Source organism: Apium graveolens, chromosome 1 (assembly GCF_009905375.1).
Source record: "Apium graveolens cultivar Ventura chromosome 1, ASM990537v1, whole genome shotgun sequence".
Lineage (NCBI taxonomy): Eukaryota > Viridiplantae > Streptophyta > Magnoliopsida > Apiales > Apiaceae > Apium > Apium graveolens.
This window is the reverse complement of record NC_133647.1, coordinates 39,014,386-39,158,564: the sequence shown is the minus strand read 5'-3', so window position 1 is coordinate 39,158,564 and position 144,179 is coordinate 39,014,386. Positions and strand designations below refer to the sequence as shown.

The window sequence follows — 144,179 nt, the reverse complement described above, 5'->3', positions numbered from 1 at the left end:
CCTAATATGGTATACCCTTCCATCTATCATGAAATATAACAAGATGTGTTCTTTCAAGAAGGTATGGTAAACCATCTGTACAGATTCAAGTCGATTCAATCTTTCAGGAGTTGCTCCAACACCTGGTTCACTTAAGGAAGTTGGATCATAGGTTGTGTTCTGTACTCTTCTTTCATCAGCACTACCCAATCCAGATTTATCTCTTGCTTCCTTTCCTGTAACAACTCTTGCTTCAAAACCACTTGTTGCAGCCTTCAAAGGTTGAGTCTTTTTAGCTTTGGTGAATCCTGGTAGGAGTAACTTTGAGGTTTTAACATGAGCAATGTCAGAGGTTTCCTTTAACTTATCTTATGATATCAAGCCAACTTGAGCTATGTTAGAGGTTGCTTGCTTCAGTGTCATATTAGAACTTACTATATCTTGACTCTGAACAACTTGAGCCATGTCAGAGGTTGTTTGAGAAATCTTCTTTGAAATCAGAGTAAGATTAATATCTTCAACATATATTTCTTCATCCATAGCAGGCACATAAACCTTTACAGGTTCTCGAACTTTTTCTTTGCCCTTGGACCTTGGATCTATCTCCATTTGTGATTTGGCCTTAATTGCCTCATGATTTATCCTTTCTTTTATCACAATGCCTTTAGCCTTAGGAATTTTCTTTTCAACAACAGAAGCTTCAGATTTGGAGTTGACTTTTTCTAACTTAATTCTAGCTTCTTCTTCCTTTAGACTCTCAAAGTCCATTCCTGGATTTTCTTTCAGAAATAACTGTCTTCAAATTTCCTCATCAAGTTCCAGAAGTTCATCAGAACTTATCCTTTTATCAGTATAAGAACTTATTCTCCTCCCAGTATCAGAACTTGTTCTTTGACTTGTAGTTCCAGCTTTACTTGATGAAAAACATTTACCTTGACCATGACCTCCACCCATTCCAGAGTTTCCCTGGTCATCTTTTTCATCATCCTTTCCCTTCAGTGTCTTGATAGGTTTGCATTTGGACTTAATTACTTTCTCCCCCTTTTTGGCATCAGCAGGTAAAAGAAGAGAGATAAGCAATTCCACTGAGGATTGGGTCTCATTGAGTTGATTTTGATGAGAAGCTTGATTCTTCAAAATTTCATCAATCTGAGACTGTTGCTTCTCTTGGGTTTTCTTAATGTTAGCAATTCTGTCAAAGGTAGGTTGGGAAAACCTTTTCTTTTCAAGCTTCAGATTCATATCTTGCTAGATCAAGTTTTCTTGAATTTTATTCACCTTGTCATGAGTTATTGAGTGTTGACCTTGAAGGTGCCTTGTACTCAATGCAGTAACTCTCAGTTGTGCCTTGAAATCATCATTTATCAGCATTTCATCATCTTTTGCAAGATGCTCAGCAAGAATCTTTTTAGAAGGAACAAAACTAACTGTGTTCCACTCCTTAGTCCACTCCTGTCCTCTAAGAGTTTCACTCCAAGTACTGGTGCTTCCCCTGTAACAAACTTCTTGACTATCTCAGCTTTATGAACAGTTTGTTGAGGTGCATGTCCTGATGGACCAGCTGCATCGGCATCCACATTTGTAGCAGCAGCTTCACCAGTAACCTCATCACTAGCAGCATCAGAACTTATAGAATCAGCATCATCAGCATCCTCTAATAAAAGAATAGTATGAGAGGCTATGGAGGCTTCAACATCATCCTCTAAGTGCTGATCTCCAACTAAGTTCTGATCAACATCCATATTCTGATGCTCACCTAAAATCTGATCTTCAGTATCTAGATGTAGAGAAGGTGTTGTAGGCAATTCTGGATTAAAATCAGCATCAAGAAGTGGTGATGGTGGTGGAGTGATTTGAGTAGGAGGAGCTTCTAAATACAAAACCTGAGGCACTTCCAAGTTATGGATGTCAATTTCAGCACTTGTACCCGGTTTTTCAGTATATACTGGATCAACTATAGGAGACATAGAAGGTGTAGGCATTTTATCGTGAGCAGTTTCTGGTTGTGCAGTTTCTGGTTGTGCAGAAGGAAGTAATTCAATAACAACTGGTTCAGTTGAGATCAGAGATTCCTGATCCCCTTCCTTAGCTGCTTCCACTACATCTGAATCTAACTCAACTATGTTCCTATGAGCTCTCTATTTCTTTACTTTCCTCAAAGGTGGAGACACTGTAGGAGTTTTATCATTAGAATTTAATTTTCTAAGCCTTTTGAGGGGCCTAGAACTCCCAGTTACAGTATCTTTCTGAGAAGAAATCTTCTCAGCTTCCATAATAACATGTTCTGATATAGAAACCTGTTCCTCAGTTGTTTTCTCAAATCAACAGAATTTAATCAAAACATTCATCACAAAATAAGATTAAAAGTCGATGAAGTAAAGATTAAAACTTGCAGTTCAACATGTACAATCACATAATTTGAGAGACAAAGAACAAATCTTGCAATTAATCAAAATTTCATTAATATATCAGATGATTACATTCGATGAAATTGAGCAATTACATGCAAAAATTACAAGATAGTCCTATTCTACGATTCCTAACATCAACAGCCTTAGTCCTAGTCTAAGAAGACCTAACGACTAACTCCTTCTGCTGCTGACAAAGAGCACTGCAAGACGGATGATCCGTTCTTGCTGACGGAGAGCTTCTCTCCTTTCCTCTTCCAACCTATCAAGATGGAGGTGATACTCCATTGATAAAAACAAGAGTTCGGTGTGAACCTCTTGTGGAACTGAATTCCAGAGTTCATCAGGAATGGCAGTGACATGCCACTCCTGCTGCTAGTCAGCACAACTCAACTCAATAGTGAAAGTTTCATAGTTCAAGAACATGTTGAAACGAACCATTTTTGTTGATATGAATAAAAAGAGAGTGAGTTTGTGAGAAAATAAAAGATGTTTTGGCTGGAATGAATTATTGGTTTAAATAGCCAATGGAATACCAAGGGACGCGAGGAATGGGCAACAATTACAAGTAAAAATAATGACCCCTCGACTCCCTAGACTGATGTGTAATAATAACAGTCAGTAAAAGATCTAAAACCAGAGTTAATGGGCACGGGATATAATAATAATTACTGTGCGCATGCAGTTTTTCAAGACATACATGCTAACCACTAACCAATAATGATTATGAATGTTTTATCTCACATTAACCAATATTCTGTAAAAATAATATCGTTCAAGTAATGACCAAAAATAAACCAAGTAAATAAATACTGTCACGTCAGCATCAAAACTTGATTATTATCAGGATTTAAAAGTCATCAGAATATGGCTCCTTAACTCGAAAAATGAATGTGTATTCCTGTAATTCTTCACATAAATACTGATATGGTTCCATCAGAACTTAATCATCAGAACTTACATCAGAACTTGCCCTCAGAATTTATGCAATCTAACACATAAACTGTTCATCTAAAACAACGTTGATCACCACAGTAATTTTCATCATTCATATGTAGTGTAAGTGTGTGAATTAAGCTAAATATCAGACAAAAATTAAAGTCTGATTCACTTCAGTACATCTTAGAAATAAGGCATAACTAAGAACTTTGCTCAAAATCTGTCATTATTCTGAAGTCTACTATAGAATAAGTTCATGCACGAGTCCACCTCAACTATTTTGTGCTCATTTTATGCATCTTTTGAAATTCCTTTTTACAGTGGCTTCTCAGTGTAAGTGAGTCACGACTGCTTATCAGAATTTATGCTATTATCAGAGTAATCCTCCAGTAATCATAGAGTGTGAAAAGTCACCAAGAAAATTCTATTTTGCTTTTCTAATGCATATTGCTTAATACCAGCAATGCACTTGGGTCTTCCCTTCCACATTTTTACTCTAGATCTCAAAGGAGTACCTGATTTTTATTTTATTTTCTTTTTTTTCTGTTGATAAGTGAGGCTTATCAGCACTTAGTACATTCACCAGGTTTACTAACATCATAACTTAACAGATAAGAAGCATTATTCTAGTTTTTGACTTAGTAATAAGATAGACAAAGTAAACTTCACTAAGCTCAATATCAGAATTTGCTTGTGTTAAAAGATTTCCACATAAACAATTACTTCAAACATGGGACCTTTAGTATATTAGAGATTACTAGGTCAGCATCTAGCAATGTTATCCTCATTGGAGTGAATAATCACATAAACATGCATATCACTATCAGAGTTTAGAAATTCACATCAGACAACAATCAGCACTTAAGCAAATTTCATATTAAGCACAGAATACACAAAGATAGTAATATCTGTAAATACTGATCATAAAGTCTGATGTAACAGAACATAAACTAAGCAGATTTAAAGAAAGAACCTGAAACCATTCCAAGTTCATTTACCAATCTTGTAAAAGTAGCTTCACACAGTGGTTTTGTGAAGATATCTGCTAGTTGTTGATCTATTGGAACAAAATGCAATTCCACTGTACCTTCATCCACATGTTCCCTTATGAAGTGGTACCTAATGCTGATGTGCTTTTTCATTGAGTGTTGAACTGGATTACCTGTCATAGCAATAGCACTTTGATTATCACAGTAAATAGGGATTTTAAAATATGTTAACCCATAATCCAGTAACTGATTCTTCATCTAAAGAATCTGTGCACAACAGCTTCCTGCAGCAATGTACTCTGCTTCTACAGTTGATGTGGAAATTGACTTTTGTTTCTTGCTAAACCAAGAAACTAATATGCCTCTAAGAAATTGGCTGCTTCCACTTGTGCTTTTCCTATCAATTTTGCATCCTGCAAAATCTGCATCTGAGTAACCTATTAGCTTAAAGTCTGATTCTCTAGGATACCACAATCCTAGATCAACTGTACCCTTAAGGTATTTGAAAATTCTTTTCACAGCTGTTAAGTGAGGTTCTCTTGGATCTTCTTGAAATCTTGCACAAAGACATGTAGCATACATGATATCAGGTCTACTTGCAGTAAGATAGAGTAGTGAGCCAATCATACCTCTGTAATCAGTAATATCTACTGATGTACCAGTATCCTTATCCAATTTTATTGTAGTGGCCATGGGAGTGGATGCACTTGAACAATCTTGTATTCCAAATTTCTTCAGCAAATTTCTGGTGTACTTGGATTGATAAATAAAAGTGCCTTCTTCATTCTGCTTGACTTGAAGGCCCAGAATATAGCTAAGTTCCCACATCATACTCATTTGATATCTTGACTGCATCAGTTTGGCAAACTTCTTGCAAAGTCTGTCATTTGTAGAACCAAAAATGATATCATCAACATATATTTGCACCAAAAGTAAGTCATTTTCATGGTTGAGGTAGAACAGTGTTTTTTCAATAGTTCCTCTGTTAAATCTACTTTCCAGAAGAAACTGAGCTAATATCTCATACCATGCTCTTGGAGCTTACTTAAGGCCATAAAGTGCTTTATCAAGTCTGTAGACATGATTAGGAAATTTTGAATCTACAAAACCTGGAGGTTGTTCAACATGTATATCTTCTTCCAATTCTCCATTAAGAAAAACATTTTTTACATCCATTTGAAAGACTGTAAACTTTTTGTGAGCAGCATAAGCCAAAAATATCCTTATGGCTTCCAATCTAGCAACTGGTGCAAATCTTTCATCATAATCAATTCCCTCCTGTTGAGAATATCCTTTAGCAATCAGCCTTGCTTTATTCCTTGTAATTATGCCATCACTATCAGTTTTGTTTCTGAACACCCACTTTGTACCAACAACAGATCTGTTCTTTGGTCTTGGCACTAGGGTCCAGACTTTATTTCTTTCAAATTCATTTAACTCTTCCTGTATTGCTTGCACCCAATCAGCATCTTGAAGAGCTTCTTCCACTTTCTTTGGTTCAGTCTGAGAAAGAAAAGAATTATAGAGACATTCATTTGAAGTAGCTGTTCTAGTTCTGACACCTGTATCAGGACTTCCAATAATTAAGTCAGGTGTATACGATTTAGTCCACTTCCTTGCAGATGGAAGGTTTTCTCTAAAACTGGATGCTCCCCCATGATCCACGCTATCTTCATCAACATTTTTTGATGCTCCCCCTGGAATTATGCTCTCTGAGTTGGATCCTTCATTATTTAAGTTTCCAGAATTATCAGAACTTGGCTCATCAGAACTTGATGAATCAGAGCTTAAAGAGCCAGTTATAGGTTCCGATGCTTCTTGAGATGTGGTTGTATCTTCAGTATGCTCCCCCTGCACAGGTGCATCTTTCTTTGGCGTAGTCACCACAGTTTCAATAACATCAGAGTTTAATCCATCAGAGTTTGCAGTATCAGGATTTAGACTGTCAGGATTTGCAGAATCAGAATTTAAAACTTCATTTTCAAATCTCAGCTGATCATGATCATTGAAATCTTCAAGTCCAGTAATCTTTTTATCATCAAAAGAGACATTGATAGATTCCATGACAACCCTTGTTCTTAAATTGTAGACTCTGAAGGCTTTTGTGGAAAATGGATATCCAACAAAAATTCCCTCATCAGCTTTTAGATAAAATTTGGATAGCTGTTCAGGATGAGTTTTAAGAACAAAACACTTGCATCCAAATACATGAAAATACTTCAGATTTGGCTTCTTTTTCTTCACCATCTCCTATGGTATCTTTCCATGCTTGTTAATGAGTGTTGCATTCTGAGTAAAACAAGCAGTCTGCATAGCTTCAGCCCAAAAATAGGTTGGTAGCTTTGCTTCATCAAGCATAGTTCATGCAACTTCAATAAGAGTTCTATTCTTTCTTTCAACAACTCCATTTTATTGTGGAGTTCCAGGAGCAGAAAATTCCTGTTTTATTCCATGGTCTTTGCAGAACTCTTCCGTGATCAAATTCTTGAACTCAGTGTCATTATCACTTCTTATGATCTTCACAGAATCTTTGACCAATTTATCCAGTTGCTTGACATGATCAATCAAAATAGATGCAGTTTCACTTTTTGTGTGCAAAAAATACACCCATGTGTATCTGGTGAACTCATCCACTATGACCATAGCATATTTCTTCTTTGCAATAGACATGACATTCACAAGACCAAATAGATCAACATGTAGTAGATGATAAGGCTCAAGAATTGATGATTCAGTCTTGCTCTTGAATGAAGATTTTCTTTGTTTTGCCTTCTTACATGAATCACAAAGGCCATCAGGAGCAAATACTGATTTTGGAAATCTTCTCACAAGATCTTTCTTGACTAGTTCATTTATATTATTAAAATTTAAATGAGAGAGTTTCTTGTGCCAATTCCAGCTTTCTTCAATTGATGCTCTACTCAACAGACAGATTGCAGAACCATCAGTACTTGTTGAAAGCTTGGCTTCATAAATGTTACGAGGCTTGTATCTTTTCAGAACAACTTTGCCTGTAGATTTCCTTACAACTTCACAGTGTTCTTCAAAGAAATCCATATGATAACCTCTGTCACAGATTTGACTAACACTGAGCAGATTGTGTTTAAGTCCTGAGACCAGAGCTACTTTCTCAATGATGACATTCCCAAGATTAATATTGCCATATCCCAGAGTTTTTCCCATATTGCCATCTCCGTAAGAAACACCTGGGCCAACTTTTTCCACAAAGTCTGATAGCAGGGCTTTATTTCCAGTCATATGTCCTGAGCATCCACTGTCCAGAACTAGGATGTTTTTCCTGTTGCCCTGCAATCACAAAGACCACTAATGATTAGTTTTAAGGACCCAGACTTGCTTGGATCCTTTGGCCTTATTAAGTTTGTTAACATTTGCAGCGGATTTAGCATCAGAGTTTATGTTAACAGTTTTCTTATCAGCATTTACAGTATCATACTTTGCATCAGAACTTATACTAGAAGGAACAATGCTAACTTTCTTTAAAGAAGGTTTTATTTGATAATAATCATAGTACAAACTATGATATTCCTTACAAGTATAAATGGAATGCCATAAACAACCACAATGAAAACAAGGATTTTGTGGCCTATATCTAACAGACTGACTCTTAACTCCTGACTTTGAAGGTAAGGAGTTTATGTTCTTATTCTTCCTGCAAAAAGAAGCCAGATGGTTAGAATTTCCACAGTTATGACATGTTTTTCTAGGAGCATTAGGAACAGGCTTATAATCATTACTTTTATTCAAATCTTCCTTTCCATTCCTATTTTTCCTAGGTGACTTTACCTTGTTTACATTCTTAACATCTTTCAGCTTGTACTTAAGTTGCTTCTTAGTCATTAAGCCTATGTTAACTTCAGTTGGCTTTTCCTATCTTAGTTTGTCAGAAGTTAATTCCTCTTTAACTTCTGATTTCTCAGTATCAGACTTTACATCTACAAACTTAACAGGTTTTACCTTTGGCTTTTGTTTAACAACTATAGGCTCAATTTCTACAGTTCCTTTATCATTCTTATCATCTCCATAACCTAAGTCCTGATAATCTCTCTTTCCGTTTCTAACTCAGTTTTTAGAGATTCATTCAATTTAAGTACTTCATCCCTAACATAGAAAGCATCATCTCTATCTTTCTGAGTTTGATGGAACATGACTAACTCTTTTTCTACATTATCATTTCTCTTTTTATAAGCAAGATTTTCAGAAGTTAATCTTTCACATGTTAAAGTTTGATCTCTATAACTAATAAATATGGTTTTAAGATATCTTCTCAACTCAATAATATCATCAGTATGAAAGGCATAAGTAGTTTGAGGTACCTTTAACTCAGCAGCATCAGAACTGCTATCAGCATGTGCCATCAAGGCATAGTTCTCCTCACTTTTAGAATATGAAGTGTCTGTCCAGCTTTTGTTCTTTGTGACAAGAGCCTTGCCTTTGTCACTCTTCACTTTCTTATAATCAGGAGATATGTGGCATTTCTCACCACAGTTGTAGCATTTGACATTTGTGTAATCTCCTTTGTCAGACTTTCCTCCTTTGCCTTCAGATTTTCTAAAACTCTTCTTATCAGAACTTGCACCTTTCCTGGAAAACTTCTTTCCCTTTCTGAATTTCCTGTATGCAATCCTTGTGATTCCTTTCACCATAAGTGCATATAGCTTCATCATCTCCTCATCATCATCCATCTCAGGTAAGCTATCAGTTTCTGAGTCATCATCAGTATCAGAACTTGATGACTCAGTATCAGACTTTGTGATGAGAGCTTTTCCCTTGCCTTTCTTTGAGATAGCTGCTTTGGGGGATTCCTCCTCAGCCTTAAGAGCAACCGTCCTTGACTTTCCTCCTTTCCTCTTGCTTCTTTGTTCCATCTCAATTTCATGAGTCTTGAGCATCCCATAAATTTCATCAAGAGTTGTTTCTTCAAGATTATAGTTGTCTCTTATAGTTGTGGCCTTCAAATCCCAACTTTCAGGAAGAGCTAACATGAATTTAAGATTTGAATCTTCAAGATCATATTCCTTATCAACTAGTGACAAATCATTCAAGAGTTTGACAAATCTGTCATATAAACCAGTTAATGACTCAACAGACTTTGAGTCAAAGTGTCCATACTCTTGAGTGAGTATTGTCTTCCTGTTCTTCTTAATTGAATCAATTCCCTGTCATCTTGTCTTCAAGGCTTCCCATATCTCCTTTGCAGTCTTGCAGTTAATTACCCTGTTTGACATTACATTATCAATGGCACTATGCAGCAAGTGTCGTACCTTAGCATCCTTAGCAATTGAAGAGATATCTTCAGCAGTGTAATCACTCTTCTCCTTTGGTACAGACTTTGTTGGTTCACCTGCAACTGCAACAGCGAGTTTGGTTGGCTTGTGTGGTCCTTCATTGATCCTGTCAATATATTTTGGATCTGTAGCTTCCAGAAACATAGACATCATCACCTTCCATATGGGATATTCAGATGGTTTCAGTATAGGAACTCTAATAGTCTCATATCGACTATGGATTTGAGTCTTTGAAGGTTCTTTAGTTTTGGTGGACTTGGTTGGAGTTTCTGCTTCATACATGATTGATTTTGGATCTTAAACTGTTTGTGTGTTAACAGAAGGCTGTGATACCACTTGTTAGGTCACACACACTGTAGAAGGGGGTTGAATACAGTGTTTAGCATAATCAAATCGAATTAAAGAACACAAGTAACAGAAAACAGACTTTATTCAATATAATTAACTCTGTTACAATATGGAACTGTCCTCTCTCAGTGATGAAAAAATATCACGTGAGCTGCTAGGGTTACAATGAATATTATTCTCGATAATGATAACACGTATAGTATAAACCCTATGTATGTGTTTATATACTACACAGTTACAAGATAATCTCTAATTGATATGGAATATAATTCTGCTTCCTAAAATATATCAATCAGTTATCTTTTCTTCCAAGTATTCTATTCTTCATAGAATTCCTTCTTCATGCATATCTGTTCTTGCATTTGTCTTGATCTTCTTTCCTTTCAATCAGCCGCCTTCCTTATCTGAAAGTCCCCTTAAGTCCTGATATTATCTCCTGATAAATATCTCCTGATAACTTAAGTTCTGACAACTTAAGTTATGACTTCAGTATAAGTGCTGATTTCCAGTTAAGTACTGATTTGTCCTATTTAAGTAAGATCTGAAAACTAAACACAAATCATATTAGACATGACATTATCAAATATATCTAACACATCTTGATTCACTATTGTGTTGTGTCAATTCAAGAAAACAAGTGTGAGCTATAATGCCCAACATAATAATGTACAGTATAAAATGACTGTATGATAAACTCAAGTATAATTCCATATACAATAGATATGTTTATTCAAAAATAGTTTTTCCTCGGTGATACACACCTTCTTTCGAAAACAATTCTTTTGTGGACTTATTATCCTGCGAATACCTTAATGGTAAACCCAGCACCTAGGCTTGGGTTACGGTATTGCATCACAATTCCAATTGGAAGAATTTAGGACATTCACTAAAGCCCCCGAGATACGATGATCAGTCGTATAATGGTAATAGTAACCTTTTCTACTAGTAGAAGGATAATTCCCTTTTGTTATCAGTTATCACCATGGCCGTATTCGGGCCTTTTCTGTGTCCATCCCTCTCAGGTACACACTTCGCGTCTATCCCTCTTAAGACACGGTTTTGTGTCCATCCCTCTCAGGTACGTATACTCCACATGGTCATCGGTATATAAGATACCTTCTCATGTGGTAGTAAATTGGTAGTCACCCCAGTCCATGAAGTACTAGAATCTACCCCTCCTTGTCCTTGTAAGAATCTCATCATATATCTGGAACTTATATTGTTTCCCAAACATATTGCTTGTTGATAGGTATACATTGATTTGTATGTATATATATGTACTTCCGAGAATTTTCGGAGGAAGTACCAAGATAATGTGAGTTGATCGTTGTCAATAGATAATTGTATAAGGGAGAGTTTCTTTTGAAACTATAGTCAAAATATTTAAAGTAAGTCGATATAATATTTTTCGACGATTTGAAAGTATTCGAATGATTTTCTGAAATTCAGAAAGTATTTTAAAAGTAGGTCTTATGATTTTTAAATCATTTTAAATCATTTAATAAATAATTAGTAATTAAATAATAATTATTAAATAATTAAACCTCGAATAATTATGTTTTTAAAAGAATATTTGAAATAATATTTCTCAACTAATTTATGTTTAGATAATTAAAGTAATCTTTAATAATATACTTAATTGAGTTTGAAATAATAATCGTTGGAGAATACTTCTCTTATATTAAATGAATAACTGTAATAATATTCATTATTCTAATAATAAAATATGGTTGAGGGAATACGATCTTTGAAATTCGTTATAAATAAATTCGAGGTATTTAATACTTCGCAAGTGGACATCGAGTCCCTTGGAATAAAATAAGTACATACTTTTAATGGTCCAAAACATCTCCGGAATGATTCCCGGGTTTTCGTTTTAAAACTCCGACCGACTTTCGGTCTTAAAATCATACATCATGCTCATGGTGGCGTTAAAATATTTTACGACATATATGCATCGTAACACAATCGCTATTTAAGCAAAAACTCAAATACTTAGTATCATGGAAAACATGGCATTCATGCAAAAGATAGTAAAACAATCTTTTCACAACACAACAGTATATGTAGTTGGGTTCGTAAACTTGCCTGGGTACTTTGAGGTGGAGGATGCTCTAGGGTCCCCTCAGAAATATATAATCATAAACATATATCGTTTCGTTAGATCGCGTTCTAATTTATGGCGACTTGTACATACGCGCTACTTATTAATCTTTCCCACAACTCATTTTACTCTTATTATTACTTTAAGTACTCATTCATGTCACGGTCGCTTTCTTTTCGAAATCCTTTATGTCCGTTTACATTTCCATCATCGGCCCCGCTTATGATTTCTAACGGTTTTCTAATCGCGCAGTCTCGGTTCCGATATTTTTATAAAATTGAAAAATCCTTATTTTCTATTGAAATTTTTATAGCAGTTAATTGACTCTATTTATTACTCTCTGTAAAAATTTCATGGTTTTTAAATATTTTTAAGTCGAGCATTTATATTCCCAATGTTCGTAATTCGTAGCAGTTTTTGTCGCTTAAATCACTTTTACTAAAACGGTCATAACTTTTGATCCATAAATCAGATTCAAGCGATTTAAGTGCCTAAACGATCCTTATAACATTGTATATCATTATAAAGTGTTATGTTAAACTACTGAGCAGACATTCGGGAACTTCTGCAGAAACTTAATATTGAGTTTTGTTTGTTTTAACAAGGTTACGATTACGATCCGAGTTTCGTTTACGTCTTAAACCAATATACCACCACCAAAAATCATCAAATCATCATCCCAAAACTAACTCCTCTGATGAAACATCATGTTTTTGAGGCAACAATCATCAACCTTAGAACTAATTATGTTAGGAAATGAATAACACACAGGGGGTGTATGTGTTTTACTGTTTTTGAGTTTTTCTTGAATATTTATGTTTGAACAAAGTAAATTAATTCTTGTAGTGAAATGTGTTCATGCAGAATTTAAACTTGCATAAATATAAAGAACACAGATCTTCAAAACTCACTTAATTTTATATTAAAATTAAGACTGTTTTGCGATAAAATTTCTAGGCTCTTTGTTGATAAAGAGCTTAGCTTCTCCTTGAGAGTGTTACAAGAAATTTTATCTAAATTGTTACAACTGACTAAGGACCAGTGTTAACTTTATAACTCAGTTAACTGCTGGTTTACATAATATGTAATAAGACATGCTATTAGCTTTTCTAAACTATCACTTGTCATTTTTATTTAAAGAAAAGCAGATCTTCCATTTCTGGTTTAGCATATCTTTAGCATCCCGTGTTCACTTTAATCTTCCTTTGTCAGTTAATCTTTACCATTGATCTTGCACATTCTTTAAGCTGCTTTTGTAGACTTGTCAATCCAGTTGTTGGATTGTTTGTAAGAACCCAAATTTTTGACATCAGTAAAAGACCTTTATGAATAGCAATATTATAACTCGAATTTTTGAGACCTTGTAAAACACTTAATGAATAGTAACCCTGACAGACGGGAAAAACTTTTTATCCCACACTATGTTATGCATGAGAAATTGAGTTTCGGAGTTGATAACATGATTATACGTACCAAATAAGTGTATGTAAACGCTATTAGTTTTCGAAGAAAACGAACTTTGAAAAATGACCGTATCTACGAACCATCAAGGATTACGGGAATCATAACATAATTACTGATTTAAAATCCTACGGATTTATATCCAAGAACGATACTTCAAAACATAAAGAATGTATGTGAAAGAATTTACACCGCGAACCGTTTACGAGAAATTATTACGAAAACGATTAAGCGACCGAGCAAACGCGTAAATGAATAAATAAATGTATCGAACCAAACTAACTAAACTAACTAACCATGGTTAGAAACTAACCATGGCTAGGTTATCAAATAGTAACCTAAACTAGGAAGCATGATAACCTAAAGTTAGGAATAGTAAAGCTAAAACCTAAGACTAAATAGATTAGCTTGTAACCTAGGAAGCTAGCAAGATATGTCTTAAGATATGCCAATATTATCTACTCCTAGGATATATAATAGAAGATATATAAGTCATATAATATAATCTTCCAAGAGAAGCATTCAAGAAGCAACAAACTCTCTCTCTCTCTCTCTCACAAAATACCATGCTGATTTTCAAGAATACCATGGAGAGAAAAATTCATATCTCATGTTCTACTCATTCAAAAATCACCAAATTTTTACCAAACCTCTCTAATATCATGTATAAGTCACAAACCAAATTTCATTCCCATCCATGAAGTTCTCAATTTTATAAAAATGTTTGAAGTTGAGGGTGAATAGTAACTCCGAAAACCACTAACTTGTTTTCTTGATTTTCATGAAAGTTTAAGGCTCCTAAAGCTAGACCAAGGCTTCATCAAGGATATTAGGACTTTATTAAGTATTAAAAAGCTTCAAGAAAGGTATAAACATTCATTCAAACTTTGTTTAAGTTTTAAGTTTCAAGAAAAGTAAGGATCTTGGATATAAGTATGGTTTTGATGATTAATTCCATATTATCTTGATGTTTAGTTAATTAGTTTTAAGGTAGATGATTGTTGCCTCAATAATATAATGTTCTTGAGAGGAGTTAGTGTTGATATGATGATTTGATGGTTGTTGATGGTGGTATAATGATTTAAGACGTAAACGAAACTCGGATCTTAATCATAACCTCGTTAAAACGAACAAAACTCAACTTAAGTTTCTGCAGAAGTTCCCGAATGTATAAACTATAGTTTCCTGAAGAGTGAGACTTTATTATGATATAAAATTTTATGAGGATCGTTTAGGCACTTAAATCGCTTGATTCCGATTTACGGATCAAAAGTTATGACCGTTTTAGTAAAAGAGATTTACGCGACAAAACTGCTACAAATTACGAACTTTGTAAATATAAATGATCGACTTAACAATATTTAAAAATCATTAAACTTTTACAGAGAGTAATAAATAGAGTTTTTAGCTTCCATAAAAATTTCAAGTAAAAATATTGATTTTTCAATTTTATAAAAATGTCGGAGCCGAGGTCGCGCGGAGTACAAATATCAAAAACAACCCCCTGTTAGGAAACTGCCACTTCGGGATTTTCACCCTTGTTACCAGAAAACTGTTTTCAAATTATGTGTTCTAAATTTTGTCTAGATCGCGCACGCGAAAATGGTGCGTCAATTGAGTTAACGGTTTGAGAGATATCAACATTTTAGTGAAAGCGGTTTGAATAGTAAAACTCCGTAGTTGACCGAATTTTTGAAATGCGTTTCACCTAATTAAATTCATTTTATCAAAATGAAACTTTTAGGATAAATATTACAAGAACTTAAGAAGCTCCTCGATGTGGTTTCATATTAAAATATTAATTTTACAATTTATTAAAAATAATAGTGTGCGAGTCGCGTAATAGTAACATTCGGTAAAGTCAACTCTAGAAGACTACTTTGACCGTCCGTTTCGACCAAGGATTGATACTTATTTCGAGTTGGTCGAATATTGAAAATTATGAAGTATTGAACTTATTATAATATAAGTTCGTGATGAGAGTATGAATGCAGAAGATTATGATATTTGTTGAATAGAAAACCCGAAACGAGAGAGTCAGAAAACGTATCTTTGACTCCAGGCAAGTTTTCAAACCCTACCTTTTTGAAACTGTTGTGTTGTGTTTATTTTTAAATAATATCGATATATACATGATGCTATATTTACGATGTTTTACGAATTATGTTATATAATATCATACGATATGATAATGATTTTGATATATGAATATTACCGAATTTCAATCGATAACGCTAGAGAGTAGCGTTGTATATATGAGGAGTATATTTTAGACCGAGGATCGGTCTATATAATTTTATGAAAACCCGGAAGTATTCCGGAAATGTTTTATTTAAGAATAAAAACTCTATAGTAGAGCGTGATATATAAGTTATAAGACCGAGAGTCGGTCAGTTTTTATAAAGTATAGACTCGGGAATCATCCCGGAGATGTTTTGGACCATTAAAAGTCCGTACTTATTTTATTCCAAGGGACTCGATGTCCACTTGCGAAATATTAAATACCTCGAAATTTTATTAAAATGATTTCCAAATATCGTATTCCCTCAACTATGATTTATTATTCGAATAATGAGTATTATCTAACTATCCATTTATGATAGGAGAAGTAATCTCCAACGATTATTATTTCAAACCCAAATTATTATTAAAGATTACTTAAATTACTTAAACATAATTAGTTGAGGAATATTTTTCAAATATTCTTTTAAAGTATAATTATTCAAGGTTTAATTATTTAATGATTAATATTTAATTATTAATTATTTATGGAATGATTTATTATGATTTAAAAATCATAAAACCTGATTTAAAATAATTTCTGATTTTTGGAAAATCATTCGAATAATTTCAGATCGTCAGAGAATATTATCTCGACCTATTTTAAATATTTTGAATATAGTTTCAAAAGAAACTCCCCCTTATTTAATTATCTGTTGACAATGGTCAACTCACATCCTTAGTACTTCCTCCGAAAATTCGGAAGTACGTATACATATACATATATACGCTAATAAAACAAGTTGTTTCTATCAACAAGCAAAACGCTTGGTGATAGGGATAAATAAATTATGATTGTATAATTAAATACTGCATTAATTGTACAAACTGTGGGCTGCTAGGCCCAATAAAAAGATATATGATACTCAGACCAGAAAGGTTAAGCCTGATGGACCAGATCCGGCCTGATGGAATAAAAAAGGCCCAAAAGCCCTGATTATTAATTAAATTCGTAATTAATTAATAAGGTATAAATCAGATGTTGAAAAGAGTCCCGATAAGGATATAAATCCTTGGAGATTAGCCTCAAAGGGACCTAAAAGGATAAGGAATCAGTTTCCTACTACCTAGGACTCCAAAGTCCATTCTAATTATGAGACTTGCCCACCAAGTCTCCTATACCAAGTCCAATTCAAGGACTCCCAACACCTATATAAGGGGTCTCACCCCCACCAATCAGAACTACGTTTTTTGGCTTGATTCTCTAATTCGCAGAGATACGTAGGCATCTCGTAAAGGCAGATTGAGTCACGAAGCACGAGAGCAGCCATTAAAGGCCTTGAGCTCCCGAATCTTAGTATTAAATACAGCAAGTAATAACCTTGGTTTTTTATCCATAACATTTGGCGCCGTCTGTGGGGAACAACAACAACCATGGCGAGAACACGGAGAACAATTGGAGCTCTAGAGGAAGGAACACCATTAGAGACAACCCAGGTGATTTCATCAACCGTGGAGGTTCCTCCCCATTCAACTTATGCATCTACTCAGGGGGAAGCCCAGACAGGGGCAACTCATCCTCAGCCACAAGGGACAACTCCCCCGACTATTCAAGGTACGAATCCTCAAGTTCAACAAATACATATACCTGTGAATTCTCGACCCGTCGGGTATGAATATTCAACTATTGTTACTACTAACCCCCCTTATGGGATGCCCCTTCACCCTGAGGTTGGAGGAAGCGGATATGCTGGGCGAAGCGAAGCACGAGGGCGGTCGCCCCCCTATATACGAGGTTTGGATCCTATCCCTGAGGATCGGGAATTTTCTGGTCCATACACTGAGAGAGACTCCGAATCTTCGGATGATGAAGTGGCCCCGAGAAGGAGGCGTCCTGGAAAAGAGCCAATGGCCGATGGAAGGCAACGCCCCCAAAGCACCTCAGGGGCGAATCCCCAAGAAGTGCAGGAAAAGATCAGGGCTCATGAGGCTGAAATCCAAAGGCTAAGGCGTGATTTGGAGGCTCACCAAGCCACCAGACCCCACATACCTCCTAGGGGGAGAAATCCTCCTCCTATCATAGACCTGGATGGTCCGGTAAGAAGAAGGGCTGCTGTCCCAAGAACTGATTTAAGCAATATCCTTCCCCTTGCAGATCCTGATGATCCAACTCCACCCTTCACAGAAGAGATAATGAATGCCCATATCTCAAGGAAATTCAAGATGCCCACTATCAAAGCCTATGATGGCACGGGAGACCCCGCTAATCATGTTAGGACATTCTCTAATGCACTGCTGCTGCAACCCGTGAATGATGCTATAAAATGTCGGGCCTTCCCTCAAACCCTGTCGGGTATGGCTCAAAGATGGTACAGTCGCCTACCCCCAAATTCTATTGGATCATTCAGAGAATTAAGTCAGGCTTTTATTAAGCAATTCATCAGTGGAAGAGTCCATGAGAAAAGTTCAGCATCTCTTATGAGTCTTGTGCAGGGAGCTAAGGAATCCTTAAGAGATTACCTGAATCGTTTTACAAAGGAGGCTTTAAAAGTCCCAGACCTTGATGATAAGGTAGCCATGATAGCACTGCAACAAGGAACTAGGGATGAGTTTTTCAAGATGTCTTTGGCCAAACGACCCCCTGAGAGCATGTTGCAGCTCCAAGAGAGGGCAGGGAAGTATATCAAGGTTGAAGAAAGTATGAGGAAGACCGTAGTAAGTAATGAGCCCACTGGAGGCAAGAAACGAAAAACTGATTTGGAGTATATTGCTAAGGACAAATATCCTAGAACCGAACAAAACCCTGATTCAACCCCCAAGAAGGGAGGACCTGGGCAAAAGTTCACTGAATACGCTAAGCTGAATGCTCCCAGAAGTCAGATTTTGATGGAGATTGAGAAAGACAGAGATATTCGCTGGCCTAAGCCCTTGAAGGCTGATCCCGCCAAGCTAGATAAGGGCAAGTATTGCAGGTTTCATAAAGATGTTGGCCATGACACCGATGAATGTAGGCAATTGAAAGATGAAATTGAGTTTTTGATTCGAAAAGGAAGATTGAACAAGTATACTGGAGATGGAGGGGACAGAAATAATAATGGAAGGAAGAACTTTGAAGATCGTAGGAGGGACCAAGACGATCAGGGGCGAAACCCCCAGCCTAGAGGACCAATTATAAACACCATTTATGGAGGGCCGAGACCTCGAGGGCCTGTGTTAAACACGATCTTTGGAGGTCCAACTGCTGCTGGATTGTCCAAAAATTCCAGAAAGGCATATACTAGAGAGGTTATGCATATTGTTGGAGAAGCCCCGAAGAGGGCCAGGACAGAAGTAATATTGGCTTTTGATGATTCCGACCTAGAGGGTGTGAAGTTTCCCCATGACGACCCGCTGGTCATAACACCAATAATAGGAAATAGCCCGGTTAAGAGGGTCTTTGTGGATAATGGTGCTTCTGTGGATATCTTGCTCCACGACACCTTTCTAAGGATGGGGTATAACGACTCCCAGTTAACACCAACCGACATGCCGATATATGGATTTGCTGGAGTAGAATGTCCTGTGGAAGGGATAATCAAATTGCCAACCACCATAGGTACGGAGCCAAGGCAAGCAACGCAGATGCTAGATTTCGTGGTGGTAAAAGCTAGTTCAACTTATAATGCTATCATGGGGAGAACAGGGATACATGCCTTCAAGGCAGTCCCCTCTTCCTACCATTCAGTCATGAAGTTTCCCACCCGAAATGGGATTGGAGAAGAAAGAGGAGATCAAAAAATGGCTAGAAGCTGTTATGTGGCCTCCTTGAGGGCAGATGGAGTCGGGGGGCAGATTCTTCCTATTGAAGATATGGATGTTCGAGAAAATGATGAGAATAGAGGAAGGCCAGCAGAAGAATTGGTCTCGGTTCCTTTAGACCCCGAGAATCCTGAGAGGGCGACTTTCATTGGAGCCACATTAGAGGAGCCCCTTAGAGGGAAGTTAGTGAAATTTTTGCAAGAAAATAGTGATGTGTTTGCATGGTCAGCAGCTGATATGCCAGGCATAGACCCGGGGTTAATTACTCACAAGCTAAACGTAGATCCAAGCCGGAAGACAGTGAAACAAAAGAAAAGAAATTTTGCCCCGGAAAGACAAGAGGCTATAAAGCAGGAAGTGGAAAAGCTCTTAGAGGCTGGTTTCATTGAGGAGATTCAATTTCCGGAGTGGTTAGCAAACCCTGTAATGGTGAAGAAGGCTAATGGAAAGTGGAGGATGTGTATAGACTTCACCGATCTGAATGATGCATGCCCCAAAGACTGTTTTCCGCTGCCTAGAATTGATACTTTGATTGATGCCACCGCTGGACATGAGATGCTGAGTTTCATGGATGGGTTTAGCGGATACAACCAGATCAAAATGCATAAGGATGATATTCCAAAGGTATCATTTATCACTGACTTTGGTGTCTATTGTTATCTTGTTATGGCGTTTGGTCTCAAGAATGCAGGAGCCACCTATCAAAGGTTGGTGAATAGAATTTTTAAGGATCTTATTGGTAAGACTATGGAAGTCTATGTTGATGACATGTTAGTCAAGAGTCTAGTAAAGACTGATCATATAGCCCATTTAAGGGAAGCTTTTGAGGTCCTGAGGTACCACAAGATGATGTTGAATCCGACGAAGTGTGCTTTCGGAGTAGGATCTGGAAAATTCTTGGGATTGATGGTCTCAAAGAGGGGAATTGAGGCAAATCCCGATAAAATAAAGGCAATCCTGGACATGGAACCCCCAAAACTGTCAAGGATGTTCAGAAGCTCACAGGAAGGGTTGCTGCGTTAGGACGATTCATCTCCAAGTCAGGAGACAAGTGCTTGTCATTTTTCAAGTCACTGAAGAACATCAAAGACTTTGTATGGAGTGAGGAAAATCAGAAGGCATTTGAAGAGTTAAAGAAGTATATGGGCCAGGCCCCGTTGTTGGCCAAGCCAGTTCTGAATAAAGTTTTATTCTTGTACTTGGCTGTTTCAGAGAACGCCTTGAGCGCCGTGTTGGTTAAGGAGGAACTGAAAGTCCAGAAACCCGTATACTATGTCAGCAAAATTTTGCATGGTGCTGAGTTGAATTATTCAGCCATTGAGAAATTCGCTTTAGCTTTGGTAATGGCTTCAAGAAAGCTGCATCCTTATTTTCAAGCTCATCAAATTGAAGTGCTAACAAATCAGCCACTGAGAAATATCATTCACAGTCCCAAGGCAAGTGGGAGACTGATTAAGTGGGCAATAGAGTTGGGAGAGTTCGATCTCAAGTATAAGCCACGTACGGCCATAAAAGCCCAGGCACTAGCTGACTTCGTGGTGGAATGTACCATACCCAACCAAGAAGTCGGGGGGCAGGAAGATACCATACCTCAAGACAAGGGAGTCGACAATGGGGACAAGGAGAAAGAATATTGGGTTCTCTATTTTGATGGAGCATCAAAAACAAATTCCAGTGGAGCAGGGTTGGTTTTGCAAAGCCCTGATGGATTCTTAATTGAGTATGCCATGAAGCTAGACTTCCCAACCACAAATAATGAGGCAGAGTATGAAGCCCTGATTGCTGGCCTTGGTCTAGCTGGGACACTTAGAGTCAAAAACTTAAAGGTCCGTGGAGACTCGAAGCTGATCATATCCCAGGTAAAGGGAGAATTTGAGGCAAGGGATGATACGATGGCTAAGTATGTTCGCCTAGTAAGGGCTGTGATGACCCAATTTAATGAATGCCATGTTGAACACATTCCAAGGGAAGAAAATGCTAAAGCAGATGCGCTATCAAAGTTTGCTTCATCTGAGATTGAAGAAAGTTCAGGAAGTGTGTACTTCCGTGTTTTGAAGACACGAAGCATAGATGTTAAGCTTGTGGCTCCCGTAGGCTTGGGGACGTCATGGATTGATCCCATCAAGGCTCACATTCAGACCGGTTGGTTGCCAAGCGATGCAGTTGAGGCACGGAAGTTAACTGTTCGAGCACTAAGGTACTCTTTGATAGATGGGATTCTATATAAAAGATCTTTCGTGGTTCCTTACTTGAGGTGTCTCAGGCCCGATGAGGCACACTTAGCTCTTGAGGAAGTGCATGAAGGTATTTGTGGGCAACACTTGGGGGGCAGGGCCTTGGCTCATAAGATAACCCGTTTAGGCTTCTATTGGCCAGAAATGATGGCTGATGCCAAAGAATATGTAAAGAAGTGTGATCGCTGTCAGAAGCATGCACCAGTCGCCAGACAACCCCCCGAGATGCTGACCTCTATCAACTCACCTATTCCCTTTGCTATGTGGGGGATGGATATTCTAGGGCCTTTTCCTATGGCCACAGTACAAAGGAAGTTTCTGATTGTAGCCATTGATTATTTCACCAAGTGGATCGAAGCCAAACCTTTGGCCAAAATCACAACTAAGCAGGTTGCACAATTCATGTGGGAAAATATTATGTGCCGATATGGAATTCCCCGTATCCTCGTCACTGACAATGGAACACAATTCAACAACGAGGAATTCAAGAAGTATTGCGAAGAAAATGAAATTGAGTTACGGTTCACCTCTGTGGCTCACCCGCAAGCCAATGGGCAAGCGGAGGTAGCAAATCGGATAATCCTGGATGGACTAAAGAAGAGGATCGAAAAGTCAATAAATAATTGGGTGGATGAGATACTTCCCATATTATGGGCCTATAGAACTACCTGTAGAGTCACGACAGATGCAACTCCTTTCATGTTGGCATATGGGGCAGAAGCAGTAGTTCCCGTGGAGATATCACATTCCTCTCCAAGGATTCAGGCTTTTGATGAAAAAGAAAATGAAGAAGGGCAGAAGTTAGCCCTGGATTTAATCGATGAAGTGCGAGATAAAGCACATGCAAAGATAGTAGAATATCAGAAAAAAGCTTCATTCTACTACAACTTAAGGGTTAAAGAGAGGTTTTTTAAACAAGGTGATCTAGTTTTGAGAAAAATAGAGGCTTCTGGTGTTGGACATAAAGGAAAGCTCGCCCCAAATTGGGAAGGGCCGTACAGAGTCAAGAGCGTTCAGGGTAGAGGAACCTACAAGCTGGAAACTATGGATGGTTTTGAAGTCCCGAGGACCTGGCATGCACAAAACCTGAAGGTTTACTACGTGTAAGATAGGCTAAGTACGATTCTCACTTGTCATTGTGACAAATAGGTTTAAAAGCACCTGGAAGCTTTGCTTGCGTAGAATTTTAGTAGAATTTACAATGTTTAGTTATTATTGATTAGGGTCGAACCCATGCTGTGTAAGGTTTTGAAAAACCAGACTTCATATTAAAGAGCTTGAAATTATTTCAATCCAAGGATGTTTAAGGTTCAAATGCATATTAAGATTGTAAAGTTAAAACAGAAAAAGGCAAGAAAAGCAATGTATAAAACATAACCCCAAAGGGTAACAAGTTCTGATATAAATAAAGTTCAAAAATAAGATATATAAAAAGCTAGGCCTTGGAAGGCTGAGATTCCTCAGAACCACTATCCGAAGTCTCTTCGGAAGTTTCAGTCGTTTCTTCGGACGTCTCAGTCGTCCCCTCCGAAGTCCCTGTAGAAGTTCCCTCAGCAGGAGATGATGGCTGTTGAGGCGCTGCTTTGGGAGATTCTTCCACCCTGGCCTTCTTAGCGACAGGCTCGAATTCCTCCTCGGAGGAATCTTCCTCCTCTCCATCCTTGATCATGCCAGCAAGCTTTTCAGTAACACCTCCAAGCTCTGGAACCCGCACTGGGCAAGGAAAGGGCGACTGCTCAAGGACCTCAGGAAACTCATCCTGGATGGCCTCCACAGCAGCGTCCCAGCCTTCCTTATAGCTAACAGGATGAAGAAGGGCGTCATGCTCCACCATCAAGTCTTTGAATTCTTGAGTGTCCATCCAGCCATCAAAGGCTTTTTCCTTCTGCGCCTTCAAGATGACATTTTCAGCCCGGGCCGTCTCCAGGTCAGAAGTGGAAGAGGCCAATTGAGCTTCAAGGGCCTCAATTTTTTGATTGGCCTCCTCCAACTTCTTGTTGGCATCTTCCAGGCCAACCTTCCAAGCCTTGGCTTGGTGAATTGCCCCTTGAAAATGGGCGTTAGCCTGCAAGAGAAAATAGCAAAGGTTTAGAAAAGAAAGAAAAGAGAATTGTAAAAAGCATAAGTAAAGTACGTACCGTCGCCAGAGCTTGGGCTCCAAACAGCTCATTCCCCTCCAAGTCCTGTTGAAGGACAAAATCTTGATAATCCACCGGGGAAATGGAATGCTTAGACCATTCCTTGGACAGGGCCGTGCTGCCCACAATTGAGTCCTTGCCCCGGATCCCCCAAGCAGGTTGAAAATAGGCACCTGGCCTCTGCTTGGTGCGCAGAACTTGGCTGGGGCCTTCCTCATCTGGCTCCGTTGCCTGAAGAAGGAACTCCGGGAAGCGGTCACCCAGTCGAGGGTCCTTAAAGATCTTCCCATCCCTCTTCATCCTGGTTGTCTCCAGGTCCTTCGGCTTGGTAGCCTCCTCAATCTTCTCAGCCACTGCAACAAACAAAGTCAGTTGAAAATAATGAAATAAAAGTGCAGGAAATAAAGGAGATAAGAAAGGGAACTTACTTTTCTTATTAACGGGCGAAAGGCCGCGTTCTACTAGGACGGTCTCCCGGATAAGGTCCCAACAATGGGAAGTGCCGTTGTCTTGCGTAAGGAGGTTGAAACCTCTAGCCTCCTCCTCAGACAAAGTTATGTCATTCGGGCTCCCGTCTACGGCCAGCCCAAAGGATGATCGAAACAGGGAGCCCCAATCTCCACCTTCCCAAATAACAAACAAAAAATCTTTCTTCCACCCCAAGTTGTTGTCAGGGATGGACTTCCCATTCACGATATGGGGGATAGTGGGGCACTGGTTGATAGAAACCCAACCCGGACTTTTATCAGCGTTGTTTTTGAACTGAAAAATCTTTCTTAAGACAGCAACAGATGTGGGGACGTTGTGCTTGGCGCATTGCGACAGATAGCACAGAATCAACCTCCAGGAATTAGGGGGAAGTTGGCAAGGGCTGATGCCCACATCAGCCAGTAGCAAAGGAATGAATGGATGAAAAGGGAGTCTAATACCTGCCCTCAGAGTATCCCTATAGACGCATAGCGCGTCCTTCTTCCACTGACAGGCCCTGTCGGCCGGACCCGCAAGAACCAGCTTAAAAGGCTCCTTGATTTTGAAGCAGCTGCTCAACTTTTTCAGCTCCTTGGGATCCCGTAAAGCACTGATATGATCGTGCGCATCCAGATGCGCATCAGACGGATACTCATCCCCTCGAGTGTTGATCATGTCGATTAAGGAAGTATACCTCGATCGAATAGGAAAATCATTGGACTTTCTAGCCACGTTCATTTTGGCCAAACGAGTCATTCTTTTGTCAGCCATCTGAAAAAAGTATGAGGCACGTAAATAGGCTATCTTAAAATGGCACACAATGGAAAAATAGAAATGAAAAGCAAAGGGAGGAATCTTACCTAAAGAAGCACTCCTGAAAAAGGCTTTGAGCTCCGACTTGCTGTTATTGCTCTGAGAATCTTAGTAGGAGGATAAAGAAGAAAACTAAGAAATGAGAAAGTGAGGAGTAATAGCCTTTCCTCATTCCTTTATATAGGAGGAAAAAGAAGTTGAAGGGACGAAAAGCCCATTAAGAACAAAGGCCCATAAGAAGAGGCCCAGAAAAAAGAACATTCCAGAATATACCTAGGAATTCTAGGGCATTCTAAACAGGGTGTGTTAAGCCCATCAATATTTGATAAAGCCCAATGAGAAGGCCCAGTAATATTTGACAAAGCCCAATAAAGAGGCCCAGCAATATTTGATAAAGCCCAATGAGAAGGCCCAGTAATATTTGATAAAGCCCAATAAAAGAGGCCCAATGAGATTTGAAAAGCCCAATAATAGAGGCTCAGAAAATTTTAATAAGGCCCAACAAAAAAGGCCAGGCCCAAATCCAATTAGGATTTGGAAAATACAATACCCTAAATTAAAGCTAAATAAAGAAGGCTAGTGAAAGACCAGGAACCAGGTCGAAATCCAGGTCATGAATCCTGCCCGAAATCTTTCGAGCAGACACCCGAAAATAACGGGTAAAAAAGACCAGAATCCAGGTCGAATTCTAGGTCGTGAATCCTGCCCGAAATCTTTCGAGCAGACACCCGAAAATAGCTGGAATAACGGGACTGAATTGAGGTCGAAGCTTCGACCAGGAATGAGGTCGAATAAACCAAGCATCTTTCAAAAAATGGGGATTAAAAACCCAGGTCGAAGTTCGACTAGGATCCTGGTCGAATTCCAGGTCGTGGATCCTAGTCGAAAACCTTCGACCAGGAAACAAGAAAATCAAGGAATTTTCGAACAGGATTCAAGTCGAAATATCGACTAGAATCCTAGTCGAAATCCTAGTCGATAGGCTCATGACAAGAAGCTAAAAAAAAAAGGGGTGGAATTTTCGACCTCGATCTTTCGACTAGGATCCTGGTCGAAAAAAGGGCTGGAAATTTGAAGAATCCAGAAAATAGGGAAAATTCCAGAAAATAAGGAAAAATCCCAGAAAATTAGGGAAAATTCCAGAAAATAAGGAAAAATCCCAGAAAATCCCAGAAAATAAGGGAAAATCCCAGAAAATTAGGGAAAAATCCCAGAAAATTAGGGAAAATCCCAGAAAATTTGGGAAAAATTCCAGAAAATTAGGGAAAAATCCCAGAAAATTAGGGAAAAATCCAGAAAATAAGGGAAAAATCCCGAAAATAAGGGAAAAATTCCTGGAAATTAAGATAATTCCTGAATAAAAGGAAAAATTCATTGTAAATGTGTAGGTCGCTCCACACTTTACGAAAAAACGAAACCTTGTAAGGGAACAAGTAGACTTAACTTCTGCGAAACCTAATCAATGTTTCCCAAAAGTTGGGGGGCAAATGATAGGGATAAATAAATTATGATTGTATAATTAAATACTGCATTAATTGTACAAACTGTGGGCTGCTAGGCCCAATAAAAAGATATATGATACTCAGACCAGAAAGGTTAAGCCTGATGGACCAGATCCGGCCTGATTGAATAAAAAAGGCCCAAAAGCCCTGATTATTAATTAAATTCATAATTAATTAATAAGGGACAAATCAGATGTTGAAAAGAGTCCCGATAAGGATATAAATCCTTGGAGATTAGCCTCAAGGGGACCTAAAAGGATAAGGAATCAGTTTCCTACTACCTAGGACTCCAAAGTCCATTCTAATTATGAGACTTGCCCACCAAGTCTCCTATACCAAGTCCAATTCAAGGACTCCCAACACCTATATAAGGGGTCTCACCCCCACCAATCAGAACTACATTTTTTGGCTTGATTCTCTAATTCGCAGAGATACGTAGGCATCTCGTAAAGGCAGATTGAGTCACGAAGCACGAGAGCAGCCATTAAAGGCCTTGAGCTCCCGAATCTTAGTATTAAATACAGCAAGTAATAACCTTGGTTTTTTATCCATAACACTTGGGGGAACTTCGATGTGGTTCGAGTTCTCAAGATATGATAGAATTCTGTTAAAGGACAAGGGAGGGGTAGACTCTAGTACTATGTGTGATAGGTGGACTACCAAAGGTACCGCAGGCGAAGGTACTCTGTGTACTCAGGAACTTGTGAAGTATGTGTATACCCAAAAATGAGACACGTAGCCTGAATGCGGAAAGGGTGATAACCGGGATACGACGGTGTCGTCCTTCTACTAGTAGAAAAGGTTACTATTTTCCCGAAGTACGATTGATCATCGTATGCGGCGGCTCCAATTAACGTCCTATTCTTCCAACTGGAATTATGATGCAATACCATAACCCAAGCTTAGGTGCTGGGTTTACCATTAAGGTATTCACAGGATAATAAATCCACCAAAGAATTGTTTTCAAAAGAAGGTGTTTATCACCAAGGAAAACTATTTTTTGAATAAAATGTAGTTATCGTATATGACCTTTTACTTGAGTTTATCGTACATTATTATGCTGGGCATTATAGCTCACTCTTTCTTTCTTTTGAATGACACAACACAACAGATAACCAGTATGTCGATGTGGGACTTAGTCGCTTATAGTCATGGGGAGAATCCCTGGCAGCTTTGTCTGAGGTGGGCCAGAGTATCAAATAGGTATAAGATATCAGTCATAATTATTGTAACTTCAAGTAGAGGTTATGAATATTTATTTGAGATCCTATAAAGTACATTCGAGTTTTAATAACAGATGATACTTGTTGTACGTCGTTTCTAAGGCTATAACTTGTGAGTGTGTGAGATTGGGGGTCTGTGATATGGAATAGTTGGATTATTGAGTTAATGCAGGTTACATATGATTGAAGGATTACGTGACGACCCAGATTCCTGACCCCGGATTTGGGGGCATTACATTGTTTGTTGATTGATTATCTTGGATATTGAACTGATCTGCAACCTTGTACTTTGAGATTGTACATCGAGATCTCCAGTTTAGATCTATAGAACACTTGACATCTTGATAAGTATATTGGCTTATCGAGAACTCTGGTATTCTATATTTAGTTTATCTTGTAGAGGTCTTCAGTTCTCTATAAGAGAATTTTGGCTTGTCGAGATATCTAGTCTTCACATCTTCACTTTGACTTATCCATAACTCTTAGTTCTCTAGTGGCTTCTTGACTTGTCGATTTCTCAGAGTTCTCTAGGAAAATTAACTTGTCGAAATCTCAGAGTCCTCTAGTGAATTTTAACTTGTCGATATCTCTGAGTTCTCTAGTGAATTTTGACTTATCGATATCTCTGAGTTCTCTAGTGGAACTTGACTTATCGATAACTCAGAGTTCTCTAATTAATGTAGAATTGTCGATAACTCTGAGTTCTCTGGTGAAAAAGTGACTTGTCGATATCTCCAATCTTAATGTCTTCAATTTGTCCTGTCAATATCTCACTGAGTTCTCTAGTAGCTTTCCTGACTTCTCGATAAGCCATTCTAGAGTTCTCGAATAACTTCTCTATAACATTAAATCTGTGACTTGTAGAGATCTTGACTTAGAGTATTTTTCTCCAAACAGATTTATTCAAATCCAAGCTTCTTCAAAATTCTTCTGAGGCATGATCTTCTTGATCTTCTTCCAGATATAATCCTTATGCTTGATACTGTTTCAGGAAAAAGACTGCAGTATGCTCCTTTGTATTTTTACAGACTTTAAGTGTTACAAGTACAAAATATAGACTAAGATAACAACACAACTTACTTAGGGTTGGCTCCAAGCTTAGCTAATTACCACAAATAACAGTTCATTAATCTCATCCTTAGATCAGATGTCCATTTGGCTTGCTTCATACTTTGATTAGGGACACTAATGATATTGTTATCTCTAGTGATCTTTGACATCATCACTTATATTTTACAATCTCCCCCAACTTGTTCATTATGGAATTATGCACAAGTTCTGATTGATGATGTCAAAACTCTAACTAAATGCAAAATGCAGAAGTTAATTTCCCATCTTGTCTTCTTTTATAAGTTATATTTAGATTTACTCTTCTCTCCCCTATCAAGAATAGACTTACTCTACTCTCCCCATATCAAGAAAAGAAAATTATTATCTGGAAACATCCATTAGCTGTTTTGGCATTTAGATATATTCTCCCCCTTTTTGACATTATCTCTAGGTAGTCCAGCTAGATGTACATTGTTCAAGCTTTTTTCATTGTCCATTTAGAACACTATCACCAGCTTCAAGCTTCAGTGAGATCTGTAGTGATGAGTTCATCAAGTAGAATAGAACATGAGTTTCACTTAGATCTGCAGAAGAAGTCTATCAGTAACAAAAGTCCTAAGCTCTCTGTTCTTTTGAATAAGTAGTCTCACTACTTCTCACTGCACTAGTCTCATGACTTTTAAGAGTCAGAGTTTCCTCACAAGGATTACTAAATGCAGACACTCATCTACCTCTCCTTTTGCCAGGAAGGATCCTGCCTCTCTTATTTTCTGTTTTTCTCTCAATCTTTTCTCTCATCCTCACATAAAAGGCTCAATTGTTGTTTGACTCACAGAAATAAGAGGTGGCTGAGAAGAGTTTTCTATGATCATATGATTAGGGATAATCTGTATAGGTCTAATCATATTTATTTCATCAGAAGAGTGAATACCAGTTTGAGGTTGTGAGGTGGATGGTTCATCAGAAATATCTGTGACTAAGGTCACAGTTTGACTCACAGAATGCTCTGTGGTTTTGACAGTGTATTGTCCTCCACTCATAGTGGGAACCTCCAATTGAATTGGAGGGGATTTGACTGGGTTACTGTCTTGTACACCAGCCTCAAACCCTTGTGTGTCTTGCAACACACTGGCACTTATATGTGCTATACTTGCCTCTCTCATAACAGTATCATAGGCAATTATACTTCTAGCTTCAACTATTAAAGCAGCTTCTGCTAGAGTTATGAGGGGAGTTGTTCCTTCTTGAGGAACCTCCAATTGAATTGGAGAGGATTTAGATAGCTCTCCCTCAGGAGTACTTTCCTCAAACCTTTCAGTCTGTGAAGACTTTTTTGCACATGAAGGTGCATTAATGATATTCATGGAAAATCTGATGAATTTCCATGTTTGTGGTGGTTTCTTTTCTCAAATAACAAAAAAACTGAAGAACATTTTGAGGGTTATGTCCTTTTGTAAAACAGGTTTCTTTTGACAGATACCTGAGTGGGATTGTGTTTGAGTTTGTGTTTGTGTTTCTGTGCCTGGGGGAACTGCAGTTTGGTTTTGAAATGTTTTAGCTGCAGTTTAGTACAAATACCTGTTGATTGATTATCTGAATTTCCTGTTGTTGTCTGAATAGATTGTGTTGGACCTGTAATTTATTGAACATATGTATCTTTTTGAAGTTTAATTAGATATATGCATTGTAAGATATTTAGTTGCAAGCATTATTGTAGAAAAGATAATAATCAATTCAGATAAACACATAGCAATCATTACACAAACAAAAGTATGATAGAGAAGGAGTAGAATTTTCATTAATAATGGAAACAGAGTACATTAAGATATAGATTTCAACAAGTAAATCCTAATCCTAACTACTCTAGTTTCTGTTTCTTCTTCTCGGCCTCTATCCTCCTTGCCCGGCGCTGGTAAGCTCTGGACATGGAGTGTGCTAGAGAAATGATTCTCTCCTGCAACTCCAGAGTAGCAAGACGTTGCTGCTCAGCCACCATGGCACGTCTCTCCTGCTCCATAGAGACTTCTCCCTCAAATAAAAGGAAGTTTATTTGATCATCCCATGAGAGTTCGTCAAAGACATCATGTGGAACATTAAAGGGGCTGCATATGATCCCTTTGATGCGGAATTGAAGTCCAAAAGGGTCATAATAGACCTTATTTTCAGCCAAGTGATGGGATGGAAGATAAACACCGTTGTTGAGTGTGTGGAAAATATGGGCATCCATTGGAGAGAGATGAACAATAAGTGAGTTTTGAGGTTAGGATATTTGTTGAGAAAGAGAGCAGTGATAAATAATGAAGAGCGAAGGGTTTGAATTTATAGAAGGAGAAAAGAAAAAAACCAAGAGACTCTTGAGTTGCCCGGTTAATAAGTGTAATGATCACACAAACATACTTTACGAGTATCTAGACAGTTAAAAGTGACTTAACTTTCTAGTTACTATTCCCCATGCAAGTACTCAAGAATCTTAGTTCACTTTCTAGGTTAACTATTCCCCATGCAAATAAACAAGTACCCCTACACAAAAAGTAACCCTTCCTATCAACAAAATATTTCACTAGCTAACTCATCAAAACAAATACTGATATGGAATTATTTTGAATAAATTCAAAACACTTAATTAGCATGTAGTCAAATAAATTTAACTATTATCAACATCCTCGAAACATTACATATAATGTACTAGTCTACTTAAATTAGACTAACATAATCCACATTTAATTTTTTTTTGCATATAAGCACATAAATGTGTCAATAAGTCTGAGTAATAATAGACAAAGTATGTTGAAGTGTATTTTGCTGAACATAATTTATGAGTTGAACTATTTCAGTTTTTTATACTTTTTGCTTCTTTTGATCTGTTATTTATTAACTTCATATATTTAGGATATGAATTAATAAATATTTAGTTTGCTTAGAATTTTGAGAAATTTCAAGTTAAAATATGTATCGAGAAGTCTGGGTATCTATAGTAAACGTAAGTGACTTGTCGAGAACTCAAAAATAGACATTTGGAGTTTGTCAATCGAGAAGTCATTTTAAGAAAAGAAGTACATATCGAGAAGTCATTTTAAATTACTCTTTTAGATAACTCAAAATTGACTTATCGAGATGTCAAATAAATACCCAGTTTGTCCAAAAGGTGGACTGAATTAGTTCCAACTTTTATTTGAATAAGTTCAAAATAAAATTAGAATAATTTTTCCAAAAGTATTTTCCCAAAATAATTAATTAAATTAAATTATTTCAGTATTGAGTTGTTGATAAGAAAAAAAATACACTTGTAGTGAACTCCGTGAATTAACACAACTAGAGAACTCTACAAAGACTTATCGATAAGTCATATTAAGCCTATCGAGAAGTCACTCGAGAAGTCAGTAATTGACTTATCGAGGACTCACTCGAGAAGTCCTAAAATGACTTGTCGAGAAGTCAATTTGACTTATCGAGAACTCAGTTCTCTATATACTTTTGATTTTTGTATGTCCGCCTTGTATTAATTTTACATATTGAGAATGTAAATTAACACTGAGCAGTTTACTTAGAATTTGAAAAATTCCAAGTTAAATTTGAATTTGAAAAACAAATTTGCAGAGATTTCTGAAATATTTATAATTTATATTTCAGTTAATTTCCAAGTAAATCAAACTAATATTGATTTACTGGAGATTAATATGCTGCAAAACATTAGCTGAGTTCTTGCTTAGGATGAAGAATTAAGCATTCCAATTTCACCTACAAGTCTAGTGAAAGTTGCTTCATCCAAAGGTTTAGTAAAAATGTCAGCCAATTGTTTTTCTGTTGGTACAAAAATGAGCTCAATGGCACCATTTGTAGCATGTTCTCTAAAAAATAGTACCTAACATCAATATGATTTGTCCTAGAATGATTAACTGGATTAGCTACTATAGATATAGCACTAGTATTGTCACACATAATAGGAATTTTGTGTAACACTAGGCCATAATCCATTAGCCGATTTCTAATCCAAAGCACCTGAGCACAATAATTTCCTGCAGCTATGTATTCAGCTTCAGCTGTAGAAGTTGATACAGATTGTTGTTTCTTGCTATACCAGGATACAAATCTTTGTCCAAGAAATTGACAGCTTCCACTGGTACTCTTTCTGTCAACCCTGCATCAAGCAAAATCTGCATCTGTGTAACCAATAGCTTCAAAATCAGTTCCCTTAGGATACCATAATCCCAAGTTTGGAGTTCCCTTCAAGTATTTGAAAATCCTCTATACAGCCATCAAATGTGATTCTTTTGGTGGCTTGAAATCTTGCACATAGACATGTTGCAAATATGATGTCTGGTCTACTTGTTGTTAAATAAAGCAATGATCCAATCATCCCTCTATAGCTTGAGAGATCTACACTCTTGCCCTTCTTATCTTCATCCAACTTTTTTGCAGTAGACATAGGTGTAGATGAAGGTGAACAATCAACCATTCCAAACTTTTTCAATAGATCCTTGATATATTTAGTTTGGCTGATGAAGATACCATCACTTCTTTGATTGACTTGAAGTCCAAGGAAGTAACTCAGTTCCCCCATCATACTCATTTTATATTCACTTTGCATAAGCTTGGAGAATCTTTGGAAAAGCTTCTCATTAGTAGAATAAAAGATGATATCATCCACATAAATCTGAACTAGCATCATATCTTCACCATGTTTCTTGTAGAAGAGAGTCTTGTCTATGGTTCCTCTAGTAAAACCATGCTTCAGTAGGAAATCTGATAGTGTGTCATACCTAGCTCTAGGTGCTTGTTTTAGTCCATATAGAGCCTTGAGTAACTTGTACACAAAATTTGGAAATTTTGGATCTTCAAAGCCAGGTGGCTGTTGCACATAAACTTCTTCTTCTAGCTCACCATTCAGAAAGGTACTTTTGACATCCATTTGATACACTTTAAAGTTTGAATGTGCAGAAGCTAGGAAAATTCTTATAGCTTCAAGTATTGCAACTGGAGCAAAAGTTTTATCATAATCAATTCCTTCTTCTTATGAGTAGCCTTTTACAACTAACCTTGCTTTGTTTCTAGTAACTATACCATTTTCATCCATCTTGTTCCTGAACACCCATTTTGTTCCAATAATACTTCTATTCTTTCATACAGGAACTAATTTCCAGATGTTGCTTCTTTCAAACTGATTCAGTTCTTCATATATGGCAGATATCCAGTCAGGATCCAGAAGAGCTTCATCAATTTTCTTAGGTTCTACTTGAGACAGAAAACGTGCATATAGGCACTCATTAGCAGTTGCACTCCTAGTCCTCACACAAGAAGTAGGATCACCAATAATTGCATCTCTAGTGTGACTCCTATCCCACTTCCTTGTATGAGTTTGTTGACTTGTGCCTTCATTATTTTTTTCATTATTGGTATGACTGCTAGATCCTTCTTCTCTTTCTCCCCCTGAGTTTGTGCTCCCAAATTCAGGTGTTTGAGATGAGTTTCCATTTTCATGATTTTCCTGTTGAGTAGTCTCTTCATTTAATGTCTGTTGTGCATCAACTTCATCTTCTCCATTAGAGTCACTATCAATATTGAGGTTTTCAAATGCCAGGGCTTTAGCTTCATTATCATCAAGGCATTTCAAGCCTGGACATTTGTCATCATCAAAGGTCACATCTGTGCTCTCCATAATCTTCTTTTAATCAATCACATAAACTTTGTAGGCTGTTCTTTCCAGTGAATATCCCAGAAAAATTGCTTCAAAAACCTTTGAGTCAAATTTTCCCACATATTCAGAGTTGTCTTTCAAAATGTAACACTTGCTTCCAAACACATGAAGATGCTTTACAATAGGCTTCCTCTTAGACATGATTGAGTAGGGTGACTTTCCATGTGCCTTGTTAATGAGATATATGTTCTGAGTGTAATATGCAGTGTTAACAGCCTCTTCCCAGAAACTTGTTGGCAACTTGGCATCTTGCAACATTGTCCTGACAGCTTCAACCAATGTTCTATTCTTTCTCTCAACTAATCCATTTTGTTGATGTGTCCTGGCAGCTGAGAATTCTTGAACAATGCCTTTGCCTTTGCAGAATTCACTTAATGTAGCATTTCTGAATTCTGTTCCATTGTCACTTCTCAATCTTTTCACACAATTTGATCTTCAGCCTGTTTTTCTATCTTCTTGATGTGCTCAATTATGATGTGTGGAGTTTCATCTTTAGAGTACATAAATTCTACCCAAGTGTATCTTGAGAAATCATCCACCATCACAAGTGCATATTTGTTCCTTGAAATTGATAAGACATTCACTGGCCCAAATAAGTCCATGTGAATAAGTTACAAGGGTGCACTTATAGAATTCACAGTTTTTTACTTGTGACTAGATCTTTTCATTTTTCCTTTCTGATAAGCTTCACAAACTTGAACTTGAGCAAATTCCAGTTTGGGCATGTCTCTTACTAACTCCTTTTTGACTAAGGTGTTAATTGCCTTGAAATTCAAGTGATACAGTTTCTTATGCCATATTTTGCTTTGTTCTTTTGATGCCTTGGTGTAGAAGTAACAAATACCATCCTTATTTGTTGAGTCCATGTCTGCAACAAATAAGCTTCCTTTCCTTGCTCCTTTCAAAGCAACTTCACCAGTTTTCTTGCTGGTAAAAGTGCATTCTTCTTTGTTGAATAGAACTTCAAAGCCTTTGTCTGCAAATTGGCTAACACTGAGAAGATTCACTTCAAGACCAGCTACTAGTGCTACATCATCAATGACACCATTTTCAGAAACAATCTTGCCATATCCCATTGTGAATCCTTTGCTGTTGTCTCCAAAGGTCACCAATGGGCCAGCTTTCTCCTCAAACTGTGATAGCAGGACCTTATCACCTGTCATATGTCTGGAACATCCACTGTCAATGATCCATATGACTTTCTTCATTTTGCCCTGCACACAATGAGATTTAGTTGTGTTAGTGACCCAAGCAGTGTTGGGTACTTTCTTCTTGTCAACTGATTTGGCAGAAGTAGAGTGAGTTATTTCAGATAAAATAGAGTTCAATAATTGTTGTGCATTTTCCCTTTCTGATGTAGACTCAATTTTTGTTTCTTTAGAGTCTACTCTCAGTTTATGGCAACTCTTCATCACTTTCAAGTTGCAAGGGATGCAGTCAAACTTATCACAGAATGAGTAGGGATCATTTAAATCTGCTTCATTGTTTTTGCAAGCTTATTCAGTTGGCTTACTAACAACCTTTTTACAAAGGCGAGTTAGATTATTTGCAGAGCCACATTTTTCACACTTCTTTCCAGGAACATCTGCAACATAAGTTAGATTATTGCTTTTGTTTATCCCTATTCTCCTATTTCTATTTTTATTCTTCCTTCTTGCATCTTCAATCTTTATTTCTTTGACAGGAGTCTTGGTGCTTTGATTGTCCATGAGATTTTCTTCATCCATGGAAGATTGAGTTGAATTTGCATTTTTCTTTTCATTATCCTCATCTGCAATTTCTTGCTTGATGATCAATTCTTCTTCACTAAAGTTTACTTCACAAGCCTTGAATACAGGTGACCCAACCTTTTTCAGCATTGCTGGAACATTTTCATTCTCTGTTGCTTTTCATTTGTCCCTTATGTTTATCTTTTTACTGTTCAAGGCATCATAATTAAGACCAATAACAATGTTTTCACATGGTTTGTTTTTCTCATGGTACTGACCAACCAATTCAGATACATTTTTGAAGGACTTCAACTTTACTTTATTTTCCTCCAGTTTTTCCCTTAGCACAACCTCAATCTTGAGCTTGTTCTTCAGATAACCATTTTCTTGTTTCAGGGCTTCAAGCTCCACTATCAACAATTTAGTTCCTTGTTTTTCATTTTCAAGCTTCTCATTCAACTTTGTTAATCTGCTAACTTCTTCATTAGCATCAACCATGCTTGTGTGGATGTGAAACATTTATGTGTTCATCTTCTCAACAGTTTCCTTATATTGATTCACATTTAAATTAGTGGAGGTAAGAGTTGGTACCTGTGATTTAGATGAGGATGATTCTCCTTGCTCCAAGGCCATGAGTGCATAGTTTTTAAGTTCTTCATCTTCATCATTTTCAGAGTCATCCCAACTTTTACCTTCTGCAATATAAGCTTTGCTTTGATGTTTCCTCATAAGAGCTTCATACTTTGCTTCAAGTTCAAGATAAGCTCTATCTTTATTTGCCTTATTGGGTTTCCTGCATTCTATAGAAAAGTGGCCTAGTTCATCACAATTGAAGCACCTTATCTTAGATCTGTCAACAGATCCAGTTTTGTAGCCATTCTTGCTATCAGAATTGTACTTCCCTTTTTCCTTCCAGCTGCGGTCTTTATTGAAAGACTGTCCTTTATTCTTGAAGTATCTTATCTTCTTTACTCTAATATTAGAGAATTTCCTAGCCAAATAGGCCATTGACTGATCTAGCTCATATAGTTCTTCAAGAGTATAGAACTCATCTTTTTCCAATTCCAGAATGACTTGTTCTTGTGAATCATTTGTTATTTTCTCACTTGCTGAGGCAACTAGAGTTTGAGATCTTGGTTCATCATTGTATGTTTGACTTTCATTTATAATTAAAGCACTTGAGCCATCCACAACATGTCCTTGACCAGATCTCAATGATTGTCTTTAAATCATCTCTAGTTCGTATGTTTTGATAATTCCATATAGATATTCCAGTGTTATTCTGCTTAAGTCTCTCCCTTCCCTGATTGCTGAGATTTTCTGTTCCAAATGATCAGGGAGAGTAAGAAAGAACTTTAGATTCACTTCTTCAGCTTCATAGTATTTTTCATGAAGTTTCAAGTCATTTATCAGCTTATTGAATCTTTCAAACACATCAATAATGCTTTCCTTAGGCTAAGCCATGAAACCCTCATACTGTGAAATCAGTATTCTTCTTTGGTTTGACCTAACTTCTTCAGTTCCTTCATAGAGTCTCTCAATCTTTTCCCATATTTGCTTGGCGGTGTCACAGTTGACAATGTTGTTGTACATCACATTGTCAAGTGACTCAATCAATATTAATTGCAAGCTACTATCCAGGGAGACTTTCTCTTTTTCAGGATCAGTATATTCAGCAGGATCTTTTGGAGCATAAAGAGCTGGGATAATCATGTCTCCATCTGTAGATTCCTCAATTCTAACCGTAGGAATGAAAGGTCTATCCTTGAGGATCTTAATGTAGAGTGGATTGGCCATCTTGATGAACATCATCATTTTCTTTTTCTAAAGAGTGTAGTTAGCTTTGTCAAAGGTAGGAATTTTGATACTACTGATTTTCTGTGTATTCATTATTCAAGATCTTAAATCTGTTTATTTTCAGATTTTGCTCTGATACCACTTGTTAGGAAATGAATAACACACAGGGGGCGGCGGGGGTGAATGTGTTTTATTATTTTTGAGCTTTTATTGAATGTTTATGATTGAACAAAGTAAATTAATTCTTGTAGTGAAATGTGTTCATGCAGAATTTAAACTTGCAGAAAAATAAAGAACACAGATCTTCAAAACTCACTTAATTTCATATTAAAATTAAGACTGTTTTGCTACAAAATTTCTAGGCTCTTTTTTGATAAAGAGCTTAGCTTCTCCTTGAGAGTGTTACAAGAAATTTTATCTAAATTGTTACAACTGACTAAGGACCAGTGTTAAATTTATAACTCAGTTAACTGCTGGTTTACACAGTATGTAATAAGACATGCTATTAGCTTTTCTAAAATGTCACTTGTCATTTCTATTTATAGAAAAGCAGATCTTCCATTTCTGGCTTAGCATATCTTTAGCATCCCGTGTTCACTTTAATCTTCCTTTGTCAGTTAATCTTTACCATTAATCTTGCACATTCTTCAAGCTGCTTTTTGTAGACTTATCAATCCATCTGTTGGATTGTTTGTTGATTGATTATCTTGAATATTGAATTGATCTGCAACCTTGTACATTGAGATTGTACATCGAGATCTCCAGTTTAGGTCTATAGAACACTTGACATCTCGATAAGTATATTGGCTTATCGAGATCTCTAGTACTCTATATTTAGTTTGTCTTGTAGAGGTCTTCAGTTCTCTATAAGAGAATTTTGGTTTGTCGAGATCTCTAGTCTTCACATCTTCACTTTGACTTATCGATAACTCTTAGTTCTCTAGTGGCTTCTTGACTTATCGATTTCTCAGAGTTCTCTAGGCAAATTAATTTGTCGAAATCTCAGAGTCCTCTAGTGAATTTTAACTTGTCGATATCTCTGAGTTCTCTAGTGAATTTTGACTTATCGATATCTCTGAGTTCTCTAGTGGAACTTGACTTATCGATAACTCAGAGTTCTCTAATGAATGTAGACTTGTCGATAACTCTAAATTCTCTAGTGAAAAAGTGACTTGTCGATATCTCCAATCTTCATGTCTTCAATTTGGCTTGTCGATATCTCACTGAGTTCTCTAGTAGCTTTCCTGACTTCTCGATAAGCCATTCTGGAGTCTTGAGTGCCTTCTCTATAACATTAAATCTGTGACTTGTAGAGATCTTGACTTAAAGTATTTTTCTCCAAACAGATTTATTCAACTCCAAGCTTCTTCAAAATTCTTCTGAGGCATGATATTCTTGATCTTCTTCCAGATAGAATCCTTAGGCTTGATACTATTTCAGGAAAAAGACTTCAGTCTGCTCCTTTGCATTTTAACAGACTTTAAGTCTTACAAGTACAAAATACATACTAAGACAACAACACAACTTACTTAGGGCTGACCTCAAGCTTAACTGATTACCACAAATAACAGTTCATTAATCTCCTCCTTAAATCAGATGTCCATTTGGCTTGCTTCATACTTTGATTAGGGACACTAATGATATTGTTATCTCCAGTGATCTTTGACATCATCACTAATATTTTACAAATTAACTAAACATCAAGATTACAACAAATCAACCACTAAAACTATATTTATAACTAGGATTTCAAAGGTTCTTGAAACTTAAACCTTAAATAAATATTGGTCAAAGATTTGTACCTTTCTTTAAATCTTGAGATGTGTTCTTGATGATGGTGGAGTCTTGGGGATACTTGGTTGGGTTTTTGGAACCAAAATCAACCATTAAAATCAAGAAACCAAATAAAAGTTACTATTCATACTATTCATTATCACTTTTCTTGAATTTATTTCACCCATCAAACCTCAATAAAATGAGCTCAAAAATTTATCTTTCCTTAGTTTAGGATATATGACACTTGGGAATTAATGGTGGATTTTTTTCATGGCTAGAATTGGGTGTTTGAGTTTTGAATTCTCCCTTTTTCTTGAAGAAGCCGAATGGAAGAAGTATGGGGGAGAGAGAGAGAGATTTTCTTGCCTCTTGAACTTCTTCTTGTGTAAGATTGTATTATATTATTTTGTATATATTCTAGTACTAGTAAATCTATGCATATCTTGGCTAGCTTCCTAGGTTTCCATGCTAATCTATCTAGTTTCGATTTTAGTTTTACTATTACTAACTTGTAGGTCATCATGCTATCTAGTTTAGGTTACTATTTGGTAACTTTACTATGGTTAGTTTCTTATCATAGTTAGCTAGTTTAGTTAGCTTAGTTCGATATGTTTATTTATTCATTTACGCGTTTGCTCGGTCGCTTATACGTTTTCGTAATAAATTCTCGTAAACAGTTCGCGACGTAAATCCTTTCTTATACGTTGTTTTAGATTTGAAGTATCATTCTTGGATTTGAATTTGTAGGATTTTAAATTTGTAATTATATTGTGATTCCCGTAATTCTTGATGGTTTGTAGATACGGTCATTATTCAAATTTCGTTTTCTTCGAAAACTAATAGCGTTTACATACACTCATTTGGTACGTATAATCACGTTATCAACTCCGAAACTCAATTTCTCATGCACAACATAGTGTGGTCTAAAAAAAATTCCCGTTTGTCAGGGTTACTATTCATTAGAGTCTTACAAAGTCTCAAAAATTTGAGTTATTACAAGTTTGATCTATAATATAAGGCTAAAAGGATTATATTACATGGAACATTATTCACGAAAGGTTTAATTGAATCACAAATTATTATTATTACTTGGGGAGCAATGAAGTATTACTAGATGCCACTCATTGTTTATAATTTTATTATTGGAAAATATAATTATTGCCAACGTAATAATAACCTAAAGGGTCACACACAAGAATGTTTAAAACGGAGTATTATTTAAATTATGAATTTAAATATTTTATTATTATTAGTTCGAATTTAATTATTAAATTAATTAAGTGAGACTTGATTAACTGTATATATATTAGAATTCAAATTTAATAATAATATAAACTCAAAATCAGAATGGGTCTTTAAGAAGCCCATTAGGTTTAGGGTTAGGCCTTAATCCTCTCTCTCCCCTATATATGCATTAAGATGTATAATTTTAGGGTTAAGAGTTACATCACGTTTTTGGAGAAAAACCCTAGCAGCTCTACATCCTAGAGAGGCTAGAGAGAGAGAGAGAGGAAGAGGCAACCAAATTGGCTAGTACCGGCTCCGGTTGTTACAACCGGCATTTTTGTGTAATACTATTTGTAAATTTGGAGCAATTTTAAAACCGAATGCCAATATATTCAACTATTGTATGCTTGTGTGAATGAGAATTTCTGCGTCTTAAATTTGCGTTATGTGGTATATGATTTTTCAAAGCAAAAGTTTATTTATTTCTTTTATTTTTGATTTATAAGGAATATTTTAAACCTTGAATAAATTTCTTTTTAAAAGTTATTTTGTTCACAAATTTGAAAAGTGGTTTTATAAAATTTCTAAAAATCCAAGTTATTTTATGTATAAATTTTATAATTTTTGAACTTGTATTTTATTTTATAAAAATAAATCTTTATAAATTTTAGTTATCATAATTAGCAAATTACATGGTTGCCCTTGCATGCAAATCCTTTTCTATTCAATTTAAAGGGCTAAAGAGACAATTCCAACCCCACTAACTCTTATTTTACTAGCCAAATTCCTTCTTTGCACTTGCATGCAAAATGATCCAAGTATAATTGGAAGGTTAGTCTTGTCAATTCTCATTCCCACTCATATTTTGTCAAATCAAAAACCATAAAACAAGCAAATGGCATGATCATTCACTCCACTCACACCACACTTTCTCCTCCCTCCCTCCTCCCTCTCTCACTCTCGGCCCTCCTCCCCCTCACTCTAGACTTTTAGCCGAGACCAACCCCCTCCCCATTTTCTTCATTCCTCAACCAAGCTCCCACCTTCTATACAAGTAAATACTACTTCCCATATCATGATCATATATATTTCAAGGAGTTTTGAGTAAAAAGTTTAAGTTTTAAGGTTGCATGTCAAGGTTTTTGTTGAAACTCAAAGTACAACCTTGATTCTTATGGATTTAAGGTTGTTTTTGAGAGGACTACAAGGAATGGTAAAGTGCCAAGTCTTGAGAAGGAAACTCTTGATGTTGAATGACCATTTCCCTTCCATTTCATTCGGCCATGACCTTAAGGGAGCCGAATGAATGGTCCTTGAGATCATTCTTGTTGCTTTGTTCAATCTTTGTATGTTTATGTGATAATGGCATGAATCTTGTTGTGAAAATTTGATGAAACTCTTTGCATGCTAAGTGATCATCTAGATATAGCTTATGCTAGGCTTGCATGTCAATTTTATGGTGAAATATATTTAGAAAACATGTTACCTTGGTTGGTAAAACTCGAAGACATGCATGCATGTGGATTTCTCTTAGAATGTTATAAGATTTTGATCATTTGGAAAGATTTTGTTAGTAAGCTTTAATTTCAGTAGGAATAAGGTGTTAATATTGATTAGTGTTCCTTGATGTATGGTAATAATTCAGGTATATTTTATAAAAAAACATAACTTGTTATTTTCAAAAACTTGATGATTTGTGAGTTGTGAAATGTGGTTTCTTTTGTTTTGCCATGATTGCACCTTAGGTAAGGATGATCTCCACCAAGATTATTTTGAGTATAAGGGAGTTAGTTCAGTAGATCACCATGTTTAAGTCTTGGTTTGGGTATTGGGTTGTTGGTGGTTGAGTTTGTCAAGTCAAAACCTTGGAGAAAGGAGAGTTATAGTTTCTGCAGAAAATCAGTTTAGTACCCTGAGGTTTAGAGTGAGTTTTGACCATATCATTGATGTGAACTTTGAGACCCAAGCCACCAGAAGTTAGTATTGGGAGTATATAAAAGGTTTTAGGTGTTGGTTGGAGGTTTGCATGTCGTTTGGTTAGGTGCACAAGTAGAATAGCAAAATCTGTCCAGCAGGGGACAGTTTTGTTGCAACTTAGAAATAGGGAGATTTGACCATGTCATAGGTAGGCCCTCATTAGGCCCTGTTGGGCCTTAGTTAGAGGGAGTGTCAGAGAAGTTTTTCCAACCGTATTTCATAGGATATGAGTTAGAACCATGTGTCACAAGTTAATTTTAGTCAGGGCATTTTCTGCCCAGAAAAACAGGGGAACCTTGGACTTTTAGCTTAGGCCCAAGAAGGCCCAAGCCAGGCCCTTGAGCCACATCAAGTTTGGGAGATGCCCTAAGGTCAGGAGAGTCTTGTGTAAAAGTTTTGAAGGAAAACCTATAGTTTAAGGGTGTCTAATGCACTCAAGAAACCATAGATGTCATTCTGAAATTTGCACCAGTGAGCACTTTCACATATCACATAGTTTTAGAACACGTAGGAGTGAGATTTAGGTTGAACACCATAGTTGTAAGATAGTATAAGGTCATTATAGCAAAAGGCCCAAGTGAGGGTCAATAGGTATTGGATAGTTTAGTAAAGGCACATCGAGCTAGGAAGCCAAAATTTGAAGACTTTGTCTAGTTTAGCGACCAAGTGACTTAAGTTGTGAGTCGAGATCATCCAAGCCTAGTGTTGCATTATGGTGTATATGGTGTTATTTGGTATTAATATATGATATGTGATTACGTGGCTATGTGTGTGCAATTATAATTTAAAGGTGAATATAAATTAAGTGCATATAGGCCTAAGTGCCATCCGTGTTTAAATTCGGGTTGTAAATAGGTTAAGATGGTGAGAATATATTATAATGAGGATTATTATTATTATTTATGTAGGATCTTGAGACGAAGGTAAACTTGCCATAAAGGTCGAGTGAAGCTTCCAGTTGCTTCTACCAGTCAGACCAGACCAGCCTTTCTCAAGACAAGTGATTCAACCTGTCTTTCGTATTCACAGTAAATAGTTCATATATATCGATGCAATTATCCTGAGTCATTTTGATATATTTAAATCAAGCGTATCTTTTGTTTATCTTTGAATCATATAAATATGCCATGAACCCTCGAGTACGGATTGCAAGTAGTTCAAAAGTTATATCATGATAGTATATTAAAGTAATTTGAATGCCATGATAAATGAAAGGGTAGTTATAATTCTTGGTTGATTCTCTTGATTAACATGCTGATGATTCCTAAGTATTGATATCTCATCCTGATACTTGAATCCCTATAGAAACTTACCTTGAATCCTGAAAGCCAGATATTTATCAAAGTGATTCCTCATTGATTGATACCCCTCTTTCTTATCCTAAAGCTTGACAATTCTGATATATCCTGAGCTAAAGATCATTTCTTCATACCTTAACACCCTTAGTATTCATGAAGCTTATCTTCTTGATGATCCAACACCTGTACCTTGATGAGAAACCATTGCTTTAAGCCCAGTTTGGCATTACCCCTTCATATTATCTATTAGCTTCACTAAATTTCCTTGTCCAAGTTTTGACATATGAAAACCTTTTAGTTACCCTAATAGAGTAAAGTTTTGTGAATCATGGCCCTAAGATTTAGTACCATATTTCCCGTGTTTCAAGTTGATCTATAATCCCTTGATAAAAATGTTTACTGTTAAAAGAGATTTTGTTATAATTCGGCATCAATTTTTGAAATAAATAAAATGTGGGTTTTCAGTCCCAAAGGGGGATAAATGTTTTCCTTGAATAGTGGATCTGGACTGAGATGTGAGTCCTTTCCATACTTATATTAGGCTTAAAAGTTGCCTAGGGATTCCCATTAATGTTTTAGAACCCAGCAAGGTTCGGGATTACTTCGCGGCTGATCACCGGCTGTAATCCGTAGCGTCATAAAATGATTTTGATTAAGATATGGTTTTGAAATTGTTTTGATACAAGCAAAATGATGCCATCACCCAAAGTTTTATCTCTCGTTATCATTGGTTATGTCTTCCCATTGTCATTCTCTCATGTATATCTCGATTTATGTTTTGTATCGTACTGTTTAGCACTTGTTGAGCATTTGGCTCACTCCTTGCTTTACCCTGATATTACAGCTAGCAGCTTTGGTTAGAATCAAGCAGACCACCCGTAAGACCTGTGATGCTGATGCATATGTTCGAGCTCAGGTAGAATAAGAGATAGTAGTTTTGTGTGAGAACTTGATATTTAAAATCAGCTGTAATAGATGGTAGTGTTGGGATGTTCCAAACCCTAAACTGTAAGATCTTGGATTTGGTTATGTTTATTTATTTTTAAATAATGTAATAGTTATATTTAATTTTGCTGGTTAAGTTGGGGGTGTGACAAGTTTTGGTATCAGAGCTACGGTTTAGAGTCCCTGGACAGCCCAAATAGGTTATAGGATATATGTATAGGCTATAGATAATATGCGAGAGAGTAGGTTAAGTAAGTTTATTATTAATACTCCTCTTATTGGTTTGTCAGCAAAGGGCGCATTCCTCGACACCCTCTGGGTCGGACGACACTATTGCTTTCTCCGTGTATGCTGAGTTGAGGCGCGAGTTTGACATGCTTCAGGGAAAGTACAACCGACTGATAGACCAACTGAAGAAAGTGTACCCGGACAGCCGAAACTACGAAGGGAAGCCCAAGGAGCAGATGACTGCGAGACTTGAGACCTTGGTTCAGTACGTCAACACTAAGCTTGAGGAGATGCCAGCGCACCGGGACCGCACCAGCCAGTATGTCATTCAGATGGTTGTTAGGGCGAAAACACGCGCTAATATTCACGCAAGTATACGCGTTCGCAAGTAATATAGAATACTTTCTAGTTCATTCCCTCAGAGACTCAGACTAAATTATTGTCTAATTAAACTTACTCACCAATGTATGATTACTTCTCAATGTTAAGATAATAACACTTAAAATTGTTGATTAAATATTAATTATAATTAACTACTTAATTAACCACTTAACTAACACTTCAATTTATCAATAATAAAACACTCATGAGATCACAACTTCATTATTACTTCCTTCTATAGCCATTGTTATTACCTTTAGCATGTGACAGTGATGATATTAATCGAATAACACGAAACTGATAAAAGCCAACTTTCATTGTACTAATACCATTCTACCAAGCATCCACAATTAAGATAGAAGTTGAATAGTCATCAATTATGTTGAGTTCCTATATGTCTACAGAAATTGACAACACAACGATTTAAGCACAAGTTATTCCTTTTGATTACATAGGGCAAATAAAACTGTTAGAGTTACCCACTAATCATGCACAACGTACATGAACCTATGCTAGCATGGCAAGTTCTAAATCTCAAGATCCACCATCGCTTCACAAGAGATTAACACCCTATCTTATATGTTCGCGACGCACATAAGACGAATACGCACAACCAATACTAGATATTATGCAATCATCACACACTAAAGTATTAAACAATTAACTAAAGAATTCCATAATAAATCCGTTGCAACCCCATGATCACGATTAGCCCATAATAGAACTTATCGCCATCATGGGTTCATATGAAATCATGATAAACAAACACAAGAAAATAATAATTAAACTAATTATATTAAAACAGAGTACGTCACAAGAGTAAATAAGTCAAAGCAAGAAAACTAGCATCCAACGTTACAACGAAACAAGAATCACAAGAAAATATGCTTCCTCTTCGTTGCGGTGTGCTAAATCGGTCTTCTTCCTTATCTCCTTCGCTTCTTGCGTAAAACACAATCTAAAACATAATCCCCTTCTTACTCTCTGTGAAAATGTCTCAAATCTACCTATATAATAGTCCCATAAAACTCAGATTACATAGAAGTTGGAAGCCAAACAGAAGTAGAAGTCTAAAATAATTTATCTTTTCCCCCGACCCTGCGCGGCCGCTCAGCATAGCTGCGCGGGCGCGCAGGTTGCTGCGCGGCCGCTCAGCATTGTTGCGCGGGCGCGCAGGCCTCTACTGGAAAAAATCCAGGTTTGCTCCGTTTCTTCGCCGTAATCTGCCCATTCCTTTCCTCTCGCAATGATGAACACATGCCAAGGCTTATTCTTGATGATTCCTCCCCCGGAATGCAACTAATACCCTGAAATGCATAAACACTAGAAAAACGCATCAAATACACAAAATACTTGATTTCAAGACATCAATTTAAGTCATTTTAAGACGTTCTAAGTGGTATAAAATGCCACTTATCAATGGTGGCGGATGAGCTCCAGAGCATTGTGAAGATGCTTCGAGAGGAAAAGACTACCAAGCCCCGTTCAGATGGAGTGGAGCCTTAGTTCTTTCCATTTACCTTTTCATGTTGTTGTACTATCAGACTCCGTAGAATTCCCAGTTGTTTCCGTTATTTCCTTTAAATAAGCCTGTTCCTAGAATCAGACTTTGTCATAATCCTATGTATTGTGACCTTTAAATTTCAATAATAATGCTCTATTGTTCCATTTGCTCTCAACTGTTATTTTACGTTTTTATATGCATCGCCATATCTGCTTAACCTGAAACTTGACCTCATAAGTAAACAAGAATGCCATGCGATACCCTCAAATTATTTTATCATTCATATCTGTTTTGACATAACTCTAATTTCAGGATCATGCCTCCCAAAAAGAAGAACCCAACAACCACATCTACCACAGACCCAAATATTCTTCGAATACTGGAAGCTTTGCAACAACAAACCAATGCTATAGCTCAACAACAACTAAATCTTCAACACCGAATTGAAAACCAAGATAACCATGAACCACACCAACCACCTGAACCACCAGTACCACCTAGACAAGTTGTCACTTTCAAGGCTTTTCAGAATGTGAATCCACCTGCATTCCATGATACCACTGATCCAGTAATAGCTAACATATGGATTAAGGAAATGGAAAGGGCTTTTGAGTTGGTACAGTTAGGAGACGATCAGAAGACGCCGTATGCTACTTACTTCTTGAAGGGCGAAGCCATCTATTGGTGGGAATCAGTAAAAGCTATGGAAGCAACCCAGCAAGTTTCTTGGGAGAGATTTAAGAAGTTATTTCTGGACAAGTATTACCCTAAGTACATGCAGAATCAGATGGAGCTTAAATTTTTATAGTTGAAGCAAGGAAACATGACGGTATTGGAGTATGAGAAGAAGTTCACTGAGTTGTCAAGGTTTGTGACAAAGTATACCAGCACCGAGGAGGAAAAAGCGAAGAAGTTTCAGCAAGGATTGGAGCCTTGGATCAGAGATAGAGTAGCTATGTTTGAGCTTGAAACTTATGCGGGAGTAGTACAGAAAGCTACTCTGATTGAGAATAATGGGATGCAGTCAAGGAAGGAAAGGGATAACAGGAAGAGGAAGGTTCCATTGTATGGAGAAAAGTCTGGAGAAAAGTCTGAAGCCGGAAGTTCACAAGATCGGAATGTAAAGAGGATCGGATTCCATAAGGGTGGAAATTTTCAAAAGAAGGGAAATTTAGGCAAAAGGCAAGAATCAAAGGGGAACAACCAGGCAAGCCAAGGCAAAATTGGAAAAAACAGGTTCCAGAGACCCGAATGCAAGCACTGTGGAAGAAGGCACCCTGGAGTGTGCAATAAACTGAGCATGACCTGCTATAGGTGTAACCAGAAGGGACATTTGGCGAATGAGTGCAAGATGTCGAAGCCAGGAGTTACGTGTTACAAGTGTGGGAAGACTGGACACATAGCTAGGGAGTGCAAGGCAACCGGACCAGTCAAAGCTTTAATGAACGTGGCAAGTACCAGTGCGAGCGTGCCAGCTGAGGTATTGGCATTACCTCCACCACCTACATCAACCCCGCAAGCAACAGCAAGGACATTTGATCTGAAGATGAAGGATGCTGTTCAGAATTTTGAGGTGATAGCAGGTACACTTTTATTCAATAATGTCAAAGCTAAAGTATTGATTGATTCGGGAGCAACAAGATCTTTCATATCAGAAACTTTTGTTGATAAGCTTCAATTTGATAAAATAATTATGAGCGAGGTAGTAAATGTGGTAATTGCGAACCAAGAGAAGATTCATGTGAATTAATTCTGTCTGAAGTGTGAGATTGATATTTCGGGATATAAGTTTTTAGCCGACTTGATACTCTTCAAGTTGGGGGAGTTTGATATAATTTTAGGAATGGATTGGTTAGGAGAGAATTACGCTCAGATTAATTGTAAGACCAAAAAAGTATATTTAAAGACGAAGAGTGGAAAGAAGGTAGTATTTAAGGGGAAGAGGCAAGAACAACTATTTCTTACAATCGTTCAGGCTAAGAAACTACTTAGAAAAGGTTGTGAGTCATTCTTAGCTTATGTAGTGGATTCAGAAAAAGGCAGTCCCAACATAGAAGATATACATGTAGTTAACGAGTTTCCCGATGTGTTTCCAGATGAACTACCAGGCTTACCACCAAATCGACAAATCGAGTTCGAGATCAACCTTGCTCCAGGTACGGAACCAGTTTCAAAGGCCCCATATAGGATGGCACCAGCAGAAATGAAAGAGTTGACGAGCCAGTTACAAGAATTGTTGGATAAAGGAGTGATACAGCCAAGTACGTCGCTATGGGGAGCACCTGTTCTGTTTGTAAAGAAGAAAGATGGGAGTATGCGACTATGCATAGATTATCGGGAGTTGAATAGGGTAACGATCAAGAACCGCTACCCGTTACCAAGAATATATGACCTTTTTGACCAGCTGAAGGGAGCAAAATGCTTCTCAAAGATTGACTTGAGATCGGGATACCATCAATTATAGATCAAAGAAGAAGATATTCCCAAGACAACATTTAGGACCAGATATGGGCATTATGAATTCCTAGTAATGCCGTTTGGGTTGACCAACGCCCCAGCCGCATTTATGGATCTGATGAATCGAGTATTTAAGAAGTATTTGGACAAGTTTGTAGTGGTATTCATTGATGACATCCTTATTTATTCTAAGTCGGAAGAAGAACATAAGCAGCATCTCTGGATAGCATTGGAGATACTTCGTCAAGAGAAGTTGTATGCCAAGTTTACCAAATGTGAGTTTTGGTTAAAGGAAGTTCAATTTTTGGGGCATGTCATTGGAAATGAAGGAGTTAAAGTGGATCTGGCAAAGATTGAGGCAGTTATGAGTTGGGAAAGGCCAAAGACTCCTACGGAAGTGCGAAGTTTTCTAGGATTGGAAGGATACTATAGAAGGTTTGTCAAGGATTTTTTGAAAATCGCCACGCCATTGACCAAGTTAACCAGGAAGAATCAAAAGTTTGAATGGAGTGCAGAATGTTAAGATAGCTTTCAAAAGTTGAAGCAAAGATTGGTAACAGCTCCGGTATTAATGCTTCCAGATGACCAAGGAAATTTTGTGATATTCAGAGACGCTTCACATAAGGGATTGGGCTGTGTGTTAATGCAACATAGTAACGTGATTGCGTATGCATCAAGACAGTTGAAACCGCATGAGTTGAAGTACCCGACGCATGACTTGGAACTAGCCGCCATAGTGTTCGCACTTAAGATTTGGAGACATTATCTCTACGGAGAAAAGTGTGAAATCTACACAGATCATAAGAGTTTAAAGTACATTTTCACTCAGAAGGAGCTCAATATGAGGCAGGGGAGATGGCTGGAATTGATCAAGGACTATGACTGCTCGATAAATTACCATCTTGGAAAGGCGAATGTTGTGGCCAATGCTCTAAGTAGGAAAGAGAGATTGAATATGATGACAACACCAAAGGAATTATCTGAAGAAATCAAGAGATTTGAACTAGAACTTTGTGATTATGGAAAAGTTGAAGAGGTTTGTCGTGCAATGACTTTTCAGCCAACACTAGTGGAAAAGATAAGGAAATGTCAAGAAGAAGTAATGGAGAGAGAGGAGATTCAGTTAACTGGAGAGGAGATTAATACTCAAAGGGATGAGCAAGGGATACTAAGGTTTTCTTCCAGAATTTGGATTCCTCATGTACCTGAATTAAAGAATAAGATCCTACACGAAGCCCACAATTCGAAATTTTCAATCCACTCGGGAAGCACCAAGATGTATCGGGACTTAAAGCAGAATTTTTGGTGGCCACATATAAAGCGAGACGTGGCAGAATGGGTTGCGAAGTGTTATACTTGTCAGAAGGTGAAGGCAGAACATCAACGACCAAGTGGATTAATTCAGCCCCTAAAGATTCCAGAATGGAAATGGGAAAATATTGCTATGGACATTATAGTAGGACTACCGTGAACGAAATCTGGGCATGACGCTATATGGGTTATAGTTGATCGTCTTACGAAGTCAGCGCATTTCCTTCCAATTAACTAGAAGTCGTCACTAGACAAATTGGTTCATCTGTATGTACGCGAAATCGTACTAAGGCATGGAGTACCCGTATCAATATTTTCAGACAGAGATCCCCGATTTAACTCGAGACTCTGGAAGCAATTTCAAGAATGTCTTGGCACGAAGTTGAATATGAGCACGGTGTACCACCCGCAGACTGATGGTCAGAGCGAAAGGACAATTCAAACAATCGAAGATATGTTGCGCAGTTGTGCAATCGATTTTGCAGGAAGTTGGGACGACCACTTGCCGTTGATTGAATTCTCTTACAACAATAGCTATCATTCCAGTATTGGGATGCCACCATACGAAGCTTTGTACGGGCGAAAATGTAGATCACCAACAAGTTGGGATGAAGTAGGAGAATGAAGGATTCTCGGCTCAGAATTGGTACAACAGTTGCATGACACAGTCAAGTTAATTCAGAAAAGGTTGCTTGCTGCTCAAGATAGACAGAGGAAGTATGCGGATCCAGCACGTAAGGATGTTCGATTCCAAATTAGCGAAGCTGTTTTGTTGAAGGTGTCACCTAGAAAAGGGTTGTCTAGATTTGGCAAGAAAGGGAAGTTATCACCTAGATATATATGTCCTTTTGAAATTTTGAGTCAAGTGGGGAAGGTGGCCTACGAGTTGGCCTTACCACCTCAGTATCAGCATGTGCATAATGTGTTCCATGTGTCGTTGCTTAAGAAGTATAATCCTGACGCTAGCCATGTGATAGAATATGAACCTGTAGAAATTCAGGCAGACCTGTCATTTGTGGAGCAACCTGTCAAAATACTCGACTGGCAAGAGAAGAGTCTTAGGAATAAGACAGTAAAGTTAGTAAAAGTACTTTGGAGAAATACTAAGGTCGAAGAATCAACTTGGGAGTTAGAGTCTGATATGCGTTCTCGGTATCCTCATCTGTTCTCTTAGATTCTGGGGACAGAATCCCTTAAGGGGGAGAGGATGTTACAACCGGCATTTTCGTGTAATACTATTTATAAATTTGGTGTAATTTTAAAACCGAATGCCAATATATTCAACTATTGTATGCTTGTGTGAATGAGAATTTCTGCGTCTTAAATTTGCGTCATGTGGTATATGATTTTTCAAAGCAAAAGTTTATTTATTTCTTTTATTTTTGATTTATAAGGAATATTTTAAACCTTGAATAAATTTCTTTTTAAAAGTTATTTTGTTCACAAATTTCAAAAGTGGTTTTATAAAATTTCTAAAAATCCAAGTTATTTTATGGTATAAATTTTATAATTTTTGAACTTCTATTTTATTTTATAGAAATAAACCTTTATAAATTTTAGTTGTCATAATTAGCAAATTACATGGTTGCCCTTGCATGCAAATCCTTTTCTATTCAATTTAAAGGGCTAAAGAGACAATTCCAACCCCACTAACTCTTATTTTACTAGCCAAATTCCTTCTTTGCCCTTGCATGCAAAATGATCCAAGTATAATTGGAAGGTTAGTCTTATCAATTCTCATTCCCACTCACATTTTGTCAAATCAAAAACCATAAAACAAGCAAATGGCATGATCATTCACTCCACTCACACCATACTTTCTCCTCCCTCCCTCCTCCCTCTCTCACTCTCGGCCCTCCTCCCCCTCACTCTCGGGTTTTAGCCGAGACCAACCCCCTCCCCATTTTCTTCATTCCTAAACCGAGCTCCCACCTTCTATACAAGTAAATACTACTTCCCATATCATGATCACATATATTTCAAGGAGTTTTGAGTAAAAAGTTTAAGTTTTTAGGTTGCATGTCAAGGTTTTAGTTGAAACTCAAAGTACAACCTTGATTCTTATGGATTTAAGGTTGTTTTTGAGAGGACTACAAGGAATGGTGAAGTGCCAAGTCTTGAGAAGGAAAGTCTTGATGTTGAATGACCATTTCCCTTCCATTTCATTCGGCCATGACCTTAAGAGAGCCGAATGAATGGTCCTTGAGATCATTCTTGTTGCTTTGTTCAATCTTTGTATGTTTATGTGATAATGGCATGAATGTTGTAGTGAAAATTTGATGAAACTCTTTGCATGCTAAGTTATCATCTAGATATAGCTTATGCTAGGCTTGCATGTCAATTTTATGGTGAAATATATTTAGAAAACATGTTGCCTTGGTTGGTAAAACTCGAAGACATGCATGTATGTGGATTTCTCTTAGAATGTTATAAGATTTTGATCATTTGGAAAGATTTTGTTAGTAAGCTTTAATTTTAGTAGGAATAAGGTGTTAATATTGATTAGGGTTCCTTGATGTATGGTAATAATTCGGGTATATTTTATAAAAAAACATAATTTGTTATTTTCAAAAACTTGATGATTTGTGAGTTTTGAAATGTGGTTTCTTTTGTTTTGCCATGATTGCACCTTAGGTAAGGATGATCTCCACCAAGATTATTTTTAGTATAAGGGAGTTAGTTCAGTAGATCACCATGTTTAAGTCTTGGTTTGGGTATTGGGTTGTTGGTGGTTGAGTTTGTCAAGTCAAAACCTTAGAGAAAGGAGAGTTATAGTTTCTGCAGAAAATCAGTTTAGTACCCTGAGATTTAGAGTGAGTTTTGACCATGTCATTTATTTGCACTTTGAGGCCCAAGCCACCAGAAGTTATTATTGGGAGTATATAAAAGATTTTAGGTGTTGGTTGGAGGTTTGCATGTCGTTTGGTTAGGTTCACAAGTAGAATAGCAAAATCTGTCCAGCAGGGGACAGTTTTGTTGCAACTTAGAAATAGGGAGATTTGACCATGTCATGGGTAGGCCCTCATTAGGCCCTGTTGGGACTTAGTTAGAGGGAGTGTAAGAGAAGTTTTGCCAACCGTAGTTCATAGGATATGAGTTAGAACCATGTGTCACAAGTTAATTTTAGTCAGGGCGTTTTCTGCCCAGAAAAACAGGGGAAACTTGGACTTTTAGCTTAGGTCCAAGAAGGCTCAAGCCAGTCCCTTGAGCCACATCAAGTTTGGGAGATGCCCTAAGGTCAGGAGAGTCTTTTGTAAAAGTTTTAAAGGAAAACCTATAGTTTAAGGGTGTCTAATGCACTCAAGAAACCATAGATGTCATTCTGAAATTTGCACCAGTGAGCACTTTCACTTATCACATAGCTTTAGAACACTTAGAAGTGAGATTTAGGTTGACCACCATAGTTGTAAGATAGTATAAGGTCAGTAGAGAAAAAGGCCCAAGTGAGGGTCAATAGGTCTTGGATAGTTTAGTAAAGGCACATCGAGTTAGGAAGCCAAAATTTGAAGACTTTGTCTAGTTTAGCGACCAAGTGACTTAAGTTGTGAGTCGAGATCATCCAAGCCTAGTGTTGTATTATGGTGTATATGGTGTTATTTGGTATTAATATATGATATGTGATTACGTTGCTATGTGTGTACAATTATAATTTAAAGGTGAATATAAACTAAGTGCATATAGGCCTAAGTGCCATCCGCGTTTAAATTCGGGTTGTAAATAGGTTAAGATGGTGAGAATATATTATAATGAGGATTATTATTATTATTTATGTAGGATCTCGAGACGAGGATAAACTTTCCATAAAGGTAGAGTGAAGCTTCCAGTTGCTCCTACCAGTCAGACCAGACCAGCCTTTCTCAAGGCAAGTGATTCAACCTGTCTTTCGTATTCACAGTAAATAGTTCATATATATCGATGCAATTATCCTGAGTCATTTTGATATATTTAAATCAAGCGTATCTTTTGTTTATCTTTGAATCATATAAAAATGCCATGAACTCTGGAGTACGGATTGCAAGTAGTCCAAAAGTCATATCATGATAGTATATTAAAGTAATTTGAATGCCACGATAAAAGAAAGGGTAGTTATAACTCTTGGTTGATTCTCTTGATTAACATGCTGATAATTCCTAAGTATTGATATCTCATCCTGATACTTGAATCCCTATAGAAACTTACCTTGAATCCTGAAAGCCAGATATTTATCAAAGTGATTCCTCATTGATTGATACCCCTCTTTCTTATCCTAAAGCTTGACAATTCTGATATATCCTGAGCTAAAGATCATTTCTTCATACCTTAACACCCTTAGTATTCAGGAAGCTTATCTTTTTGTTGATCCAACATCTGTACCTTGACGAGAAACCATTGCTTTAAGCACAGTTTGGCATTACCCCTTCATATTATCCATTAGCCTCACTAAATTTCCTTGTCCAAGTTTTGATATATGAAAACCTTTTAGTTACCCTAATAGAGTAAAGTTTTGTGAATCATGGCCCTGAGATTTAGTACCATATTTCCCGTGTTTCGAGTTGATCTATAATCCCTTGATAAAAATGTTTACTGTTAAAAGAGATTTTGTTATAATTCGGCATCAGTTTTTGAAATAAATAAAATGTGGGTTTTCAGTCCCAAAGGGGAATAAATGTTTTCTTTGAATAGTGGATCTGGACTGAGACGCGAGTCCTTTCCACACTTATATTAGGCTTAAAAGTTTCCTAGGGATTCGCATTAATGTTTTAGAACCCAGCGAGGTTCGGGATTACTTCGCGACTGATCACCGGCTGTAATCCGTAGCGTCATAAAATGATTTTGATTAAGATATGGTTTTGAAATTTTTTTGATACAAGCAAAATGATGCCATCACCCAAAGTTTTATCTCTCGTTATCATTGGTTATGTCTTCCCATCGTCATTCTCTAATGTATATCTTGATTTATGTTTTGTATCGTACTGTTTAGCACTTGTTGAGCATTTGGCTCACTCCTTGCTTTACCCTGATATTACAGCTAGCAGCTTTGGTTAGAATCAAGTAGACCGCCCGTAAGACCTGTGATGCTGATGCATATGTTCGAGCTCAGGTAGAATAAGAGATAGTAGTTTTGTGTGAAGACTCGATATTTAAAATCAGCTGTAATAGATGGTATTGTTGGGCTGTTCCAAACCCTAAACTGTAAGATCTTGGATTTGGTTATGTTTGTTTATTTTTAAATAATGTAATAGTTATATTTAATTTTGATGGTTAAGTTGGGGGTGTGACACCGGTGATCGTTGGACGATCAGACGTTCGTGTGGATACCTTTGGAGAGCAGATTTTCGAAAGGAAGGGTTGTTGTGTTGGTTCATTAAGATCAGAACCGCCCATTACAGACAGAAGGAAAGCTTTATTAAGGTACATGATCCTATTTACCATAATCATCCAGTATTTATACATAGATCCTGCGTGTAACACCCCCAAATCCGGGGCCGGGGATACGAGTTGTCACGAGTTCCATTTCCCTTAATAACACTTAATCATAATAAACAACCAACTACTACATACTGTGACCCCACAATATACACACACACCACAAATTATAGTCTCAGAGATGAATACCAAAAAAATAATACAAGTCACTTTATTCCACAATTATATGCCATTACACCTTAAAAGGGTTTCTGAATAAATTTACATTTCCTTGCCATTATTACAATTCATAAATATACATAAGTCTGGTACATCAAAAGTTGAAAACCTAGCCTATTGGTAGATCCTACCTCGGCTATAACAACATCAACGCCTACAGGAAACTGCGGAACGTTTCCTAACCGCTTGCGAATCGGGAGCTTGATCATGTTCATCTTTTCTATCTGATGTTGTGTGATGAAAGAAGAAAGCAAGGGTAAGCAACAAGCCCACCAAAATAATATGTATAATAATTAACAATATATGAGCATTCTCATAGTACTCATGAAAGTCTTGGTCAAGAAGAAATGAACCAAGTTTGATATCTCAATGCGACGAAGTCGCAAAATATTCAGTATATATACTTATATACTTTTCAAAATCTTGGAAGTCCTCTTCCATGCCTAATATATACAGAGTTCCAGTTTATAACTGTATAAAAATATCGTTGCAAGGTGATCTCATATATCTAACCTTGTCTCAACGTGTTTGTGAAAATCTTTGTCATGCATAAGATAATCATTAACCAGATATAAGTTTAAAAGATGAAGTTACAAGATACTCCAATATACTTATATCTTTTCCAAATACTACTTGAACTACCACCGTTCAAGTTATATCCAGTTTCAAAAGTTCATCACACTGATGAGACTACAAGACAAGATTTGAATAGATTCAATCTTTGATTATAATTATAAATAATGAAGTTACGAGGTACTTCATTAAGTCCCGATATATATATATACACTTATATATATATATACATTTCATACACTCCTTGAAAACCTCTGTTATGAAAATTATAAACAGAGTTGCAATATCCAATGAATTTGGAAAGGAGAAAACCTTGGCATAAACCTGATATCTTGCTGATCAGGCAAAGATACCAATAAGTAACCTTTTCTACTAGTAGATGGACAAATTCCCCACTGATCATCACCCTGGCCGCAAAAGGACCTTATGCTGGACTGCCACTCAGCCACTTACGCATTTGATGGACTCCCACTGAGCCACTTACACTTTTATGGACGCCCACTGAGCCCATGTTGCTTATGCCGACTCAATAGATGGACTTACTTCCCGAACTTTGAGTAAGTAATCAATTCATTTATCAAAACAGCAACCTCATTGCGAATATAAAATACACCACAGAGCCAGATCCCTCAGGTTTTGAGCGAATATTTAAATCCCCTTCGAAAAGAAGATCTTAAATATAAAAATGAGTTTTGGGATCCGCTCTAACTTTTAAAATCATTTCGAAGACTCGAAACATTTTAAAGAATATTTGGAGTACTGCTGATTTATTAAAATAAATCAGTCCCAATATATTAGAAAATATCTGAATATTATTATTTAAATAATATTCCCAAAAAGGATAATCTCTGTAAAAATAATCGAAGTAGAAGTGTTAAAACTCATACTTGAAATGAATATTAAATAACCAAAGATATACTTATACGAAAGTACTATCTTTATTTGAATAATCAAAAATCAGTTTGATTATCGAAACATTATTCTTTAATAAAATAAAGAATATTATTTAATAAAATAAGCGGAGTCATAAGTCCTCGAATGAATATTCAAAAATAATATTCATTTAATAAATTAAGCGGAGTCATAAGTCCTCGAATGAATATTCAAAATAATATTCATTTAATAAATTAAGCGGAGTCATAAGTCCTCGAATGAATATTCAAAATAATATTCATTTAATAAAATAAAGTTATCGAATAAACCTTATTCGATTAATAGTTTTGAAAACTATATATCTATATATATATATAAATATATATATATTATACTCGGGAACATCGACTCCCGGTTTAGAAAATGTTCACCTTTGGGTCCCCTATACTAAGGGTATACACAACTACTGCTTATCTCTAGCATAGGTATTATGCAACTTATAAGCATTGAATCAACAATTAGATATCAAGATTACGAAACAAACATGCATATAAATATCATATCACATGCTCCAATATATCGCAAGATTTGCTAATAACAATCATGCACTTATCACAAGATAATGCATATACATATATACATCACAACAACAGTATAACGGGTAGAAAACTTGCCTGAGTGCTCCCGGATAGACTTAAGCTTAGAGTGGGTCCGATAACCTATGAAAAACAACATAAGTTGGAATTAAACCCCGGTCGCTTAAGAAACTAGATTTTAACCAATTGAACCCTAACGTTCGCTTATGGTCACTCCTACGCTTAATGAATCACCTAAGTCGTTCGAGTACCCTCGGCTCCACTATTTTTAATAAATTAACCATTAAGAGTTTTAAGGCGATTCTTTCGCGAGTACCTTACCAACTGCCTAATCCACTTAACATAATTGTTTCATATCCCAATTAGTCATTTAAAGTCCTTAACCAAGGTTTCAAAGTAAGGCGAGGGGTAATGGTTTGTTCGTGAAACGCCGTTACTTAAAACGGTCGTTTCTCCTAAACCGTACATCGGATTCAAACGAACCACATATCAAAACGAAGCTCGTAATATGAACTATATAAGCATGACAATGGTAAGAATCTTACAGTGAGTTCACGGGTTCTGAAGTTAATAACAAAAATAGTCTAAGGTAAATCGGGCATTACGACAGCTATGTTTGTGCGATTACCAAAGTTTAAACTACTCCAATTAACCACCAACCAACTCATAACCATCAATACAACAAAACTTCACCTAAAACATATCACATCAGTCCATAACCTCCAAGTTTTTCAACTCAAACAACCACAATCAAGACCTATGAACTATAATCAAGCTTTAATTACCAAAACACTTCCAAATCAAACCAAACTACTAATAATCACAATCTATGCTTCTCATTTCACAAAACCAACAATTAAACTTACTAACAAATAAAGTAAAGGCTAGGGTTTGATGTTTATACCTTCCTTGAGAGGTGTTAAGTTGCTAGGAAGCCTTAGGAAGCCTCCTACAAGCTTGATCTTTCCAAAAAAATCATGAACACAAAGTTAGGCTTTGAAGTTTCTAAAAATCCGATTTAAAGAACTGTAAAAATGAGGGTCTTTCCATACTTATTTGGACGAGACTTGTGCATTAGAGTTGTAGGCCATCTCAATACCTTTCCAACGAGCTATAGAACACAACATTTGAGTGAGTATTGAAGGAGATATGGCAGTTTGAAGTTGTTGTGTTTATTTTGGCCGAGAGCTTCTTCTTGCAAAGTCAACTTTTCTCTTTTTGATTTATGTTATTTGCTTGGTTGATTCTTCTTTTTGTCTTGAAATTTGTTTTAACCTTTTTACCATGGTTAATTTTGTATGGCCCAAAATCACCCAACAAACAAAACTCCTTTGTCATGCTTATGCAAGCAAGCTTGTGTCATGTGATGACATCATCATCCACTACCTTTTTGATTAATCCCTTAATTACTTGGCTAATGATCGCTGATCTGTTATACGGTTCGCTTATCTTTAGTTTTCGTTTATCGTTTGAGGGATCATTCCTGGGATCTTATTACTTAGGTTCCCCTAAACCTTTCTCAATATTTTATATTCCTTTTATGATCCTCTCTAAAAATCCTTGAATTTAAATCATTTTTATCATGTTACCTTATACTCAATTCTTTCGGTATTTGGTGGATTTTCGGGAAAAATCAAAGTGTGCGGATTTGGATTCTGACGATCTTTACATACACTTATTTACTTTATGGAATACTAATACGATCTTAGAATTTCCATAACAGTACTCCTATATAGCGTGGTCTGATAATTTTCCTTAATCAGCATCATCAGCAAAAGTTACTATTCATCCGTGCTTCAAAAATTCCAAAAATTGGGGTTATTACAGTCTCCCCTCCTTAAAAGGATTCCGTCCCGGAATCGGATAGAAAATGAATAGGGATGCTCTCTTAGCATTGCACTTTCTAACTCTCAAGTAAATTTTCCAACATTGTGGTTCTACCATCAAACTCTGACTAGTTTGATAACCCTTCTTCTAAGCACTTGTTCATTTTCAATCTATAACCCTTCCTGGTTGCTCCATATAGGTTACGTCTGGTTGCATGTCTATGCGCTCATATTCCCCTATTTGTCTGGAAGCCGAATTACACTTCCTTAACATTGATATGTGGAACACGTTATGAACTTGCTACATGTTCGGGGGTAGGGCTAGCTCATATGCTAATTTCCCAATATGTCTTAATATATCCAAGGGTCCAACAATTCGTGGGCTTAGCTTTCCTTTCTTTCCGAACCTTATCCATCCTTTCTAAGGGAATACCTATAACAGCACTAGGTCCCCTACTTCCTATTCTTTGTCCTTTTGTGTCAAATCAACATACTTCGTGTGCCCATCTTGGGCTACTACCAGCCGTCCTCTGATTAAATCTATTATATCCTTGGTCCTTTGGACTACTGCTGGTCCGAGCATCTTGCGCTCTCCAACTTCATCCTATCATAAGGGAGATCGACATTGTCTTCCCTCAAGGATCTTATAAGGCGATACCTCGATACTGACATACGATCGATTATCGTGAGAAAACTTAATCCGCCTTAAGTGATCATTCCAAATTCTTTCAAGTCTATTGCACCGACTCTCATCATAGCTTCTAGCATTATAGCTTTTGCTTCTCAATACCCATTTTTTTCCAGTTCGTAGTCGTTACTATCTTCCGTACATAATACTATACTGGTTACACTTTTGCTCGTTAGCGTTCTATAACCTTTTAATAACCACGTCAACCTTAGTATCACAAACGTGTTAGAATCAGAATACCACCGTACTGATACTACTTCCTTTCTAGCTGCTTCTATCTTCGAAAGCTTGATCCATCATATAGAAGTAAAGGAATTTGTTAAGAGATCACTATGATCATGAACACTTGTTATATCGCATAGTTAGTACAGAAGGTGGTCAGCCTTTGGTACTTGACAAGCAATTAAACAATAGATCGTATCCTACTAGGCTTCTATCACACAGATAGATAGTCATTCGGCAATACCTCCCCTTCTGGAAGGGTTGTTCTTCTCAGCTTAATGAAATGAAAAGGAGAGAAAAGAACGAATTGAAGAGAATTGTATATATATTAAAATATATACCGCCACAAAATATTTGGCTTGAAATCTACCTCTAAACTATAGAGGTTTATCATAGGAGAACAAAACATATATGTATATAAATCAATATTAAGTATTATAGCATCGTATTTCACATGCCTAATTATTTGTGATATTCCGTCCATCATTCTATGGACCCATGCTCTTCCTCGAGCTTATACACAATCACCTTTGAAACTCCCTTGACATCGAAAATCGAATCTGGGATTTCATTCTAGACATCATCGTTACTAGAATTCTATGCTTGCACCGCAACCTTCTTCGTAATAATACGACTCTCTATTCCTAAGAAGGAATAAATATTCAATAGGTAGATAATCGACTTGATTAGTCTATCAATGATAACTTATACATCACCACGACCCGATTAGTGGTACTCAATCTCAACATCCATTCTAATACAACTCTTACGGTTGTAATCGACTCATTACTCGCAGAATCATTGCTGCATTACTATGGTCCATCGCTGACCCACTGTAGTCATTCGTTTTCCTTGGATCTTAATAGCTAGCCATACGGAGTCCATACTTGTCATATCAAATTCTTCTAAGGAGTTAACATAATCACCATTCATAATTCATGAAGAACACTCCAGATCCTGACGTACTTTCATGACATGAAGCAGATAAAATTGCAGAAGAGTTTCAATCAAAGCAACGATAGCAGGTTAATACCATTCCTAATCATATGTCCTCAATAAGAGACTGGAAACTCAAGGGTTCATTTAGTTCTTTCATAATATGGCCCTGGCTTATCTCAAGATATGACCTTCTAAGATAGATAGCCCTCTTACGGCAGTTGCATAAATTAAATCTTTACCAAACTACTATTATGGTTGAGTATCGCACAATCATCAGAAGGAATGTCAATCCTTCATACCATAATACAACCTTCACGACTTTAACCATCATCGCTGTATTCCTTTGGCACGAGCGCCTATAATTGTCCTCTTACACTTAAAGTGTCGGCCACCTGCTTTGGTGAAAAAATATATCACCATTTTTCCATAAGTTATTGCCTCGGTCTTTTAGAGGTTAACATTGTCATAACTGACTCTCGATCATACTTAGGGCGTCTCTTATCTTGGGTCCTACATATTTTCACCAATCTCGACCTTCATTGGGTCGATCTATACTTTCTTATGGTTCTACACGTGCCCACCTGGCATCATTATAATTATGTCATATTTCCTTTATCAAAATTTCTATTCTTGAGAACTTTGAATATTACTTTTTTTCCTTGTAAAACCTCTTAGGTTATTCTTGAATCGTTCCTCCTGTATTCCCTAGATACAGGGCATATCAAAATACCATTTACTAATACCAGAATCATTGTTTATATACTTCTGAAAAATTTCTCCACTGATCCTTAAAGGTTGTTGTTACCTTAATCCTTTCCAATTCATACTGTCAAACTCATACTATCCCTATTAAGGGTGAAATGCCAACCTTTATGCATTCCCCTAGGATTCATTTTAAGTTACCGATGTTCTATCCTTAATTCCACCTTTGGAAAAAGTACATGCATCCTTCCATGGATAAATCAAGTCATATATCCTTGATAGATTATCTTATTTAATCATTCCCATCTCGATAGTCTATACCAAATTTCACAATAATATCCTTATTCAAAATGAGGTCAACCAATATGGCCTCCAAAAGATAACAACGGTTATCCGCTTTTCTTGCCTGATTTAGTAATGATAACAGGGATGTTCTAGAAGATATTGGTCGTGTTCAACATGAACTTCTTCTTAATAAATCCTTATTTTCTTTTGTTGTTTATCTCAACAGTCATCTCAATGTTGGGATATCTTTTATACCCGGCGTCTCCCTTTCTGGGTATCATGCCCCCGGTCTTACACTTCACTTTCTTGAAGGTCACTTCCTTCATCCAATTTTCTTAATTTCTTACTTTCTTGTCTCCTCAGTCTATCCGCGTCTCATTATTTATCCTTCGAACTATCTCAAGGTTTCCCCGAATCCTTCCAACTTGAAGGGGTACAACATATATATCTCTTATGCCTTCAACCATCAACTTTAACTCATGGTAAATCATCCGCATCCTGACGATCATATACTTTTCTATTTCTATTACTACGAGTCTTTAGGGTTTCCTCATACCCAACTCCCTTATCATTCCTCAAACTTTATTGCCTTTATATTCCTTTCCACTTCAGTTTCTTTTTATTTTCCTTTCTCTTATCATTATTTCATGAACCCACTAATCATTGACTTCAAACATCACATCGTTCTGGGATTCTTGTCATCAGAACGAATCTTGACAACTTTTATAACTTAGCTTCATAATTCATCATACTCGTCCGCCTTTGTTCTGGCTCTAAAGCTTTTACACTATCTCCATAACCTTGGGAATTACTTTCCCGAAAACAATTGATTGAACTTTAATCAGTTTATTCTAACCTCTGGCTCCGTGCCTTTCTTGGTCTTTCACCAGCGGGTGGTCTCTCTCTTAGGAGGGTAAGTGACAAAAACAGTCTTTTGCGCTTCATCAATCATTTAGAATATAAAATCATTTCTCTATTTCATTTGTCCAGGCTCTTGCCTCGGCTAGGTCAGCTTGTTCCTTGGAACTCTGAGAGCTTAGTGACTTAAAGGTCCTGAAAGAATTTCCCACTGCATTGTTTCCTCAGGGTGGTGTTTGGGAATAAAAGTATAATATTTGTTTAGGCAGGTCCATGAATTGCCCCATAGGAGTACCATCCCGGTTCTCCCTATCTTGCTCGACTTCTGTTTTCTCAGTATAAAATGTTTCATCCTTCTCCCACTATCAGGGTTATCTTATACGTTAAAATCCTTGTTTTCATTTCATTATGTTATGGGTTCTTCTATCTTGATGTCATCCTCCCTGACTATCACGTTCAGGGTTTGCTCTAAATCTTATTCCTCAAACTAGCTTTCATCTAAGATTTCATCTTTAAGATCTTGAACATTTGGAACCCAAATTCTGTAGGAATACCTCATTATTCCCTTATCATCTTTCTCGGTATTAATCTTTTATATAATTGTTGGCTCTCTGCCTTCATTCATCACTTTTTCTGGTATAATATGTTCTTTTCCGATAATTTGAACTGTATTGCAATCTCAAACAGCTTTTCGGTACCGGCTCCGGTTACCTTCACTTCTATTTCCATTTTCTCAAAATCTCTTATAAACTCTCCAAAAGACATTATCATCTTGAGTCTCTCCTTTTTACTAAGGGCATCAGCCACCACATTGGCTTTCCCCGAATGATAAAGAATCTCCCAATCATAATTCTTGATTAGCTCTAACCGCCTCCTCTGGCGTATGTTGAGCTCTTTCTACGTAAAAATGTACTAGAGCTCCTATGGTTTGTGAATCTCGCACTTCTCTCCATACAAGTAGTGCCTCAAATCTTTAGGGCAAAACTATTGCCACGAGCCCAAGCTCATGGGTGGGGATATCGAATTTTATATTCCCTTAATTGTCTTGACGCGTACGCGATTACCTTGCTGTGCTGTATAAGAAGCACCCTAATTCTTTATGTGAAGCGTCATTACAATTCACAAAATCTCCTTTTTCCATCCGGCAATGCCAACATAGGAGCCGTCACCAACCTTTGCTTTAGTTCTTAAAAGCTTTTCTCGCATTTCTCTGTCCATTCAAACTTCTCCGTCTTACGAGTAAGCCGCGTTAAACGGGCTACTATCTTTACAAACTTGAACGAACCTCCGGTAGTGACCGGCCAATCCTACATCTGGTAGTTTCCCTAACCATGGTTATCAATTCCTCAGCGATCATCTCTTCAGTCTTGTTAGGATCCTCCACGAGATCCTTCTCAACAACAATCCCTTCTGGGACAACATCCTCAACCGCTACATCCTCAATATGAATATCATCCGGTCCCTCATTAGGGTGTTCCATTGGATCCACAATCTGATCCCCAATCAGTAATAAAACATCATCACGTTGTTGCTCCTCAACCTCAGGGTTCGGAGTCCCGCTACCATATACGATAACGAACTATACTTCTATCACGATATTTATAAGGGTTCCCATAAGGGTTTTAACTGTCAGTACTACGTTAGGTAGTCCGACTATGAACTTGGCAAGAGTTCTTATTATCTTAGTGAACTTATTATCTTAATGTCACATCATCTCTGAGGTTTATAACGCTTCGCTCTGATACCATTTCTGTAACACCCCCAAATCCGGGGTCGGGGATCCGGGTTGTCACGAGTTCCATTTCCCTTAATAACACTTAATCTTAATAAACAACCAACTACTACATACTGTGACCCCATAATATACACACACACCACAAGTTATAGTCTCAGAGATGAATACCAAAAAAATAATACAAGTCACTTTATTCCACAATTATATGCCATTACACCTTAAAAGGGTTTCTGAATAAATTTACATTTCCTTGCCATTATTACAATTCATAAATATACATAAGTCTGGTACATCAAAAGTTGAAAGCCTAGCCTATTGGTAGATCCCACCACGGCTATAACGGCATCAACGCCTACAGGAAACTGCAGAACATTTCCTAACCGCTTGCGAATCGGGAGCTTGATCCTGTTCATCTTTTCTATCTGATGTTGTGTGATGAAAGAAGAAAGCAAGGGTGAGCAACAAGCCCACCGAAATAATATGTATAATAATTAACAATATATGAGCATTCTCATAGTACTCATGAAAGTCTTGGTCAAGAAGAAATGAACCAAGTTTGATATCTTAATGCGACGAAGTCGCAAAATATTCAGTATATATACTTATATACTTTTCAAAATCTTGGAAGTCCTCTTCCATGCCTAATATACACAGAGTTCCAGTTTATAACTGTATAAAAATATCGTTGCAAGGCGATCTCATATATCTAACCTTGTCTCAACGTTTTTGTGAAAATCTTTGTCATGCATAAGATAATCATTAACCAGATATAAGTTTAAAAGATGAAGTTACAAGATACTCCAATATACTTATATCTTTTCTAAATACTACTTGAACTACCACCGTTCAAGTTATAACCAGTTTCAAAAGTTCATCACACTGATGAGACTACAAGACAAGATTTGAATAGATTTAATTTTTGAATATCATTATAAATAATGAAGTTACGAGGTACTTCATTAAGTCCCGATATATAAATACACTTATATATATACATTTCATACACTCCTTGAAAACCTCTGTTATGATAAATTATAAACAGAGTTGCAATATCCAATGAATTTGGAAAGGAGAAAACCTTGGCATAAACCTGATATCTTGCTGATCAGGCAAAGATACCAATAAGTAACCTTTTCTACTAGTAGATGGACGAATTCCCCACTGGTCATCACCCTGGCCGCAATAGGACCTTATGCTGGACTGCCACTCAGCCACTTACGCATTTGATGGACTCCCACTGAGCCACTTACACTTTCATGGACGCCCACTGAGCCCATGTTACTTATGCCGACTCAATAGATGGACTTACTTCCCGAACTTTGGGTAAGTAATCAATTCATTTATCAAAACAGCAACCTCGTTGCGAATATAAAATACACCACAGAGCCAGATCCCTCAGGTTTTGAGCAAATATTTAAATCCCCTTCGAAAGGAAGATCTTAAATATAAAAATGAGTTTTGGGATCCGCTCTAACTTTTAAAATCATTTCGAAGACTCGAAACATTTTTAAGAATGTTTGGAGTACTGCTGATTTATTAAAATAAATCAGTCCCAATATATTAGAAAATATCTGAATATTATTATTTAAATAATATTCCCAAAAAGGATAATATCTATTAAAATAATCGAAGTAGAAGTGTTAAAACTCATACTTGAAATGAATATTAAATAACCAAAGATATACTTATACGAAAGTACTATCTTTATTTAAATAATCAAAAGTAAGTTTGATTATCGAAACATTATTCTTTAATAAAATAAAGAATATTATTTAATAAAATAAGCAGAGTCATAAGTCCTCGAATGAATATTCAAAAATAATATTCATTTAATAAATTAAGCGGAGTCATAAGTCCTCGAATGAATATTCAAAATAATATTCATTTAATAAATTAAGCGGAGTCATAAGTCCTCGAATGAATATTCAAAATAATATTCATTTAATAAAATAAAGTTATCGAATAAACCTTATTTGATTAATAGTTTTGAAAACTATATCTATATATATATAAATATATATATATATATATTATACTCGGGAACATCGACTCCCGGTTTAGAAAATGTTCACATTTGGGTCCCCTATACTAAGGGTATACGCAACTACTGCTTATCTCTAGCAAGGTATTATGCAACTTATAAGCATTGAATCAACAATTAGATATCAAGATTACGAAACAAACATGCATATAAATATCATATCACATGCTCCAATATATCGCAAGATTTGCTAATAACAATCATGCACTTATCACAAGATAATGCATATACATATATACATCACAACAACAATATCATGGGTAGAAAACTTGCCTGAATGCTCCCGGATAGACTTAAGCTTAGAGTGGGTCCGATAACCTATGAACAACAACATAAGTTGGAATTAAACCCCGGTCGCTTAAAAAACTAGATTTTAAACAATTGAACCCTAACGTTCGCTTATGGTCACTCCTACACTTAACGAATCACCTAAGTCGTTCGAGTACCCTCGGCTCCACCATTTTTAATAAATTAACCATTAAGAGTTTTAAGGAGATTCTTTCGCGAGTACCTTACCAACTGCCTAATCCACTTAACATAATTGTTTCATATCCCAATTAGTCATTTAAAGTCCTTAACCAAGGTTTCAAAGTAAGGCGAGGGGTAATGGTTCGTTCGTGAAACGCCGTTACTTAAAACGGTCGTTTCTCCTAAACCGTACATCTGATTCAAACGAACCACATATCAAAATGAAGCTCGTAATATGAACTATATAAACATGACAATGGTAAGAATCTTACAGTGAGTTCACGGGTCCTGAAGTTAATAACAAAAATAGTCTAAGGTAAATCGGGCATTACGACGGCTATGTTTACGCGATTACCAAAGTTTAAACTACTCCAATCAACCACCAACCAACTCATAACCATCAATACAACAAAACTTCACCTAAACCATATCACATCAGTCCATAACCTCCAAGTTTTTCAACTCAAACAACCACAATCAAGACCTATGAACTATAATCAAGCTTTAATTACCAAACCACTTCCAAATCAAACCAAACTACTAATAATCACAATCTATGCTTCTCATTTCACAAAACCAACAATTAAACTTACTAACAAATAAAGTAAAGGCTAGGGTTTGATGTTTATACCTTCCTTGGGAGGTGTTAAGTTGCTAGGAAGCCTTAGGAAGCCTCCTACAAGCTTGATCTTTCCAAAGAAATCAAGAACACAAAGTTAGGCTTTGAAGTTTCTAAAAGTACGATTTAACGAACTGTAAAAATGAGGGTCTTACCTTACTTATTTGGATGAGACTTGTGAACAAGAGTTGTAGGTCATCTCAATACCTTTCCAACGAGCTATAGAACACAACATTTGAGTGAGTATTGAAGGAGATATGGCAGTTTGAAGTTGCTGTGTTTATTTTGGCCGAGAGCTTCTTCTTGCAAAGTCAACTCTTCTCTTTTTGATTTATGTTATTTTGGGTCTTGAAATTTGTTTTAACCTTTTTACCATGGTTAATTTTGTATGGCCCAAAATCACCCAACAAACAAAACTCCTTTGTCATGCTTATGCAAGCAAGCTTGTGTCATGTGATGACATCATCATCCACTACCTTTTTGATTAATCCCTTAATTACTTGGCTAATGACCGCTGATCTGTTATACGGTTCGCTTATCTTTTGTTTTCGTTTATCGTTTGAGGGATCATACCTGGGATCTTATTACTTAGGTTCCCCTAAACCTTTCTCAATATTTTATATTCCTTTTATGATCCTCTCTCAAAAAATCCTTGAATTTAAATCCTTTTTATCATGTTACCTTATACTCAATTCTTTCGATATCTGGTGGATTTTCGGGAAAAATCAAAATGTGCGGATTTGGATTCTGACGATATTTACATACACTTATTTACTTTATGGAATACTAATACGATCTTAGAATTTCCATAACTGTACTCCTATATAGCGTGGTCTGATAATTTTCCTTAATCAGCATCATCAGCAAAAGTTACTATTCATCCGTGCTTCAAAAATTTCAAAAATTGGGGTTATTACACTGCGGTAGGGATTCTAAATTTTTGATTTTCCGCTGCGTTTTGATGCTCGAATGTCACAGCCCCAAATTACACTTAACAATATAAATGACTTAATAATAAAATAATATTACAAAAGGCTGTTTACAGACAATATCCAGGATCGCTAGGTTTAGTGTTTGAAGAACAGTCCAACCCTACAAACTAATACAACTTCATAACTACCGGTCCTCACAATAGACTTTCAGCTACCTACCTGAGCTCTCAAATAAGCCTCAGCATTTCCAGTGGACTTACGAGCGGTCTGCTTGAATCTAACCATAGCTGCTAGCTGTAATATCAGGGTGAAAGCAAGTAGTGAGCTAAATGCTCAGCAAGTGCTAAAAAATATGATACAAAATATGAATCAAGATACATATGAAAGAGTGACAATGTGAAGATTGAGCTAATAGCAATAAGAGATGAACTTTTGGGTGATGGCATCATTTGTTTGTAACAAAACATTTCCAAAATCATTTCTTAATCCAAAAACCATTTTATGACGCTACGGATTACAGCCGGTGATCAGCCGCGAAGTAATCCCGAACCTCGCTGGGTTCTAAAACATTAATGGGATCCCTAGGCAACTTTTAAGCCTACAATTTAAGTGTGGAAAGGACTCGCGTCTCAGTCCAGATCCACTATCTAAAGAAAACATTTGTCCCCCTTTGGGACTGAAAACCCAACTTTTTAATCATTTTAAAAACTGATGCCGATTGATAATAAATTTCTTAAACAGTAACATCTTCACTATTCTCAAGAAAACATTTATTGTCCCTTTGACAATTTGGCTTTTAAAAACTTTACAGTTTGATAAAAATTTGATGCCAGAAATAATATCATTTTAAAAGCTCTTTAGGCATGAAAGGATTGAGTACTTCTTTAAGGAATTCTAAGCCAAACTCAACAACAGTTGTACTAAGTCAAGGTTTATTGCCAGAAGAATTGAACTATCAAGGTGAGGAAATCAATTCAGGGTTCAATGCAAAGGAACAATTTACTGATTTAAAGGAATAATCAGGGTTGAGTAACAATAGTTTAACATAGGGAAATTCTAATGATTATAAGTAAGGGTATCAATCATTCCAATTCCGAAGGATTTCAAATAATAGGGTTATGATCAAAAATCAAAGGATTAAGATTACGAGATTCTTATTGATAGAAGAACAATCTTCTCACTAGAGGTTATTAAAGATGAATATCAATGGTTTAACAATCAAGGAAGAAAGTATTGTAAAAGAGTTCGAATCAATAAACCATAAAGGTAGGAATCTCAACTAGGGTTACAATCATAGGGTATCAAAGAAATTTCAATGTTCGAGTATCATAGTAAGGGGCAATAGGAAAGTGTACAAATGAATCGTTATCTCAGGGTTTAATGAAGGGAAATGATAAACAATCGAAAATGGTGATATGATTCGAAGGGATTAACTTTCTCAAGTTCGCAAGCAAATTCGATAATGTATAATCAATAAGGATATTTAAAGACTAAGTCAAGGGGAATACAACAAGGTATATGAATGATTATTAAAGGTGCGAAATGCTTCTGAATGAGTTTGGGGTGATCAAGGTATACCAATTATACCAACTCAAATCAAGCTCGGGTACTTATAACAATGGGCAATATCAAATTCAAGCAAGCTATCATGGTTCCAATAAGTATCTCAGGGTACTTGCATAACATATAATTAACAAAAGGAGTATACTTGCATAATATCAATTCAACAAGGGAAAACACTCGCATATTATCATTACGAAGGAAGAGTACACTTGCACAATATAATGTTTACAAGGGAAGGACACTTGCCTTGAGAGGTTTGACTACACACGACTTGTCTTGGGAGTGACGGGAGCACTACTCGACCTTGACGGCAAGCTTCCTATCTTCACTTGATCCTACAAAATAATAAGAATCCCTCATTACTACGGACTCTTATGACACCAAACAACCCTAACACCAAATGCACAAATTGACTCCAAGTAATGCTTGGTGTCTTATATTGCGTAAAACACTAAGTTAACACACAACACCATGCACATATACATATAGTAGCACCTTGGAGCACATAACACATATAGGTATACTCATACTATTATTTAGACTTGGTGCTTTATTCGGGACTTGAATGATCTCACTCTCAAATCTCCACAATTCCACTTGCGAGACACTACTAAACTAGTCTCGACTCTTGAAGGGCCTACACTTGGTGGTTCCAATTCTCTTAGCCAAAACCTTGGCCTAACACTATACTGACCTATATCTAAATGTAAACACTAGGGCTCACTCATGCCTCACTCAAAGGGTCCATAAAACTAAACGCTAAAAGAAAGCGTTCTCACTTGCATACTTATGGCGACACCTTAGGCAACTCTCAGTTTTTAACACCACTAAAGCTCGAATATTCCTAACCAAAATTGACCTACTGGATTCTTAAGTCTATAAGCTAACTTGTGCACTTTGAATGACACTAAGGGCCTTCCTAGATTTTCTTGGGCCTAAGCTCAAAGTTGACACAACTCTAAATGAGTGTCCTGAAAACTGCCCTGTTTTGGACTAACTTAAACTCATTGGTTCTAACTCTAAACCTCCATGGTTCGACTTCAAACTCTTCCTTAAACTCCCTAGTATCAGTAGTAATCAATTCCTAATGAGGGCTTACTCTTAATCCAACTTTTTGATCTCCAAAACGTACTAAACTCAATCTGTCCCCTGTTCTGGCAGAATCTAAGTTTTGGTGTGTGCACCTCACTAAATGGTTGGGTTTCTCTAATTAATGGCTTCTGGACTCAACTACAACCCAAGTACTAACTCCCCGTGGCTTGGGCCTAACAATTCCTAAGAAATGCCCATTCAAAATCAACACACAACTCACATGCAAATCTGGAAAAATTTCAGGATTCTATCCTAGCCTTTCCAACTTAACTCCCACTTCAAAACCACGAATTAAATCTCAACCAAGGCAAATTTACTTCTATAAGACTTTAAACTAAGGCCTCAACCAATATTGGAGATCATTCATGCCCTATAACACCAACATGCAAACTAAAACTTAACATGCAACTCACAATGATCACAAAAACAAGTTCGACTAAATAATGGGATTATTAGCTCATAAATTCCACTTAAAATACTAAACTATTTCAAGGGATCATGCATACTATATTTTAAAAACTAAGATCAAGAATGATATCAAGGAAATAATTCGTTTTTAGCCCATATAGGTCGAATTTAATCACAAACCAAACATGCATGTATATTTTCGAAAAAGAGAGCATATATAACTTGATCATTCTTGAAAATAATGCCCTATCTCTAACATGCAAAGTAAAACATGGCATTACAACTAGAGATCAGTAGCATGCAAGTGTTTAAAGGAGTTTTAATCAAGGAAACACTTAGTTTATGCACATAAAAAGTATATCTCATGGAGAACTCTTTAATCCACATGAATTAAAGAGTTTCTCCTTGGAGATCACATAAAAACAAGACATGCAAGCATTAAACTTCATCTCCTAAGCATGGAACTTCTTGGAAAGTGTATTATATATTAATGAGTAGTGAAATTATACTAGAATGGCAAGGATTTATTGAAGAAAAATTGAAGGGGTTGGGGGAAGGGGTTTAGCCGAGAGGGAAGAGAAGAGAGGGAGGAGAGAGTGAGGTGAGGGTGGAAGTGTGGAGTGAAAAATGAAATGATCATGACAACTTGTGCTTGTTTTGTGGTTTTGATTTGATTAAATGTGAGTGGAGTTCAGAATTTACAAGAGTGCCCTTCTCCCAAAGCTAAGCCAAAAATGCATGTAAGGTTAGTTTGGTCTTTTGGTGGATAAAAGAGAGTTAGTGGGATATGAATTGTCTTTTTAGCCCTTTAAGTTGAATGGGAGGGTATTTGCATGCATGGGTATTCATGTAAATTGCTAATTACTAAACTACTAATTTCAAAGATTTATTTTTTATAAAATAAAATAAAATTTCGAAAATTATAAAAGTTGTACCATAAAATAACTCGATTTTTTTTAGAAATTTTATGAGATCACTTTTGTGATTTGTGAATGAAATGATTTTAAAAAAAAATAATTTCCCCAAGGTAAAGAATATTCTCTATAAATCAATAATAAGAGAAATTAATAAAACTCTCGCTTTGAAAAATTCATATTTTAAATAAAGTAATTCATAATGCAGCAAAGTCCATTCACACAAATATACAATCAATAAATATATTTATTGTCGACTCTAATATTATACAGAGTTCGCAAATAATATTACACAAAATACCAGTTGTAACATTCTCTCCCCCTTAAAGGATTCTGTCCTCAGAATCTAAGAGAACAGATGAGGATACCGGGAACGCAAATCAGACTCGAACTCCTAAGTTGACTCTTCGACCTTGAGGTTCCTCCAAAGTACTTTTACTAACTTTACCGACTTATTTCTAAGACTCTTTGCTTGCCAGTCGAGTATTTTGACAGGTTGCTCCTCATACGACAAGTCTGCCTGAATTTCTATAGGCTCATACTCTATTACAAGATTGACATCCGGGTTATACTTTTTTTTTTCTTTTTTTTTTTTTGACAAAAACACATAAAAGACATTATAAACATGCTGATACTGCGGAGGCAGCACTAACTCGTAAGCCACTTTCCTCGGTTAAAAAAAATCTCAACAGGACCTATATATCTAGGTGTTAATTTGCCTTTCTTTCCAAATCTAGTCAACCCTTTCCACGGTGACACGTTTAACAATACAGATTCGCCGACTAGAAAACTCACATCCTTTCGAGCAGGATCTGCGTACTTCCTTTGCCTGTCTTGAGAAGCAAGCAATCTTTTCTGGATCAGTTTGACTGTCTCCCTCATCTGTTGGACCAGTTCGGGACCTAGAATCTCTCCTTCTCCAACTTCATCCCAATTCGTTGGCGATCACTTTATTTTATACAACGCTTCGTACGGTGGTATGCCAATGCTTGAGTGATAGCTGTTGTTGTAGGAGAACTCTACCAATGGTAAATGTTCATCCCAACTTCCCATAAAATCAATAACGCAACTTCGTAACATGTCTTCAATTGTTTAAATGGTCCTCTCGCTTTGACCATCAGTCTGCGGATGATACGCCAAGCTCCTATTTAGCTTGGTGCCAAGATTCTCTTGAAACTGTTTCCAAAATCTTGAGTTGAATCGCGGATCTCGATCCGAAACTATCGATACTGGAACGCCGTGACGTAACACAATCTCATGCACGTACATATGCACCAATCTATCGAATGAAGTCCTTTCATTGATCGGCAGAAAATACACTGACTTGGTAAGGCGATCAACAATAACTCAAATGGTGTCGTGTCCAGATTTCGTCCGAGGTAATCCCACTATAAAATTTATAGCAATATTTTCTCGTTTCCATTCTGGGATCTTCAATGGCTGAATTAACCCGCTTTGTCTTTGGTGTTCCGCTTTAACCCGTCGATACGTATAATATTTCGCAACCCAATCCACAATTTCTCTTTTCATGTTCAGCTACCAAAACTTCTTTTTCAAATCTTCATACACCTTAGTGCCTCCTGGATGAATTGAAAGTCTCAAATTGTGAGCTTTCTGCAGTATTTCATTATTTTCAGTTCAACTACTTGAGGAATCCAAATCCTTGATGAAAATTTTAATATCCCTTGCTCATCTTTTTGCGTACATAACTCTTCTCCGGTCATTCGATTATTCTCTTGATATCAATATTCATTTTGATGTCATATCAAATTAGATATCAATATGAACTTTGATGCTCACCACATCCCATATTGAAGTCAACATCAGTCATCTATATTAATACCACCTTTGATATTTAACAACAAACTAAATATCAACATCAAGTAAAAACTGAATCAGACTGTATTTTATTCAAACAACTCCTTTGGTAATGCCATCAAATTTAATCTTTCCTTTGTGCTGAGCGCGTCGGCTACTACATTCGCCTTTCCTGTGTGATAATGTATCGAACAATCGTATTCCTTTATAAGCTCCAACCATCTCCTTTGCCTCATGTTGAGCTCCTTCTGAATGAATATATACTTCAAGATCCTATGATCCGTGTATATTTTACACTTCTCTCCATACAGGTAGTGCCTCCATATCTTGAACGCAATTACTATAGCTGCTAACTCCAAATCATGAGTAGGATATTTCAATTTATGGGGTTTAATCCGTCTGGATGCATATAAAATCACCTTGTTAGCACACAACCCAAACCCTTATGTGAATTGTCGCTATAAATAACGAATTCTCCTTTGTCATCCGGTAATACCAATATCGGGGTGATAACCAACCTTTGCTTCAATTCTTGGAAACACTCTTCACAATCCTTATACCATTCAAACTTGTGGTTCTTCCTTATTAGCTTAGTCAGTGGCGTAGCAATCTTTGAGAAATCTTTTATGAATCTTCTGTAATACCCGACTAATCCTAGAAAACTTCTTACTTCTGTGGGAGTCTTGGGTCTCTCCCAACTCATTACTGCTTCGATCTTTCTAGGGTCCATTCTAATTCCTTCACTTCCAATTATAAGCCCTAAAAATTGAACTTCTTGCAACCAAAACCCGCACTTTGAAAATTTGACATACAGCTTCTCTTGTCTAAGAATCTCCAAAGCTATCCATAAATGTTGCTCATGCTCCTCTTCTGACTTTGAATATATCAAAATGTCTTCGATGAAGACCACGACGAACTTATCCAAATATCTCTTGAAAACTTTATTCATTAAATCCATGAAAGCTGCTGGGGCATTTATTAACCCAAATGGCATTACTAAAAACTCATAATGTTCATACCTTGTCCTGAATGCTGTCTTCGGAATATCTTCTAGCTTGATCTTCGACTGATGGTATCCTGACCTTAAATCAATCTTAGAGAAACACTTAGCTCCTTTTAATTGATCGAATAGATCATCTATCCTTGGTAGCGGATATATGTTCTTAATCGTAAATTTGTTTAACTCGCGATAGTCTATACAAGTCTCATACTCCCATCCTTTTTCTTTATAAACAGAACTGGTGCTCCCCATGGCGATACACTGGACCTTATATTTATCCAAAAGTTCTTGCAATTGACTTGCTAACTCCTTCATCTATGCTGGGGCCATTTTATACGGTGCCTTAGAAACTGGTTCTGCTCCTGGAGCAAGATTAATCTCAAACTCAATTTTTCGATTGGCGGTAATCCTGGAAACTCTTCTAGAAACACGTTCGGAAACTCTCTCACCACTGGAATCGCTTCTATACTAGGAACTTCCTTCTCCGAATCCACTACATAAGCTAGGAATACCTCGCAACCTTTCCTAAGCAAATTGTTAGCCTGAACAGCTGTCAGAAACAATTATTCTTGCTTTTGTCCTTTAAACACCACTTTCATTCCATTCTTTGACCTTAAACAAACTCTTTTAGACTTATAATCTATCTGAGCACTATACTCATTTGCCAAATGTCCTTTCTTATTGCACCGATAACAAGTCATGTTGACCTTATTATAAACTCCCAGATGCTTCTTCCCACAGTGCTTGCATTCAACCCTTGGCTGCCTATTCTCACTTGCTGGTCCTTGATTCTATTGGAAATTTCCTTTGTTATTCTGCTTCTTACTCACTTCTCCTTTTTTTCTGTGAGTTCCACCCCTTCTGGAATCCAATCCTCTTCATATTCTTGTCTATCTGACCTCCTGATTCCGTCCTTTCTCCTTGAAATACCTTCTCTTTTTTTATCTCTTTCCTTCCTAGACTGCACTCAATTACTTTTAATCAAAGCCGCCTTCTGAACTACTCCTGCATAAGTATCGATTTCAAACATCGACACTCTATCCCGAATCCAATATTCAAGCCCTTGCTGAAACCTTTGGGCTTTCTCTTCTTCAGTTCCTACATACTTGGCCACAAACCTTGATAATTCTTTGAACTTCTTCTCATACTCCAAGACTGACATATTCCCTTGCTTCAATTCCAAAAACTTCACTTCCATCTGCTTCTGAATATACTTGGGATAATACTTCTCCAAGAATAGATCCTAAAATCTTGCCCAAGTAACTAGCTGAACTGCTTCCATGGCCTTCACAGAATCCCACCAATAGATCACTTCTCCCTTCAGAAAATACGTAACATAGACAGTCTTCTGCTCTTCCTCTAACCTAACCAATTCTAAAGATCTCTCCATTTCTCTTATCCAGGTGTTGGCTACAACTGGGTCAGTGGTATCATGAAAAGCTGAAGGGTTCACACTTTGAAAAGCTTTTAAAGTTACTATTGGCTGAGGAGGTACTGGTAGATCTGGTTGATGTTGGTGTTGTTCATGATTCTCTGGGTTTCAAAATTGTTGTTGTTGGGATTCTTGTTGAGCAGTTTGTTGTTGTTGAGCAAGTGTATGGGTTTGCTATTGCAAAGTTTCCAATATTCGAAGGATATCAGGGTCGGTAGAGGTACTAGTTTGCCTCGTCTTTTTGGGTGGCATGATTCTGAAATAAAACGGTTTAACAAAACAGTTGTAAATATAACATTTTTTTTCATGTTAAGGGGGTTTACAAGTTAAGGTTCTCACATGCAATTCAGATTTTTGGTTATTAGCAATAAAGGTGATAGACAATTCTAGATATGTAAACGAAAGTGAAATTGAAACGAAATAGCAAGGCATTAATCATCAAAGCAAAATCGGCGTACAACACAATAATTAAGGTTCAAATAAAATACAACGATATCAAAGTTCAACAAGGAAATAGGGAAACTATATAGTTCAAGAGTTTAAAAACTAGGATGATAGCCAACTGGAAAAGAAATTAGGAAATCTAGCTCCTAATCGACCTAATCTTCTGCTTCCTGAGTCTCCTCGCTATTGTCACGAGCCTTTGGAATCTCGATCCACTCCTGCTTCTGAAGTACCTTCACTATGTCCTGAAGCTCATTTGTCACTAGCTGGATGGTATGCTGGCTACTGCGATCGCGGTGCGCTGGTATCTCGTTGAGCTTATTGTTGATGAGCGGCAACAAGGACTCAGGTCTCATGATCAACTACGTCTTAGGTTCATTCTTAGGTCGAGTATCATCCTCAAAAGCTACATCGAGTCGCTCCAACAATCGATCATACTTCCCCTGAAGCCTATTGAACTGAAGCCTCGAATCAGCGTACATAGAGAAAGAGATAGTGTCGGATGGCACTGAAGATGAAGACGAATGCATCCTTTGCTGAGATATAACGAAGGGAAATATTGGCTATTTACCCGAATAATATCTACTTACTCTCTCGCGCTTCCTATATTTATATTCTACACCTTATAGCCTATTTGGACTGTTTTCAGGGACTCTAAACCATAGCTCTGATACCAAGACCTGTCACAGCCCCAAATTACACTTAACAATATAAATGACTTAATAATAAAATAATATTACAAAAGGCTGTTTACAGACAATATCCAGGATCGCTAGGTTTAGTGTTTGAAGAACAGTCCAACCCTACAAACTAATACAACTTCATAACTACCGGTCCTCACAATAGACTTTCAGCTACCTACCTGAGCTCTCAAATAAGCCTCAGCATTTCCAGTGGACTTACGAGCGGTCTGCTTGAATCTAACCATAGCTGCTAGCTGTAATATCAGGGTGAAAGCAAGTAGTGAGCTAAATGCTCAGCAAGTGCTAAAAAATATGATACAAAATATGAATCAAGATACATATGAAAGAGTGACAATGTGAAGATTGAGCTAATAGCAATAAGAGATGAACTTTTGGGTGATGGCATCATTTGTTTGTAACAAAACATTTCCAAAATCATTTCTTAATCCAAAAACCATTTTATGACGCTACGGATTACAGCCGGTGATCAGCCGCGAAGTAATCCCGAACCTCGCTGGGTTCTAAAACATTAATGGGATCCCTAGGCAACTTTTAAGCCTACAATTTAAGTGTGGAAAGGACTCGCGTCTCAGTCCAGATCCACTATCTAAAGAAAACATTTGTCCCCCTTTGGGACTGAAAACCCAACTTTTTAATCATTTTAAAAACTGATGCCGATTGATAATAAATTTCTTAAACAGTAACATCTTCACTATTCTCAAGAAAACATTTATTGTCCCTTTGACAATTTGGCTTTTAAAAACTTTACAGTTTGATAAAAATTTGATGCCAGAAATAATATCATTTTAAAAGCTCTTTAGGCATGAAAGGATTGAGTACTTCTTTAAGGAATTCTAAGCCAAACTCAACAACAGTTGTACTAAGTCAAGGTTTATTGCCAGAAGAATTGAACTATCAAGGTGAGGAAATCAATTCAGGGTTCAATGCAAAGGAACAATTTACTGATTTAAAGGAATAATCAGGGTTGAGTAACAATAGTTTAACATAGGGAAATTCTAATGATTATAAGTAAGGGTATCAATCATTCCAATTCCGAAGGATTTCAAATAATAGGGTTATGATCAAAAATCAAAGGATTAAGATTACGAGATTCTTATTGATAGAAGAACAATCTTCTCACTAGAGGTTATTAAAGATGAATATCAATGGTTTAACAATCAAGGAAGAAAGTATTGTAAAAGAGTTCGAATCAATAAACCATAAAGGTAGGAATCTCAACTAGGGTTACAATCATAGGGTATCAAAGAAATTTCAATGTTCGAGTATCATAGTAAGGGGCAATAGGAAAGTGTACAAATGAATCGTTATCTCAGGGTTTAATGAAGGGAAATGATAAACAATCGAAAATGGTGATATGATTCGAAGGGATTAACTTTCTCAAGTTCGCAAGCAAATTCGATAATGTATAATCAATAAGGATATTTAAAGACTAAGTCAAGGGGAATACAACAAGGTATATGAATGATTATTAAAGGTGCGAAATGCTTCTGAATGAGTTTGGGGTGATCAAGGTATACCAATTATACCAACTCAAATCAAGCTCGGGTACTTATAACAATGGGCAATATCAAATTCAAGCAAGCTATCATGGTTCCAATAAGTATCTCAGGGTACTTGCATAACATATAATTAACAAAAGGAGTATACTTGCATAATATCAATTCAACAAGGGAAAACACTCGCATATTATCATTACGAAGGAAGAGTACACTTGCACAATATAATGTTTACAAGGGAAGGACACTTGCCTTGAGAGGTTTGACTACACACGACTTGTCTTGGGAGTGACGGGAGCACTACTCGACCTTGACGGCAAGCTTCCTATCTTCACTTGATCCTACAAAATAATAAGAATCCCTCATTACTACGGACTCTTATGACACCAAACAACCCTAACACCAAATGCACAAATTGACTCCAAGTAATGCTTGGTGTCTTATATTGCGTAAAACACTAAGTTAACACACAACACCATGCACATATACATATAGTAGCACCTTGGAGCACATAACACATATAGGTATACTCATACTATTATTTAGACTTGGTGCTTTATTCGGGACTTGAATGATCTCACTCTCAAATCTCCACAATTCCACTTGCGAGACACTACTAAACTAGTCTCGACTCTTGAAGGGCCTACACTTGGTGGTTCCAATTCTCTTAGCCAAAACCTTGGCCTAACACTATACTGACCTATATCTAAATGTAAACACTAGGGCTCACTCATGCCTCACTCAAAGGGTCCATAAAACTAAACGCTAAAAGAAAGCGTTCTCACTTGCATACTTATGGCGACACCTTAGGCAACTCTCAGTTTTTAACACCACTAAAGCTCGAATATTCCTAACCAAAATTGACCTACTGGATTCTTAAGTCTATAAGCTAACTTGTGCACTTTGAATGACACTAAGGGCCTTCCTAGATTTTCTTGGGCCTAAGCTCAAAGTTGACACAACTCTAAATGAGTGTCCTGAAAACTGCCCTGTTTTGGACTAACTTAAACTCATTGGTTCTAACTCTAAACCTCCATGGTTCGACTTCAAACTCTTCCTTAAACTCCCTAGTATCAGTAGTAATCAATTCCTAATGAGGGCTTACTCTTAATCCAACTTTTTGATCTCCAAAACGTACTAAACTCAATCTGTCCCCTGTTCTGGCAGAATCTAAGTTTTGGTGTGTGCACCTCACTAAATGGTTGGGTTTCTCTAATTAATGGCTTCTGGACTCAACTACAACCCAAGTACTAACTCCCCGTGGCTTGGGCCTAACAATTCCTAAGAAATGCCCATTCAAAATCAACACACAACTCACATGCAAATCTGGAAAAATTTCAGGATTCTATCCTAGCCTTTCCAACTTAACTCCCACTTCAAAACCACGAATTAAATCTCAACCAAGGCAAATTTACTTCTATAAGACTTTAAACTAAGGCCTCAACCAATATTGGAGATCATTCATGCCCTATAACACCAACATGCAAACTAAAACTTAACATGCAACTCACAATGATCACAAAAACAAGTTCGACTAAATAATGGGATTATTAGCTCATAAATTCCACTTAAAATACTAAACTATTTCAAGGGATCATGCATACTATATTTTAAAAACTAAGATCAAGAATGATATCAAGGAAATAATTCGTTTTTAGCCCATATAGGTCGAATTTAATCACAAACCAAACATGCATGTATATTTTCGAAAAAGAGAGCATATATAACTTGATCATTCTTGAAAATAATGCCCTATCTCTAACATGCAAAGTAAAACATGGCATTACAACTAGAGATCAGTAGCATGCAAGTGTTTAAAGGAGTTTTAATCAAGGAAACACTTAGTTTATGCACATAAAAAGTATATCTCATGGAGAACTCTTTAATCCACATGAATTAAAGAGTTTCTCCTTGGAGATCACATAAAAACAAGACATGCAAGCATTAAACTTCATCTCCTAAGCATGGAACTTCTTGGAAAGTGTATTATATATTAATGAGTAGTGAAATTATACTAGAATGGCAAGGATTTATTGAAGAAAAATTGAAGGGGTTGGGGGAAGGGGTTTAGCCGAGAGGGAAGAGAAGAGAGGGAGGAGAGAGTGAGGTGAGGGTGGAAGTGTGGAGTGAAAAATGAAATGATCATGACAACTTGTGCTTGTTTTGTGGTTTTGATTTGATTAAATGTGAGTGGAGTTCAGAATTTACAAGAGTGCCCTTCTCCCAAAGCTAAGCCAAAAATGCATGTAAGGTTAGTTTGGTCTTTTGGTGGATAAAAGAGAGTTAGTGGGATATGAATTGTCTTTTTAGCCCTTTAAGTTGAATGGGAGGGTATTTGCATGCATGGGTATTCATGTAAATTGCTAATTACTAAACTACTAATTTCAAAGATTTATTTTTTATAAAATAAAATAAAATTTCGAAAATTATAAAAGTTGTACCATAAAATAACTCGATTTTTTTTAGAAATTTTATGAGATCACTTTTGTGATTTGTGAATGAAATGATTTTAAAAAAAAATAATTTCCCCAAGGTAAAGAATATTCTCTATAAATCAATAATAAGAGAAATTAATAAAACTCTCGCTTTGAAAAATTCATATTTTAAATAAAGTAATTCATAATGCAGCAAAGTCCATTCACACAAATATACAATCAATAAATATATTTATTGTCGACTCTAATATTATACAGAGTTCGCAAATAATATTACACAAAATACCAGTTGTAACATTGAATCCCTAACACTTAGCACATCAAATCAAAACTATAACATGCAACTAAATTTCAAGGATTTACTTCTTATTTCCTTAACACCGAATATAAATCTTAATGATCCTATTCGCATCCATATCTCGTACATGCAATTTCCACATACCGTTACCAAAATCAATCGAACCTAGCTTACTAATCAAATTCAACCGAATCTTTAACAAAAATTCGAATTAAACAAGAAAATAAATTCAGAAAATTTCCAAAATCATTTGAATCGACATGAATTAACAATTAATCCCTCAACGAATCTTAAAACCATATATTAACTAATTTCTCGATGAATGATTTAAGAAAAATCAAGATTATAATTCTGAATTTTTTTGAAAACAACATGTAACTCGAATTTAACTAAGACGGAATGTTTTTAACTGATTTCAGACTCAATCATCATTATTGTCTACTCCACCGGCTCACCGGAGTTCCTTGGCGGCAGTGGAGTCGAATGGAGGTGCCCTTATGGGTTTTCAATCACATTCAACTCCATTTAAAGCTTAAAAATCATCACCTAATCAAATACCATCAATAACAACTACAAAATTATCAAAATCGAATTGAAATTCGGATTTCAATACAAGAATCCGAGAATTGGTTTTAAGAAATATCACAACAAATACGCATGCAACTAAGGACGAGCACAGAGGGAGTGAAACCGAGCTCATAGCCAGTGTTAGATCAAAAATCGGGTGAGGAACGAGAGAGAACAAGGGAGAGAGAGAGAGAGAGAGAGAGAGAGAGAGAGAGAGAGAGAGAGAGAGAGAGAGAGAGAGAGAGAGAGAGAGAGAGAGAGAGAGAGAGAAAGGAAGGGGGGAAAGAAAGAGGAGGTGGGAGTATATATTTGGTGCAGGGGCACCAAGGTAATTTTACCATAAAAATCTGATTTCTTTTTTTTTCTTTCGACTTCTATTTATGCAAAAATACAATAAAAGAAATATAATTTAGCTTCATATAATGTGCAAATGGATTAATTTTATTTTTATAAAGTAAAACATAAAATTAGCTCTTCACCCATATTTTCAAAATAATTTTTGAGCAACTAGTTTAATTTCTACAGATTTTACAATTAAGCCACCAATAACAGCAATAAGTTTTTAAAAATCATTTTAAAATATCAAAATACCAAAATAAATCCAACTGTTATTTTTAAAAAGTCTCTAGGACTATTTCAAAGATAATAAAATAAATTTCTCACCTTGATCATATTTTAATAATTTTATAAAATTATATAAGGATCAATTAATCCTTATTTTTATTCAATAATTCCTTTTGAAAATAATTAGGAAGTCGTAAATTACCGAATCATACTTATAACTTTCAAATATCATGTATTCACATAATAATTTCACCCACTGATAGGGGATAAAATAAACCTCGATTACGTCATTAATGTTGCATTAATTACATCTAGGGCTACAAGCCCAAAAAAGAAGGCCATATGTATGACATTCAGACCAAGAAGGTTAACACATTGATCGGTCCCAAGAAGGTTAACACATTGATCAGGCCTGATGGAACAAAGAAGACCCAATAGCCCTGAATATTTATTAATTTCATAATTAATAAATAAGGAGAATTAATAGCTCATTAAATGAGTCCAATTAGTAATATAACTCTCTGGAAGATAGCCTAGAGGGCACCTAAACCAACAAGGAGTCTGATTCCTTTATTATAGGACTCCAAAGTCTATCCAAATTCTGAGACTTGTCCCCCAAGTGTCATAACCCTAGTCCAATTCAAGGACTCCCAACATCTATAAAAGGGGTCTCATCCCTCCTTTCAGAACTACGTTTTGGCTTGATTCTCTAAATTCATATAGATACGTAGGCATCTTGTGAAGGCAGCTTTAAGCCACGAAACACAAATGCAGCTATTAAAGGCTTTGAGCTCACGAGCCCCTAGAATTAAATACGTGTAATAAATATAACCTAGTTTTTTATCCATAAAATTTGGCGCCGTCTGTGGGAAGAAGACAAAAACCATGAAAAAGATACAGAGCACTCAAGATCCATCGTGTTCCACCCTTAACATTCAAGGGGACGACCTTTCAGGAACGGAGGTCCGTGCGGTCCAACCATCAACCCAATGGATGGATCCCATATTTAATGAAATTCAAGGAGTGAAATCTCGATTACAGAGGGTTTTTTCTCATATTAACATGTGCGCACTTGAATTTCATATGTCTACGACTATGATTCCAGCCACTACTAACCCACTTTATGAGATACAGTTATATCCAAAAGTTGGGGAAGTATGCTCAATAATTAATCCACGTAGGAAATGATTCCCCATATTTACGAGGGCTAAACCCCATTCAAGAAAGAAGATGCAAATTTTTCGGTCCATGTACTGAGAACAGTGATCGTTCACCTGCTGAAGAGATCACCTTATGACGGATGATCGAGTAAAATAACCCATTGTCAAAAGGAATTTTTAGCCCTAAAGATGTGAAGGGACGCCCAAACCATCAATGAAAGGATCCGTGCTCATGAAACCCACATCCACGAACTCCGATGAAATTTGGGATCGCGAAGTGTTTAAAATATACTAGCCACGACTCAAGTTGTTAGTTCTCCTAATGAAGAATTGAATCTCTCAACCACCGTTATTGGAAAGTATCCCACATATACCTCTGTTCAGAGGTCGAACTATCTAAGAACAAGAATTTGAGGGACGGGATCCCGTGAGTGGGACGGAAGTTCTCCACTATAAGGAGGTGAATATATCTATATTGGAGGCATGAAACCTCCACATATGGAAGGAGAGAAATCCATATTGTATAGAACGAACAATTGATAAGGTCGAATCCCCCAATTTTAGATCCCCTCGTAGGGACGAATCTTCAATTCCAACCGCTGCAAGCACCACTGAATTCTCGACCCTCTGGGCATGAGTTTTCTATATTGTGGTCCCGACAACCACCGATCCTCCATATGGGATGCTAGTATCCCCTGAGATTGAAGGAAGCGGGCTTTCACACCAAGGAGAAGGACAAGTATGGACGCGCCAATACATTCATGGAATGGCCCCTATCCCCGAAGATCAAGACATCTATGCACCTTATTTTGATAGAGATTACGGTTCATCAGAGGAAGAGACTTCCCCAAGGAGGAGGCATGCTAGCAAGGAGGCTTGAGCAAGGGGCTATCAATAGACTTGTAGCACTCAAGGGACAGTTCCCTGAGACATATAAGAGAGGATCAAGGCTCCTGAAGCCGAGATACAAAGGTTGAAGCATGACATGGAGATGTACCAGATGCCAAGACCCCAACAGAGAGTGAGATCAAGGGATTTTTCTCCTGTCATAGACCTGGAGGGTCCAACACCAAGACAAAGGATCACAACCCCAAGGGCCGGTCCAATTGACTTGATGTCCCTAAGAGATCCCGATGACCCAAATCCCCCGTTAACTGAGAATATCATAAATTCCCACATCTCAAGGAAGTTTAAGATATCAACCATCAAGGCATGTGATGGTACATGTGACCCAGTAAATCACGGTAGGACGTTCTCTAACACCCAATTGATGCACCCCATGAACGACACTATTAAGTGTCAGGTCTTCCCCAAACTCTATCTGGCATGACCTCAATATAGTACAGCCATTTACCCCCAACTCGATTGAATCCTTCAAAGGTCTCAGTCAAGCTTTTATCACTAAATTCATTAGTTGGAGAGTGCACGAGAAGAGTTCAGCTTCTCTTATACATCTCAAACAATGGACAAAGGAATCGTTGAGAGAATATCTAAACCAATTTACGAAAAAGGGCCTTGAAGGTCTCGATTATAGGTGATAAAGTAGCTATGATAGTCCCTCAACAAGGAACTAAGAATAATCTCTTTAAGATGTCATTGGACAAGTGTGCCCTTGAAGGCATGCTACAACTCCATGAGAGAGAGCTGTAAAGAATATCAAGTTGGAGGAAAGCATGAAGAAGACAATTATAAGCAATAAGCCCACGAGCAACAAGAAGTGAAAAATGAAACAAAAGTACGATGCCAAGGAAAAATATCATTGAACTAGAAATGACTTTTATTCCACTCCCAAGAAGAATCAAGGGCCAATATTGTAGGGTCTACATGGATGTTGGTCATGATACCGACGATTGCAGATAACTCAAGGACGAGATCAACTATTTAATCCAAAGAGGAAAGTTTGGACGATTCACCAAAGGTGAAGGTGAAAGAGACCAGAAAAGAGATAATGATCGAAGAAACAATAATCGAAGATGTAACGACCGAGATCGTAACCACAGCCCCGAGGGCCAGTAATCAGTATGATCACAGAAGGGCCAACGGCTGCTCGAACTAAAAGAACTCTCGAAAGGACTATGCTAGAAAGGTGATGAGTATAGTCGGAGATGCACCTAAGTGTGCTAAGGCTGAGGTGACTCTTAGGTTTGGGGATCCCGACCGTGAGGGTCTTAAGTTCTCTAAAGATAATGACTCCCAACTGAACCATTTGGATGCACCTATCTATGGGTTCAATGAAGTGAAATTCCTAGTAGAAGGAGTGATTTAACTTCCTGTGACTATTGGGAAAGAGCCAAGAGAGGCTACCAAGATGCTGAACTTTCAGATTATCGAGGCAGCCTCTAACTATAACGCAATCATGAGAAGGATAGGAATTCATGCGTTTAAGGCCGTGCCCTCGACCTACCACATGGTGCTCAATTTCCCCACCATAAAAGATGTTGGAGAAGAAAGAGGAGATCAGAAAATGGCTTGAAGTTGCTATATTGCTGCACTTAAGCCCGATGAAACGGGGGGGCAGGTCCTCCCCATAGAAGACATGGATGTCTGCGAGAACCAAGAGCATCGAGGGAAGCCTGCTGAGGACTTGGTCCCAATTCCCCTAGACCCGTTAGACCCGTATAAGGTCACAAACATTAAAGTATCTTTGAAGAAACCCCTAAAAGGTTGATTGACCAAGTTCTAGTAATAGAATGGTGATGTGTTTGCTTGGACATTAGCTTACATGCCTGGGATTGATCCCAACCTTATAACTCATAAGTTGAACATCGATCTGACTCGAAAGATTGTCAAGTAGAAGAAGAGAACATATGCCCCTGACAGGATGAAAACAATTAAACAGGAGGTCGAGAAGCTTCTAGTAGCTGGATTTATTGAGGAAGTACAATTCCCCCAATGGTTGGCGAACCTTGTGATGGTCAAGAAAGTCAATGGAAAGTGGAGGATATGCATTGACTTCATTGATCTGAACAATGCATGTCCGAAGAACTGCTACCCCTACCAAGGATTGATACCCTAATCGAAGCCACAGCTGGGCATGAGATGCTAATATTCATGGATGGATTCAGCGGCTATAATTAGATTAAATGAACAAAAATGACACCCGCAAGGTATATTTTATAACTGACTTTGATATTTTTTGTTATCTTGTTATGACTTTTGGACTAAAGAATGCAGGAGCCACGTATCAAATATTGGTGAATAAAATACTCGTCCATCTAGTTGGAAAAATATGGAGGTCTATATCAGTGACATGTTAGTCAAAAGCCTAGCCAAGGCCAACCAGATTGATCATCTCAGATAGGCATTTGAAGTGCTGAGGCACCTAAAGATCATGTTGAACCCTGCCAAGCGCGCCTTCGGCGTATGGTTTGGAAAGTTTTTGGGTCACATGGTTTCGAAGAGAGGAATAGAGACAAATAAAAGCTATACTAGACATGGAGACGCCTCACGCCAAAAAAAATGTTCAAAAACTGAAGGGGATAATTGCGGATGTAGGAAGATTAATCTCCAAGTCGGAGATAAATGTATGCCCTTTTTCAAAACCCTGAAGATGGTGAAGAATTTTTTATAGAAAGTTGAGATCCAAGAGGCCTTTGAATAGCTAAAGAAATACGTGAATGAAGCCCCATTATTAGTCAAACCGAGTCCGGAGGACATCCTTTACTTAATCTCGTGGTTTCTGAGCAAGCAGTGAGTTTTGTTGTAGTAAAGAAAGAGCAGAAGGTTCAAAAGCCTATCTACTATGTAAGCAAGGTTCTCCATGGAGCCGAATTGAACTACTCCACCACTGAGAAGTTTGAAATTTTCCTCATAACAACCTCCAAGAAGCTATGACTGTACTTCCAGGCACACAAAGTAGAAGTCCTGATGGACCGACCCCCGAGAAGCATCCTTCACAGCCCTAAAGTGATTGAAAGGCTCATCAAATGGGAAATTGATTTGGGAGAATTTGATATCAAGTATAAGCCTCAGACATCCCTCAAGGCCCATACATTAGCAGACTTCACGGTCGAACGCACCATTAATAACCAAGAAGTCGGGGGGCAAGAGATAGTGACCCCAGAAGAAGGAAAGAAGGATAAAGAAAAAGACTTGACTCTAAAAGAGTATTGGGTTCTCTATTTTGACAGAGCATTCAAAAAAAGATCTAGTGGTGCAACCCTAGGATTACAAAGCCCCGAAGGGTTCATGATCGAATATGCTTTGAAGTTGGACTATCCAACTATGAACAACAAAGCAGAGTATGAGGCTTTGATAGCCGGGTTAGGCTTAGATAGAGTTGTGAGAGCCAAGAATATTAAAATTTATGGAGAATCAAGGCTCATTGTTGCCAAAGTCAATGGGGTGTTTGAGGCTGAAAATGATCCCATAGCCAAGTACCTACGGGTCATGAAAGGAATACTGACTCAATTTGATGAATGGTACGCAAAACATGTTCCGAGAGAGGAGAACACTACGTCCTATGCCCTTTCCAAGTTCACCTCACCTGAAATCGAGAACTATCCAAGAAGTATTTACTTTCGTGTCCCGAGGACCCCAAAAATTCATGTCATAAACTTGATAATACCAATTGGCTTGACTAGCTACTGGATCGACCCCATTAAGAACCACCTTGAGACAGGTTGGCTCCCGGATGATGCCCAAGAGGCATGCAATTTATCAGTGAGAGCGTTAAAGTACTCTCTAATCGAAGGCCTTTTATACAAAAGGTCTTTCGTGATCCCATATTTGAAGTGTTTGAAACCTCTTGAGGCAGATGAGGCACTTGATGAAGCTTATATGGGGATTTTCATACTAGCACTTGGGGGCAGGGCCCTTGCTAACAAGATAATTCAATTGGGATTCTACTGGCCAAGAATGATGGATGATACAAAATCCTACATGAAGAAGCGTGAGATGCCAGAGGCACGGTCCTATAGTTCTACGGCCCCCAGAGAGGCTTACATCTATCAAGTGTGAGATAACCACCAAGATAATCTCCCAATTCTTCTAGGAAAACATGATCTGTCGATTTAGAATCCCGCACATCCATATCACGGATAATGGATGATAGTTTGACAATGAAGAGTTCAAGGTATTATAATCACAACAACAAAGAACTTCACTTCACCTCAATTGACCATCCACATGCAAATGAGCAAGCAACAGTTGTTAATTGAATTATCCTTGATGGACTTAAGAAAACGGTCGAACCCTCAAGGAACACGTTGGTGGACGAGTTGTTTCCTATCTTATGGGCTTACCAAACTACTTTCAAGTTCACAACCGAAACAACCTCGGTCATGCTGGCTTATGGAACTGAGGTAGTGGTGCTACTGGAAATTACATATGCATAACCAAGAGTTGAAGCTTGCGAGCCAGAGACTAACAAAGAAGGCATGAGGCTAGCCCTCGACCTAATTGATGAGGTTATGGATGAAGCTAAAGCCCCTCAGTGAAGAGCCTCCCTCTACTACAGTAGAAGGGTTAAAAGAAAGTTTCTTTCAGGTTGGAGACTTAGTCTTGGGGAAGGTTGGGCATCCAAAGTTAAAGAAAAAGAAAGCTAGCCCCTAATCAGGAAGGATCATTTTGAGTCAAGTGAGTTCTAGGGCAAAAATCCAACAAGTTGAAAACCATGAATGGTGAGAAAATGCCAAAGCCTCGCTATGTCATAAACTTGAAGGATTATTGTGTATGATAGAAAAGCAAATATGTGGCAAGCACATAATATGTGCCAAGTACTAAATAGTACGCAAGGAAATGAAAATAAAAGTTGCTAAAGGCCCGAAGAGCCCAATTTTTGTACGATTAGAGGCTCGTAGGTGTTGCAATCATTCAATTACAGTTAATTAAACTCAAGTAACGATCATGTACCGGAATATCTTGAACCTGAAGAGTTCAAGTGACATAAGTAAATCATACGTGCAAAAAGAAGGCTTTTAGCCCAAAAATGCCTTGACTTTTTTTTGGGCTTGCAAAATACGAAGCCCCATGGCGTGAATGTATCTAACAAGTAGAAATAAGGTCGATGAAACCAATTTCTATTCTATGTAAGGGTTGAACCCATATTTCAGGATATTATCTACTTATGCAAGTTTATTCTTATCATCTTATCTATCAATTTATTTATGAGCGAGCATCTAATGAATGCAAGTCCTGAAAGACCAACCGTCAAAAATAAAAGATAACTGCATAAAGATAGAAAATCCCGAAGGATCACAAGTCGAGTCCCGAAGGACAATTAGGATGCACACTGAAAGTGTTCAAAGTCCATAATGGACCGAAAGCAGATAAAAGCAAAATAAAGAGCCATATCAGACATATGAAGCCATGCAAGGTGGCGATGGTCACTCATCAGAAGACCTTATGGCCTTGATACGTACAAACTCAATTTATGAGTTGATAACATGGATATGGTAAAATACAAGGATTTTTGGGCTTGAACCTTAACAACGCCCAGGAAGCACCATTCCTAACCATCGTTACAATGCCGTCTCCTAGGCGGGGGTTATCCACACCTAGGATTTATGATCGAATGAAGGTACCCTTTTCTTATTAAAATAAAAAAGGAGAAATAAAATAACGTAAGTTAAAACCAATACCCAAGAAGTGAAATTTCTCCTCGTGTTGAGCAATATGCCTCCTAGGCGGGGGTAACCCACGCCTAGGAAGGCTTTAGCCAAGAAAGCATTCAATTAACGCTCAGGAAGCAAGGTTTCTATTAGTGTTTTCAAATATACCTCCTAGGAGGGGGTAGCCTATGCGTAGGAAGGATTCAGCCACGAAGGCCTTCTATCAACGCTGGGTAATATAAATTTTTAGGCGTGTTTGTCAACTTGCCTCATAGGCGGGGGTAACCGCGTCTAGGATTTATGGATCTAGACTCCAACCATGCCTAGGAGACATTATTTATAGGCATGAAAAGGAAGTTGCTTCCCCCGCCTAGGATGGAGTCGCACAATCAAATTATTTTATGAATATTTTATTCATAAAATAGAAAAAGAAAAAGGGAGGAAATAATTATTAGATTATTAGAAAAAAGGAAGACAAAATTCTCAAAATAGAGAATATTATTTAATGCACGGATGCACAAATTAATGTCTGATGACAATAAAAAATTACGAGTAAATTCGTAATTTGATATATAAATTCCTTAAAAATTAAGGAATTTAAAAATACAATTAATTAGAAATAATAGAAAATGATCTTTAATATTATTTTCTATCCAATTAGGTATATTATGCATGATTGCACGAAATTAAGTTTGTCCGCTGACACAATAAATTATGACAAGAGTTCATAATTTTATAAAAAACAGAAAAAAGGAAAAAGGGGTGATAAAAAAAAGGATAAAAAAATGATAAAGAAAAGGACAAAAGGAAAAAATGGAGAAAAAGACAAAAGGAAATGATAGAGAAAAAGACAAAATGATTGATGAAGAAAAGGACAAAAAAGAGCAAAAAGAAAAAAAAAATAAAAAACAAAACAAAATAACAACGCCAACCCTGTACACTTTGTAGACGTGGTTGAAAAGAGGACCTCCTAGGCGGGGGTAACCCACACCGATGGTGATGACCTTGAGCCCATTTTTTAATTATTCAATTAATTAAAAAATGGGAAAAAATGAAAATATGTTTATAATAAATCCTAAAATATTAGAAAAAAAATACCCGTTGGTATGAATTTTTTTCTAAAATATTAGAAAAATACCCGGAGATAGGGAAAAATTCCTAAAATATTAGGAATAATCAATAAAAATACACGGAGGTACCGAAAAATTCCTAAATTATTAGGAACAATCAGGAAAAAATACTAGTTGGTACGAAAAAATTTCTAAAATATTAGAAAAATACCCGGAAGTAGGGAAAAATTCATAAAATATTAGGAATAATCAAGAAAAATACCTAGAGGTACCGAAAAATTTCTGAATTATTAGAAAAAATAAAGAAAAATACCCAAAGGTTGGGAAAAATTCCTAGGAATTAAGGAAAAATACCTGTGGGTAGAGAAAAATTCCTAAAAATTTAGGAAAAGTACTTGTGAGCATATAAAAATTTTAAAAAAATAAGAAAAAATCCCAAAAATCCAGGAAATTAGAAAATAATTGTTAAAAATTATTTTTGGCCAAATATTCTTGAAAAACTGATGAAAAAATACATGTGAGTGCTAGAATATTCCTGAAAAATTAAGGAAAAATCATTAAAAATACCAAAAGGTACACAAAAAATCCCAGAAAATTAGGGAAGCCCGTAGGGATGAATTCCAAAGGGAGAATCGTTGTAAATGTGTAGGCCGCTCCGCACTTTACGGTAAAAATGATAACTAGGAAAGGTATAAACTTTAACTTCTGCGAAATCTTTGCAAAGGTTTCGCAAAAGTTGGGGCAAATGATAGGGGATAAAATAAACCTCGATTACGTTATTAATTTTGCATTAATTACATCTAGGGCTACAAGCCCATAAAAGAAGGCCATATGTATGAAATTCAAACCAAGAAGGTTAAAACATTGATCAGCCCCAAGAAGGTTAACACATTGATCAGGCCTGATGGAACAAAGAAGGCCCAATAGCCCTGAATATTTATTAATTCATAATTAATAAATAAGGAGGATTAACAGCTCATTAAATGAGTCCAATTAGTAATATAACTCTATAGAAGATAGTCTAGAGGGCACCTAAACCAACAAGGAGTCTCATTCCTTTATTATATGACTCCAAAATCTATCCAAATTCTGAGACTTGTCCCTCATAACCCTAGTCCAATTCAAGGACTCCCAACATCTATAAAAGAGGTCTTATCCCTCCTCTCAGAACTACGAGCCCTAGAATTAAAACACAAGTGCAGCCATTATAGGATTTGAGCTCACGAGCCCTAGAATTAAATACACGTAGTAAATATAACCTAGTTTTTTTCTCCATAACACCCACATTCAAATTTGCACACCTTAACACATAATTTCCCTTTTAACTATTAATTACATGTATAATAATTACCCGATAATCCGAATATCAAAATAACTTGCACAATTTTGAATACATACAACAGAAATATAGAAAGAATTCGATATTTTTATATCTTAATATAATCCACTATTTTTTCTTATCCTTAACCCTTTTTTGTTTAATTCACCTTTCGTATAACGGGTTCCGTTCTACCTAACGACCCGACAAAACTTAGCTTATGCCTTATACTAACTCGTCAAACTGGAACGAGACAATTAACGTTCTTTTCTTTATTTTACAAAAATTATACATAAGCCACAAAATTATATAAATTTATTATTTATACTCATAAATCTACATAATCTATAAATAGATCATAAAACTATACTTTATTCATATAATTACATCGCAAAAATCCCAGTCGTTACAATCTATCCCCTTAAAAGGATTATGTCCTCAGAATCTGACCTAAGCAACAAATGGGAATATTTCTCACACATATCACTTTCTAATTTCCAAGTGGATTCTTTAATTTTTGGAATTCTCCATTATACTCTAACTAATGGCACGACTTAATTTCTCAGCTTTTTTTCTTTCAGATCTAAGATCTGAACGGGTTGTTCCACATAAGACAAATCATGGTGAATTTCCAGGAGTTCCAACTCGATTACGTGACTAGCATCTACATTAAACTTCTTCAAAAAAGATACGTGGAACACGTTATGGAGATGTTGCATTTGCAGAAGTAATGCTAACTCGTATGCCATTTTTCCGACTTACTTTATAGAATATCCTGGATATAACGTGTAATTTTTTTTCAATAAATAAAGATTATATAATTAATATATGAATTTTGGTGAACTATGTTAATTGGTATCTGTGATTGATGTTTATATGTGATATAATCTGTGAATTTTAATATTTATATGTCTAAAATAAAGTATAGATTATTTTAATATTCTTCTAGTAATTTATATGTCATTATATATGTTAGGTCACACAACACTGTAGAAGGGGGTTGAATATAGTGTTATTACAATCAAATCGATCTTGAACACAAGTAACAGTAAACAGATATTTTTAATATAATAAACTATGTTACAATGGAACTGTTCTCTCTCAGTGATGAACAAATATCACTAAGAGCTGCTAGGTTACAATGAAAAATGTATTTCGATAATGATAACACATATAGTGTAAACCTATGTTTGTGTTTATATACTACACAGTTACAAGATAACTTCTAATTGATATGGAATATAATTCTATTTCCTAAAATATATCAATCAGATATCTTATACAAGTCTTCCAGTCTTCTAATTCTTTCCATGCATATCTTCTTTTATTTTAGTCTCGATCTTCTACTTTAAATCAGCTTCCTTCCTTAACTGTAAGTCCACCCGTACTTAAGTTCTGATATGACCTTAAGTTCTGATATGAAGTTCTGACTTCCAGTAAGTACTGATTCCAGTAAGTCCTGATATTTCCTGTTTGTTAAGATCTGAAAACTAAACATGAAAGATATTAGACATGACATCTCAAATATATCTAACAATCTCCCCCAACTTGTAAATTATGCAAAATATACAAGTTAATAGATTTGATGATGTCAAAAACATTTAAGTTCAAATGCATAAAGAATTTAACTGAATAACCAACTACAACTTACAGTTATTGTAGCTTTTACCAATCTCACTGAGTCAATCTAAATCCATAATGATTCTTAACAAGTATGATATCAGCTTTTCTTCTTTAATCCTCAGGACCTGAGAGAGTGTAGTCTTGACTTGCTTCATCTCTTCATTCTGACTCCCAATCTGATAAATTGCAGTCCTTATTGCATAGATATGGTTTCTTTCTAAACCATTATCCAGTCTTATTACCCTAGGATGAGAAGAGTCTTCATTGTAGCATAGACATTTCTCTTTCAGTATTACCTCAATCTTAGCAGAATCCTTCTTCATAGGAATTTCTCTTTCAGTATTACCTCAAGCTTAGCAAAATCCTTCTTCATAGACATTTCTCTTTCAGTATTACCTCAAGCTTAGCAGAATCCTTCTTCATAGGAATTTTTCTTCCATCATCTTCAATAATACATGGAATAAATTCTGTAAACCTTGAACCAGAAATTCTTGCTTTATTTCTGATGGTCTTCAATATGAAGTTTGACCATCTCCTGGTAATATTAGACTTTACCTCTAAAAGGTAATGAAAGAATTAAAGTTCTTTTAGAGTTTTATTCAGTACATCTAATTCTGACATCTGATATGTCCTTCCATCTTCAAGAAATTGAATCATAATTTCTTTGATGTTGTGCTTATTATGAGCATCCAGTACCACTTGTACAGAGATAACCTTGTTAAGGTGTTTCTGAGTAACATCTTCAAGAGGTTTGTCAGTTAGTAAAAATGGATCTCTTGTAGCAACTTTAAGTCCTGTTTTGATTTTAGCTTCATCAGAACCAAGTCCATACCTGTCTCTTGGTTCTCGAGCATTTAACACAATAGACATGAAATCAGACAAAAATTGGCTTTTCTTTGGATCTGATGGTTTGACATTTTTCCACAGAAGTTTCTTTTTATCAGCTACTTCCATTTTATCTAAATCAACTTGAGCACTGTCAAAGGTTGACTTCTTGACTTTATCAGAACTTATTGTTTTTGCTTTTGCTTGTTGTTCTTCACTCTGAACAACTTGAGCTTTGTCAGAGGTTGTCTTTGATTCTTCAGAAATCTTCTTTCTTTTTCAGAGTTTGAACATCTTCTTCAGTCAGAGTATCATCATCATGAATTGTAGTTTGATAGACAGGATCTATCATAACTGAAGGTATTTTCCTCTTTTGAAACTTTGTAGGTTCATCAACCTTTTCCTATCCTTTCCATTTAAGATCAATCTCAAATTGTGATCTTGTTTTAGGCTTAGATGCCTCAGAAATTATCTTATCTTTGATCATAATGCCTTTCTCCTTAGGCCTTGGAGGTTTCTTTGCAACAAAAACTTTTGGGTTTAGATTTGTCTTTTTAGCTTTAAATCTAGCTTCGTCCTCCTTGAGATTATCTAAATCCATTCCTGGATTATGTTTCAGAAACAATCTTCTAGCAATTTCTTCATCAAGTGTCTGAATCTTGGGATCCTTGTAGTAGATAGTGGTCTGCTTTCCCTTGAGCTTCAGAGTTTGCATAAACTTTTGAGAATCTTGAATTCCACCTTGTATTAGAACATCAGGCTTTGTCAGACTTTGCTCATCAGAACTTGATCTCAGATTTTGAATATCAGTACTTGCTATCAGATTTTCAGTTTGAGCAGCTTCAGAACTTGTCTTCTTTTGAGTAGAAGATTTGCTTGCATCAGTACTTAGTTTCCTTGAAAAAACCTTGCTGCTTTGCTCTTTTCCTTGAACTTAACCTCTAGCCTGACTAGGGTTTCCCTGGTCATCAGTTTCATCATCTGTCTTCTTCAGTATTTGATCATCTGAGCATTTGGACTAAACTATCTTCTCCCCCTTTTTGGCATCATCTGATAGTAGGAGTGAGAGAAGAAGTTCTAATGAAGTTTGAATTTCATTCAATTGAGACTGTTGAGAAGCTTGATTTTCCAGAACCTCGGTAATTTGGGCCTGTTGCTTCTCTTGAGTTTTCTCAATTGCTTCTACTTTCTCAGAAATAGGTCTGATAAACCTCTTTTTATCAAGCTTGGTCTCCATCTCTAGCTTGTCACCTTTTTCAAGAAGTTTATCAACCTTTTCTTGAGTTGCACAGTATAGACCTTGAAGATGCTTGGTAGAGAGAGCAGTGATCTTGAGCTGTGTCTTGAAATCAGAATTTGACAATAACTCATCAGCTTTTGACACATGCTATGTCAGTATGTTAGAGCTTGGAATGAAATCAGAATCATTCCACTTCTTGGTCCACTCAACTCCCCTGCGAGTATCCTCCCAAGGTATAGGAGCATCCTGCTCAATAAACTTCTTTACCAGTGCTTCCTTTCCCAAAATGGGAGATGGAGTCTCAACAGAAACACTGTCTTCAGAACTTAAAGAAGATTTATTATGTTCTGACAGAACAACAGTGTGTGAGGCAACTGGAGAATCAGGAATAACCTCATCTACTGTAGGAATTTCAGCATGCTTTGGAGAAACAGGTGGAGTTGGTATCTCAGCATTTAAGATTGAATATTGAACTGAAGATTGTTGAGCTTCTGTAGGAGCTTCCAAATAAAGAACAGTTAGAATGTGCAGCCTAGTGATATCAATTTCAGGACTTAATCCTGAATCTTCAACTGTAATATCTTCATAAAAAGGAGACTTTGGAGGTGTAACCACTGTATCCTGTATAGTGTCTTTGTCTGTAGCTGGAGGTGGCAGAGATTCAATTATAATTGGCTCTTTTGAGATCAGGTGGAGATTTAGCATTATACCTCTTTGCCCTCATTTTCTTCAATCTCCTTTCCAATGAAGGAGTTGCTGTTGCAGCATCAGAACTTACAGATTTCCTCTTCAAAGTATCAGAACTTTGAGCTGTAATTTCTTTCTGAGAAGTAACATTCTCAGCTTCAACTGTCACAGGTTCTGAAGCATGAACTTGTGCTTCCTGTTCACTGTCAGATTCATCCCCGAGAATCATCTTCCTTCTCTTTTGTGGAGGTTGAGGAGAAGACTTTGTCCTCTTTGGCCTAGAAGAAGAAGGTCTGATGGTATGTGTTGATGATTCAGGTTAAGATGATTGAGTTGATGGTTTGAAAGATGTCCTGCTGGTAGATTTTGGTTGTGGTTGAGAAGTTTGAGGTGCTTGTGTAGTGGTGGTAGGTGCTGAAGGTTGATGTTCAGATGGTTGGACATCAGGATATAGTATAGTGTATGTAACTACATCATAGTTTATTAAGGCTTGTTTGACAGATATGGGAATTTGGAGGGGTCTCAACACAGCCTTCTTATTATCAATAGATAATAAGTCATTAAAAGCTCTTTTAGCAAGTCTAAATAGTGGAATTAATTCACTAGCTTTTTGGGGCTTATCAGTACAACAAAAACTATAAATAAGTTGACAGAATCTAGAAAAGTAAACTGTATTCCTATCTTCCGTCATCATATCCCCAATAAAGCCTAAAATAGCACTTGCATAATCAAAATCAGTTTTATTAATGAGAGCATACCCGATTTGTTGACTGAGAATTAGGATTGCATCAAAATTTGAACATTTGTTTGCAAAAGCCTTTATGATGCAGTCAAAGAAGAAACTCCATTCCCTCCTTATGTAAGGTCTCTTCAATTGACCCAGCTTTGCCAATGTCTTTTCATACCCCAGACTGGCCATCATATGTTGAAGAACTGGCTCCTCAACAGTTAAATAAATGCAATTATCAGGTAGTTGCAGTGCTTGGCGAACTGTTGCCAAAGTCACGACATGCTCATCCTCCCCTGTTGTAAAGATGATACTTGGGGACCCATGAGCACCACCATTATCATATATGCCACTTCTCCAAAACTCCAACACTTGAGTTCCAGAGATTGCTTCAGGTTGGGTCAAAACATACCCAATATCAGAATTAGCAAGAAAGTCCTGAATAAAGTGAAGTTCTGATGGAGCTTCATTATTGCTAAGAATAGACGAGTAGTTGTTAGGAACAAACTTAGCTCCATTGAAAATCAAGTCTTTTGGTGCCATCTCTGTAAGAGATTAAGTGAGAAAGAGAGTGTTTGCAAGGTGTTTGATAAAAGTCCTCTAAGAAAACGCTTCTGGAGAATATTAGAGAGAGAGAGAATAAGAGAGATTAAGAATAGAAAAGTAAGTAAAAGATTAAAAAATCATGTAACTCCCATATGTATACTCTCTCCACTCAACAGTTATATTTTTGAAGCATGGCAGACAATTTACACCTGGAAACGTGTGAACAGTCAGTAAAAAGTTAAAGCAGGAGTTAATGGGCCCGGGAAATAAGCAATAATTATCGTGCACATGCAGTTTTTCAGGATAGACACGTTTACCACTAACCCTTAATGATTATGACTGTTTTTTATCTCACCTAATTATATTCTGATTAAATATGACCATTTTAGTTTTTACCACAAATAAGTCAAGTAAAGAATAATGTTATGTAAGCATCAAGGATTCCATTAGGATTTAATATCAGAACTTTAACTTATATCAGATTTTAACAGTCATCAGAATATGGCTTACCAACTCAAAAGTGAATATCTTTTTCTATGATTCTTCATACAAATACTGACTTGATTCTTCAGAGTTTAATCATCAGAACTTTCATCAGAACTTGTCCTCAGAATTTATGCAAATGACACTTAACTGTTTGTTAAAAATAACTTAATCACCATAGTAATTTTCATCATTCATATGGAGTGATAGTGTGTGCATTAGCAAAATATCATATAAAGATTAAAGTCTGATAAACTTCATTACATCTTAGAAATAAGGCATAACTAAGAAAAGTGCTTAAAATCTGTCATCAATCTTGAAGTCTACTATAGAACAAATTTATGCTAGAGTCCACCTCAACTGTTTGTGCTCATTTAATGCATTTTTTAACATTCTTTTTCACAGTGGCTTTTCAGTGTAAGTGAGTCACAACTGTTATCAGAATTTATGCTATTATCAAGAGTATTTCTCCAGTAATCAGAGAATGTGAAAAGTCACCAAGAAAAATTTATTTGCTTTTCTAATGCATATTACTTAATACCAGCAATGCACCTGGGTCTTCCCTTCCATATATTTACTCTAGATCTAAAAAGTGAGGCTTATCAAGCATGTGGCTTATCCTTAAGATTTACTCACATCAGAATTTGACAAATAAGAAGCAAGAATCTAGTTTGTGACTTAGTAATAAGATACACAAAGTAAATTTAACTAAGCTCAAAATCAGAATTTGCTTGTGTTAATGAGTTTCCAAATGCTTATCAGAATTTATGCTATTATTAGAGTATTTCTCCAGTAATCAGAGAATGTAAGAAGTCACCAAGAAAAAATTATTTGCTTTTCTAATGCATATTACTTAATACCAGTAATGCACTTGGGTCTTCCCTTCCACATTATTTTCTCTAAATCTCAAAGGATTACCTGACTTTTATTTTTCTTTTCTTTTCTTTTCTTCAGATAAGTGAGGCTTATCAGCATTTAGGTTCATCCTTAAGATTTACTGACATCAGAATTTGACAGATAAAAAGCAAGAATCTAATTTGTGACTTAGTAATAAGATACACAAAGTAAACTTGACTAAGCTCAAAATTAGAATTTGCTTGTGTTAATGAGTTTCCACATAAACAACTAATTCAAACATGGTATTTTTAGTATGTTAAAGACTACTATGTTAGCATCTAGCACATATATCCTCATTGGTTTGAATAGTCACAGAACCTTCAAATCACTATCAGAGTATAAAGATCCACATCAGATAACAATCATCATTTAATGTATTTCAATTAGAGCACATATTATATGAAAATAAAACAATCTGTAAACACTAATCATAAAGTCTGATGCATGAGAACTAAAACTAAGCAGATTTAGAGAAAGAACCTGAAACCATTCCAAGTTCATTTACCAGTCTTGTAAAGGTAGCTTCACATAGTGGTTTTGTGAAGATATCTGCTAGTTGTTGATCTGTTGGAACAAAATGCAATTCCACTGTACCTTCCATCACATGTTCCCTTATAAAATGGTACCTAATGCTGATGTGCTTTGTCATTGAGTGTTGAACTGGATTACCTGTCATAGCAATAGCACTTTGATTATCACATTAAATAGGTATTTTAGAAAATTCTAACCCATAATCCAGTAACTGATTCTTCATCCAAAGAATTTGTGCACAACAACTTCCTGCAGCAATATATTCTACCTCTACAGTGGATGTGGAAATTGATTTCTATTTCTTGCTAAACCAAGAAACTAATCTGCCTCCAAGAAATTGGCAGCTTCCACTTGTGCTTTTTCTGTCTATTTTGCATCCTGTAAAATCTGCATCTGAGTAACCTATTAGCTTAAAATATGATTCTCTAGGATACCACAATCCTAGATCAGCTGTACCCTTAAGGTACTTGAAAATTCTTTTCACAGCTATTAGATGAGGTTCTCTTGGATCAGCATGAAATCTTGTACAAAGACAGGTAACATACATGATGTCAGGTCTACTTGCAGTTAAATAGAGTAAAGAGCCAATCATACCTCTGTAGTTAGTAATATCTATTGATGAACCAGTATCTTTATCTAACTTGGTTACAGTGGCCATGGGAGTGGATGCTGTTGAACAGTCTTGCATTCCAAATTTCTTGAGTAAATTCTTGGTGTACTTGGATTGATAGATAAAAGTTCCTTCTTCATTTTTCTTGTCTTGAAGGCCCAGAAAATAACTAAGTTCTCCCATCATACTCATTTGATATCTTGACTACATTAGCTTTGCAAACCTCTCACAGAGTTTGGCATTTGTAGAACCAAATATGATATCATCAACATATATCTGTACCAAAAGTAAGTCCTTTCCATGGTTGAGGTAGAACAGTGTTTTATCAATTGTACCTCTGTGAAATCCACTTTCCAGAAGGAATTGAGCTAAAGTCTCATACCATGCTCTTGGAGCTTGCTTAAGGCCATAAAGTGCTTTGTCAAGCCTGTAGACATGATTCGGAAATTTTGAATCTACAAAGCCTGGAGGTTGTTCAACATACACCTCTTCTTCCAATTCTCCATTGAGAAAAGCACTTTTTACATCCATTTGAAAGACTTTAAAATTTTTGTGAGCAACATAAGCCAAAAAGATTCTAATGGCTTCCAATCTAGCAACTGGTGCAAATGTTTCATCATAATCAATACCCTCCTATTGAGAGTAACCCTTAGCAACCAGCCTTGCTTTGTTTCTTGTAATTATGCCATCACTGTCAGTTTTATTTCTGAACACTCACATTGTGCCAACAACTGATCTATTCTTTGCTCTTGGCACTAGGGTCCAGACTTTGTTTCTTTCAAATTCATTTAACTCTTCCTGCATTGCTTGCACCCAATCAGCATCTTGAAGAGCTTCTTCCACTTTCTTTGGTTCAGTCTGAGATTGAAAAGAATGATAGAGACATTCATTTGATGTTGCAGTTCTAGTTTTGACACCTGCTTCAGGATCTCCAATAATTAAGTCAGGTTTATGTGATTTGGTCCACTTCCTTGCAGATGGAAGTTGATTTCTAGAACTAGATCCTCCCCCATGATCCATGCTATCTCCATCAGCATTTTTTGATGCTTCCCCTGTAGTTATGCTCTCTGACACTTCAGAATTTGAGTTAGATCCTTCAGTATTTGAAGAATCAGAGTTTCCAGAATTATCAGAATTTGGCTCATCAGAACTTGAAGAGCCAGTGACAGGTTCTGATGTTTCTTGAGAGTCTTGAGTTGTGGTAGGATCTTCAGCTTGCTATCCCTGGACAAGTGCATTTTCCTTTGGAGTTGTTACCACTATTTCAATGACATCAGAACTCACAGGATCAGAGTATAAGTCATCAGAATTTACAGAATCCGAATTTAAGTCTTCATTTTCAAATCTCAGCTGATCGTGATCGTTGAAATCTTCAAGTCCAATAATCTTATTATCATCAAAAGATACATTGATAGATTCCATGACAACCATTGTTCTTAAATTGTAGACTCTGAAGGCTTTTGTGGAAAATGGATATCCAACAAAAATTCCTTCATCAGCTTTTAGATCAAATTTTGATAACTGTTCAGGATGAGTCTTAAGAACAAAACACTTACATCCAAATACATGAAAGTATTTTAGATTTGGCTTCTTTTTCTTCACCATCTCATATGGTGTTTTTCCATGCTTGTTTATGATTGTAGCATTCTGTGTAAAACAAGCAGTCTACACAGCTTCAGCCCAAAAGTAGGTTGGTAGCCTTGCTTCATCAAGCATAGTTCGTGCAGCTTCAATGAGAGTCCTGTTCTTTCCCTCTACAATTCCATTTTGCTGTGGAGTTCCAGGTGCAGAAATTTTCTGTTTGATTCCATGCTCTTTGCAAAACTCTTCCATGATTGAATTCTTGAAATCAGTGCCATTATCACTTTTTATAATTTTAACAGAATCTTTGACCAACTTATCCAGCTGTCTGACATGATCTGTTAGAGTAGATGCAGTTTCATTCTTTTTGTGCAAGAAATACACCCAAGTATTTCTTGTGAACTCATCCACTATAACCATAGCATATTTCTTCTTTGCAATAGACATTATATTGACAAATAGATCAACATGAAGTTGGTGATAAGGCTCAAGAATCGAGGATTCAGTTTTGCTCTTGAAAGAAGATTTTCTTTGTTTTTCCTTTTGACATAAATCACAAAGGCCATCAGGAGGAAATACTGATTTTGGAAATCCTCTCACAAGATCTTTCTTTACAAGCTCATTTATGTTATTGAAATTTAAATGAGAGAGTCTTTTATGCCAATTCCAACTTCTTCAATTGATGCTCTACTCAATAGACAGATTGCAGAACCATCAGAACTTGTTGAAAGTATGGCTTCATAAATGTTACCATGCATGTAACCTTTTAGAACCACTTTGCCTGTAGTGGTGCTTACAACTTCACAGTGTTCTTCATAGAAATCCATATGATAATCTCTGTCACATATTTGACTAACATTCAGCAGATTGTGTTTAAGTCCTGAGACAAGAGCTACTATTTCAATGATGACATTCCCAAGATTGATATTACCATATCCCAGAGTTTTTCCCATGTTGCCATCTCCATAAGAAACTCCTGGGCCAGCTTTCTCCACAAAGTCTGATAGCAGGGCTTTATTTCCAGTCATATGTCCTGAACATCCACTGTCCAGCACTAGGATATCTTTCCTGTTTCCCTGCAATCACAAAGACCGCTAATGATTAGTTTTAAGGACCCAAACTTGCTTGAGTCCTTTGGCCTTTTTATGTTTGTTAGCATTTGCAGCGGATTTAATATCAGAGTTTATGCTAACATGCTGTTTATTAGAACTTATATCAGACTTTGCATCAGACTTTGCACTAGAAGGAATTAAAGTAACTTTCTTCAAAGAAGGTTTATTTGATAATAATTATAGTACAAACTATGATATTCCTTACAAGTATAAATGGAATGCCATAAACTACCACAATGAAAACAAGGATTTTGTGGCTTAAACCTAACAGACTGACTCTTAATTCCTGACTTACGAGGTAAAGAGTTTATATTCTTATTCTTCCTGTAAAAAGAAGCAAGATGGTTAGAGTTTCCACAGTTATAACATTTCTTTCTAGGAGCATTAGGAACATGCATATAATTATTGCTTTTATTCACACCTTCCTTACCATTCCTATTTTTCCTAGATGCCTTTACCTTGTTGACATTACTGATTTCTTTCAACTGATGCTTAAGCTGCTTCTTTGTCATTAAGCCTATGTTAACTTCAGCTGGTTTATCCTCTTCTAATTTGTCAGAAGTTGACTTTTCCTTAACTTCTGCTACAAACTCTTTCATCTTTTCAGAATCAGACTTTATAGTTGTAGCTACAAACTTAACATGATTCACCTTTGGCTTAACAGTCTGTTTAAAAACAATTGGCTTAATTTGTTCAGTTCCTTTTTTACTTTTATTATCTCCATAACCTAAGCCCTCTTTCCAGTTTCCACTACTTAACAAATTCTGAGTTGTTCTGCCAGAGTTAGTCCAAGTCGTGATAATCTCTCTTTCTTTTTCTAACTCAGTTTTTAGAGATTCATTCAATTTTAGCACTTCATCTCTAACATAAAAAGCATCATCTCTATCTTTCTGAGTTTGGTGGAACATAACTAACTCTTTTTCTAAATAGTCATTTCTTTTCTTATAAGCAACATTTTCATAAGTTAATCTTTCACATGTTAAAGTTTGATCTCTGTAACTAATAAATATGGTTTTAAGATATAATCTCAACTCAGTAATATCATCAGTATGAAAAGCATAAGTTGTTTTAGGTACCTTCAATTCAGCAGTTTCAGGGCTGCCATCAGCATTTTCCATCAACGCATAATTCACCTCATCTTCAAAATCTGAAGAGTCTGTCCAGCTTTTCTTCTTTGTGATAAGTGTCTTGCCTTTGTCACTCTTTCCTTTCTTATAGTCAGGAAATATGCGGCCTCTTTCACCACAATTGTAGCATCTAACATTTGAGTTGTCTCCTCTGTCAGACTTTGCACTTTTGCCATCAGACTTTCTGAACCCTTTCTTATCAACACTTACACGTTTCCTGGAAAACTTATTTCCCTTTCTGAATTTCCTGTAGTCTATCTTTGTGATACCTTTCACCATAAGAGCACACAATTTCATAATCTCTGCATCATCATCCATTTCAGGTAAGCTATCAGTTTCTGAATCATCATCATCAGAATATGATGACTCTGAATTAGACTTTATGATGAGAGCGTTTTCTTTGCCCTTCTTTGAGACAACAACTTTAGGAGACTCCTCCTCCGCCTTATGAGCAACTATCTTGGACTTTCTCCCATGTCTCTTGCTCCTTTGATCCATCCCAAGTTCATAAGTCTTGAGCATACCATAAATTTCATCAAGAGTAGTCTCATCAAGAGCATAGTTGTCTCTTATGGTAGTAGACTTCAAATCCTAATTTTTAGGAAGAGCTAAAAGGAATTTCAGATTTGAATCTTAAAGATCATATTTCTTATCCACCAGTGACAGATCATTCAAGAGTTTGACAAACCTGTCATATAATTCAATTAATGACTCACCAGCTTTTGAGTCAAAGTGCTCATACTCTTGAGTGAGTATAGTCCTTATGTTCTTTTTGATTGCATCAGTTCCCTGGCATCTTGTCTCCAAAGCATCCCATATCTCCTTTGCAGTCTTCCAATTAATTACCCTGTTTGACATGACATTATCAATGGCACTATGCAGCAAATGCCTTACCCTTGCATCCTTGGCAATAGATGAGATGTCTTCAACTGTGTACTCACCTTTCTCCTTTGGTATGGTCTTTGCTGGTTGATCTGCAACTACAACAGAGAGCTTAGTTGGCTTATGTGGTCCTTCATTAATCCTATTGAGGTATTCTGGATCTGTAGCTTCCAGAAACATAGCCATCTTCACTTTCCATATGGGATACTCAGAAGGTCTCAGTATGGGAACCCTAATAGTCTCATATCGACTGTGGATTTGAGTGTTTTTAGTTTCTTCAGTTTTGGTGGGATTGGTTGGAGTTTCTGCTTCTTCAGACATAATTGTTTGGATCTTTACTGTATGTGTGTTAACAGATAAGCTCTGATACCAATTGTTAGGTCACACAACACTGTAGAAGGGGGTTGAATACAGTGTTATTACAATCAAATCGATATTGAACACAAGTAACAGTAAACAGATATATTCAATATAATAAACTCTGTTACAATGGAACTGTTCTCTCTCAGTGATGAACAAATATCACTAAGAGCTACTAGGTTACAATGAATAATGTATCTCGATAATGATGACACATATAGTGTAAACCTATGTCTGTGTTTATATACTACACATTTACAAGATAACTTCTAATTAATATAGAATTATATTTTGTCTCCTAAAATATATCAATCAGATATCTTATACAAGTCTTCCAGTCTTCTAATTTTTTCCATGCATATCTTCTTTTGTTCTAATCTCGATCTTCTACTTTAAATCAGCTTCCTTCCTTAACTGTAAGTCCTCCCGTACTTAAGTTCTGATATGACCTTAAGTTATGATATGAAGTTCTGACTTCCAGTAAGTACTGATTCTAGTAAGTCTTGATATTTCTTGTTTGTTAAGATCTGAAAACTAAACATGAAACATATTAGACATGACATCTCAAATATATCTAACAATATAATTTTATAAATGATTTATAGATTTAATTAATTATTTTTCAAATCAATTAATAATTATTTTGAATAATCGGAAATCGTCCAACTTCAACGATTTTTACATTTTTACTACCCGGAAGTCTCGGGAAAACTCCTTTCTAACCCAATTTGATTATTTCGAGCATTTTCCATATTTTGACTTTTTCGATCCGAAGTACAGTTTTACCTGTACAATTCCTGGTATAAATTATACGATATTATTTTCATTTTGGTAAACCAATAAAACCCGTATTTTTTAGAAACAAGATATTTTGATTAAAATATTATATTATCTTCTCGTAATTCGTGTAACCAAAGCGTTGAGACCAAGAATGTACTTTAAAAGGCCGGGTTTTGATAATTATCATAAAATCGGTACCGAACTGGATCAGTTTTATCAATACTTAACGATTAAGTATTTTATTTTTATATCTGATATGATCTAACGGGCTACCAATATTCCGTAAATATAAATAGCCCTTACCGTATTTTATTTTGTACAGATATATACCAACAAACATTAAAATCTTATAATTATCCAGAGAAAATACGTATATTCATAGTGTTCTTCATAATCAAACCAGGACTCGAAGGCGTTATCGAACTCCGATTTGGGGGTGCAAGTGGTCGAATTGAAGCTCGTGACAAGTAGAATCAATTTTTTTAATCTATACAAATGCACAATCATCTGCAGATGAAGGAGGCATAGAAAAGGAAAGCAAGTGGTCAGTGAATAGAACGATAGACGAGTGCAAGTGAAGTGGAAATCAGTCGAGATAAGGAAAGTATTTCTTGAACCTTCTTGAGATATATTTCAAGTAATCTAAAAGGTATTGTTTTATATTGAAATTTTTTGATTATAACTGAGATATACCACAAGTTAGCATATGTTAGCTGAATTGCTTAACCCTAAACCCTGATCATATTAGTTGATACTTTAATTGTAAGTCTTATTCAATATGAACCATTGATTATTGAATTCCCAAATACTAAACCACATAAATACGATACTACTCCACAAATACATGCACACCATATACTAAACACTGAAACAGAACTACTTGAGTACAGAAACTTATGTATTCTATAATACCTTGTAACACCAAAGAACTAAACCTTGTATAAACATTAAGCCATTGTTCATCTATTACCTGATTCTTTTATAGACTTGAATCCATTCTTCATATACACCTTGATATACCTTAATGGTACTCATGAATTATATTATGCTTCGAGAGGAATGTCTTATCAATGTAGTCTATGGTTTTGTTTTATTGAATTACATTGCTTATCATATTAAAATTGTTATAGAATTGGATAGTTTTCAAAATGTGGAACAGAGTCGTGGTCAGACCAGATTGGTGGTCATATTAGGCCAATGTGTGCCTTGGATCCAGTATATAAAGTAGAGTTCTGTGCCTTACTAGGGGTTAGTGCGTGACTGATCAACAGCCTAATCTTTGTTTTTTTTTAAAAAAATAAAAAATTAATATCCAATTCTAATAATTGTTTATCAAGAAATTGGATTCCTCTAAATCATTTCATTTGATCATTGTTTAACCTCAGTTATTATATTTATGACTTGATGAGCTAGTTAACCCACTCTTGTGGATCTGTTTCTGTTCTTCTCCAGTTAAAAGGAAATTGTTGGTAGCGAGGATCCCCAGTCTAATGTGCAAGCTAGGATTCCAGGTTGAGTTGGATCGAGCTAATAGGAGCTTTATGTTGTAGTTTTGAGTTATGCAAGTTTGTAAGAATATTTTATTATCAGTTGTAAGTTAAAATAGTTGGAATTTGGTACGATGTAATATAAGTTAAGATTGTGGATTGTTTTCATACTATAACCTGTTACGATCCGTGGTTGTGTAAAATAGGGTCACTGCATATAATATTTCATATACAGGTTTATATATTGTGTGTGTGGTATGAACCCAAAACTTCTGACCCGGGCGTGAAGGGTGTCACCCTTTAATACTTCGAATGGTCCAATATATCTGGGACTCAGTTTTCCTTTATTTCCAAATATGGATAAGCTTTTCCATGGATATATCTTTATTAACACTTTCTCTCCGGGCTTGAATTTCATATCCTTTTAATTCTAATATGCATACTTCCTTTGTCGATCTTGTGCAGCCATCAATATTTTGTGAATTAATACAAATTTTTCCTTTGTTTTCTGAACTAACTCTGGTCCCAACAGCTTGCGTTCACCAACTTCATCCTAATATGCAGGAGATCTATATTTCCTTCCATAAAACGCTTCATACGGTGGCATGCCAATACTTGTGTGATAGCTGTTGTTGTATGAAAATTTGATCAGCGGCAAATGATCATCCCAGTTTCCTTTGAAATCCAATGCTCAGGTTCTCAAAATATCTTCGATCGTTTGAATAGTTCTCTCACTTTTTCTATCTGTCTGTGTATGATATGATGTACTCATTTTCAACTTCATACCCAAATGATCGTGAAATTGTTGCCAAAATCTTTAGTTAAATCTTGGATCTCTATTAGACACGATACATACTGGTACTCCATGACGTATTACGATTTTTTTAAAATACAACTTGAGCAACTTTTCCAATGAGAATCTTTCATTGATTGGAAAGAAATGCGTGGACTTTGTTAGTTGATCAATGATCACCCAAATTGCATCATGATTAGCCTTTGTCTTTGGTAATCCTACTATGAAATCCATTGCGATATGTTCCCACTTCCATTCAGGTATGTCTAGTGGCTGAATCAATCCACTCGGTCGTTGGTGTTCCGCCTTTACTCTTTGACACGTATAGCACTTGCTTATCCACTATGCAATTTCCTTTTTTCATGTTCGGCCACCAATAGTTCTATTTCAAATCTCTGTACATTTTTGTACTTCCAGGATGAATCGAAAACCTCAAATTATGTGCTTCATGTAGAATCTCGTGCTTTAACTCTGCAATATTAGGAATCCAAATGCGCAAACAAACTATGTATCTTCCTTTACCATCCTTTTGAGCCTTAATTTCTTCTCCAGACAGTTTATCTTTCTCATGATCCATTACTTGTTCCTAACAACGTCCAGTCTTTTCCAGAATCTCTGGCTGAAATGCCATTGTGTAAATCACTTCATTTGCTAACTCCGGAATTTATATCTCTATTTTCAACTTCGCGAAATATTTGAGCAATTCTGCGGACGTAGTTAACATATTCAACCTTTCTTTGCGGCTTAGCGCATCCGCTACAACATTCGCCTTTTCGGGATGATAACTTATTGTATAGTCGTAATCCTTGATTAATTCCAACCATTTCCTTTGTCTCATGTTCAACTCTTTCTGGGTGAAGATGTACTTCAAGTTCTTATGGTCCGTATAAATTTCACACTTTTCTCCATACCCATAGTGTCTCCAAATCTAAAGAGCAAATACAATTGCTGCCAACTCCAAATCATGCATATGATATTTCTGCTCATGCGGCTTTAATTGACGTGAAGCATACGCTATCACCTTTCCGTGTTGCATCAACACACAATTTAATTCTTTATACGAAGCATCACTATAGATTACAAACTCGCCCTTCTCATCAGGTAGAACCAATACTGGTACAGAAACTAACCTTTTTTTTAGTTCTTGGAAGCTCTCTTCACACTTATTTGTCCAAACAAAATTTTCATTATTCCTTGTCAACTTAGTCAATGGAACTACAATCTTAGAAAAATCCTATACAAATCATCAGTAATATCCAGCTAATCCGAAAAAGCTTTTTACTACCATTAGAGTCTTTCGTCTTTCCTAATTCATAATAGCTTCAATCTTTTCATGATCTACTTTGATGCCTTCACTGTTGACTACGTGTCCAAGAAACTGAATTTCCTTTAACCAAAAATCACATTTAGAAAACTTTGCATACAACTTCTCTTTCCTCAGGATTTCTAAAATAATCTTTAAATGTTCCATATGTTCCACTTCCGACTTGGAGTACATCAAATATCGTCAATGAATACTATTACGAACTTGGCTAAGTATTTCTTAAATACTCGATACATAAGATCCATAAAAGTTGTTGGCGTATTTGTCAATCCAAACGCCATTACCAAGAATTCAAAATGTCCATATCTCATTCAAAACGCCGTCTTGGGTATATCTTCCATCCTAATCTTCAATTGATGATATCTCGATCTTAAATCGATCTTCGAGAAACAGGTAGCTCCTTTCAACTGATCAAATAAGTCATTGGTTCATGGAAGAGGGTACTTATTTTTTATAGTCAACTTATTGAGTTCGCGATAATCGATACACAATCTCATACTTCCATCTTTCTTCCTTACGAAAAACACTGTTGCACCCCACGGGGATACACTCGGTCAAATAACTCCTTTATATAACAATTCTTGCAACTGCGTCGCTAGTTCCTTCATTTCAATGGGCACCATTCAATAAGATGCTTTTGAAACTGGTTCCGTTCCGGGAGCCAAATCAGTCGTGAATTCAATCTCTCGATCCGTAGGTAGTCCAGGTAATTCATCGAGAAACACATCGAGATACTCTTTAACCACAAGAATGTCCTCAATCTTTAGAGATTCTTTCTCCACATCCTTTAAGTGAGACAAATAAACTTCGCATCCTTGTCGTAATAATTTCATTGTTTGAATTGCCATTAGAAATTTCCTGTGTTAGGTCACACAACACTGTAGAAGGGGGTTGAATACAGTGTTAATACAATCAAATCGATTTAACACAAGTGTGTAACAAAGATCAAGTATATTGAATAAACTCTGTTATAATAAGAACTGTTGTTCTCTCTCAGTGATGAACAAATATCACTAAGAGCTGCTAGGTTACAATGTATAATCTTCTCGATAATGATAACACATATAGTGTAAACCCTAAGTCTGTATTTATATAGTACACAATTACAAGATAACTTCTATTTGATATGGAATACAATTCTGTCTCCTAAAATATATCAATCAGATATCTTCTACAAGTCTTCCAGTCTTCTAACTCTTTTCATGCATATCTTCTTTTGTTTTAGTCTCGATCTTCTACTGTAAATCAGCTTCCTTCCTTATATGAAAGTCTTCCCGCACTTAAGTTCTGATATGACCTTAAGTTCTGATATTAAGTTCTGACTTCCAGTAAGTCCTGATTTCAGTAAGTCCTGATTTGTCCTGTTGTTAAGTTCTGAAAACTAAACACAAATCATATTAGACATGACATCTCAAATATATCTAACAATCTCCCCCAACTTGTAAATTATGCAAAATATACAAGTTAATAGATTTGATGATGTCAAAAACATTTAAGTACAAATGCAAATAAGAGTTTAACTAGATAACTAACTAGTACTTACAGTCCTTGTAGCTTTTACCAATCTCACTGAGTCAATCTGAATCCAAAATGATTCTTGACAAAGCTTGATATCAGCTTTTCTTCTTTAATTCTCAGGACTTGAGAGAGTGTAGTCTTGTCTTGCTTCATCTCTTCATTCTGACTTCCAATCTGGTAGATTACAGTCCTTAAAGCAGAGAAATGGTTTCTTTCTAAACCATCATTCAGTCTATTACCCTAGGATGAGAAGAATTTTCATTGTAGCACATACATTTCTCATTCAGTAACACTTCAAGCTTAGCAGAATCCTTCTTCATTGGAGTTTCACTTCCATCATTTTCAACAATACTTGGAATAAATTCTGTAAATCTTGAACCAGAAATTCTTGCTTTATTTCTGATGGTCTTCAATATGAAGTTTGTCCATCTCCTGGTAATATTAGACTTTAGCTCTAAAAGGTAATGAAAGAATTGAAGTTCTTTTAGAGTTTTGTTCAGTACATCTGATTCTGACATCTGATATGTCCTTCCATCTTTAAGAAATAGAATCAGATTTTCTTTGATGTTGTGCTTATCATGAGCATCCAGTACCACTTGAACAGAGATAACCTTGTTAAGGTATTTCTGAGTAACATCTTCAAGAGGTTTGTCAGTTAATAAAAATGGATCTCTTGTAGAAACTTCAAGTCCTGTTTTGATTTTAGCTTCATCAGAACATAGTCCCGCCCTGTCTCTTGGTTCTCTAGCATTTAACCCAATAGACATGAAATCAGACAGCAATTGGCTTTTCTTTGGATCTGATGGTTTGACATTTTTCCGCAGAAGTTTTTTTATCAGCTACTTCCATTTTGTCTAAATCAACTTGAGCACTGTCAACGGTTGATGTCTTGATGATTTTATCAGAAATTGTTGTTTCTGTTGTAAATTGCACTTCTTCACTCTGAACAACATTGAGCCTTGTCAGAGGTTGTCTTTGATTCTTCAAAAATCTTCCTTCTTTTCAGAGTTTGAACATCTTTATCTTAAGCAAAATTATCATCAGTAACTTGAACCATTTTGCACACTGGCTTTATCAGAATTTGAGGAATTTTCATCTCCAGTGGCATGGTTGGTTCATAAACGTTTCCTTTCCCTTTGTCTTTGGGATCAATCTCAATCTATGATCTTGTTTTAGGCTTTGATGTCTCGGTATGCGACTTCTCCTTGATCACAATGCCTTTTACCTTAGACCTTGGAGGTTTCTTTGCAACAGAAGCTTTTGGCTTTAGATTAGTCTTTTCAGCTTTAAATCTAGCTTCTTCCTCCTTGAGATTTTCTAAATCCATTCCTGGATTATGCTTCAGAAATAATCTTGTAGCAATTTCCTCATCAAGTGTCTGAATCTTGGGATCCTTGTAGTAGACAGTAGTCTTCTTTCCCTTGAGCTTCAGAGTTTGCATAAACCTTTGAGAATCTTGACTTCCACCTTGTATCAGAACATCACACTTTGTCATCAGACTTTGCTCATCAAAACTTGATATCAGATTTTAAGTTTCGATACTTGCTATCAGATTTTGAGTTTCAGCAGTTTCAGAACTTGTCTTCTTTTGAGTAGAAGATTTGCTTGCTTCAGTAATTAGTTTCCTTGAAGAAAACTTGATGCTCTGCCCTTTACTTTGAACTTGACCTCTACCCTTGCTAGGGTTTCCCTGGTCATCAGCTTCATTATCTTTCTTCTTCAGTATTTGATCATTAGAGCATTTGGACTTAACTATCTTCTCCCCCTTTTTGGCATCATCTGATAATAGGAGTGTGAGAAGAAGTTCAACTGAAGATTGGATCTCATCTAATTGAGCCTGTTGAGAAGCTTGATTAGCCATGACCTCAGAGATTTGGGCATGTTGCTTCTCTTGAGCTTTCTCAATTGCTTCTACTTTCTCAAGTGTAGGTCTGATAATCCTTGTGTTGTCAAGCTTGATTTGCATATCTAGCTTGTTAAATGATTTTTGTACTGTATCAGCCTTTACTTAAGTTTGAGAGTGAAGACCTTGAAGGTTCTTGGTAGATAGAGCAGTGATCTTGAGTTGTGTCTTGATATCAGAATTCATCATCAGCTCATCAGCTTTAGCAATGTGCTCTATCAGAACTTTAGAGCTTGGAATGAAATCATGATCATTCCACTTCTTGGTCCACTCTACTCCTCTATGAGTTTCATCCCAAGGTACTGGAGCATCCTGTTCAACACATTTCTTGACCAATGCTTCCTTTTCAAGTACAGGAGCTGGAGTATGTATAGAAACACTGTCTTCAGAACTTAAAGAAGACACGGTATGTTCTGACAACACTAGAGTGTGTGAAGCAACTAGAGATTCAGGAACAACTTCTTCTAAATTCTGAGCATCAGAATTTATCTCCAGAATTGGTTTTGTTGGTATCCCAGCATCAGCATTTAATATTAGAGAATTATTAGTAGATGGCTGAGCTGCTGTAGGAGCTTCCAAATATAGAATAGTAGGAATGTGCAGCCTATTGATGTCAATTTCAGGACTTAAGCCTGAATCTTCAACTGTAATATCTGCATGAAGAGGAGAGACACCATTGTATCAGGAATAGTGTCTTGGGCTATAGCTGGAGGTGGTAGAGATTCTATCACAATTGGATTTGAGATCAGAGAATCCTGATCCCTTTCCTCAGCTTCTTCAGTATTCTCTGATGGAGGCTTAGCCAAATGCCTCTTAGCCCTCATTTTCTTTAATCTCCTTGCAAATGAAGGAGTTTCTTTATCATCAGAGTTTAAAGTTCTCTTTCTCTTTAAGGTATCAGAATCTTCAGCTGCAGTTGCTTTCTGAGAATCCACAATTTCAGATTCAACTGTCACAGGTTCTGATGCATGAACCTGTGCTTTCTCCTTATCATCAGACTCATCCCTTAGAAGAATCCTTCTTCTCTTTATTGGAGATTTAGGAACAGATTGAGCCCTTTTTGGCCTGGAAGATGAAGGTTTGATGGTATGTGCTGATGGTTGAGGTTGAGAGGGTTGTGTTGGTTTGAAGTATGTTCTGATGATAGGTTGTGGTTGTGGTTGAGAAGTTTGAGGTGATTGTGTAGTGGTGATAGGTACTGATGGTTGAGGATGAGATGGTTGGATATCAGGATATAGAGCAGTGTATGTGGCTGGGTCAGAGTTTACTAAAAATTGTTTTACAGATGTAGGAATTTGGAGGGGTCTCAAAACAGTTTTCTTATTATCAGCAGATAATAAGTCAGTAAAGGCTCTCTTAGCAAGTTTAAATGGGGAAAGCAACTCACTTGCTAATTGGGGTGCATCAGGGTTACAAAAGCTGTAAATAAGTTGATAGAATTTAGAAAAATATAAAATATTTCTATCTTCTGTCATCCGATCCCCTATGAATCCTAGTACAGTAGTAGCAAAATCAAAATGAGATTAGTAATCAGAGCATACCCAATTTGCTGACTGAGGATAGGAATTGCATCAAAGTTTGAACACTTGTTTGTAAAGGTTCTTGTGATGCAATCAAAGAAGAAACTCCACTCCCTCCTGATGTGGGGTCTCTTTAGTTGTCCAAGATTTGCCAAAGTTTGCTCATAGCCCAGATTGGCCATTAGCTGTTGAAGAGCTGGCTCCTCAACTGTTGAAAAAATGCAGTTGTCTGGCAGATGAAGTGCTTGTCGAACTGTGGCCAAACTCACCACATGGGCATCCTCCCCTGTTGTAAATACAATACTTAGAGACCCATTGGCACCACCATCATCATACACTCCTGACCTCCAGAACTCCAGCACTTGAGTTCCTGAGAATGAGTCTGGTTGGGTCAGTGCATAGCCTATTTCACTTCGAGATAAAAAGTCTTGGATGAAGTGAAGTTCTGATGGAGCTTCATCCTTAGAGAGAATAGCTGAGTAGTTGTTAGGAACGAACTTAGCTCCATTAAAAATAACATCTTTTGGTGTAATTTCTGTTAAAAATCAAGTATGAAAAAGAGTATTTGCAAGGTGTTTGATAAAATGCCTGTATGAAAAAGAGCTTCAGAGAATATTAGTGGGTGAGAGAAAATAAGAGAGATAAGAGAATGAGAGAAGTAGGTAAGAGATTGAAAAATCTTTTAACTTTCTTATTTATACAGCCCACGTGAAGTATGGCAGACAGTTTACACCTGGAAATATGTGAATAGTCAATAGTTAAAGCAGGAGTTAGTGGGCACGGGAAATAAGTAATAATTACTGTGCACATGCAGTTTTTCAAGACAAACTCGTTTACCACTAACCCAAATGATTATGATTGTTTTTATCTCACCTAATTATATTCTGATTAAATATGACCGTTACAGTATTTACCACAAATAAGTCAAGTAAAAAATAATGCCACGTAAGAATCAGAGTTTCCATCAGGATTTAATATCAGAACTTAACTATTATCAGATTTTAACAGTCATCAGAACATGGCTTCTGTACTCAAAAAGTGAATGTTTGTATCTGTGATTCTTCATACAAATACTGACTTGTTTCTTCAGAGTTTAATCATCAGAACTTCCATCAGAAATTGTCCTCATAATTTATGCATATGACACTTAACTGTTTATCTGAAACAACTTGATCACCATAATAATTTTCATCATTTATATGGAGTGACAGTGTGTGCATTAGAAAAATATCAGATAAAGATCAAAGTCTGATAAACTTCAGTACATCTTAGAAATAAGGCATAACTGAGAAAAATGCTTAAAATCTGTCATTAATAATGAAGTCTACTATAGAATAAATTTGTGCATGAGTCCACCTCAACTGTTTCTGCTCATTTTATGCATCTTTTAGAATTCTTTTTTACAGTGGCTTCTCAGTGTAAATGAGTCACAACTGCTATCAGAATTTATGCTATAATCAGAGTATTTCTCTAGTAATCAGAGAATGTGAAAAGTCGCCAAGAAAAATTTATTTGCTTTTTTAAAGCATATTACTTAATACCAGCAATGCACTTGGGTCTTCCCTTCCACATATTTAGTCTAGATCTCAAAGGAGTACCTGACTTTAATTTTCTTTTCTTTTCTTTTCTTCAGATAAGTGAGGCTTATCAGCATTTAGGTTATCCTCAAAAATTACAGACATCAGAATTTGACAGATAAGAAGTAAGAATCTAGTTTGTGACTTAGTAATAAGATACACAAAGTAAATTTGACTAAGCTCAAAATCAGAATTTGCTTGTGTTAATGAATTTCCACATAAACAACTAATTCAAACATGGGATTTCTAGTATGTTAAAGACTACTAGGTCAGCATCTAGCACAGTAATCCTCATTAGATTGAATAGTCACAGAACACTCAAATCACTATCAGAGTATGTAGATCCACATCAGATAACAATCAGCATTTAATGTATTTCAATTTAAGCACAGATTACATGAAGATAAGATAATCTGTAAACACTGATCATAAAGTCTGATGCATGAGAAAAAAATTAAGCAGATTTAGAGAAAGAACCTGAAACCATTCCAAGTTCATTTACATGTCTTATAAAAGTAGTTTCACATAGTGGTTTTGTGAAGATATTTGTTAGTTGTTGACCTATTGGAACAAAATGCAATTCCACCGTACCTTCCATCACATGTTTCCTTATGAAATGGTACCTAATGCTGATGTGCTTTGTCATTGAGTGTTGAACTGGATTATCTGTCATAGCAATAGCATTTTGATTATCAAATTAAATAGGTATTTTAGAAAATTCTAACCCATAATCCAGTAACTGATTCTTCATCCAATGAATCTGTGCACCACAGTTTCCTGCAGCAATATATTTTGCTTCTGCAGTTGATATGGAAATTGATTTCTGTTTCTTGCTAAACCAAGAAACCAATCTGCCTCCAAGAAATTGGCAGCTTCCACTTGTGTTTTTCCTGTCTATTCTGCATCCTGCAAAATATGCATCTGAGTAACCTATTAGCTTAAAATCTAATTCTCTAGGATACCACAATCCTAGATCAGATATACCTTTGAGGTACTTGAAAATTCTTTTCACAACTATTAAATAAGGTTCTCTTGAATCAGCCAGAAATCTTGCACAAAGACAGGTAGCATACATGATATCAGGTCTACTAGCAGTTAAACAGAGTAAAGAGCCAATTATACCTCTGTAGTTAGTAATATCTACTGATGAACCAGTATCCTTATCTAACTTGGTTGCAGTGGTCATAGGAGTGGATGCAGTTGAACAGTCTTGCATTCCAAAATTCTTGAGTAAATTTCTGGTGTACTTGGATTGACAGATAAAAGTACCTTCTTCATTTTTCTTGACTTGAAGTCCCAGAAAATAACTAAGTTCTCCCATCATACTCATTTGATATCTTGACTGCATTAGCTTTGCAAACCTTTCACAGAGTTTGGCATTTGTAGAACCAAATATGATATCATTAACATATATATGTACCAAAAGTAAGTCCTTTCCATGGTTGAAGTAGAACAGTGTTTTATCACTTGTGCCTCTGTGAAATCCACTTTCCAGAAGGAATTGAGCTAAACTCTCATACCATGCTCTTGGAGCTTGCTTAAGGCCATAAAGTGCTTTGTCTAATCTATAGACATGATTTGGAAATTTTGGATCTTCAAACCCTGGAGGTTGTTCAACATATACCTCTTCTTCCAATTCTCCATTGAGAAAAGCACTTTTCACATCCATTTGAAAGACTTTAAACTTTTTGTGAGCAACATAAGCCAAAAATATTCTTATGGCTTCCAATCTAGCAACTGGTGCAAATGTTTCATCATAATCAATACCCTCATGTTGAGAGTAGCCTTTAGCAACCAGCCTTGCTTTGTTCCTTGTAATTATGCCTTCACTGTTAGTTTTGTTTCTGAACACCCATTTTGTGCCAACAATTGATCTGTTCTTTGGTCTTGGCACTAAGATCAGACTTTATTTCTTTAAAATTCATTTAACTCTTCCTGCATTGCTTGCACCCAATCAGCATCTTGAAGAGCTTCTTCCACTTTTTTTGGTTCAGTCTGAGATAGAAAACAATGATAGAGACATTCATTTGATGTTGCAGTTCTAGTTCTGACACATGTTTCAGGATCTCCAATTATTAAGTCAGGTGTATGTAATTTGGTCAACTTCCTTGCAGATGGAAGTTAATTTCTAGAACTGGATCCTCCCCCATGATCCATGTTATCTCCATCAGCATTTTCTGATGTTCCCCCTGTAGTTATGCTCTCTGAAACTTCAGAATTTGAGTTGGATCCTTCAGCATTAAAGTTTCCAGAATTATCAGAATTTGGCTCATCAGAACTTGATGAATCAGAACTTGAAGAGCCAGTGACAGGTTCTGATGCTTCTTGAGAGTCTTGAGTTGTGGTAGGATCTTCAGCTTGCTCCCCCTGGACAGGAGCATTTTCCTTTGGAGTTGTTACCACAGTTTCAGTGACATCAGAACTTAACCCGTCAGAACTTACGGGATCAGAGTTTAAGTCATCAAAATTTACAAAATCAAAATTTAAATCTTCATTTTCAAATCTCAGTTGATCATGATCATTGAAATCTTCAATTCCAGTATTCTTCTTATCATCAAAAGATATATTGATAGATTCCATGACAACCCTTATTCTTAAATTGTAGACTCTGAAGACTTTTATGTAAAGTGGATATCCAACAAAAATTCCTTCATCAGCTTTTAGATCAAATTTTGACAGCTGTTCAGGATGAGTCTTAAGAACAAAATACTTACATCCAAATACATGAAAGTATTTCAGATTTGGCTTCTTTTTCTTCACCATCTCATATGGTGTTTTTCCATGCTTATTTATGAGTGTAGCATTCTGTGTAAAACAAGCAGTCTGCACAGCTTCAGCCCAAAAGTAGGTTGGTAGCTTTGCTTCATCAAGCATAGTTCGTGCAGCTTCAATGAGAGTCTTGTTCTTTCTTTCTACAACTCTATTTTGATGTGGAGTTCCAGGTGCAGAAAATTCATGTTTGATTCCATGCTCTTTGCAGAACTCTTCCATGATTGAATTCTTGAACTCAGTGCCATTATCACTTCTTATAATTTTGACAGAATCTTTAACCAATTTATCCAGCTGTTTGACATGATCAGTTAGAGTAGATGCAGTTTCATACTTCGTGTGCAGGAAATACACCCAAGTGTACCTTTTGAACTCATTCACTATAACCATAGCATATTTCTTCTTTGCAATAGACATGACATTGACTGGACCAAATAGATCAACATGCAGTAGGTGATAAGGCTCAAGAATTGAGGATTCAGTTTTGCTCTTGAAAGAAGATTTTCTTCGTTTTGCCTTTTGACATGAATCACAAAGGCCATCAGGAGCAAATACTGATTTTCTTCCATACTGATTTTCTTCTTTCTTTACTAGCTCATTTATGTTATTGAAATTTAAATGAGAGAGTCATTTTTTGCCAATTCCAGATTTCTTCAATTGATGCTCTACTCAACAGACAGATTGCAGAACCATAAGAACTTGTTGAAAGACTGGCTTCATAAATGTTACCATACCTGTAACATTTCAGAACCATTTTGCCTGTAGAATTGCTTACAACTTTACAGTGTTCTTCAAAGAAATCCACATGATAACCTCTGTCACTGATTTGACTCACACTTAGCAGATTGTGTTTAAGTCCTGAGACAAGAGCTACTATTTTAATGATGACATTCCCAAAATTGATATTGCCATAACCCAGATTTTTTCCCATGTTGCCATCTCCATAAGAAACTCTTGGGCCATCTTTCTCCACAAAGTCTGATAGCAGGGCTTTATTTCCAGTCATATGTCCTGAACATCCACTGTCCAGCACTAGGATATTTTTCCTGTTGCCCTGCAATCACAAAGACCACTAATGGTTAGTTTTTAGGACCTAGACTTGCTTGGATCCTTTGGCCTTTTTAAGTTTGTTAGCATATGCAGCGGATTTAATTTAAGAGTTTATGCTAACATCCTGTTTATCAGAACTTATATCAGACTTTACAATAGAAGGAATAATACTAACTTTCTTTAAAGAAGGTTTTATTTGATAATAATCATAGTACAAACTATGATATTCCTTACAAGTATAAATGGAATGCCATAAACTACCATAATGAAAACAAGGATTTTGTGGTTTAAACCTAACAGACTAACTCTTAACTCCTGATCTAGGAGGTAAAGAGTTTATTTCTTTATTTTTCCCGCAAAAAGAAGCAAGATGGTTAGAGTTTCCACAGTTATAACATTTCTTTCTAGGAGCATTAGGAACAGGCATATAATTATTACTTTTGGTCACACCCTCCTTTGATCCTTTCCATTCCTATTTTTCCTAGCTTCCTTTACCTTGTTGACATTCCTAATCTCTTTCAGCTTATGCATAAGCTGCTTCTTTGTCATTAAGCCTATGTTGACTTCAGCTGGTTTATCCTGTTTTAATTTGTCAGAAGTTGACTTATCTTTGACTTCTGTCACAGACTCTTTCATCTTTTCAGAATCAGACTTTACAGTTTTTGCTACAAACTTAACAGGATTTACCTTTGGCTTAGAAGTCTGTTTAACAACAATTGGCTCAATTTGTTCAGTTCCTTTTTTACTTTTATCATCTCTATAACCTAAGCCCTCTTTCCAGTTTCCACTACTTAACAAATTCTGAGTTGTTGTGCCAGAGTTAGTCCAAGTTCTGATAATCTCTCTTTCCTTTTCCAAGTCCGCTTTTAGAGATTCATTCAATTTTAACACTTCATCTCTAACATATAAAGCATCATCTTTTTCTTTCTTAGTTTGATGAAGAAAAACTAACTCCTTTTCTAAATAATCATTTCTCTTTTTATAAGTAAGATTTTCAGATGTTAATCTTTCACATGTTAAAGTCTGATCTCTATAACTAATGAACATGGTTTTAAGATATAATCTCAACTCAGTAATATCATTAGTATGGAAGGCATAAGTTGTTTGAGGTACCTTCAATTCAGTAGTTTCAGGACTGCTATCAGCATTTGCCATCAGGGCATAGTTCACCTCATGTTCAGAATCTGAAGTGTCTATCCAGCTTTTCTTCTTTGTGACAAGTGCCTTGCCTTTGTCACTTTTTCCTTTCTTGTAGTCAGGAGATATGTGGCCTCTTTCACCACAGTTGTAGCATTTGACATTTGAGTTGTCTCCTCTGTTAGACTTTCGTCCCTTGCCTTCAGACTTTCTGAACCCTTTCTTATCAGAACTTCCACTTTTCCTGGAAAACTTCTTGCCTTTTCTGAATTTCTTGTATGCTATTTTTGTGATACCCTTTACCATAAGAGCACACAATTTCATCATCTCTTCATCAGCATCCATTTCAGGTATACTTTCAGTTTCTGAATCATCATCAGCAGAATATGATGACTCTGAATCAGACTTTATGATGAGAGCGTTTCATTTCCCCCTTTTTGAGGCAGCCATTTTAGGAGATTCCTCCTCAGCCTTAAGAGCAACCGTCCTTGACTTTCTTCCATGCCTCTTGCTCCTTTGATCCATCTCAAGTTCATAAGTCTTGAGCATACCATAAACTTCATCAAGAGTGGTTTCAGTAAGGTCATAGTTGTCTCTTATTGTAGTAGACTTCAAATCCCAATTTTCAGGAAGAGCTAAAAGGAATTTTAGATTTGAATCTTCAAGATCATATTCATTGTCCACCAGTGACAGATCATTCAAGAGTTTGACAAACCTGTCATATAAGTCAGTTAAGACTCATCAGCTTTTGAGTTAAAGTGCTCATACTCTTGAGTGAGTATAGTCCTCATGTTCTTCTTGATTACATCAGTTCCCTGGCATCTTGTCTCCAAAGCATCCCATATCTCCTTTGCAGTTTTGCAATTAATTACCGTATTTGACATGACATTATCAATGGCACTATGCAGTAAATGCCTTACCCTTGCATCCTTGGCAATAGATGAGATGTCTTCAGCTGTGTACTCACCTTTCTCCTTTGGTATGGTCTTTGCTAGTTGATCAGCAACTACAACAGAGAGCTTGGTAGGCTTATGTGGTCCTTCATTAATTCTGTCAAGGTATTCTGGATCTGTACCTTCCAGAAATATAGCCATCTTCACTTTCCATATGGAATACTCAGAAGGTCTCAGTATGGGAACCCTAATAGTCTCATATCGACTGTGGGTTTGAGCCTTTTGAGTTTCTTCAGTTTTGGTGGGCTTGGTTGGAGTTTGTGCTTCTTCAGACATGATTATTTGGATCTTTACTATATGTGTGTTAACAGAAAAGCTCTAATACCAATTGTTAGGTCACACAACACTGTAGAAGGGGCTTGAATACAGTGTTAATACAATCAAATCGATTTAACACAAGTATGTAACAAAGATCAAGTATATTGAATAAACTCTGTTACAATAAGAACTGTTGTTCTCTCTCAGTGATGAACAAATATCACTAAGAGCTGCTAGGTTACAATGTATAATCTTCTCGATAATGATAACACATATAGTGTAAACCCTAAGTCTGTGTTTATATAGTACACAGTTACAAGATAACTTCTAATTGATATGGAATACAATTCTGTCTCCTAAAATATATCATTCAGATATCTTCTACAAGTCTTCCAGTCTTCTAACTCTTTCCATGCATATCTTCTTTTGTTTTAGTCTCGATCTTCTACTGTAAATCAGTTTCCTTCCTTATATGAAAGTCTTCCCGCACTTAAGTTCTGATATGACCTTAAGTTCTGATATTAAGTTCTGACTTCCAGTATGTCCTGATTTCAGTAAGTCCTGATTTGTCATGTTGTTAAGTTCTGAAAACTAAACACAAATCATATTAGACATGACATCTCAAATATATCTAACATCCGGTCTTGTTTTTGTCCTTTAAATATCACCTCAGTTCCATCCCTAGACCTCAATTTTACTTTCTTGCTTCTTCATTCGATCTGCGCATCGTGGTTCGCTAACCAATCAATTCCGAGAATAACATCGAATTCTCCTAACTTAAACGGTATTAAGTCAGCCGAAAAGTGATGACCTCCTATTGAAGGATTTTTAGCACATAAACGCAGCGAAAACGTAAATTTAAATCTTAAAAAAAACTGAAACCCTTCGCAGGATCCATGCGAAAAATAATATTTAATTCATAGTTCAGTATGTTTACCTTAAGAAGCTTTACGTTAATGGAAAGATGGAGGTCTTTAATGGCGATCTAAAAATGATGAACGGAGATCCTATAATAGTATATTTATAGGCAAAATTTTCAGCTGAAAATTTTCCCATAAAATATTATTATTATTAACCCTTTATTATTCTCACTAATAATTAAAACACCTTTTAATTATTAATCCTTTTTCTAAACTCTTTAGAAATAATTCTCTCACTTGATTTAATTTCCAAAAATTAAATTCTTAATTAATAATATTAAGAACCTTTTCTTAATTAATTTATAATCAATTAAATCTCATTTAATCAATTATTAAATTTGCCAATTAATTATTTATTTCATAAAATAAATAATTATCAGCCATTATTAATTAATTCCTCCACCATTAAATCATTCTCTTTTATGGTGTGACCCTGTAGGTTCAATATTAAGCCGGTAGTAGAAATAAATAATAATAAAACTATTTTATCATTATTTATATAAATTCTCTAATTCATTAAATATGATTAATTATTTATTCTACATTGTGAGGGATACTTCTCAGCATATCGCGACTATCTGGATAATAAGAATTCACTGCTTAGAATACCAAGAACCTATTCAGTGAGTAGTTACCGTACAATCAATTCCTTCTACCCTGCAACGTCACGATTAAATACAAGGCATGGAACTTGTGTCAAGCCTATCTTATTTAATCACTTGCTTTCCCATTCACTATGCTTAGTTCTATTTAATGTAAATTAGAAACTCCTTTCTAATTTCATTCACTCTGGCCAGAGATTCCTGAACTAGCATAAGCGGATCAGCATTGAATATTCTCTTCCTTCACTGGAAGGGGTAGATCCTTTATTGATCATACACTATCTTCGTGTACAAATTCATATACCCAGTAGAACCCTTATAATTGTCCCTTGAGACTAAGAACTAAACCAAAGCATAGTTCAGTGTACACAAGATGACTATGATGACCTCAAGTCTAAGGATACTTGTACAACTATCACTATGTGAACAACTGCTGACACGTGAGTGAACTCCATCAGTTGTTCAGCTGTGTGAGTCATGTTCAGTGAACTTATTCTATAATAAGCACCTACATACTAGCTATAGTGTCACCACACAAATGTCTATGAGAACAGACATCCTTCATAATAAAGCAAGCATAGTATGTACCGACCTTTGCGGATTATTAATTACCAGTTAGTAATCCTATGACCAGGAACTATTTAAGTTTAGAGTTATCATCTTTTAGGTCTCATTATTATGATCTCATCACAATCCATAAAAAGCTTTACTCTAAACTGTGGTATATCTTATTTAAACATTTAAATAGATAGAGCCCGCAATAAAAACAAAACAAGTCTTTTATTAATATCAATAAAATCAAAACAGATTACATAAAAGTTATTCCTAAATCCTCATACATGATTGGACTCAGGACTTAGGACATATCAAGGCTATCAAGATCTAGGATCGGGTTTCAAAAGAGGGTTTCAAGGCTATCAAGATTAAAATTTTTAAAATCATTATTTCTCAAGATCAATCGATAGGGTTCTCAGCAAATGTCCAAGTCCTAAGTCCTAAGTCCAATCATGTATGATGATTTCGGAATAACTTTTATGTAATCTGTTTTGATTTCATTGATATTAATAAAAGACTTGTTTTTGGTTTTATTGCGGGCTTTATCTATTTAAGTGTTTAAATAAGATATACCATAGTTTAGAGTAAAGGCTTTTTATGGATTATGATGAGATCATAATAATGACACCTAAAAGATGATAACTCTAAACTTAAATATTTCCTGGTCGTAGGATTACTAACTGGTAATTAGTAATCCGCAAAGATCGGTACATACTATGCTTGCTTCATTATGAAGGATGTCTGTTCTCATAGACATTTGTGTGGTGACACTATAGCTAGTATGTAGGTGCTTATTATAGAAAAAGTTCACTGAACATGACTCACACAGCTGAACAACTGATGGAGTTCACTCACGTATCAGCGGTTGTTCACATAGTGATAGTTGTACAAGTATCCTTAGACTTGAGGTCATCATAGTCATCTTGTGTACAATGAACTATGCTTTGGTTTAGTTCTTAGTCTCCAGGGACAATTATAAGGGCTCTATTGGGTATAGGAATTTGTACACGAAGATAGTGTATGATCAATAAAGTATCTACCCCTTTCAGTGAATGAAGAGAATGTTCAATGTTGATCCACTTATGCTAGTTCAGGAATCTCTGGCCAGAGTGAATGAAATTAGAAATGAGTTTCTAATTTACATTAAATAGAACTAAGCATAGTGAATGGGAAAGCATATGATTAAATAAGATAGGCTTGACACAAGTTCTATGCCTTGTATTTAATCGTGACATTGCAGGGTAGAAGGAATTGATTGTACGGTAACTACTCACTGAATATGTTCTTGGTATTCTAAGCAGTGAATTCGTATTATCCGGATAGTCGCGATATGCTGAGAAGTATCCCTCACGATGTAGAATAAATATGATTAATTTATTAATTAATCATATTTAATGAATTAAAGAATTTATATAAATAATGATAAAATAGTTTTATTATTATCTATTTCTGCTACCGGCTTAATATTGAACCTACAGGGTCACACCATAAAAGAGAATGATTTAATGGTGGAGGAATTAATTAATAATGGCTGGTAATTATTTATTTGTGAAATAAATTATTAATTAGCAGATTTAATAATTGATTAAATGAGATTTAATTAATTCTTAATATTATTAATTAAGAATTTAATTTTGGAAATTAAATCAAGTGAGAGAATTTTTTTCTAAAGTGTTTAGAAAAGGGATTAATGATTAAAAGGTATTTTAATTATTAGTTAATTGGTTAATAAGAATAATCAATTAAAGGGTTAATAATAATAATATTTTATGGAAAATTTTCAGCTGAAAATTTTGCCTATAAATATACTATTATAAACCCTATTTGCCTAAAACCCAAATAATTAACCCTAATTCAAAAGTAGAACAAGAGGGAGGCAACTAATTCTCTCAACCTCTTCCTCCTCCATCACATTGTACTCTTGGTGGATACCGGTAGAGTGCTTAACACTTGAGGAGCAGTTGCTAGGGATTTGCATTCATCATTCTTGGTTCGCTATTAAAGACCTCCATATTTCCATTAACGTAAAGCTTCTTAAGGTAAACATACTGAACTACGAATTAAATATTATTTTTCGCATGGATCCTGCGGAGGGTTTCGATTTTTTTTTTAGATTTAAATTTACGTTTTCGTTGCGTTTATGTGCTAAAAACCCTTCAATGGCATCAGAGCTACTTGCGAAAAGTTTTTAATTCATTTATGTGTTTAACTGTTTTCGATATATGAGCATGTACGTGATTCGCCATGATTTGATGTTGATATAATATGCTTATATATGTATGGTTTTGAATATATGATATTCATGTGAGTTGTATAATCATAAGATGATTATGTAATCTGTATATATACTGATATATACATGATTTATGTTTGTTCTAATTATGAGAATCATATTAGATACGGATTCTAAATTGGTTGCTGCAGATTTGCTGAAATCTGGGTCTGGTGTCCGATTTACGCAAACGAATATCCTATTCCATAGGTAAACGAGCGTCTGAACAAAATTGATAGTAAAAGCTATCAATGACTCATCTGTAACGCGTTTGACATCGTTTACTGCCCGTAAACATTGATTCTTGTTTTTCTGATTTAATTCTGATTTTTCTGATTTTTGTCATATTTTTATTTATGATTAGATCATGGATAATATGATATGTTAAGATCAGATTATGTGTTTTAACATGCTTTTATGTGTTGTATGAGCATGGTGGATGGTTATGGCCTTTCGACCTTAGTGTAATGGTTTTGGTTTTGGTTTTAAATATGACTTTTATGTCGTCAATCTTTGTAATCATAAATCTCGAATGTAACTCGAGTTATTCTTGTAAGTTCATTAGATTAGTTTTACTTTCAATCTATGTAATGTAATTGAAGACTCAAGAAGGCTATCCAATGGAGGTGATACAAAGAAGAAGACGAGGCATACAAGAAGTCTAAACAAAGAAGAAGACTTATGTAATAAGTAGTTGTATTTATTTTCATCACCATATTAGATTGACCTTGATCTTTATCATGAGATTGATAAAGATCACATAGGATGGGGTCATAACCAAACACATTTACTTTATTGCACTTTACATTTACTTGTTTATTTAATTTTATATATGAGATATATGCCTATGTTTACCATGCGATGATAGATTTAGGTAAACTTAAATCAATATAAGGCGTGCTCTAGAAAATCTAGAATAGGAATCGTTTCTTGCCTTAATAATAATATTATGAATACAATCATGAGATTCTTGTGTTTATGAAACACGTAATTAAATATGAATTTTCAATATTGAGAGAAAGGATGATTCTGTCAAAAGCAAATTTTTATCTGTAAGAAAGGGGTATTAAGTGACGCCTCTTGACAATGCTCCCCCCGATCTGGGAATCATCTGATTATCGATTATTGATTTGAAATATTTAATTTAAAAGGAAGTATCTCTTTATAATATGATTATGATTGTAACATAATATAATCCCTCTAAAATTAAATAATATCAAGTAGTAATTGGCCAATGACATAACGGGCTTGTGTCGGTCATAGCCTTCCAACATGGTAGAAAGTGGTTCTTATTTTTAAATCATTGTCGTTTCGTGCTACAGCCGAGGGCTTTGATTTCGAAATAAGAAATACTTGTCTATTACATAGATATGTGTACATTGAATTAGAATCTAAAGGTCGTTACGTGCTACAGTCGTGGGTCGTTGGAGACTGATTCAATTGTATGAAATGTTAGGTTAGACTTGACTTAGAATATTGAGTTTGTCGTGCTACAGTCGTGACTCAATTATTCAAGAGGCTAAAGTTTTATTAGGGAATAACATAAGATGTAATTGACAAGAGTTGTCTGCCTATTGAACATCACATGACGTTTCGTGCTACAGCCGAGGTTGTGTGATGGAATGTAGGATCCATATTCCCACTAGCATTATGAATGCTTAATTTTCTTTTAGGGGTTGTATAAATTAGATAAACTAGTGGGAGCAACTTATGAATAAAGACCCGATTCATATAGTGTCTTAAAATGAAATTGAATATTTGCTAAGTGTTGTTATGTGGACCAATGTCTACGCAAGCCATGGGTGGATTTTCATACTTTATTGCGTTCATATATGATCGATCTAGATTCAGATATGTGTATTTGATGAAACATAAGTCTGAAGCCTTTGAAAAGTTCAAAGAATATAAGTATGAAGTGGAGAAACAAACCAAACATAGTATTATAACTCTTCGATCAGATCGAGGTGGTGAATACTTGAATGGAGAGTTTCTAGCTTATCTCAAAGAAAATGGTATAGTCTCCCAGTAGACTCCTCCATATACTCCACAGTTGAATGGGGTATCTGAAAGGAGAAATCAAACTTTGTTAGACATGGTTCGGTCCATGATGAGCTATGTGAATCTTCCAGTATTCCTGTGGGGTTATGCATTGGAAACCTCAGCATATTTACTGAATAAGGTGCCTTCCAAATTTGTTCCTCAAACTCCATATGAGATATGGAAAGAAATGAAACCGAGTCTTAAACATGTTAAGATTTGGGGATGTCCAGCTTATGTCAAGAAAGTTGACCCAGATAAGCTGGAATCTCGATCTGTAAAATGTAATTTTGTGGGATATCCTAAAGAGACTTTAGGGTATTACTTTTACACCGATCATCGGGTGTTTGTCTCCAGACATGCTACCTTCTTGGAAAAGCAGTTTATCCTTGAAGGAAATAGTGGGAGCAAAATTGAACTTGATGAAGTTCAAGAAGCACAAACTACTACGGATCAAGTGGAAACACCTGTTTAGACTGAACAACCTTCTGTGGAACAGCTCATTCATAGGTCAGGGAGAGTGTCTCGCCAACCTAAGAGGTATTATGGCCTTGTCATTGAGAATGACAATGAGTTGTCAATCATTGATGATGACGACCCTGTGACCTATAATGAGGCTATGAGTAGTGTTGACTCAGAGAAATGGCATAGTGCCATGAAATCCGAAATAAAATCTATGTATACCAACCAAGTATGGACTCTGGTTGAGGCGCCTGAAGGTGTTAAGCCTATTGGGTGCAAGTGGGTATACAAAAGAAAGATTGGAGCAGATGGGCAGGTGGAGACCTATAAGGCCAGGCTCGTGGCAAAAGGATTCAGACAAAGGCAAGGGATTGACTTTGATGAAACTTTTTTGCCTGTAGCCCTGTAAAAATCAATTCGGATTTTGCTTGCGATTGCTGCTTACTACGACTATGAGATCTGGAAAATGGACGTGAAAATGGCCTTCCTCAATGGGAAACTTGAAGAGGAAGTGTATATGACACAGCCAGAGGGTTTTCTGTCCAAGGGAAATGAACACCTAGTGTGTAAGCTGCTGCGAACCATATATGGTTTAAAGCAAGCTTCTCGTAGATGGAACATCTGTTTTGATGAGACAATCAAAGAGTTTGGTTTTATCAAAAACATAGATGAACCATGTGTCTACAAAAAGGTTAGTGGGAGCGCGGTAACATTTCTTGTATAGTATTGAAAGAGGAGACGTCAAGAGAGTTGACACACATAACAACGTAGCAGACCCACTCACAAAGCCACTTTCTCAAAGTCACTTTGATCGTCATAAAGACAAGATGGGTATTAGATACCAGAGTGATTGACTTTAGTACAAGTGGGAGATTGAAAGAGATGTGTCCTAAGTCCAATCATGTATGATAATTTAGGAATAACTTTTATGTAATCAGTTTTGATTTCATTGATATTAATAAAAGACTTGTTTTTGGTTTTATTGCGGGCTTTATCTATTTAAGTGTTTAAATAAGATATACCATAGTTTAGAGTAAAGCTTTTTATGGATTATGATGAGATCATAATAATGAGACCTAAAAGATGATAACTCTAAACTTAAATATTTCCTGGTCGTAGGATTACTAACTGGTAATTAGTAATCCGCAAAGATCAGTAAATACTATGCTTGCTTCATTATGAAGGATGTTTGTTCTCAAAGACATTTGTGTGGTGACACTATAGCTAGTATGTAGGTGCTTATTATAGAAAAAGTTCACTGAACATGACTCACACAGCTGAACAACTGATGAAGTTCTCTCACATGTTAGCAGTTGTTCATATAGTGATAGTTGTACAAGTATCCTTAGACTTGAGGTCATCATAGTCATCTTGTGTACAATAAACTATGCTTTGGTTTAGTTCTTAGTCTCCAGGGACAATTATAAGGGCTCTACTGGGTATAGGAATTTGTACACGAAGATAATGTATGATCAATAAAGGATCTACCCCTTCCAGTGAAGGAAGAGAATGTTCAATGCTGATCCACTTATGCTAGTTCAGGAATCTCTGGCCAGAGTAAATGAAATTAGAAATTAGTTTCTAATTTACATTAAATAGAACTAAGCATAGTGAATGGGAAAGCAAATGATTAAATAAGATAGGCTTGACACAAGTTCCATGCCTTGTATTTAATCGTGACATTGTAGGGTAGAAGGAATTGATTGTACGGTAACTACTCACTGAATAGGTTCTTGGTATTCTAAGCAGTGAATTCGTATTATCCGGATAGTCGCGATATGCTGAGAAGAATCCCTCACGATATAGAATAATATGATTAATTTATTAATTAATCATATTTAATGAATTAGAGAATTTATATAAATAATGATAAAATAGTTTTATTATTATTTATTTCTACTACCGGCTTAATATTGAACCTACAGGGTCACACCATAAAAGAGAATGATTTAATGGTGGAGGAATTAATTAATAATGGCTGGTAATTATTTATTTGTGAAATAAATAATTAATTAGCAGATTTAATAATTGATTAAATGAGATTTAATTAATTCTTAATATTATTAATTAAGAATTTAATTTTGGAAATTAAATCAAGTGAGAGAATTTTTTTTCTAAAGTGTTTAGAAAAGGGATTAATGATTAAAAGGTGTTTTAATTATTAGTTAATTGGTTAATAAGAATAATCAATTAAAGGGTTAATAATAATAATAATATTTTATGGAAAATTTTCAGCTGAAAATTTTGCCTATAAATATACTATTATAAACCCTATTTGCCTAAAACCCAAATAATTAACCCTAATATAAAAGTAGAACAAGAGGGAGGCAACTAATTCTCTCAACCTCTTCCTCCTCCATCACATTGTACTCTTGGTGGATACCGGTGGAGTGCTTCACATTTGAGGAGCAGCTGCTAGGCATTTCCGTTCATCGTTCTTGGATCGCTATTAAAGACCTCCATATTTCCATTTACGTAAAGCTTCTTAAGGTAAACATACTGAACTCCGAATTAAATATTATTTTTCGCATGGATCCTGCGGAGGGTTTCGGTTTTTTTTTTAAGATTTAAATTTACGTTTTCGTTGCGTTTATGTGCTAAAAACCCTTCACAACATCCTTCTTGTTCATCTTGTTGTTTTGTTGTGATCTTTAAACTCTTTGTTTATCAAGAGCTTGCTCTGATACCAATTGTTAGTCCCTAACAATGCAACAAGAATTACAGAAGGGGGGTTGAATGGAATTCTTGAAACTTTTTCACAAAGATATAAAATGTTCTATCTTTAATAATATATAGCTGTGTGAATTGATTTGCAAACTGCGGAATAATAACTTGGAATGAATCAATGCACAAGTAATTAAAAACACAAGTCTTTAAAGACTTTCTGGTGGATTTGAATGTATCTGTAATAACTCGAATTTTTGAGACCCTGTAAAACGTTTAATGAATAGTAACCCTGACATACGGGAAAAACTTTTGAGCCCACACTATATAGTGCATAAGAAACTGAGTTTCGGAATCGATATTACAACTATACGTACCAAATGAGTGTATGTAAACGCTATTAGTTTTCGAAGAAAATGAACTTTGAAAAACGACCGTAATTACGACTTATCAAGGACTACGGGAATCACAATATAATTACGAGATTAAAATCCTACGGATTTATATTCAATTAGGATAAATAAAAAATATAAGGAATAAATACGAAAAGAATTACATTGCGAACCATTTACGAATAAGTATTGCGGAGAACATTTAAGTAACCGAGCGAATGCGTAAACGATTAATTAAACGTAACGCGCTAACTAAACCATGGTAAGGAAGTAACCATGGTTACTTCATCAAATAGTGAGCTAACCCTAGGATGACCAAGCTAGCTAGCAAATAGTCTGCTAAGGAGCTAACCTTGTAGTTTAGCTTGTAAGCTAGCAAGCTACAAAGATATGTCCATGGATTTGGAGATAAGGAATAAACCTAAGCTATCCTAGGAAGAATAAAGATCAACTTGCAAAGATATCAAGTCACCTTCCAAGAAGCAACCTAGAAATCATCAAAGAAAAGCAACCAAGTGTTATAAATACCCCCCACCCCACCCCCATTTGCTCCCATTCAGCTAATTTGAAGAAAAAAAGAGGAAATTGCAATTCAAAACTCCAAGCTCTAGTTCTTGTAAAATCCCATAATTATTTCCCAAGCCTCCTATCAACTAAACTAAGGTATGAAAAATCTTTCATCTCTTTTTATCAAGGTTTGATGGGTGGAATAAATTCAAGAAACTCACTAGTGAATAGTGTGAATAGTAACCTCTCTTTGGTTTCTTGATTTTAATGGTGGTTTTAGGTTCCAAAAATCATACCAAGCACTTCCAAGCCTCCACCATCTTCAAGAACACATCTCAAGCTTTCAAGAAAGGTAAAAAAATCTTTGGCCTAACTTTATTTAAGGTTCATGTTTAAGATCCATTTAGTGGGTGTTAGTAAACCTAGCTTACTAAGTGTTGTTGATGAAATCTTGATGATTAAGTTAAGTAGATTTAAGGTTGGTTGTTGTTGCCTCAAGAACATGATTTTATTGAGAGAAGTTTGTGTGTTGATGATGATATGATGATTGTTGGTGGTTCTGTTGATAATTAAGGCGTAAACGAAACTCCGATCGTAAACGTAACTTCGTTAAAACCAACAAACCGTAACTTTAAGTTTCTGCAGAAAGTCTCGAAGTTGTAAACTGTAGATTCTTGATAAATAACCTTTGTTTAAGATAGACAATGTTATAAGGATCGTTTAGGTACTTGATACGCTTAATTCCGATTTACGGATCAAAAGTTATGATCGTTTTTGTAAAAGTGTTTTACGCGACAAAAACTGCTACGAATCACGAACTTTGAAAATATAAAGGATAAACTTAAAAGTATTAATAAATCATGAAATTTTTACAGAGAGTAACATATGGAGTTTCCTAACTGTCATAAAAATTTCAAGTGAAAATAATGATTTCTCAATTTTATAAAAATGTCGGAGCCGAGACCACGCGAGTAGAAACCGTAAGAATCCTTAAGCGGAGCCGACGTCGATATTGAGAATGAACTAAGATACTTAGGAAAATGAAGTGACCATAAAGTGTTTATGAATTAAAAGAAATGTTAAGGGTAGTATGAATTGAGAGGGTGTATAATGAGTAGCACATGAGTGCGAGTTACCATAAGTTAGGACGGAACCTAACGAAATGAAATATGTTTATGGTTATAGATTTCCGAGCGGAACCTAGAGCATCCTCCACCTCGAGATACCCAGGCAAGTTTACAAACTCAACTCCATTTTTACTGTTGTGTTGTGAAAGGATTGTTTTACTATCATCACTTAAATACCATATTTTCCATGATACGTAGTTTTTGAATTTTCGCATAATATAGCGATGTTGTACGCTAAGTATATATCGTGAAATGTTATTTCGCTTTAAGCGTAATGTATTATATAAGACCGAGGGTCGGTCGGGATTTAAGATAAAACCCGGGAATCGTTCCGGAGATATTATAGGGCGGATATAAGTCCATAATAGTACATTTTAAAGGGACTCATCGTCCACTTACGAAATATTAAAACACCTCGAACTTTTAAAACGATTTCCCAACGAGCATATTCCCTCAACTATATTTTATTGATTCAGATATTAAATATTATATACTTATTCCTTTATTATAGGAGTAGTATACTTCAACATTTATTTATTTCAAACCCGATTAATCATGATAGATTATTAATTATGTAAACACAAACTAGTTGAGGAATACTATTTAAATAAATCTTTTAGAGAATAACTCATTCGAGGTATGATTAATATCAATTATCATTTAAATTATTTATAGACTACTATTTAAGTAATGATTATTTATTAAGGATTGTTATTGGTTGAAAGATCATAGATCGTGATATACCTTCTGATTTAGAAGTATTATTCGAATAATTTCAGATCGTCGGTGAATATTATTCCGACTTATTGTTATATTAAATATAGTTTCAAGAAGAAACTTTTCCCCTTATTAATTATCTGTTGACAACGGTCAACTCACATCCCTAGTACTTCCTCCGAAATTCTCGGAAGTACGTATATACATATATGTACACTTATATTTAAAAAGATAAACTATTTCTATCAACAAGCAAAATGCTTGGGGAACTTCGATGTGGTTCAAGTTCCCGAGATTGATAGAATTCTGTTGAAGGACAATGGAGGGGTAGACTCTGGTACTACGTGTGCTGGATGGGCTACCAAAGGTACCACAGGCGAAGGTACTTTGTGTACTCAGGAACTTGTGAAGTATGTGCATACCCAAAAATGGGACACGTAGCCCGAATACGGCCAGGGTGATACCCGAGAGATGACGGTATTCGTCCTTTTACTAGTAAAGAAGGTTACTTCCGTAGGACGACTGATTATCGTATGCGGTGGCTCCTGTGAGATGTCCAAACTCTTCCAATTGGAATTGATATGCAATACCGTAACCCAAGCCTAGGTGCTGGGATCACTATTAAGGTATTCGCAGGTTATAAAACCCCCTTAAAAGAATTATTTTCATAAGAAGGTGTGGGACACCAAGAAATCTACTTTTAAATAAAACATACATATAATATATGATATTATTATACAGTCATTTTCATACTGTACATTATTATGCTGAGCATCTTAGCTCACACTTGTTTTCTTAAATTGACACAACACAACAGTGAATCAAGATGCCTGCCATGAGAACCACAGCCAGGAAACGGGTAGGAAATGGCCAGCTGTTCTGTAAATTGTTTAGTGCAGTACCTCAGGTAGTCGGAATAAGCTGGATTAGTTTTCAGTTGTTTATAGTTCGGCTTATTTATAAGTATGGTTTATGTAAGATAAGAAATAAGAAACGTATATTCGGCCGGCGGATTAACCTTACTTAAAGGTCACCCCCGGTAAGACTAATTATATTTGGGTTGTAATAAAATTTCTCTAGTAATGATGGTTCATTTCCAAGACAATAACCTATAGTGTGTGTGTGTTAAGTGTGGGGTCGTGAAGCGTGAGTATTTACATATCGTAGTGTGAGTTGTGTAAGTTTAGATAGTGTGGCTTCCGAGACTCCTGATGTAATACCCCAACTTTTCAGAAAATAGTTATACTTAAATATTCAACTAAAACTCCAAATTAAATCCATAATAAGAATAAGTTTCTAGTTTTTCATAAAATTCTAAAATCCCAAACAGAAATAAAATCATCTAAGCTGAAAATAAAGCAAATCCTGGGAGACGCAGCTCCAATACAAACATAATCAATAAAATATTATTCCAAAGCAAGCTCAAATCAAGTCCACCTTTAAGATGTCCCAAAAGGCACCTGAAAATTTGTGAGTAATGAGCCAAGAGCCCAGCAAGAAAACAATTCTATACTAGTGGATCAAGTATCATAATTTTATAAAACAAAAATCATTTTCCAAAATCCATATGACATAAGATATAAAATTCCACAGCTCGCTAAGGCCACAAATACCTGGTGACACAGTATCAAAAGTTCATAATTTATGTCAATAATGCGCCCCTTACTAAGGTATCATAGAGTGTGCGCTCCCGAAGGCATCATAAGTAGCACTCCCTAGTAAGGTATCAAAAGCTAGTTCCGGAACTATACGCAATTACTAACTGGTTCAAAAGTCAGAGCTCACTGGGAATTCTTATTTCTAAAACAGGGTACTTGATCTATAAATTTTAAAACAAAGCAGTGCAAAAATATTTAAAAGATTTTAAAATAAAATAAAGTGTGAAAAGTTAACTTACCATAATAGCAATATCTCCCAAATTATGTCGCCAAAATGAACCTAGACATACACACATACATACTTAATATAATAATTCAAATGTTAATTTGTGTATGCCACTAAGCTAACAAAACTTTAACTTTATAAAACTTAACCCACAATAACAATTAAATGTCACTACAAGTAACAAAATAAATTCATATTGACATATAAATACGACCATTATCATATAATAGTTCAAAATGGTGTACCGACAAATAAAAAAACTTAACACTTAAATACATTATATATACTAATAATAAATCAAGTCTATGTAAACTATTTAAATTCAGAATAAAATAGATGTACGTTTAATATTTACTATCTATATAATCCTTAAAATAAAATAACAAAGATAAATAAAGTAGGTAACATATGCTTAGGATTATGCAAATGGGCAAAAATATCAATATTGGTGTATAAAATTTTCATAACCTTACGTGTGAAAATATCATTATACAAAATAAGTATAACCAATTTAATAAATGAGCATATATCTAATTGGTGCACTAATCTAAATGCATATCTAAATCAAACATATATTTAACATATAACACATGAATTATTATACATGCACAAAACACATAATTATATACATAAATTTATGCATTAAATATTTACTAAACAAATGGTGATTGTTAACTAAAACATTTAATAATCAACATCAAACTAAATGATTAAATTAAGTAAACTATAGTGTTATACACATAACCATGGAACTAAATAATAAAATAAACTAATAACAAGTGAATTAGAATAGTCATACATAAGTTCACAAAAATATAATTTAATTATATATATATATATAGAAGTATGCAGTAAACATGTAAAATATAAGTAAAAACATGAGAATTAGAACGTACCTAAAAAAAGATGTTATACAGAGATTTGCTAATAGACTATTTATACACATACAGAGATATGCTAATAGCCTATTTATACACAAGTTGGTTCAACTAATACTCCGATTCAATGGGTTAGTGGGTACGTGATCACAAATTTAAACAAACATTATCTCTTTGTTAACATGTAGTGTTTGACTGAGTTTTTAAAATACACATAACACGTACTAATAAATATACACAACATAACTACACCTATTTTAAATTCTAGTCATAAAATAAATATATATTAAATTAAAATTATGCACATATAAATTAAAATATTTTTTTAACCTTACTTAAATATTTTGGATTATTAGAAATGTTTATTTTTAATATAAAAATACGAGTCTTTATATTTAATAACAAATCTATATAATAAAATATTTTTTTATCTAACCAAATAATTAAAATGGGAAAAAAGTGTATATACATATAATTACAAAAATCATGGTTATTACATTCTACCCTCCTTAAAATAAATTTGGTCCCCAAATTTAAACATACCAAAAACATTTAATGATACCAAAAATATTTCTGCATCCAGAAAGTCACAAAACATTTAACCAAAAAAAAATAAAGTAGTTGTTTTTTTTGAAACACAAATAACTAAACTCATACCTCACCTAAAAGGGCAATCTACAGGAAACTAACCTAGGCTCTGAATACCAACTTTAATACCCCAACTTTTCAGAAAATAGTTATACTTAAATATTCAGCTAAAACTCCAAATTAAATCCATAATAAGAATAAGTTTCTAGTTTTTCATAAAATTCTAAAATCCCAGACAGAAATAAAATCATCTAAGCTGAAAATAAAGCAAATCCTGGGAGACGCAGCTCCAATACAAACATAATCAATAAAATATTATTCCAAAGCAAGCTAAAATCAAGTTCACCTTTAAGATGTCCCAAAAGGCACCTGAAAATTTGTGAGTAATGAGCCAAGAGCCCAGCAAAAAAACAATTCTATACTAGTGGATCAAGTATCATAATTTTATAAAACAAAAATCATTTACCAAAATCCATATGACATAAGTTATAAAATTCCACAGCTCGCTAAGGCCACAAATACCTGGTGACACAGTATCAAAAGTTAATAATTTCTGTCAATAATGCGCCCCTTACTAAAGTATCATAGAGTGTGCGCTCCCGAAGGCATCATAAGTAGCACTCCCTAGTAAGGTATCAAAAGCTAGTTCCGGAACTATACGCAATTACTAACTGGTTCAAAAGTCAGAGCTCACTGGGAATTCTTATTTCTAAAATAGGGTACTTGATCTATAAATTTTAAAACAAAGCAGTGCAAAAATATTTAAAAGATTTTAAAATAAAATAAAGTGTGAAAAGTTAACTTATCATAATAGCAATATCTCCCATATTATGTCGCCAAAATGAACCTAGATATACACACATACATACTTAATATAATAATTCAAATGTTAATTTGTGTATGCCACTAAGCTAACAAAACTTTAACTTTATAAAACTTAACCCACAATAACAATTAAATGTCACTACAAGTAACAAAATAAATTCATATTGACATATAAATACGACCATTCTCATATAATAGTTCAAAATGGTGTACCGAAAAATAAAAAAAAACTTAACACTTAAATACATTATATATACTAATAATAAATCAAGTCTATGTAAACTATTTAAATTCAGAATAAAATAGATGTACGTTTAATATTTACTATCTATATAATCCTTAAAATAAAATAACAAAGATAAATAAAGTAGGTAACATATGCTTAGGATTATGCAAATGGGCAAAAATATCAATATTGGTGTATAAAATTTTCATAACCTTACGTGTGAAAATATCATTATACAAAATAAGTATAACCAATTTAATAAATGAGCATATATCTAATTGGTGCACTAATCTAAATGCATATCTAAATCAAACATATATTTAACATATAACACATGAATTATTATACATGCACAAAACACATAATTATATACATAAATTCATGTATTAAATATTTACTAAAAAAATGGTGATTGTTAACTAAAACATTTAATAATCAACATCAAACTAAATGATTAAATTAAGTAAACTATAGTGTTATACACATAACCATGGAACTAAATAATAAAATAAACTAATAACAAGTGAATTAGAATAGTCATACATAAGTTCACAAAAATGTAATTTAATTATATATATATATAGAAGTATGCAGTAAACATGTAAAATATAAGTAAAAACATGAGAATTAGAACGTACCTCAAAAAAAAGATGTTATACAGAGATATGCTAATAGACTATTTATACACATACAGAGATATTTATACACAAGTTGGTTCAGCTAATACTCCGATTCAATGGGTTAGTGGGTACGTGATCACAAATTTAAACAAACATTATCTCTTTGTTAACATGTAGTGTTTGACTGAGTTTTTAAAATACACATAACACGTACTAATAAATATACACAACATAACTACACCTATTTTAAATTCTAGTCATAAAATAAATATATATTAAATTAAAATTATGCACATATAAATTAAAATATTTTTTTTAACCTTACTTAAATATTTTGGATTATTAGAAATGTTTATTTTTAATATAAAAATACGAGTCTTTATATTTAATAACAAATCTATATAATAAAATATTTTTTTATCTAACCAAATAATTAAAATGGGAAAAAAGTGTATATACATATAATTACAGAAATCATGGTTATTACATTCTACCATCCTTAAAATAAATTTGGTCCCCAAATTTAAACATACCAAAAATATTTAATGAGACCAAAAATATTTCTGCATCCAGAAAGTCACAAAACATTTAACCAAAAAAAATAAAGTAGTTTTTTTTTTTGAAACACAAATAACTAAACTCATACCTCACCTAAAAGGGCAGTCTACAGGAAACTAACCTGGCTCTGATACCAACTGTAATACCCCAACTTTTCAGAAAATAGTTATACTTAAATATTCAGCTAAAACTCCAAATTAAATCCATAATAAGAATAATTTTCTAGTTTTTCATAAAATTCTAAAATCCCAGACAGAAATAAAATCATCTAAGCTGAAAATAAAGCAAATCCTGGGAGACGCAGCTCCAATACAAACATAATCAATAAAATATTATTCCAAAGCAAGCTCAAATCAAGTCCACCTTTAAGATGTCCCAAAAGGCACCTGAAAATTTGTGAGTAATGAGCCAAGAGCCCAGCAAGAAAACAATTCTATACTAGTGGATCAAGTATCATAATTTTATAAAACAAAAATCATTTTCCAAAATCCATATGACATAAGTTATAAAATTCCACAGCTCGCTAAGGCCACAAATACCTGGTGACACAGTATCAAAAGTTCATAATTTCTGTCAATAATGCGCCCCTTACTAAGGTATCATAGAGTGTGCGCTCCCGAAGGCATCATAAGTAGCACTCCCTAGTAAGGTATCAAAAGCTAGTTCCGGAACTATACGCAATTACTAACTGATTCAAAAGTCAGAGCTCACTGGGAATTCTTATTTCTAAAACAGGGTACTTGATCTATAAATTTTAAAACAAAGCAGTGCAAAAATATTTAAAAGATTTTAAAATAAAATAAAGTGTGAAAAGTTAACTTACCATAATAGCAATATCTCCCAAATTATGTCGCCAAAATGAACCTAGACATACACACATACATACTTAATATAATAATTTAAATGTTAATTTGTGTATGCCACTAAGCTAACAAAACTTTAAC

At 35.8% G+C, this 144,179-nt stretch overlaps 1 protein-coding gene across 1 annotated transcript; it reads left to right on the top strand.

Annotated features, from left to right (window-relative positions):
• The first annotated feature begins 90,029 nt into the window (after positions 1-90,029).
• LOC141665397 (uncharacterized) lies at positions 90,030-91,121 on the top strand. Its single transcript, XM_074471402.1, has one exon. It carries the CDS (start codon positions 90,030-90,032, stop codon positions 91,119-91,121), a length of 1,092 nt encoding a protein of 363 aa, XP_074327503.1.
• The last annotated feature ends 53,058 nt before the right edge of the window (positions 91,122-144,179 follow it).

Coding starts and splice junctions, on each gene's coding strand:
- LOC141665397 (XM_074471402.1), top strand. CDS start 90,030: ATGGACCGACCCCCGAGAAGCATCCTTCACAGCCCTAAAGTGATTGAA.